General features: G+C 37.4%; 1 non-coding gene and 3 pseudogenes across 1 annotated transcript; 1 reads left to right on the top strand and 3 right to left on the bottom strand.

Annotated features, from left to right (window-relative positions):
- Positions 1 to 287: 287 nt before the first annotated feature.
- On the bottom strand, positions 288 to 1,247 carry LOC144252966 (heterogeneous nuclear ribonucleoprotein A1-like; annotated as a pseudogene).
- A 48,224-nt stretch (positions 1,248 to 49,471) lies between these two features.
- Positions 49,472 to 139,070, bottom strand: LOC144252964 (transport and Golgi organization protein 1 homolog; annotated as a pseudogene).
- On the top strand, positions 75,250 to 75,356 carry LOC144252967 (U6 spliceosomal RNA). Its single transcript, XR_013343090.1, has one exon. It is a non-coding gene; the product is annotated as a U6 spliceosomal RNA (small nuclear RNA).
- On the bottom strand, positions 79,715 to 129,911 carry LOC144252960 (transport and Golgi organization protein 1 homolog; annotated as a pseudogene).
- Positions 139,071 to 144,179: the final 5,109 nt, after the last annotated feature.

Here is a 144,179-nt window from a genome sequence, read left to right as displayed (position 1 = left end):
CAATCAACAGCCCAGGTGCCAAAAACAAAGTAGATTAATACCCTTTGTGGAATGCTTTGAACTTTTCACAGAACAGAAACTAAAAATAGCCTGTTATACAATTAGTCACAAGTGTAGCCCTTGAGTTTTTTGCCCATACATATGAGTATTGTCTAAACCATGTCTTCTTTGTAGCAGCTAGGCCCTGCCAATACTGCTTGGCTGAGTTCACAAATCTATTGTAACCTTTAGCTTCCCTGTCACTTCTCTGGCTCTCCTCTCCTGCTAAGCTTTGTTTCCTGGCAGTATTAAAACCTTCTGCCACTGCCATGGCTACTGCTGCTGCTGCTGGAACCACCATTACCATCATGGTTTCATAATTTGGCAAATATTGGCCTCTACCACCATAAGGTCCAGAGCTTCTGCCTCCAAAGTTTCCACCCTTCATGGGTCCAAAATTTGATGACTGATTGTTATAACTCCCAGAATCATTGTAGCTTCCACCATCTCCAAAATTGCTTCCATCATTACCAAATGCATTTTAGCCATCCCCACTGCCACCATATCCACCACCATCATGGCTGCCACCAAAGCCACCATGACCACTGAAGTTCCCTCCATGACCAAAATTGTCATTTCCACCAAGACCACCTCTATGACCACCACCAGTTTCCAGAACCACTTCGACCTCTGGCTAGATGAGGCACTAGTCACCTCTTGCTTTGACAGGGTTTTCCTCACTTCACAGTTGTGGCCATTCACAGTATGGTATTTTTGAATGACAATCTTATCCACAGAGTCATGGTCATCAAAGTTACAAAAGCAAAGCCCCCTTTTTTTCCACTGCCTTGGTCAGTCATGTTTTCAATAACTTAGATTTTCCCATATTGTTCAAAATAATCTCGTAGGTGATGTTCTTCGGTGACTTCTTTAATGCCACCAACAAAGATCTTTTTCACAGGTCAGTGGGCCCCCGGTCTTTGAGAATCTTCTCTTGAGACAGCTCTCTTTGGTTCCACAACTTTTTTATCTACCTTGTGTGGTCTTGCATTCATGGCTGCATCCACTTCCTCCACAGTGGCACAAGTGACAAACCCAAAGCCTCTGGAGCGCTTGGTGTTTGGGTGTCTCACAATCACACAGTCCGTGAGTGCTCCCCATTGCTCAAAATGGCTTCTCAGACTTTCATCAGTTGTTTCAAAGCTCAGCCCTCCAATGAATAGCTTCCACAGCTGTTCGGGCTCTTTAGGGGACACTGATTTAGACATGATGGCAGCAGGAAGAGAGACTTTGACGATGCTTTCTATGCTCATCCATGGGCAGAAAAGCCAACTTTGAGCTTTTTTATTGTGTTTTGTGATAGTTCAATTCTGCACTTTTCATTAACGTGATAAGCAATGTCCTTTGCTAACCTGTGGAAATATACACTTAGCCTCTGGCTATTGGAACAAGAAATAACAATAGTTTCCATCTTGGTTTGTGTAACCAAATATTTCTCCGCACCTTGAGTTGACCTTTGTTATCGTTTAGAACTGGGGTATCCCCCAAAGATCCATGTATTGACTATGGTGCTATTGAGAAGTGAGGAAAACTTTATGAGGACAGGAGCTGGGTCACTCCCTGAAGGGCTCTTTGTGTCCCAGGCCCCTTCCTCCCTCTATTTCCTCTCTTCTCTGTCTCGCCCCCCCCCCCCGCCTTCTCTACTTTCAAAAAGAATAAATTGTTTACCATTGCTACCATAAAGGGAGCAGTCTCTTTTGCCACAGATCCTACTGTCAGGATATTCTTCCCTACCTCAGACCCTAAAGCAATGCAGTCAGCCAAACTTGGACTAAAAATTCTGAAACAGTGAGGCAGAAATTAATCTTTCCTCCTTTAGTTTACTGTCTTCAGTAGTTTCCTCACAGTGATGGAAATCTAACAACCTTGATGGTGCAAGCAATATTGTTTGTAAAATACCATGGCAGACTTTATTTTTAACTTCAGGGACTCTCTTTATATGATTTGTTGTACTTAAATAAACATCTCTGTTTTTAAGCAATTTTTAATGAATTGATAATTTTTTTAATGCAGTGAATGTGATGGTTAATTTTATGTGTCAACACACTGCCTAAGGAATACCCTGATAGCTGGTAAAACATTATTTCTGGGTGGTGTTCTGAGAGTGATTCTGGCAAAGATTTGCTCTCAAAGAAGTAGACTGAGCAAAGTCTCCCTTCTTAGTAAAGCAAGCATCATCCAGTCCTTTTAGGGGCTCAACAAAACCAAAAGTCAAAGGAAGGGCAAATTCCTCTGCATGATCTGAGATGTCCATCTTTTCTGGTTCTGGGATATGACAAACCTTCACTATTTCTCAGTCTCCATGACTCAGATCAGGACTTAAACTATCAGCCCTCAGTCCCAGGTCTTTGGTTCAAACCGAATTATACCCCTTGCTTTCCTGATTCTCCTGCCTGCAGACAAACACTAAAATTTCTTGGCTCCATAACCCATCAGCCAATTTCTACAATAAGTCTCTTGTTTCTGATTCCCTGCAGAACTCTGACCAAAAAGTCTTGGTAGAGAATGAATGATATTTTATACTTTCTTCATATTATAGAGTAAAAACAAAACAAAACAAAAACCAGTGATTCTGCTTAGTTGGTTCATATAAGTAGAATGTAACGATCACTCTTAACAGGTAGTCTAGATTGCAATCTCAAACATTTTGCTGGCTCAAAACAAATGTTCTTGTGCTTAAGGTATGAAATTTTACCCCAGTGAACTTCACCCTTGATAGTGATTTTTTGTTGTTGTTGTTTTAACCACAATAACCTCAACCTGACCTCACTTTCAATTAGTAGTCCTGCTGCTTCCACCCGCACCCAGAGGTCCATTGCCAAGTTGCCTGCAGGTTTGATTGCACACAGCCATCTCCATCTTGAGACACTGTCCAGTGCCTGGGGGATGGGGGGAAGGATGCTTGCAGGTTTGCTGCCACCACCACCTCACCTCGTGGTGCAGCCAACTCTGTCTGGGGACACCAGCCAAGACCTGGAGGTCCTGTGCCAGGGTGCCTAGGGTTTGGCTGCCCTAAGGTCCTCCTGCTGGGAGTGCTGGTGGCCACCATCTTGCCAATTCTTTGCAGGGTCCCTCCTTTGAGCACATCCCTCATGGTCTTTCTGCAAGGTGAAATGGTGTTCAGATCCTAAGACTGCAACATGGCTGAGCCTGGGGTATCTTACATCCTTATCTGTCAGATAGTGAGTGGGTCTGCATGGGTCATTCATGTCCAGGCAATCCTGTGAAACTTCACAGACGAGGGGCATTTTGCCTGGGGGAAGCATTGGTTGGAAATGCTGGAGAGAGCCAAGTTTCCCAGCACCACTAGTCCTGAAGTGTCTGGGGACAGATGGAGCTGGTCAGAAGGTTGTAAGAGGGTGTGAGGGCATCTTGCTATCAACTTGCCCAGCCAACCAGTCTGGCACCCACCAGACTGGAGCTATCATCAAACTCTAGATAATCCCACCTATCACAACTCTAAATGATCTCAAGTCTAGCCTATTTTGCAGCCATTCTAACATGTAGTAAGGTGGGATGCAGACTCTTATTTCAGGTAAGGTGGGGATCCTGACAAAAAAAAAAAACACAATACAACATTACATCTGAAACATAAATTAAACAAAGACTAAGAGAAATTTTAACTTTCTTTTTGTGAAAAAAAAGCAGCAAAATGCTTCCTTGTTTTACAACTTCACCTTTAAACAGATCAGACTCTCATTATTAGCTTCCAAAAATGTATTTAAATTCCAATTCCAATGTGAAGATTAACACCAAATTATATATATAACTTATTCAACATGTTACTTGATACAGCTATAAAACCTCAAATGACATGAATAAATACCAACCAAATTTGTTATTTTTATACAAATAAGAGATTTTGCTACACATAATTTTAGTTTGGAGAACACCAACTTGGCAAAGCTTTGCATTCAACTAAGTTTAACTTTAAAGTGCAATTTAGAATCCAGAGTGTATGGTAACACTAATCACAGGTCTGTATGGATTAACAAAATCAATAGCCTTAAGTTTCTTATAAATTTAGGAAACAGGGTTAATGATAAGAAATTGACTTACTCAAAGCAAACATATATAAGACAGGTCTTCAATTGAGAGCATGGTCCTTCAATGTCAGATACAATGTATAAAAGAGAGCACTTAGTGGTTATCTTGCCAGTAAACTTGCATATACTTTCATTTTATTAACTTTTTAAAAAATATTAATTTTCAGTTGTAGTTAGACACAATACCTTTATTTTGTTTGTTTATTTATTTGTTTGTTTGTTTTTATATGGTGCTCAGGAAAGAACCCAGGGTCTCTGCTCTACTGCTAAGCTACAACCCCAGCCCCTCGTTTTATAAATTTTTACATAATACTTATACAAGGCTTAGATAGCCATAGTTCTCAGTATATGTGACTAGGCATAATGAATACATTATACCTAGTCACATATACTTAGGGTGACATCTATATTGGTAGGTTTAAGTAACAGTTGTTTGATTAACCAGTTACAAAGTAATTGTTTCAGACTTTCAAACAGATACAAACCCTAATGACTTTAAGACTTAGTTTCCACAAGCCGAACAAATAGAATAAAATTATCTTGATAGATAAATTATAGCCAAATTAAACAAACACACTAAATTTTTGAGATTCATCTTCTTCAAACTTTCTGCAACTTACTTAGACATTCACAACTTTAAATCCTTAGTTTTGTCATCTTTAATCTGGGACGTTAGCACAAGAATATTACTTTACCAGACAAAATATTTTCTCATTCAGAAACATTTCTCTTACTTTCTAATTTTCCATACTAAAATATATTTCTATACCTGTAATTTTCTTTTATCTTTACTAGTTTGGGAACTTTTTTGAAATTCATATTTTGAAACAATCCTTATGGATGTTATCTGTGCATTTAATTTACACAACAAATTTCATTCCAGGAGAGGGTTGGACAATGCAACATATACAATAATTATGATTTAATCTTTTTTCTCCTATGTTGCTTTCAATGACATTTTTGAGCCTGACCTGTCTCCATGAACACTATCACAATGCCATCAACTTTAAGTGAGTTCCCCACTGTCACTTGTACCCAGAGGCTCCTTTTGGGCCTTTTCTTATACTAGCAGACTGATATGCAATGCAAAAAGCCCTTTCCATTTTTCTCTTTAGGGGTTCTTGAAGATCCCTTTGCAGAGGCTGCCTATGAAACACAGGTTGTCCTTAGTTTCTGTCTTTTTCTTTTCTGGGTGCAGTTATTTGTCCTGCCAGACTCCCCAGGCTTTTAGTTTATGGGATAGTGTTGTAGCAACAACACCGCTTTGTCCCAGTGATGAACTTGCCCTGGCCAAATGGAGTGTCCTGTCAGATCTTAACAGTGGAGACTATTCCTGTCCCCAGGTCATAAACTGACAGTTCTGGGACCGACTATCACATCCTTTGTAGCCAGCGGCCTCCACCCCCCACACACACCAGAACAAAAGGGGCAGAAAGGCAGGACAGAGGCCAGGCTCTCTTTGGCTATTGTTCTAGAGCCCAGGCAGTTTTCTGTGATTTTCCCCCAGGTTTAGGGCTGGTGTCCATGACCCACAGTGAGATGACCTGCAGCTGACAGGGGCCAGGATGAGGAACAGTGCTAGGAGTGCCAGCTCTGGGTTTAAAGACTGAAATCTTTTGACCCTTTCCTCTGGTGTCTTGCTATTCTTGCACACCAGCAGCAATGCCTTTGGCACCTTCCACTTAGTTCCTGATGGTTGAGAACCCTGATCTTCCTAAGTGCCCGCCCATACAGGATCCTTCATATACTTTACCCCTGACAGGCCTACTTCAACTTCTGAATTGTATAATAATCCAGAAAAACCATTCAAAGGTAAGACGGTGTTACAGTAAACTGTCTTTCTCTTAGGTTTATACCTATTCATGGTGAAAGGAAAGTAATCACTACACTCGGAGCAATCAAGGGATCTTTATTGCAGCGGTGTCTGATTGACTCGGAGAAAAAGAGGAGAGAGAGAGGGCCCAGCAGGAGAAGGTTTTTAATAGCCCTTTACTGTGCTAGCTGCCTTGTTGGTGTACAGTGATTGGGTCACACTGTAATTGATAAGGGTGTCATCTTCTGCCTTCAAGCAGATTGGGCATGGGCTAGGTGTGGGTTTCAAACTAAAAAACAACAAGAGGAAGTAAAGGGAAAAGGTGCCAAATAATCATCCCAAAAGAAAGGGCTAATGAAGGGTGGGAAGCAGACAGGTGAGGGTCGGGTGTTCAGCCTGCCCCACAGCTAACATTTGTTCAGCCTGATCCGCAACTAACAGTACTTCCTTATATGTGGAAGGCACTGGGTTTGACACTTAGCACCACATAATACTAAATAAGATAAAGGTATTGTGTCCATCTAGAACTATAAAAACTTATTTTAAAAAATGTAAAACCACGGACTGGGGCTGTAATTTGGTGGCAGAGCACTTGCCTAGCATGTGCAAGGCACCGGTTTTCATACTTAGCATCACATAAAAATAAAATAATTTTAAAAAGTAAAACTATGAAAATGGTATTACCTAATATTTTCCATAAGGTTAGTCCTCTATTCAAGTTCATCTGAAACATGAATACTGTTCAGTCTTACTATGTGCACATTCATCATAGCCCAGGAATGGAACTTACTTGAACGGGAAATTAGAACTCACTGAGAACACTGAGGACTGTCTTTATCCTGGCTCTCTGCCCCGACCCAGCACTCCCATTTTCCTGTTACCAGGTCTATTCTCTTCCTCTAAGTCCAAGATTCACTCCACTTGGCTGAACACTAGAATTCTTGTCTCTATTAAAGTTAGGCAGAAAATCATTCAGTGCTTGAAGCTGCCAAACATGAATGGCAATACAAGAGTGGCACCCAGTCTGAAGCAAGGGATGGTGATCAGAAAAACATGGAAAGGACCAGACATTGAAGGGAGGTTTATAACCAATTATTGTAATTTCTGACTGTAAAATTGATTCATACGGATCACACACCATTTGAAATGTAAGAATACATAAATAACAAAATTAACTTACATGTACATTAACAACCCAAAGATAATTAGTGTGAGTGACATTAGGAAGATAGCCATGTAGGAGTGCTTCAGCTTCATCCTGCCCCTCCCATACAAATTCACCCCACAAATATCCACAGACAAGAGTGACCAGAGACAAACATTTAAATCCAGAAAAGCAGGGTTCAAGTGGTAAGAGAGACCATTTTTTCCCATGTTCTCCCTTCCCCAGCTGGAATGAAACCACACACAGCCCATCCCCCTACACACCAGGGTTTCTACAGTGGAAAATGTGAGGTGAAGATGGACATTCAGCTTCACCACCATTCTGGAGCCCTTCACAAGAGGCAGGCCCCTGTCTCTCCCCACTAAAAACATTGAGAAACCTTTCAAAATTGGATCAACTGTAGCAACTATAAACAAAGACAGAAGAGAGCTCACAGCAACAGATGTGTAGATCTTGGTGGTTGCCCTATGCTCTGGGCCAGGGCACACTGCAAAATTCTGACCTGGCTGGGCAGTTGTGGCAATCCTGGTCATATAGTGATAACTAGTGGTCCAACAGGTTCTGCAGAGAGACCAATCCAGATAGTCTGATGGGACTTTCTGAATAGGATGCCTCTTGGAAAACCTCACAGGACAAAGTTAACTAGGAAGAATGGAGTAAGTATACATACTTCAAGCTTTATAGTGTACATGACAAATATACACAATATTATCTGTCCATTTTTTAAAATAATAAAAATTGAAGTTTCAGCCAATTAAAAATAAAAGAGAGCTAGGTATGGTGGCTCATGCCTGTAGCAGCTCAGGAGGCTGAGGCAGGAAGATTGCAATTTCAAAGCCAGCTTCACCAATTTAGTGAGGCCCTAAGTAAGCAACTTAGTGAGACTGTGTCTCTAAATAAAATATAAAAGGGCTGGGGATGTGGCTCACTCGTTTAAGTGCCCCTGGGTTCAATCCCTGTTACCCCCCCAATATATATATATATATATATATGTTTTCACATTTCACAATCAATTAAAATATAGCCTATAGGATCTGGAGTTGTAGCTCAGTGGTAGAGCACTTTCCTTGCAAGTGTGAGGCACTGGGTTCAATCCTAGGACCACATAAAAACAAATAAAGGCATTGAATCCATACACAACTAAAAATGTTTTTAAATAATTATTTTTTTAGCTCTAGGCGGACACAATATCTTTATTGTATTTTTATGTGATGCTGAGGCTCGAACCCAGTGCCTCAAGCATGCCAGATGAGAGCCTACCACTTGAGCCACATCCTCAGCCCCCCAAAATTTTTTAAATAGAGTAAAATATACCTATAGACTACATAAATTTCTCTCCCATGCAAGCTTGCACCCTGACATTAGCCACACACTCAAGATAAAAAATTTTATGGGATTATTTGTTATCCTCCCAGGGAGTCTTAACTCAACTCATGGGAATCTATTCTCCACTGGAAATTTTGTTACTGTTAGGCTCACTATGAATACTGTCACATTCTTGTTGAGAAAAATTGGACCGCTTTGCATTCCTACCATAGTAACAATTTCACTTCCCTTGTCAACGCTGGGTCTTAACAATTACAAGTTTTTACAAAAAAGTTGCCCTCGATGAAATGATGCACTTTTAAATTGAATCAATTTGCACAGCATTTTATTCTAGGAAATTGTATACAGGTTTAAACATGTATGATTATTGCAATGTTCTCTTTTTGCTAAAGTAACTAATGGGAGACCATCCTCATCTTCATCAAAGAGCTGGCTGCATATAAATCTGATGGACAGTCCATAGATTGCCATGCAGAAGGAAAAAGAAAAGTCCTTATAAAATGAGCTAGTCTGGGAGGATCTTTAAGATGTAATATTTTAAGATATATACTGAGAACAGCTGAACGTATATGGGCTCCATATTTGCTTTGAAAATAAACATTAATACTAGACACAGCTCTCCTTTCCCTAACGAGAAGTGTTCCCAAACTCATTCCAGGTTTTCCTGTCTGATGTCGAAAAATAAATGTATTTGAAAAGCCACTAGCATTAGTTATCAACTCCCCTGATTTTGCAGGGTCCGACAATCAACCTAGTTTATTGTCAAATTAGAACAAGAACATGGACCCAGCTCAGAAGCTTAAAGGTGTTGCTTGCTTTGGTAGCAAAGAAAAGCAGAGTGTGCTGGACATGACTAAGCTGGGCCCACTTCTCTGCCCTAGCTTCCCTGGGCCAGGTTCCAGGATCTGAGTGGGCGCCTGCTCCTCACCCACCTCCCCACCAAGTACAGCAACAGCTGCCTGACAGGACATTACCACTAGACAAAAAAGTGCTGTGCTTTTTTAAACACACGTGTAAGAAAAACAGAAAGAAAGAAAGAAAGAAGGAAAGAAAGAAAGAAAGAAAGAAAGAAAGAAAGAAAGAAAGAAAGAAAGAAAGAAAGAAAGAAAGAAAGAAAAAACAGCACAACTCGTTTGGGAAGAAAAGACTTGCAAAACATGTTTTTGAAAAAACCATTTAAAAATTTTTTTTAGTTTATTTATTTTTATTTTGTTATATGTGACAGCAGAATACATTACAATGCATACTACACATATAGAGCACTTTTTTCTTATCTCTGGTTGTATGCAAAGTAGAATCACACCATTCGTGTCTTCATACATGTACTTAGAATGATGATGAAGTACATGAAGATGTATGAAGGCACGAATGGTGTGATTCTACTTTGATAAAACCATTTTTATGGAAAAGAAAAGGGCGGAGACTAGAAACGATGATGCAGAAATCAAGGGAAAGCGGCCTCACTCCCTTCAGTGAAAAGTCTCGGGCAAGAGGAAAAGAGAAATCAGTAAAGTACTAAAGCGGAGGCCTAGAAAGTCTCCAGGATGCATCCCCACCACCGTGCCTAGCCCGGCCCACACCCCCGCGCCTCCCCCGCACCCAGAAATTCCCAGCACCCCCTGCTCGCCCTTACCAGCATGCACAAATTCCCTGCTCCCTGCTCCCCACTCCGCCCGAAACCCGCTCCCCCCTGCTCCGGGTGGATCCCAGAGCCCCACTCCCAGGCCCCAGCCCCGCCCCCAGGCCCCAGCTCCGCCCCCTGGCCCCAGCTCCTCGGGACCGCCCGGCACCCCTCATCAAGCTGCGCCCACAGAAGGTCTGTGCTACGGGCCACCCGCCCAGCATCCAGCTTCTCGCCTCATCCTGCCTCCTGAGTCAAAACCGGTCTTAGCCCTATGTATAGAAGTCTCCACGCCCAGCTCCGCTCTCTGCCCCGCGCCCGCGGATCTTTTAAAAAGCGGCCGGCACACACGGGCACCCCCTCGCGCTCCAGTGTAATCCACACATGGCTCTGGATACCCTCACCTGGCTGCTCTTTTCGGTCACCCTAGCTCTGCTTCTACTGCCCGACTGTTTCTGGTCGGCGGGGACCGGTGAGTTCAACTATAGAGGACTTGGACCAGGTGGGACTGAGCCTGTGGGGGCGGTGGAGGGGCCTGAGGAGGGGACCCAGGCTCAGTCCTGCCATCAGGTGTACATATGTGACGCCTGTCACATGACTTTCTGCCACCCCTTAAGTTGTATCTTGTCTGGTTCTCATCCTCAGGCCATTGAGAGGAGCTGGAAAGAAAAAAGTAAGGGCAGGAGGTGGGAGGGGCAAGAGGAAAGGAGAATGCAAGCTGGCAATCCCTGCTGATGTCTCCCAGCCTCACCGCTGTCTCCCCAAAGCATGCCTGAGCCACAGCCACCAGGGCCAGGTGCACAGAGGCGTGACCCCACAAGGTTAGGACAACAGATATCCCTAGGCCCATCTCTGCTCTACAGACTCTCATCCCAAGGCTGTTGACCCTTGAACTTCCCACCACACTTTGGGAATCTCAGCACCTGCGCCCACAGAGCCTCAACTGCCACCAGCCACAATCACTTTTTTGTGATTCAGTGAGCCACCACCCAGCTCACCTCCCTTCACAGCTTTTCTCATCTAGCCACGCCCCATCCAGGGCCTCCCTACCTTCCCATCCACCTAGGGGACCCTAACCTCCACCAGGACCACCTGGCACCATATACCCATGCCTGAGGACATACCCTGCAAACATCCCCGCCTCACCCACAGATCCTAACACAAGAGGAGGGGGCCCCATTTTTCCAAGTATGACCTTGGTAATGGTATAGAGCTGGGGTCATCTAAGAAACAGATAGTGCAAAGACCTCCTCTTCAAACCCCAGTTCTTTTGATCAAGTCCTAAAGATTTCAGACATTTTACCAGAATAACAAAAATGAGTTTATTGAAGAGAGAGGAAAAGGGAAAGGCAGCACTCTCAAGGGAGAGAGTGGGTTCTCTCAGAGAGGAAAGAGACAACCTGCCTCTCCTGTGCTCCAGTTGTATTGGGGATCCCAGGAAAGTTTCCAGAGAATCCTGCCCAGGCCCATCTCTTGGCTTTTATATATATATATATTTTAGGTGTAGTGGGACACAATACCTTTATTTTATTTATTTTTATGTGGTGCTGAGAATCGAACCCAGGGCCCTGCATATGCTAGGCGAGCGCTCTACCTCTGAGTCACAACCCCAGCCCACCTCTTGACTTTTGACTGACATCAGGGTGACATCAGATTTCAAGTTAGCATTGCCATGACAACTCTCTCTCCTTGGCCCATGCTGACTGGTTCTAAAAGGAATTTTAATCATTTTTATAGGTTTTATGGTTAGGAGGAATTATCTTTATATTCCAAAATCTGTTCTGTGAAACACCCTTCACATAGCTCTCCCTTCAAAGTAACTTGGGTTCCTCTTATCAACATTATTTTCTGCCTAAATTTCTTCCAGATAACAGGTACTTTGCTGAGGAATGTGACATATCCTGTCTAGTAGAGTTAGATAAATTGCTTTTTAGCAAAGAAAGCATATGGGGGTCAGCACATTGGGACATTTTATAATTATTATTCAATTATTCTCTTGACATCATGTTCCCACCATTGTCAACTGTCTGTCTAACAGCAAAGGTGCCATCTATATGTTTCTGTTGTGGGAGCATCTATAGACTCCTGACCTTGGATCCTAAGCCTATGTAGTCTATCTCTTGGGGAGCCAACATCTTATAGTGGTATAAAGTAGGCACAAGTTGCAGACAGTAAAGGCAGACAGTAAGCACTTTCAACTCTGCAGGACACACTATACCTGTCTCTATATCAAGTACTCAATTCTGCTTTACTGTGAGAGGAACTAAAGACAACATGAAAATGAATGGGGCACTAGATTTGCCCACTGTCCTAGTCATCTGACCCTAGATTAGAGTGTCTCCAATGTTGGTGCCCATTCCCAGGTTGTCTTCCCCAAATAGTTCTTCAGATGCATATTTCATAGGGAGACGCAGGTCCTATGTTCCTGTGGCTTCAGGTTGGACTGGTTTTTAGGAGGGGTTCCTGTAGATTGGGGCTGACTATCACCCAAAACACACCATTTGCTACCCAGTGGATTCCTTGGTTCACTGGGCAGTAGGCTCCTTTCTGAAGTCACAGGTGTGAGCTGAGGGTGAGGTGTTGCACTAAGTAGAGGACAAATGTGTGTCCTCCAGGATGACATACTATTTTAAACAAACTGTCTGCGCAAGGCATTGTCAGAAGATTGTACTTGGCCTTCACTAAGAGTTGTCCTGATCTCACAAGTGACTTACTAAGTCCGTGGATGATTCATTTTGGTTATAAATTGAAGGAATTTGAAATGACCATTGAGGTTGGTCTGTGGTCGCAGACCTCTGTGAGCAGGACCTGAGTCAGGTCCATTCATTCCTGGCCCCACATGCACCTACCTTGTCAGTACCAGGGGGCCATGTGATACTTCAGATGCCTGGGCATGAGGGCAGCTCACACTGCCTCCAGGATGAATGTCGGCATGTTTTCTCTGTCTCTATGCACACAGACCCAACTGAGTGGGTGGATGGCCCTGTGGGACAGGCTGAAAGGGGACACTGACTGGCTCTGTGGTTGAAGGGTCCCTCCTGATAGGACCCTGGCCTCTCCTCCTAGGAATGAGTTCAGGCTCTGAGACATGGCTGAGGTCTGGAAACTGAGCCAACAGCCAGACTTTGGCGGGCATCAGCCATCCTTGGGTTTTGCTTCACTTCTTGGAACTCAGACAGAATCTGGGTTGCCTGCCCAGGTGCTTTGCCATGAGGTACCCTGTGATCTCTCAGCCCAGGCTGCCTTTCTGCTTCTAAGAATGTGCAGACTCTTTCCTTCCACCTGTTCATCACGTCCATTTGGGTTCTGTGTTACCAGAATTTTTCTTCTCCATTACTTGCTGAGAGTCCAGTTCTGGAATTCTGTCACCCAGCAAGCACTTTGGCCCTTAGCAGTCATCATCAGTGACCTCCTAGACAATGTTGGTGCCCTTCTTGCCAGGTTTTTTATTTTGTTTTATTTTTAATTGCTACATATAAACATAAAATTATATATATATTAAAGGAGGTGCCATGTGAAGTTTTAATACTGTGTGAGATTTAAATCATGTTAAATGTGTCTGTCGCTACAAGCATTTATAATTTCTTTATGGTGAAAACTTTCAAAATCCTTTCTTTTAGCTACTTGAGATACACAGGACTTTGTTGTTGTCTATAGTCACCCCCACTGTGCCATAGCACACCAGAACTTCTTACTCCTACATAACTGTAACTGTAACTTAGGACCCATCAGTCAACCTTTCCCCAGCCCTCCTTTTTCAATTACCACATACAGCCTCTGGAACCATTCTCAATTCTCAACTTTTGGGATCAACTTTTTCGGATTCTATCTCCAAGTGAGATCATATGGTACTAGTCTTCCTGTTCCTGACTTACTTCCTTAACATAATGATCTCCATTTCCATCAATTGTGTTGAAGATGACAGGATTTTGTCCATTTTATGGATGAATAGTATTCCAGTGTGTGTTTTGTATCACATGGTCATTATCTGTTCATCAGTAGATTGTTTCTGTCCTTTAGCCTTTGTGAATAGTGCTACAATAAACATGGGAGTGCAGGTGTCTTTGGCCTTTGTGAATAGTGCTACAATAAACATGGGAGTGCAGGTGTCTTTGATAGACTATATTTATTTCCTTTGGCTAATACCCAGTAGAGGAATTCCTGGATCATATCCTGGTGTTATTTCTTAATTTTTTGAGGACACTCCATACTGCTATTCCTAGTGGCTCTATAAATTGACATTCCCACCAATAGTATATAAGGGTTCCAAGCCAGCACTTATTATCTTTTGTGTATTTAATAATGACCATTCTTAGTGGAGGGAAATGATATCTCATTGTAGTTATGATCTGCATTTCAAAGACAATTTTTGGTACTGAGTACTTTTGCATATGCCTGTTGGCTATTTGTGTGTCTCTTCTGAGAAATGTCTGTTCAGATTTTTCTCCATTTTTTAATCAGGTTGTTGGGTTGTTATTTTTTTTTTAGTTCCTTATGTAGTCTGGATATTAACCTCTCATCAGATGTGCCATTTACACACATCTTCTTCCATTCAGTACAGTGTCTCTTCACACTGAAAATTGTTTCCTTTGCTGTGCAGAAGCTTTTTATCCTGGTCTAAGTCCAGGCCTTCTGGAATGGTATAGTGAGGATGCCTAAAAATCTGTTCCTCATAGAACTATTGAGAACAGGTACAAATGTTTTCAACAATCAGCTTTGTCAGGCCTCTGAAGATCAATCAAAACTTACACCAACGTGAGGAGCATTTATTCAAGAAAAATGCCAAATTTCAATAAGAACTGTGAGATTTATGGCATGTTAACATGACCCATTCCCATTCCCCACACCCATCTTGGAAGTGGCCTGGAAATGGAGCGAGTGCACAATCTTCTAGGAAAACTAGCATCCCAGCCCAGAAGGTGCACTCTGGCCTTGGTGCACTCTGGAGTTGCCCCATTCATAGGTCTCATCATTATTTGACTACACAGAACTCATTCTTGGCAAAAGTGGGCAAGGGGAATCCTGACAGCAACTTTGTCTTTATATATATATATATATATATATATATATATATTTTTTTTTTTTTTACTTGTAGATGGATATAATAACTTTAATTTAATTATTTATTTTTATGTGGTGCTGAGGATCAAACCCAGTGCTTCACATGTGCAAGGCAAGCATTTTACCACTGAGCCACAACCCCAACCCCTACCTTCTCGTTTAAAAGCAAACTAATTTTATTCTTAAGGGACTCCATCTTCATGGCCTAATGCTGCTACCTGAACTGCAGTTAATTCAGGAAACCAGACGAGGGGCAATAGGGGATTAGAAAAGATAAATAGATGGCAGAGTGCTTGCATTGCATGCACAGGTCCTGGATTTCATACTTAGCACCATAATAAAAAAGACAGACACAGAGGAAGAGAAAAAGCTGGGACCTGGTAGATATTACACTCTGGTGGAGTGCAGTGACCATGAGTCAGCTCAGCACATTTATTATATGTTTTATCACTAAAAGGGTTTTGTGAGAAAGTTTCTTTAAAGCAAGCAGAATCAAGATCATAGCTATAAGCAGCCCAATTATGATAATTAGCTTGCACCCATAACTTTCTACCCCTGAACAGCTGGCATCTGAACCTCAAGGTCAAGAACTGGATAACTCTGTGGCTAACAACCTCCTATTGAGCAGGGTGTCACCACAGCAACTGGGCTATCTTAATAGCACCTTCTCCCTGAGAGTTCCCAAGAGAGGCATCGCCTCTGTCACAGGACAGTTCAAGACCCATACTTCAGTCACCACTCCCAACAACCTAACTACCAACCAATGACTTTGTCACAGGAGAAGAAGTTTCTGGAGAAGGGGTCTGAGGATTCCCAGAAGCAGGCTGACTCGGCTCAGGACTAGCTGGGTCCTTGGCATATGCATCAGAGAAGAATTTCAGCATGAGCCAGACAAAGACATAGACTGGGCTTTATTTAGGAAGGTAGATACACATCCAAGGGAGAATGCAGCTGACTTGAGTGAGGAGCAGCCCTGACTTGGGCTGGGGGCCCAATATTTAGAGATGAGCTGTACTAGAAGCTGGAGTGGAGATGGATCCAAGGTGGGGCTGCAAAATTTCTCCCAAGTTTTTCTGCACTTGTGTATTTCCCTCATTTTACAAGGGCATGGGCCAAGGTTTGCAACTGTGTCTTCTGCATCTCGGTGGCATGATTCTGCACTTCAGTGGCTTGAGGGTGTTTCCCTTAAGATTCCATATTTCTCTCTCTTTATCCTAAATCCCTAATACACATTGTTGATTAGGTTTCAACATATAAATTTGAGGACAACTCAAATATTCAGGCTATAATAATCCTTCTGCTGAATTGTCTCACCATATAGATGAAGAAACTTGAATAAGGCACATAGCCCTTGTATTTGTCACTTGAATATGATCAGAGTAAAAACCAAAGGCCTAGGTATCTCTATAGTCAGGCCAACCATTCCCTACTCTGTCCCCTGCTCACTTAGTCCCTAACCCAGTGTTTACTCGCTGGTCTTCAGCATATTGCAGAATTCTCCAGCCTCAGAGCCTTTGCACTGCCATCCCTTCAGACTGGACTGTTCTTCCCTGAGGAATCTACTTGTGTCATTCTCACATCTAGTTCTCAGGTGACACACCCTTCCATGCCTCCCCCTTTTGAATCCTTTATTCATTTATTCTTTATTTAATTTTTAAAATTGTCATATAATAGAGATATATATTTCTTTAACCATTTTGTTTGTAAAGGTATCTATTTAAAATTATAATACCTCCACCTGCTGGAACAGTCCTGAACCTTCTCAACCTGAGTTTCCCCCCCCCCTCATTCTGTGACCTATTTAAACACACTGTGCCAGATTTTGATTGCTACTGTAATAAATTACATATATATATTCTTTCATTGTTCTGAAGATGTAAACACCAAACTCACAGGGTTATAATCAATAATCATTTCTTTGTAAGGCTGTATTCCTTCAGAAAACTCTAAGAAAGAATATATTTCCTGGCCTTTTCCTGATTCTATTCTTTAAGTCTATTGATGTGATGAATTCCAAAAATCTAAATGGAACACTGGACATCATTTTTTGTTTTAAGTTTAGTTTTAATTTACACTTCTCTAATTGCTAGAGATGTTGGACATTTTTTCATATAGCTTTTGACCATTTGGATTTCTTCTTCTGTGAAGTGCCTGTTCATTTCCTTTGCCCATTTATAAATTTTGTTTGTTTAGTTTTTTGAGTTCTTTGTATATCCTGGAATATGATGCTCTGAGGTACAAGTTGCAAATATTTTCTCCCATTCTATAAGCTCTCTCTTCATGTTCTTAATTGTTGCCTTTGCTGAGAAAAGGCTTTATAGTTTAATGCCATCCCATTTATTGATTCTTGATTTTATTTCTTGTGCTTTAGGAGTCTTCTTGAAGAATTTTGTTCCTAAGCTGACATGATGAGAGTTGGGCCTACATTTTTTCTACTAGGCACATTGTCTCTGCTCTACTATCAAGGTCCTTGATCCACTTTGAGTTGCGTTTTGTGCAAAGTGTGAGATAGGCGGTCAATTTCATTCTGCTATGTATGGATTTCTAGTTTTCCCAGCACCCTTTGTTGAAGAGGCTGTCTTTTCTCTAATTTATGTTCATGGTGCCTCTATCTTGTATGAGATAACTGTATATATGTGGGTTTGTCTCTTCTATTTGTTTGTCTCTTCTATTCTGTTCTATATATTCCCTTCATACTGGACTGTTCTTCATAAATGTTTTTATGCTAATACCATGCTGTTTTCATTACTACAGCTTTGTAGTACAATACAAGGTCTGGTACTGTGATGCCTCCTGCTTCACTTTTCTCACTAAGGATTGCTTTGGCTATTCTGGGCCTCTTATTTTTCCAACTGAACTTTATGACTGCTTCTTCTATATCTATGAAGAATGTCATTGGAATTTTAATAGGACTTGCATTAAATCTGTATAGGACTTTTGCTAGCATGGCTGTTTTGACAATATTAATTCTGCCTATCCAAGAACATGTAAGATTTTTTTCCATTTTCTAAGGTCGTCTTCAGTTTCTTTCTTTAGTATTCTATGGTTTTCATTGTGGAGGACTTTTATCTCTTTGTTAGATTGATTCCCAAGTTTTTGTTTGTTCTTTTTTTAGGTTATTGTGAATGGAATAGTTTTCCTAAATTCTCTTTCAGCTGATTCATCATTGGTGTGTAGGAATGCAATTGATTTATGGGTGTTAATGTTAAACCCTCTTACTTTGCTGAATTCATTTATGACTTTTAGATGCTTTTTGGTGGAGTTTTTGGGTCTTCTAAATGTAGAATCATGTCTTGGCAAATAGGAATAGTTTGAGCTCTTCTTTTCCTATTTATGTTCCTTTAATTTCTTTCTTTTGTCTAATTGCTTTGGCTAGGGTTTCAAGAACTATGTTGAATAGGAGTAGGAAAAAGAGGGCATCCCTGTATTGTTTCAGTTTTTAGAGTGAATGCTTTAATTTTTTCCCCATTTAGAATGATGTTGGCTTGGGTTTAGCATGGATAGTTTTTACAATGGTAAGGTATGTTCCTATTATCCCTATTTTTATCCTGTTTTGAGCACAAATGGATGCTGATTTTTGTCAAATGCTTTTTCTGCATGTACTCACAGAATCATACGATTCTAGTCTTTAGGTCTATTGAATTACATTTATTAATTTTCATCTGTTGAAACAACCTTGCAGCACTAGAATTAACCCCATTTGATCATGATGCAGTATCTTTTTAATGTGTTTTGATATGCTACTTGCAATTATTTTATTAAGAATTTTTGTATCTATGTTCATCAGGTATATTGATCTGAAATTTTCTTCCCTTGAAGTGTCTTTGTCTGGTTTTGGTATCAAGATGATATTAGATTCATAGAATGAGTTTGGAAGGTCCCTCTTCTTTCTTACTTCATGAAATAATTTGGTGTAAGTTCTTCTTTGAAGTTCTGGTATATCTTGGCTGAGAGGCTATCTGGTCCTAGGCTTTTCTTTGTTGATAGCATTTTGACGGTGTCTTCAATATCATTGTTTGAAATTGGTACATTCAAATTTTCTATGCCCTCCTGATTCAATTTAGTAGATCATATGTTTCTAGAGATTTAAGACAGAAACTTTTGACAAACTGGTAAACTGTTTTCTTAAAGAAACTTTCTCCAATACCAGAGATCTTGAATAGCCTCCAGATCAATAATCCAGAAACATCTCTCCACATAATTGAAGAACTTGGCTTCCATTTTGGGAAGAGAAGGACCCTTTTGTACTTTCTTTCATTTCTGTTTTTTTTTTGTTGTTGTTGTTGTTGTTTTTGTTTTTTTGGGTTTTTTTTTTTTTTTTGCTTTGGCAGAAGTGGGTCTTTGGTTTTTCAGGAGTTTTTCTCTGTGTTCTGGAGGATTCTTGACCTCTTGATCTAGGTGTCAGTGGTTTTTCATCTTCCCTGTTCTTATGTCATTGTTGTGCAATTTTAGCTGGAGAGTCACAAAGAGGTTTCCTCACTAGTGCTTTTATTTAGTTTCTTCATCAACAAAATCATCACCTTTAGCAGAAACAAGTTTTACTGCTTTCTGTTGAACCTTGCTACTGCTTCTAGGGTCCAACAGCTTTTCAGATTCACTAAAGAGCTTGACATCCCTGGGATATTCCTCCACAGTGTGCACAGACCAGGAACCACACTTCATATCAAGACCATACATGGTGTAATTTTCAAGTCCCCAAGGGAAATTATTTACTGCACAGATATTTTTCAAAACTGCCACCATTGCCTTACTGGGACTGCCTTCATAATCTATTGCCTCTGTTTCAGCAAGGTGCAGTTCATTCTTTGCACCACCCATCAAAAGACCATTCTTAAAAATTACTTGTGTTCATTTTCATCATTATCCACCTGAAAGTGATCATCTTTGTCAGCCTCTATTTCTCAACCAAAAAGGTAATTCTGGGGCTCTAGGGCTCGTGTCTGTATTGACTGAATCTCTCATTGTGGGGTATTGAATGCAAATGGATCTCAGTCTTTAAGAGGAAGGGTTTGAAAGGTTAGAGGTAATGGGACAGAGGAGAGTGAGGTTGGGAGAAAATACAGACATGGGAAGAAAGCAGATAGCAAAAGAGGCAGGGAAAAGAGGAGAAGCAGTATGTAGAAGGAAGGAACTCATATAACCTCCAGCAAGCTCTGCTTCCCCTACAGAGACTGGGTATTCACAGTGAATTTTGTTTTTTAACATCTGCATTTCTAATTTTTAGAATTCTATTAATAAGTAATTCTGTTTTGCATTACCTGCTAAACATGCCTTAAACAACCTTTTTCTTCATTGAATTTCAATAGACTGGTCCTTAGTCCTCCAATGGTAGGTTTGGGGCATGCCCACACCCTAGAGGCTAATTTTGCGTGTTTCTCTGAGACTTATTCTCAATAGAATGTCTCCGGTATATTCCAATAGCTATCTTCTTTTGCTACTTATGCTGCTAGTAGAAGCTTGGAAGACTGTGAGTCATGAGCGTTAGCAAGAACTGGTTAGGGGTTGGGTTTGTAGCTCAATGGTAGAGCACCTGCCTTGCATGTGTGAGGTACTGGGTTTGATCCTCAGCACCACATAAATAAATAAAATAAAGGTTTTGTGTCCACCTAAACTAAAAATAAAATAAAAATAAAAAAAAGAACTGGTTGGAAACAGGGAGAAGAGATTGGGGCTCCATGCTGGGCACAGATAAGTGGATACCTCTTCTAAAGAATGGGGAAAGGGTGTGGTTTGGCTAGAGAGGTTCCCTGGAATCTGATGATCAGCTCCTAGGGCCCCAGCCTAGGACACCAGACTAGGTTCTGTGCTCCTGTGTGGCAGCTCCCCTCTGCTGCCATGTTCCTGTATCTACTCCATGATGACCTCCCTGAACACCAAGACCATGATGAATTGACCTGTGATCCCTGATGCCTCCTTTTTCTCTCTATTGGAAATACTGACTGTTCAGCTAGGTTTTAAGTTTAAGGAGAACAGATATCATCTTGTATTTTTTGTACCCAGAAGTTGGTAGAGGTCACTGAAAGTGCTTTCAGATTTTCTCCTGGTAACACTGTGCCTGTGAGGGGTCCCTGATAGCATGAGAGCATCCTACAATATCAGTTAAATGTGACACCAAAATAAGGATCTAGAAGATTGAGGGGGTCTAGGATGAAGAGTCCTCTATCTGCCAGCCTGGCCCTTCAGAGGGAGTCTGAGAGTCACAAAATGATGGGAACTAATGGCTGTCTTCTCCCTGTCCTGAATCTCACATCCACGTTTCTCTCACAGGTACCCACTCTCTTTGCCTCGACTTCACAGTCAAATCTCAGTCCAGACCTGGGGAGTCCTGGTGTGAAGTGCAGGGCTCAGTGGATAAGACCACTTTCCTTCAGTATGACTGTGAGAGCAACAAGATCAAACCTTTGGGTCACCTGGGAAGGGAGGTGAATGCCACCAAAACATGGACACAATTGACCGAAATGCTGAGAGAACTGGGGCAAGATCTCAGGATGATCCTGCTTGACATGGACTTGGAAAAAAAATAAGACCATGGGTAAGTATGGAATGGGGTGAAGAGATAGAGCAGGAGAGAGGAAGGGGTGGAGTGCACATGTGGAGGAGGCTCTGGATGTATTTGTGTAAAAGAGATTAACATTGGCCCAGCCTTAGAGGGATGTGGGGCTTAATGGGCAAGAAAGGGCAAATCTGGGAGAAAAGAATACAGGCCTCTAAATGTGCAGAGAAATTCTCAACTTATTGGGAGGTGATGAATCTATCAAGAGTGGAAGATGATAGTTTTGTTGTGTATTGCAGGTCATCTCACCCTGCAGGCCAAGATGTCTTGTCAGTTTGAAGGAAAAAATCACATTGGTTCATTCTGGAATTTCAGCATTGATGGACAGCCATCTCTCTACTTAAACGTGATGCACATGGAGTGGACAGTGATTAATCCTAGAGCCAGAGGGATCAAGGAGAAGTGGGAGAATGAGAAAGAACTGACAGAATTTTTAAGGAAGGTCTCCATGGGAGATTGCAATCACTGGCTCGGGGAATTCTCAGAGCACTTGGAGGAAATGCCAGGTAGAGAGCTGAGTTACTATGAAACTCAGCAGGATGTGAAAGATGTAGGAATTCTCTTTAAAGGTCTGATGACTTCCCTGTGGGATGTGAGCATGTGCATATAATGGAAAATTTGATGGGCTGAATGACTGACTTCTTTATCAGCTTCTTGACTGGACAATCAGTGATAGCCATGTGGATTTGTCACTAGCCTCCTTTCTCATCTCACCTCCCAAGGTCTCTTCTTTACAGGAGCCCCCATTGTCCATTAATCAATGATGCAGTCATTAATGGTCGGCCAACTAGTTCCCAGGTCTATATACATTTCTGTAAACTTCCAGGCCTTCTCTTGTTACAACAAATTGGATGAACTTTTGCTGTCCCCTTCAGTTGTAATGTGAGCTCTATAAGGACATAGCACAACCTCTGTTCATCTCTGTACTCCCAGGACCTGGTAGAATAATTGTCCCATAATGAGTCAGTATATATGAGTTGAATGCACTGTATGGGGAAAACGGGTGCTGAACAATGGATATTTTTAATTTTGACAGGGATTTTGCTCTTTTGTTTGTTTTAGCACCAACATCAACAGTCCCAGTTACCAGCAGATCTCCACGTACCTCATCTGTTTCAGTGACCAGCTTAGGGATCATCATTGTCTTAATTTTAGTCATCAGTCATCATCATCATCTCCATGGCCAACAAGTTCTACAGGAAATAAACAGACACCATGAAAGGTGAGGAATAGTCTGTCCTCTGGCCTTTGGGTGGCGCTGTCTCAGTCTGGTAGGGCCTTAGGACAGGTGTCCCACCAGTTTCACCCAAGCCCCTGGCCACTGATATCTCTCCACAGAAGTAATGCCCTTCCTTAGCCTTGAGCACTACCCACTCCACAGTAGTGCTGGAATGACTGCTGCTGAGTAGAGGAGGCCACTGTAGGTAGCACAGCAGTGCAGTGAGAGGAGGGACACACAGGAGTCTCCTCCTGAGTGGGGCAGTGCCTCAGATCTGGAGAATCTGGTGGGTGTTGGCTCCAGATCTTTGGTTGAGGAGTTATTTGCTCTCTGGGATAATATAACACAGGTTAATAATTTTCCTTAATGTTGTAGAAGCTGTTCCATCATCTACTATGTCTTCTGTGGACCACAGGAAGGCAACATCATCAGACCACCCTTGGTGGCAAGAAGTGTCCTTAGATGACTGTCTCTACTCTGCCACTCTTTCCAACAAACTTTCCTCCATTTGAGTGGAATTGGAAAGCCTGCAGACATTTCCCTTATTTATAGAGGAAGATGATTTAAAAGGATATTTATCTTGGTTTAATGAGGTTTATCTATGTATTCACACTTATTTTTGTATATAATTAAGTTACTGATGGACAGAAACCACAAGTCAACTCTGCTAACTCACTAGATATTATGACACAAATGATTAAGGCCATAGAGTGAAGTGACATGTGGATATATTAACATCTTGTTAACAGTATTAGACTTTATTAGCAAAAACTCCTCCTCTGGCTAGTAATGTTTCTGATATGGGGCTCTGGCTCCAACATCTAAATGGAGAATCTCCATTGTGACCTGAGCTGCAGAAGAACAGTTCTTCCAGCTAATAAAGACTGAGCTGACTCAGAGCAGAACATTCAGTTGGGTTTCTTGGAGGCTTGTTTATAAAGACCATTCTCTGATGGAACAATTCCATCTTCAGGAAGCCAGAGAGCAGCAGGGCTTGCAGACTGGCAGGCTGTTGGTGAGGACAATTATGCCCATCTTCAGAGGAGTTACTAACACCCCCCCAGGACTTTACCCTCCGTGTGCCTTGAAATCTGGGGCTTGGGAGGGGTCCCCAGTGGCATCTGCCTCCTCCTCCTCCTCTAGCCTGCCTCAGAGAGACTGGTGTCTCTTGTTCTCCTTGATCTTCAGAGAGGATCTTACAAAACCCTCTAATACTTTTTTTGGCATTTCTAAAAGGAAATCATTATAATGCCAACTTCTTCTTAGCATTCCTGTGGTTTTAAAGCCTGGGCATTTAGGCCACCTATTAGAGACTGGACCAACAAACCTTCAAAGAAAACAAATTTCCTCTTGGTCCATTTGGCAGAATTATACTGGTCTGGGCTAACAATTGCAAAGCAATGAACCCCCAAAGAAAATCATCAGAGTTCTCATGTAATAGAGATATTTTCCCCTTTGAACTACCTTTTTAGAAGGTCATCAGAACACTAGACAATCAGCTTTCTTCAACTACTTGCTCAATGTTTTTAGCGAGACTCCTTTGGTATGAGTTTCTCTCTCCCAAATAATCCTCTAGTCCTTTTAACTTTTAGTTCAGCACTAGCTACTCTAATATTGCTATCTGTGGATGTTACATTTTGCCTATTGAATTTCTGAAGGCCAAGTTCCTGATTTGTTTTTCCTTCTATTACACTCCAGTACCTAAAATAAACTTTCCTCCATTTGAGTGGAATTGGAAAGCCTGTAGACATTTCCCTTATTTATAGAGGAAGATGATTTAAAAGGATATTTATCTTGGTTTAATGAGGTTTATCTATGTATTCATATTTATTTTTGTATATAATTAAGTTTCAGAGGTCTCAGTCCATCGACAGACGACTCCATTGCTCTGAACTGGAAGTAAAGCAGAACATCATGGCAGAAGGGTGTAGAGGAGGAGAAACAGCTCAGGAGGTGACCATCAGGAAGCAGAGAGTGCTCTCACTGAGCAGGGACAGAGGCATACTCCAGTGACCTAGTCACATCCTACCTGTGGATTTAGTTACCACCTAGCTAATTCCTATTGTTAATATATCCACATGTCACTTCACTCTATGGCCTTAATCATTTGTGTCATAATATCTAGTGAGTTAGCAGAGTTGACTTGTGGTTTCTGTCCATCAGTAACTTAATTGTCCTCTGCCTCAGAGCATGTCACATTTTCCATCTTGTAGTAAAGCTGTGTATGTATATTTTGTCTCCCCAGTATAGGGACAAAAGATATTTATGGAAGTGTAGGATAGGTATTTCTGTAGTTCAAATTCAGAAGTTAAAAAGGGTAAACAGAAACTCTTAAGCATGACACCATAGTACCCAATTCCTTTTCCCCCAGACTACCAATGGGACCAGTTTCTTCGAAATTGTTGATGTAAAATAATAACTCAACTTTAAAGGAAATAAGAAAATAGTTTACTTTGAGCCAAATATCAGTGTGACCATGGCCTTGAAACACAGATTCAAGTTAGTTTGGATGACGTTCCACTGTGAAAGAGGTTACATGAACTTTCATAGTCACAGAATAAAAAGTCATGAGTCAGTGTACTTACTAAATACATGGGTGAGGTCCTCCAGCACGTGAACCCCAGTGAGATGGCGCAGTCTCCTCCACAGGGTTCAGGTGTCTCAGCTTTGAGGTTGGTGGAGGCTAGAGGTGTTTCAAGCTTAGCAATACATTCTGAGAGTTTTTTCTGTAAGTCACAAGGGTGTCAGATACAGAGGTTGATAAGAAGTGACTGTTAAAAGGGACAAAAGTAGCCCAAGATAACTTTGACTTCCAATCTACACCACACCTCTGATGTTCCACTTAGCCAGGGTCACATGTCTGTAGGGTCTTTGGTACACAGATGCAGCTTCTTCAACCTCAGTCCATAGCAGAACCGTACTCATCATGCCATGTATTATTTATTCCCTCTATCAAAAAGCAGAAATGCTAATGTGGAGGAGGAAAATGTTTTCTACTCATCTTGGGTTCATGATTAAGATCTTATAACCAAAAATCAAAACAGAAAACAGAAAAGCATACAAATTATAACTTCCGCATGACTTGAGAGCCTTTATAACAAAATGGGAACTCAGTTAAATTAAAGTGATTTTTATAGTGGACTTGATGAGGAACGGTCAGTCATGGAGAAATATGATTGAAGGCAAAAGGATATGAGGTACCAGTGATCAACAAGGGACTTAGGAAGGCCTGTTCGGATTCTTCTTGGCTCATAGTCCTGGAGGGAGGATGCTCTTTCCTCCAGGTAGCCAGGAGGGCACTTCCTATAGGAAGGTCTCATGACCTGTGTTTTAGTCAGATTTCTCACTGCTGTGACTAAAAGACCAGACAAGAACAATTTTAAAGGAAATATTTATTTGGGAGCTCATAGTCTTGGAGGTCTTAGTCCATAGACAGCTATTTTTTCTTTCTTATAGAAAAGGTAGCATATCATGCATGTTTTTCTTCACTTTGCTTCCCTCAACACTGTCCCCTGGCAATCACTGTAGTGAGAAACCCTCCTTGGTGTTTCTACAGTGTATTTTGCTGTGTGGTGGAAGCTCTGCCTATTTAACTATTGACCCATCGGTTCCAGCTGCTGCTAGTCTTTATCACCAATAGTGTTGCAATGGTACCTGCACATCTTGTCTTGTGCTATTCTTGCTAGTATGTTTTTGGGATAGTGTTGTAGAATTTCGATTCCCAAAAGACTAACTTCCAGGGTGACTGCTTTGTCAAATGGTATCTTTCTGCTAGGTTTGGCCAAGTTCCTCTTCATCTGAATTGTGCCATTCTCCCCTCCCTCCAGCAGTGCCAAAGGGCCCTCCTGCATCACGGTTGCCTCACCAGTAGAGCACGTGCCACATTTTAGTTGTTTGCCAACCTAACCGGCAAGCAATGGTATCTTACTGTAGTTTCAATTTACATTCATCTTGTGATAAGAGAAAGTGATATTGGGCACCTTTTCAAAGGGCTAACAGTCACTTTCACTTATTTTCTGTGCATTGCCTGTTCATATCCTTGATGAAGCTTTTCTTTTTATTTTGAATTATTACCTTTCTGTAAACAGTATCAAATCCTAGCAAAAATACTCTGTCCAAGAGACCTCAGCTCCTGTGAAATACAGTGGAAGGTGGCATGGGACTCTAGAGTGTAATAAGGAATATTGGATTTCTTGGGTATTTTAATTCACATAATTAACTAATCAATTCAACTAATAATGTTTGCATACACACTGTGTCTGAGCACTGTTCTCTCTCAAAGAGTGGTGGAGAAGAGTTTCCTCCACAATTTGTTCTTGTCAGGATTTTTGTCACATATAGCAACAAACCACAGGGTCTTGAGAGGGGAAATCAAAGGATCCCATCAGGACTTGACAGGGGCCTATTACACTCAGTGAAGAAGATCCTCTGAGGATCTTTGGAGATAGGGCAGGAAGAAGGGTCGCTCATGTTCTCCTGGTTGAAATCCTATATAAAGAGGTTTAACTGAATTTGTGACACAGGAATGAAAGAAAGGCAAATGTGAATCAAAGGCCCCATCCCATTATTCCCACCCTAACCTCAGATCCCCTCCCAGCGCCTCTAAATCCAGGGAAGCCATTTCACACTACTCTCTAAGACTGTCTTTAAGCCCACCCACCATACACATGCACAGCAATTCTCTCACACTCTCCAGATGAGCCACTTCTGGAGGGTAAGCCTGGCTCAGGGGATAGGGCTGTGGTGTACAATGGGAAGCCCTTTCCTCCCCTTCCCACTAGGTGTTTATGATTATGCACAGCTTCCCTCTGGAAAGGAAAGGCATGAAGTCATGTCTCCATTTAGGGTCTGTGTGGCTTTGAGCTCCTTCTCAGCCCTTCTCATACTATCTGTTACCCCAGACAAACACAGGACTGAGACTGCACCTGTCCTCACAAGTCTACCTGACATGTGGACAAGGACATTCTCACGCCCATGGGTTTCCTGGTCACTAGAAACTACTAGTGTTTTTTCAGCTACTTGTGGTGATAGGGACAATTGTCCTGGGCTGGGCTGGAGAATCATTATGCAGGAGTGAGAACTTATGTTTTTATGTATGTCTATTTCTCTATTTTTTTAAGGTACTGAGACTGAATTCAGAACCTCACCATACCAGCAGGTGCTCTACCACTCAATGTACTAGTGAAGCCAGACTTTGAGAGCAAACTCCATTCTCCTCTTCTCCTGGCAGGTGGAATCAGCTCAAAGTGTGGCACCTGGAAGAGCCAGCTTCTTCCTCTGGTATTGAGAGTGTGTTACGGCTCTCAGGGTGGGAGCTCAAGATGGTGGGCCATGCCCACCACTGTTGCCATGGACACCATTGCTCATCACCAACTTTTCCCTGGGTTCTTGTCTTACAAACACGACAACAGAATCCAAGGGTGGAAAGAGCAGGATTTATTCAAGTGTGAAAAAGAACAGAAAGTATATCTAAAATGAACAAATAAAATTAGAAAATAGAAACAGAACTCTCACAGGGACAACAGGTGAGCCTAATAGAGGTTGCCGCCTGAATGTGCTAGTCTAGGGGGCTTTTCTACACTTGGGTTAACACCATTGGTCCAAATTCATGCTCATCAGGGCTTGGGAAAGTGCCATGCTATTGGCTAGCCCTACAATCCCATTCAGCTCTGCCTCACTTGTTTTATACCCATTTGTTGGGAAGCGAGAGGTTCGTGAAATTGGGGATGTTGCAGGGTGTGGGTGTATGTAGAGCAGGTGTCCACACCAGGCCAGCCTGCCCCTGTGAGGTGACAGGTCTGCACCCTCTGGCTCCCAGCTCCTGAGACCCACACTGTGATGGTGGTTCTGTGGCCCTCCAGGGCCACAGCTCCAGGACAAGGACTTGGCTTCATTGTTTAAATATACTTCAGTGGCACTAGAAGGAGCTTCTCACCTCTGTGTTCAAGTCGTGTTCAGAGCACTGTGGCCTCTGACATTTTGTTTTGGTTGGGGGTAGGTTAAAAACAGGTCCCAGAAAATGAGAAAAGTTGAAAAAGGCTGTTGACAGCATTTGGTAGAGTCAGGGTCTGAGGTCATTAGTTAGAGGCCTCTTAAGTGCTTGCCAGCCTCCTCTGTGACCTGTCCAACGTTCAGGTAGCTGTGCTGAACACCAGGGTGTGCCAGCAGGACCTTGCTACTCCCATGGCACCCCTGGCCTTTGCATGTTGTCGTGTACAAATGTTTGTCATGTACATGTTTGTCATGTACAAATTTCCTGAAATATTTGTGCACTCAATTATCCTCCCTTAACTATCTGACTTTTATTCATCTTTCATATCTACTCTGAAAAATCCAGCCTGGGTTAAGTGTTCCTGCTTCCTGTTCCCATGGCGTCTTATACTCTCAGTGTCATATCATTGACCTCACTGCATTATAATTGCCCATTTATTTGTCTGTATCCTTCACTAAGCTGTAAATTCCATGACAGGGACTCCTTTCTATCTTATATGTGGCTGTATTTTTATAGCCAATCATGTCAGTAAATTATAGGCTTTTGGTTAAATAAATAAATATTTTGGAGACAAGATTTCTCTCTACAATATGTGATAATTCATAAGCATCAATTAAATATTTATTCTTATCAAATACATTTAATATTTTTAGTCACTAAAATGTATAGCTTCAAATTGTCACACACTTGAATTTCATTTGGAGACATTTGAGATGTTATAAATTATATCAAGAGTGACACTCTACTCCAGGCACAAATGCACACAGCCAAACACAAGAAGTGTTATTAGACACAGTACTGCACAGGAAATTGGGACATTTAAATTCAGATCCCCATTTCACCACAAACATTGTGTCTTTGGCAAATCTCATCCTTTTCAGGATTCATCCTCATTTGTAACATAAAGGGATTATATTAAAATGTTCCACTTGGTTCTCAAAGATCTAGCCTTAAAATTCTGAGTACTAACAATATTAGCTTTGAAATCTGGTATGTCTTAGTTCAAAATCTGGTCCTTAAACTTACTGGCAGGATTTCCTAGTCTGTATAATGGGGGTAATTGCTACTCAATAATGTTGTCATTGATGAATTAAATAAGATCAAGTTAGTTCTTGACCTGGATCAGGTACTTAGTAAGTGTTCATTTCTTTTCCCTTTAGGAAATGTGAAATATCATAAATAGGATTTAACTGGGATAAAAGAAGATAGTTTATGTAATAAGTTCTGTTTTTCACCTTGCTAACTGCTAACACTGCAGGTGTGACTAGGGAGCAAATACCACTTGACTTTTGGTTTCATTTTCTTAGAACCCTATTCTATTGCCAGACACCCTGGTGTTGGTCATCTTGCTTAGGAGGTAATTAAACCTGGAAATTTGAACATGACAGGATAGCAAGTACCAAGCCGTTGATGTATGTATATAATGGGGGAAAGGAGAATCTAAATTGATGACCTTATACCACCTCCAAAGATAAGTAAAATCATACTTGATCATTCAAAAGAAGGACACAGATTAAAGTGATTCATAAAAAAAAGACCCAGATACTGGTGAAATCTGTTTACCAAGCCTTAAAATTTGGATACCATTATTAAGTCATTTCCAAGCAATAAGGAAATATAGGAAAAAATGGTCTTCTGATTAGAGCCAGTTCCAGAAGATAGACACCAAAAGGGTTCCCATTGTCAGATTAGCAGTTGAAAGATATCAGCAAAGTTGCTGAATTTTTTTTTCTATTTTCAAGCTATTCTTAGTTTTATATAGTGATTTTAGCCTTTATTTATTTGGTAATATTGAGAGCAATTTCATGTAGAATGTATTTTTGCCTTGCTGAAGTTCCTTGTTATCAATAGTTTCCAGAGAGTCCCACCAGGCCCACCTCTTGGCTTTTGACTGACAGCAGGGTGACATCAGAATTTCAAGTCTGCTCTGCCATGACAACTCTGTCACCTTGGCCCATGCTGACTGGTTCTATCTGGATTCTTAATCATTTTTACAGGTTTTATGGTTAGGAGGAATTATCTTTATCTTCCAGAATCTGGTCTGTGAAGGGACACATAACTTGGGTTCTTCTTGTCAATGTTACTTCCTGCCTGAATTTCCTTGTAGATAATAATTTGCTGAAGAATAAGACATATCCTTTCCACTTTGGTTAGGCAGAGCTGCAGGTAAATTGTTTTTTGGCAAAGAAAGCATGTGGGGGTGAAGAAAGCATGTGGGAGTAAGCACAGTGGGACATTTCATAGAATTATTCTCTTAATGTGTGTTCCCACCCTCCTCATCTGTCTGTCCCCTAACAGCAATGGTACATCTATACATTTCTGTAGTAGCATCTATAGACTTCTGATCTTGGATCCTAGGCTCATCTAACTCTTGAGGATCCAGCATCATATAAGGGTATAAAGTAGGCACAAGTTGTTTACTTTCTCCGTAAAGGCAGATAGTAAGGGGTGGCAGGCCTCTGCAGGCCACACTATAACTGTCTCTATATCAAGTACTCATGAGAGCAACTGAAGACCACATGCCAATGAATGGGGCACTGGCATAGTTTTCTATGCCCTAGTTTTCTGACCCTAGATTAGGGTATCTCCTGTGTCTCCAGTGTTGGTGCCCATCCTTATGCTGTCTTTCCCAAGTGATTCTGCAGATGCATATTTTAGAGTGAGCAGCAGGTCTTATGCTCCTGTGGCTTCAGATGGTCTGGTTTTTAGGAGGGGTTCCTGTAGATTGAGGCCTACTGTACCCCCACCCACACTCACACCCTTTGCTGCCCAGTGGATTCTTCGGTTCATGTTGATTATAGGGTACACTTTCTAAAGCCACAGGTGTGAGCTCAAGGTGAAGTGATACACTTAGTAGAGGACAAATGTGTGTTCTCCAGGATGAGATACTATTTTAAGCATTGGTCTGGGGAAAGTAGTGTCAGAAGATTGTACTTGACCTTCTCTACCAGGGTATCCCTGACCCCACAGGTGACTCACTAAGTCCATGGATGATTCATTTCAGTTACAAATTCAGAGAATTTGAAATAACCATTGAATGGATCTGTGGCCCCAGACCTCTAGGAGAAGAACCTGGGACAGGTCCATTTATTCCTTGTTCCTGGCCCCATGTGAACCTTGTCAGAACCAGGGGGCCATCATGATGCATCTTGAGACAGGGTCTCCCTATGTTGCTTAGGCAGATGAACTTCTAGTCCTCCTGACTCAGGGTTTTGGTACCTGGGATTACAGACACATGCCACCATAACAGGATCAACTTTTAAAAATTATTGTTATATACATTTTTAATAGTTGATTTTTTTGCCCATTTCATTAAACTCTTATTACAATATGGTCATTTCTGTGTTTTTGTTTCTGATATGAGTGAGACATGATCTTTTTGTTACCTGCTCCCCATTCTTGGTATCTATTCCATTGTTGTGTAAGTGATAAATATTTATTAATATTACTTATTAATATTGAGTTGATTTAATAGTTTAGTAACAATGATCATGCAGAAGTATAGAAAAGATGTTCTTGTATTAAAAAATAAATAGTACTTCTTAGTGAGATAAGAAATATTAGGATTCTAGTCAACTAGATCAAGAAGGTCATGGAGAGAGTGAATGTCCATTTTAGATTTTCCCTTGCCATTTTGTATAAATTTATTTAGGCTGTAATTCTCTCAATAGCCTGTAAAGGAAGTAGCATTTTCATTTTAGAACTGGGGAGATTAGAGTATTTATGTAAATGTTCAAGTTATTGTTGTAATTGTAGGGCTAGGTTTTGATTTAAACCTTCTACTTTGATCTTCTGCTGCTTCCCCTTTGCTTGTCAGACTTAAGTTCCCACAGTCCTTTCTGTGCCTCGAATAAGGCAAACTGTTTCCTACTTGGAAACTTTGTTGTTGCTCCAGCCTGTTCTCTAATACCTGGGAAGCCCTTATGCTAGAGCCACTTGTGGATGATTCCTCTCATCTCAGGTCTTGGCTCAAATGTCTTCTTACAGTTTAGTTTTGAAAGGCACCCTGTCTACCTTAGCTACTCTACCAAGTTCTCTCTGCTTTTACACAGCATCCTGTTTGTATCCTTCATACCACTAATCACATCTTACATTATCTTGTTTATTTGTTGGCATATTTATTGTCTACTTTTCCTTAGTAAGGTCTAAGGTCCAAATATGAGTTCTTGATTACTGTGTATCTTTAGCACCTAAAACAGTGATTGGAACATTGTGAGTACTCGGTATGCATTTATTGAGAAGAAGAAAGAGATAAAGGATGAGGAAGAGCTAAAGGGAGAGAGAATAAGAGTGAGTAATGAGAATCTAGGTACAAGTTTCCAACTTCTTTCTCACTGGATGATTGACTCCTATTGGAATAAGTTATGTAATTACAACCTGTTCTTTTTGAATTTCCTTATTTAGGAATCCAATATGCCATACTCCTTTTAACTCAAATCTGCAAGACTCCAAAATTAAAGTCTGAGTAATTAGAGTAAAAACCATGGGTTGCACAATTAATAATGCTAAATATTCACCTTGAAATAATTGCAGGTAGTCACTAGAACCCATAAATTGGGGAATGAAACAATAAATTTCATAAAATACTTTTCCAGATACAGATAGAATTGTAGATCAACCAGGACACAAGAGGTGATAGCATTATGTTGTTTGATGACTTCCCTGAGGAGAAAGTCTGCTGTGTGTGTGTGTGTGTGTATGTGTGTGTACACAAGTGTAAATATATATATATATATATATATATATATATATATATGCACACACATATATGCATGTATATATGTGTGTACACATATACAATAAATTTCATCATAAAAGGAATATTAGAATTATAACCTTGCTGCTACAAACCTTACCAGTGTGATAAGTATTGAGGGAAATCTACTTAGGATAAAGAATAAGATGTGATTATCTATTTCTCTTTAATTAGTCATCTTCAGTATCAATCTTTTAATTAAAATACTTCAGGAGAAGAGGTATTCTCTTTCACTGGTACCCCATATCACCTAGGAACTTGTACATTGGAGAACTATTTTATGGTTCATTTTCTATGAGGGCTCTGAGACTTTCCTTGGAGATCTTACAGTACCTGCAGTCCACAATGGACATTTTTATTTTGCTATGACACTCAGTAGTCAATTGCAGAGTCTTGAAATGATAGTGAAGCTCGGAATTTAAAATACATATATTAATGTGTGGTTAATACACTATAAAATATGATTAAAAGTATCAGTTTAAGATATAACATATAAGACTAACTAATATATAAGTCTTACATAACATGTAAGATTAAGATATAAGACTAATGTTGGTCTATGTCTTTATTCTAGTCCTAAAGAATATTCTCACATATAATAAAGAATTTCCATTTGATGTTCGGCCTGTCCCATTAAGGTAAATAAATAAGCATCCATATTTTGTCTTCTGATTTTATTATCTATTTTATGCCTGTTTTTCAAATATTTCTGGATTTTTTCCCTATCAAATTTGGTATTGGTGATATGGCTGATACCATTGGTAGCAATGAGATGATTGACATTGACATTGATATCAACATTAACCTAATAATCAGCATCTTATCTGGGAAGTTAGTGGCTCTGAGGGTTAGCTGGTATATTAAGTGGAGTAGCTCACTATTTTTTCTATCCTTTTTTATATAGGAGAATTTCAGCCCCTGGTGAGGAAGAGCATTTGGAATTTGAAGAAGATGAAGAAGAAGGTGGCGCTGGAGCAGGGTCTCCTGATTCTTTTCCTGCTAGAGTGCCTGGTGGGTACAAAAAATGTACATTATATAATTAAAGGTCAGGTGTTTGGAACTTACTTTTGTACTTGTTAGTGGCAGGTAAAACATCTCCAGTTTTGCCAATCTTAAGCAAATTATCATGGCCATTCTGTTAGCGGTAGCTATCGGTTTATTGTGAAAGTATCTTACTATTTGTGTCAGGGATCCTCAAAACATCCCGTGTTTAGTGATTGGCTAGGAAGAACCACAGGACTCAGCATATAGCTGTACTCACAGTTGTATTCTGAGTCATTACAACAAGAAAACACAAGAACAAAATCAGCAAAGGGTAAAGGCACACAGGCAAATTCCAGAGGAAACCAAACTTCTAAGAGTCCTCTCCCAGCAGAGTCAAATATGTACTTGATTCTCTCAACATTCTTTCACACCTGTGAAATGAAAAATATTGTCTATTGGGGAAACACTGTAGAGATTCAGTGCACAAGACACTTATTGGGGTTAGCATGAACCAAAACTACAGACTCCAGGAAGAAAGCAAGTGTTCAGCAGAAACCATATTGTTTGCATGGATGGTTTAGGCACAGTGATCTTCTTAACAGGGCATGATAGGAATCCTGCTGAAATCCAGGTTCCCAGATGCTAGCCATGGGCCAACATTGTAAGTAGGCTTTCTAGAGTAACTGTTTGCTATGTTAATTTTTTTCTTTATATATCTAGCTGTTCTTTAAATAATCATATATGATTGTGAAACCTGGACCTGGAGGAAAGGATACTAAACAGTTGCCCTTAACGGGGAAATAAAGAATACATAGCAAGTCCTTTTTATTTGTGGAAGATCTTGACAAGGTTGTAAAATACCCTGGTCAAGCACCCTGAGTAAATTTTTTGCCTCTTCCACTTCTATACTTTCTTCTGTTCTTATACAGTGCACAGTTTTTACTTCTGATGAACTAGTTCATTTTTTGGAAGTGTGGATATAACACTGTACTATTGTGATGCATTTTTTATGCTTTATGGTATAATTAGATATAATATACATATCATCCAGAAAACTTCATAATTAAAGTCATATTCCAGTAATTTAAATACTCTTTGGTAGAAGACGTTTGAAATATAAACAGTATAGGCTTAGACAAACAAGATACCTGCACTTTTGAGTCTATCATCTGCCAATCAGTAGTTAAGTGACTGTACTTAATTCTTTATAAAAGGAGATGTTGACAATGCCTAATTCATAGGGTTACAATGAAAATTAAGGCACCACATACAAAGCATTTGGCATGATACTTTTCATTTGCTGGAGTAGTGGTGGCTACTGTATTTTCATTATCACTTCTAAATGGTGCTAACAGTCCTACACCATAGGATTACTGGAAAAATTACAATCACTATAATATGTTATTGTTAGTGTTTCTTTGATACAAGGTAATTATTTTCAATCTGCTTGTCCTTATGAAGAAAGAGCTATATTTTACTTGTCATATTTGTAGGAAATTTCAAGATTGCTGAGATGATGAGGTAAATAAATTTGCTAAAATTTTTCTGTATTTTTTATTTCCTTTTCAAACCACATGCTGTACTTGAAATAGATTCCAGTTCTATAAATTTCTGGTTTGATTATTTGTTCACTAGCTATACTTCTGTAGCAAACAAGATCCTTGAAGCAGATGATGTAAGTCATGAAATGGACAGATTAAGGTCTTTATGGGTTTCAGGTTGCTGAGTTGAAAAGAAACTCTGTAAATTAAGTCTATTTGCTATGAAAGATTAATCCCAAAGTAATTAGATTTTTGTATTCTGATATAGCATTTTGGTATTTTATTTCAGAGATACAGAAAGCTCACTAAACCCTTCTATTCCCTGAATTATTTTCCTCAAAGTAAGAAAGAGTACATATAGTTCAATTGGCAATATTTGATTTGTAATCATATTTTCCAGGGCCTATGTCATTATAAAATTGAAAATGTCATTGAAGGACAATTTAACCTTTAACTTAATTGTAGAATGGGAAAAAATTGTTATACTGTGGACATCCAAGATTTCAGTCGTGATAAGGCTGTTGTGTCTATATTATCATGGAAGGGTGCTTCTAAGAATTATAACATTTTTATTACCTTTATTTTATGTAATTTATATAATTGTAAGTTTGTTGTACTTTTTTTTTTGGTACTGAGGATTTAACACAGGGGTACTTTACCAGTGAGCCACATCCTCAGCCCTTTTTACTTTTTATTTTGAGACAGGATTTCACTTAGTTGCTTAGGGCCTCACTGAGTTGCTGAGATTAGTCTTAAACTTGGGATCCTCCTGCCTCATCCTCCCAAGTCACCTGGATTCCAGGCTTGTGCCATAGCATCTAGCTTATTATGATCTTTTGAAAAAAAATATTTATTAAGGTGTCCCTTGCATATATAAAAGGCATCTTTTTTAGTGTGCAGCTTTATGAGTTTTGACAAACACACATGCTAAACACTACTACTGTTAAGCTAATGAGATGAAGTATAATATATGACTATGGTATGACCAAGAGTAGTTTATTCCCATTTAAAATTAAAAATGGATTTTTATCCAACCTTTCTTGAAAAGAATAAAAAATTGTTAAACCTTTCTTTGACATTAATATCATTTTCAAAGCCTTCAATTCTCATAAGACAAACAGTAACTTTTGTGTACTGCTTTAAACACTAACTGGCTTAAGTACATATAGTAGTTTAATTTTCTTAAGGTAATCTCAGTAGATTTCATTTAAATAGAGGATATAAATTTATAACCTATTATTTATTACCTGAAAACTTATTTATCATGTTGAATATTAAAGCTTCTAAATGATAAACCAAAGTAATACAAATTAAAAAAAAATAGCTGGCCAGGATTATATGCTTATAATCCTAGCTACTTAAGAAATTGAGGCAGGAGGATTGCAAGTTTGAGGCCAGTGGGGGCAATTTAGAGAGACATTGTCTCAAAATAGAAAGAACTAGGGATGTAGCTCAGTGGTAGGGTGCTTGCCTCACCTGTGTGAAGCCCTACATTCGTTTCCTAGTACCACATGCAGAAATAGCCATGACATAATTTTAGACAAAATTAAAAAAAAAACATTTCTGAGTGACCTAAACATAAGCCTAGCAATCTCAACATTATTCTAGATTTGTATTGGTTATTCATCTTTTATATAGTCTTAGATATGTACCAAAAATGTTTTTTTGAAACTCAAAATGAAGAGTGAATCTTACTTCTTTAATATCAAACCTGTACTTGTTTCTTTCCTGCATAAATATTCAATTCTGAGTTGAACTTGAGAGTTAAGCAAATATGGATTTCATTTTCAGCTAAAGTGCAGTTTTTTTCTTACCCATGCATATAGGAAGTTGAAAACTGCAACAAAATATTCATTGCTGTTCCATGAATATTAGGGCATCCTTATTTCACAGAATTTTAGAATATATTTAGGGTTAAGCAGTAAATACCCTCAAAGTGTGCAGTTAGACTCTGGCTCTCCGTGCACTTCCTTTCTCTCAAAGTCTCAAATTCTCAGACTGAGCCGAACAGTCAGAGCCAGAGTCCCTCATCCAGTCATGTACTTATTTTTTTTTTTAAAGGAACAGTTTCTTTTTTTTTTAATATTTATTTTTTAGTTTTTGGCGGACACAACATCTTTGTTTGTATGTGGTGCTGAGGATCGAACCCGGGCCACACGCATGCCAGGCGAGCGCGCTACCACTTGAGCCACATCCCCAGCCCCAGTCATGTACTTATATTGAAAGGAAAGGAAAATACCATTCAATGTTATCTGGTAGTTCTCCTAGCTGTTTTTCAATAGTTTTAAGGCTTGCTAATATTCTATTACTCTCAAGCAGTTTTGGAAACATTTTAAGATTTCTTTTTTATAATTTGTTTCTTGTTTGTTTGTAGTACTGGGGATTGAATTCGGGGGTGCTCTACCACCTAGCTACATCCCCAGCTCTTTGACTTATTTTTTTTTTTATTTTGAAACAGAGTTTTGCTAAGTTGCCCAGGCTGGCCTCTTCTGCCTTAACTTGCCAAGTTCCTGGGATTACAGGCATGCACCACTATGTCTGGCTCAGTTTTTTTTTTTTTTTTAATCCATGAATCTTGTCACTTGAAGTCAAAAGGTTTTCTCCAGAGCTTTGCAGATATTGGTTCATAGGAAATGTCTATTGAGTAGGCTCTTCATCAAGGCTCTAAGCAACATCTGGCCTGCTTTTTCTTGAAAGTCCTCTGGCCACTCAAATTTTTAACCCAACACCTGTAGTAACTCTTCCTTGCATGCTAAATGGCAACTGCGTATGAAGCATATACCCACTGATTCATCTTAGGTTTTGTGAGAGTATTTATTATTTTTTTCCAGATATGATGGTGACACTTAAGAATTCAGCCATTATCCAAAACACATATTTCTGAACACAGAAAAATACATATTTCTAGTACCAGTCAATAAAGAAAATAAAAACAAGAATATATTCATATAACTTATATACAAGCAACTTTAATCAGGTATAATTTTTAACAGACCTAGAAATATTATTATTTGAATGCTAATGAACCCTAAGATTTTTATCAAACTTTTAATATAATTTCAAATTGAACAAACTTCTTATGATTTTACTCTTTATCTTGAAAGGTTGGACCAGTTTCTCAACTACTAATCAGTTACCAACCAAAAGAAATTGTGCATGTGTTTTCATATTTTCACACAATTTGTATGTGTGTACAAATTGCAGATGTGCAGTGCAAATTGCAAAATTTTTCTCTTGCTAGATTTTTAAGACCCATTTCATGTTTTGTGCCATCTACAAAATGTTATGACCAAATAATGATTTGACAATACCATTATTTTAAATTATGTTAAAATTATCCCAAAATAATAGAAAATATTATTTTATATATATCCTTTTTATTGGATTTTAAAATTACAAAGAAATGTGCACTTAAAAAATGTGTGTGACAGACTTTGAATTGGTAGTATCAACCATCTGAATTTAATTGCAAGTATGATAAATCTAAAACAAAGAAGACATAAATATATAATCACACACATATGATAATGCTGAGTTTACATTTTAGATATTAGGTTCATCTCTGTCCTAAAAGTATGGACAACAAATTTTGTACTCCTTATTCATGACATTTAATTCACCAAGCACCAAGGCAAAATGAAGACTGACTCACCTCTTATTGAAGTAAATGCCTGTGACAAACATTTGTACGATATCATGTAAAAAGCAAATAAATTCAAATCAGTGTTTTGAAAAAATATAATCTTTGGTAATTTTCCTCTTTTAATGTTCTGACCTAGACAATAATGTACTATTTTGGAACAAAGACTGTCATGCCATTTCCAATTTTGGACTAGAAATTGTCCTTATGGTATGATATGAGATATAAACAATAGCAATTTTAAAAAGCAAAAATAAAAAGTTGAAAGAAAAGAATGACTTCCTCTTCTGCATGTGAGGACAGGGTCTTAAGGATCCCACTGACCTTCATATCCATGTCACTCCAGACTCATTCTCAGGCTGGTGGTCCTTTCATTGTCTGATTCTCCATGATCTCTATGGCTACACAGAGACTATTGAATGTGAGGCCATCCTACTTGATACTCAGACCTTCATTTTTTCTCAGCATCCTCTTGTAACAAAGAAGTTGTGGGCGATGGGCGGGGGGTGGGGGGCTTCAGATGCTCTCCCATTGTTTTTCTGTACCTGTTGCAGGTAGAGTGGTGCTTCATTTCTTGGTCTGTGTCAGTGCTGTGGGGTGCCCAGCAGAGGCAGAGGCCTTACTTGCACAATTCCCTTTCCTCTCCACAGTGGCAGTGGCTGTAACATTCTTGGCTAGGTCAGACGCTTTTACACAGTTTTTAAAACATTCTTGAGCGAACTTGTCTATGTTTAACAAACAGCCATTTGGGGGATCCATAGCTACCTTCATAAATTGTTTTCCACAGATGAAGCACAATGAAATAGAGCAACTTGAGTTTTTACCCAAGTACCACCTGTTAATAAACAGTTTCCATCAACAAGATGGACTTTTTGGTGTCCCCTATTACAGTAGTGTGGTGAAATGGTTCCAAACCTTCTAATTCATTGTCATTACTTTATCAGAGTTGTCTTTAGGTTTAGGCTTAGAATCTTACTCTCGCAGAAAAATCACACTGAATTGAGTAATTCCTTCCAACTCTTTTTGACACCAGTGAGAGCATGCCTGCTCTGGTTGGTGCATAAGAGGTGGTTGGGGCAGATAAGTCAGAAAAAGACGTGCTTTCTGTGTTCAGTACAACTTGGGGCTCACCAGCTACCAATGGCTTCCTTTGTCTTGCAGTAAAAACTGAAAGTGGAATTAACCAAATGAACACAGTCCTGCTGCTCACTGCTATATGAGTGTTAAAGACCTATCATATTGCTATCTGGGCTACTCAGTCTCTGTCCATTCCTGTGAATGTGCATTGCCCAGTGTACAAAGTTCAAATGTTACTCTTTTTTAATCACTCCCTTACTTGGAGTTCTTAGTGACAGCTCAATAACATCCCTGGGATGTTATTGAAAACTTGGTTTGGACAGCAGTAGCCATTTAGAGTTTTCCATATTTAAAAGTATGAGGCATAAATAGTGGCCTCACAAAAATGTCTATATTCTAATCCTGGGAACCTGTGACTGTTATGTTACATGGCAAAAAGAACTTTGCAGAAGCTTGAGATGGGGAGGTTCTGCTGCAGTTCCTTTTAAGGCTTTAGGGACAATTAAAATAAAGATGTTAAAATGGAACATGATGGTTAAAAGCATGGACTCTGTAGCCAAACTGCTGTGTGATTATGGATAATTTGTTTTTCTATGTCTCAATTTTCACCTCTGAAAAATAGAACTAAACTATTGTTGTGAGGATTAGATGAGAGGATTAGGATAGTATGTGGCACATCACAAATACTCACAAGTGTTAGCTATTTCTTATTTACATAGCAATTCCATGTGGAAGAACATTTCTTCTGATCTTTGCTCTAGATCTGAGAGCAGATGATCTAGCTGGAATAGCACAGGTTACACTGGATTGTGTGTAGGGATTTCTTTCTTATCCTTGTTAGTCTTTGAATTTTATGAATGTAGTTGACTTGTTCTCATATTACACTATGTAATTGGATATGTTAATTCTTCACTTAGAAATCTTCCTTTTAATGCATTGGCTCAATTTACAACTATCATGGTTTTATCTTTGATGCAGAAACATGCACCCTTTTTCATCTAACCTGGGAGCTATTGATGGTATGGTATTATTTTAGTATTTGATCTTCTTTTATGTTTATTATTTCTTCACTCATTGATATAGATTTTCTAGCCATTTTTTTTTTACTAGACAATGATAACCTCTAGAAGTGGAAATTCAGTCATTCATTCAATAAAATATTTCTTCAACAAAGATCTGTTTAATCCTTGTGCATACTACAAAAGGAACAGTTCCCACACCTTTCAGGATGCTTATTGTGTAGTCAGCAAGACAGAGCCAAAAGCACATGATTATGATTAGAGATGTGTACCAATGTCATAGGTTGGCAAAAAGAAGGACTGAGGGAGTTCAGTAAATCTAGACAGATTTAGGACTCACTGAGTATATAGGAGTTGACCATGCAGAGAGAGAGCACATCATAGACCATTCTGAAACACCTAGGCACCTTTCTATGTAATCTATGATCTTAATTACAGTCAGCTTCCTTCATCATGAAGCACAAGGTTTGACATTCTACCTTGAATTAAAAAAGAAATTCAGACTTGAAATCACTGCCTCCATATTAAATTATTTGAAGCATAATGATTACATTAAACCTTACTGTGTAGTCTCAGGCAAAAAGATTGTTGGTAAGGAATGTAGCATCAGCCCTACCATTTCAACTGAAAGATCTAGATGATGATAGGTTATAAAATTGACTTACCCCAAAGTAACAAGTTTAATATCAACTTAGAAAAAATAATCTTAACATCAAAAAGACTTTGAAAGTTGTAAAGCAATCATCTTTTGACTGTCAAAAAAAGTAGTAAAGAGGTAAGACATAAAAGAGGTAACATTCTTGGGGGTTTCTTAGGGTGGGGTGGGGTGGGTTCTTTTTTTGTCTTTTTGGGAACTGGAGGCCGAATCCAGGATTTTGCAAATGCAAGGCAGACACTTTGCCACTGAGCTACATCCCAACCCAACATTCTTTTTTTTTTTTTTTTTTTTTTTTTTTTTTTTTTTTTTTTTTTTTTTAAAGAGAGAGTGAGAGAGAGAGACAGAGAGAGAGAATTTTAGCATTTATTTATTTATTTTTCTTAGTTTTCGGCGGACACAACATCTTCGTTTTGTATGTGGTGCTGAGGATCGAACCTGGGCCGCACGCACGCTAGGCGAGCGTGCTACCGCTTGAGCCACATCCCCAGCCCCCCAACATTCTTAATATATAAAGAAAAAATTTAATTGTAATAACCAAAGCAGAATACATGAGAGGAACAGACAACATGAGCGAGTGCGCACTCGTGCACACACACACACACACACACACACACACACATACACACACACACATTTAAAAATACCCGTTAAACATATAAAAAGATACTAAACTTTATTTTTAATAAAAAACATAAATTAAAGCTACTGTTGGTGAGTCTTAGGAGAAATAGGTACTTATTAATCACTGGTGGGAATAGAAAAATGGTGCAGTTTCTTTGGAGGGGAATTGAGCATTCTCTAACATATAAGTACATATTTTTATTTTTCCTTAGCAATCCCATTCCTGAGAATTTACTCTGAAGATGCACCCATAAAATACAGGAAAAAGAGGGGGAAACACTTGCATATACACCAGATTCTCTGTTGAGGTGTTTTTTATAATGATAAAAAGTTAGAAATAATGTAATTGCCATATGAAGATTGACTGAATAAACTATGATAAATAGGATACTGTAGAAAATAATTCAGAAAATCTCCATGAACTAATGAGTGATTTTTCAAAATATATTATTAGCAGAATTTATCAAGATAGTTCACATTAGCAGATTAAGGGGAAAGATTTCATAATGTTGTCAACAATGCAGAAAAAGTTTTCAGTTAAGTTTGAAATACAGCCTTGATTTTAAACAATTCTTGGCAAAGGACAGAAAAACATTCTTAACTTGATAAAACATGGCTACATGACATTTACAGCCCAAAATCATTTAATGATGAATTTGAACAAAACAAGAGTGTCTATTACTTCTTTTCATCAGCATTGTTTTGGAAGCCCTAGCTACTGCACTAGGACAAGAAAAATGAAATATAAAAGGGGGGATGTTCTTTATTTGCATATTTATGAATATATAGAGAATATGCAAAAAAACCTATTCATAACTCATTAATAAGATAATGCAGTTCCTGGATATAAAATTTGTACAGACAAATCAATTCTATCTCAAACAAGTAATAGTTGCTTAGAAAATGAACTATTATAATATTTATAGTAGTATTAAATAATATCAAGGACCTTATTATAAATTCAACAAAAGAAATATAAGAATTTTATGTAGAAAATAAACCTTTGTTGAAAGAAATAAAAGAATATCAAAAGGAAAAGGAAACTGGAACAATCTTGAAATTAGGGAAAAAGATGGAAGAGTGACTTAATAATTGTTATGGTTGGTGAGATGTTAAATTGTACATTCTCTTTTACTTTTTTCATTTCTCTCAATTGAATTGTTTATGAGAATGCATTTTATAAAAACAGTGAAGTCATTATTCTTTTTTTTCATTTGTTCATAATAGGTATTCTTGACATTAGATTTATTTGGACTAATTATAAATGCATGGAATATAATTTGCTCCAATTCAGTCCCTTCACCCTCCCCATCCTCCCTCCCACTGTTCCCTTTCATCCACTTTACTGATCTATTTACATTTTTTAAAATTAGTATCTTATAGATATTCAAAATGATGAGTTTCATTATAGTATATTCACATATGTGCATTGGAAAGTTAGTTTGGGTTTATTCCACAGTTTTTCCCTACCCACTCCCCATTCCCTTCTTTTTCTTTTACTGATTTTATTTTTTTTAAATACACGACAATGGAGTCTATTACAATTTTTATTACACATATAGAGCACAATTTTTTATATCTTTGTATAAAGTATGTTCATGCCAATTCACGTTATACATGTACTTGTTTTTTTGCATTACAATTCTTATTACACATATATACCACAATTTTTCATATCTCTGTTTGTATATAAAGTAGGTTGACACCCAATTTGTGTCTTCAGACATGTACTTTGGATAATGATGTCCATCAATCACATTCATTCCACATTCATTAGGAGGCTAATCCCCTGCCTCCTCCCTTTCCCTCACTCCCCTCTTCCCTATCTAGAATCCAACTATTCATCCCATGTTCCTCCTCCTTACCCTATTATGAGTCAGCCTCCTTATATCAGAGAAAACATTTGGCATTTGTTTTTTGGGGATTGGCTAACTTCACTTAGCATTATCTTCTCCAACTCCATCCATTTACCTGTAAATGCCATGATTTTATTCTCTTTTAAAAAAGTTCATTGAGTGTAATATATCACATTTTTTAAAATCCATTCATCCACTGAAGGGCATGTAGGTTGGCTCCAGTTTAGCTATTGTGAATTGTGCTGCTATAAACATTGATGTGGCTGTGTCCCTGTAGTATGTTGTTTTTAAGTCCTTTGGGTATAGTCCAAGGAGAGGAATAGCTCAGTCAAATGGTGGTTCCATTCCCAGATTACCAAAGAATCTCCATACTGCTTTCCAGATTGGCTGCACCAATTTGCAGTCCCACCAGCAATGTATGAGTGTGCCTTTTTCCCCACATCCTTGCCAACACTTATTGTTGTTTGTCTTCATAATAGCTGCCATTCTGACTATAGTTGTATCTTAGTTTTGATTTACATTTCTCTGATTGCTAGAGATGTTGAAAATTTTTTCATATATTTGTTGATTGATTGTATATCCTCTTCTGAGAAGTGTTTGTTCAAGTCCTTGACCCATTTTTTGATTGGGTTACTTGTTTTTTGTCAGGGCTTAGCTTTTTGAGTTCTTTATAAACCCTAGAGAGTAGTGCTCTATCTGATGTGTGAGGGGTAAAGATTTTCTCCCAGGATGTAGGCTCCCTGTTCACCTCACGGATTGTTTCTTTTGCTGAGAAAAAACTTTTTAGTTTGAATCCATCCCATTAATTGCTTCCTGGTTTAAATTCTTGTGCCATAGGAGTCTTATTAAGTTGGGGCCTAACACACATGATGAAGATTAGGGCCTACTTTTTTCTTCTGTTAGATGCAGAGTCTCTGGCTTAATTCCTAGGTCCTTGATCCATTTTGAGTTAAGTTTTGTGCATGGTGAGAGTTATGAGTTTAATTTCATTTTGTTGCATATAGATTTCCAGTTTTCCCAGCACCATTTGTTGAAAATGCTATCTTTACTCCAGTGCATGTTTTTGGCACCTTTGTCTAAAATAAGATAATTGTAATTTTGTGGGTTAGTCTCTGTGTCCTCTATTTTGTACCACTGGTCTACCAGTCTGTTTTAGTGACAATACCATGCTGTTTTTGTTACTGTTGCTCTGTAGTATAGTTTAAGGTCTCATATAGCGATACCACCTACTTCACTCTTCCTGCTAAGGATTTCTTTAGCTATTCTTGGTCTCTTATTTTTCCAGATGAATTTCATGATTGCTTTTTCTATTTCTATGAGGAATGCCATTGAGATTCTGATTGGAATTGCATTAAATCTATATAGTGCTTTTGGTAGTATGGTCATTTTGATAATATTTTGATTTGAATTAACTTCAAACTTTTGAATTGAAGTGGGTAGGATAGTACCAGATTGCTTTGAAGGGAGATTGGATCAGTTATGATCTGTCTTATAGGCTGTTCCTTAGAGCTGGCCTAAATTCACCCTCATCTGATAGTTCTACTTAGAAATAGTGTGCCTTAATCAGATCAATATCTTATATGGGAGTGTTCCCCAGATTGTAGCTGTGATTTTTTTCCAGATGACCAGATTGTTTTTCTGAAAGTGAGCACATTTTTAGTCATGTTGATTAGTTGTTCTACATCACATTGCTATTGTTTCTAGGGTTAACATTAATGATTCTAGGGTTAACATTAAAACCATCTCTCTCAGAATAATTACAAATTTTTGGGTGGTTTACGTCTTCTAAATCATGTCATCTAAAAATAATTGAGTGAGATGCTAATGAGATACTGCAGGAACAACTGCTGTTTTTCTGACAACTGATTGTGAAACCTTAAAACCTGCATACCTTGTCTTTATAAAGTGATGAGTATGCAAAATCTGGAAAGATATTCTATTTTTTAAATATAGGTAGATATGACTGCCATTTATTTCCTATTTAGATATATTGACATTCATATGAAAATATGCAGGTCATTAGCCTATTATAATTTCACTATTTACATTACTTTTAACTTGATGAGACATAAATAAAACTTTCATAGTACACAAGGTGGATATTTGATACACAGAACATAAAGATTTGTGAGGAGCTTTTTTGTGGGTTACATGTAGAACCCACGTATTTTAATATTCACTATTTTAAATGAACAATGCATGAAGGGAATGCAATACTTGGCCTATTTTTAAACTAGTGTAAAACCTAATGATACCATCCGTTTGCTTTTTAAAACGAATAACAGTTATTTTAGCCCTTGCACTTCAAGAGATCTAGTCTTTAATTTTTCAGTTGTCTGTTAGGTCAGTTTTGTTTACTAGATGAATGTTAACAAAACTATATGAGCCTGAAAGAATTATCAACCAAATTTAGTCTTTTCTTTCATCTGGATTGGGTTAATTTCACAAGTACAAAAGTAGTTCAGTCTACAGTAGTTCTAGGAAATGAAGAATTTGCCTTAATAAAATGTTCACTCAACTGAAACTCTGAGTAGTCAAAATTTCCAGACTCTAAACTTCTCAAGAGAAGGGCCTCATGTTCTCCATGTCATGTAAACTTTCCAAGGTGCTTGGCAGCACTCTGTACCCTGTGGAATACTCAGTACCTTTTTGTTTGATGTTACTGATGTTTGATGTTGCTCCCTTAAAATCTACTATTAAAATGTAGCAAAACTGATACATTGTTCTTTCTGTTTTCTCATACTATAAAACATGTATATCAAAGTGATAATTTAAAAAAAACCTTTTTTTTTGGTTGTAAATGGACACAGTACCTTTATATTTATATGTGGTGCTGAGGATCAAACCCAGTGCCTCACATGCAACCCCAGCCCCTCAAAGTGATAATTTATATGAAGAAACATTTAGCATCCTTCACATAAGAATGCTTTTTTAACCTCTATTTATTTATGTGGCGCTGAGGATTAAACCCAGGGCCTTGCCTGTGCTAGGCAAGTACTCTACCACTGAGCCACAACCCCAGCTGCCACCAAAGAATGGGGTTATATGGAAAAAAAGGATGCTTTGTATGAATGTCTGTTTCATCAGCATTAAACAAACTTAAATTGAACATTGTCATCAGCTTAGCTTTAATTAAGATATGAATGACCAAACCTCCCCCCCCAAAAAAGGTGATTTTATCTTGAAGCAATTAACACAAAGCAATCTGTATCTCACAAATTAGTTGTTTAAATTTACTTTCTAGTGTGGGAGGGGATGAGTCACTGGACAATAATTACAACTATAGCAGTAATACTTTCAGGTTGAAACACTACTGCTTCACAAATGAAATGATTTTAGTAACTAAATTCAAACACAATTTGCTGGAGAGGACTTCTAAAACTTTTGATACAAAAGTATAATTGAATCAAGGGACAGTATTCTCTACACAACCTGTACGTGGGCAGCTACCTTGGGCTTTGCTACAGAAGTGGTACAATCAGATGGATGTAAGGAGAGGCAACTATGGGTGGGTTCAGAACTGCTCAGATAAACTACATAGAACACATTATAACTTACTAATAGAATAAATACAAAAAAGGCTTTAGAGGGAAAACTACTGTTGCTTTGAATAAAATAATAAATCTGCCTTTCCTTGAAAATCTATCTTCCTAGCTGACATCACCTTTATTTAAATGCTATTTTAAAATTAGGAGTTATAGTAACTTCAGCATTGCCTTGTGTCCTGTAGAGGTTGAAAGATACATTCAAAATGTGTTTGTGACTTAAATTTTATTTTACATGGTTAAAAATGGCATAAGCTATTATATGGTTTTCCTCTTACACACAGCTGCTGCTTCTACTATTAAATGGAGGTTATGTAGATTGAATTCTTCCTAAAGGACTCAAATTCTTTTTGATTCTGAGTTATCTTCAGTAGTTTAGAGATTTTGTTTCACAGAGATTTTGTTTCACACTGAAGCTTTTGCCCCTATTTTGAGAATACTTAGGGGACATAAAAAGAACAATGATATGTTATGTTCTAGGTTTCAACAATCCTATTACTTTCTAGAATTTAAAAGAATGGAAGAATCTGGTCTAGCAGTAAGCAAAAGTACCAGGCTTTTATAATTTTATTTAAATCTTAAACCTCTTTAAAATGTACTGTTAAAATTGCCGTAATTAAAATTACAGTTCTGGAGAGCTAGTTCTTAGAAACATTGTTTTAAAGACAGTAGTTACAGATTCAGGACTTGCTTTAATTGATTTTTAAATAAAATATATTTGAGTATCTATCAAAAAAAAGAATTTAATTCAGCCCATAGTTGCTGATTAAAGACATTATAAGCCTTAGAGTTTCATTCATTCTTAGAGGATTATACTTTTCTAATTTTTTTTATCATATTCCTTGAAAATCAGTGGCAAGGTATGGGAAAGAGAAGAGTGTGTTGTGTACATTTTAAAAAAGAAATTTCCTAATTTTTTATAGACACAACATACCACCTTATATTTTACTGTTATAATGCAATAATGGCAAAAGCAGTAGAACTTCAGGTCAAACAACTCTTGCTACCAATGTAAACTCATTCTCAGAAAACCATTCTCACATGGACAGTGGTTAGAAAAAAGTACATGAATGTGCTACAAAAATAGAGCCACAAGACTTCTCACAAGTAAAAGAAATCCTTTGTAGAAGTCCACAGTTGACCAAGGTCCAGCCTCCTTAACAGTGAGCAACAGGGAATATGCTGACAAGTCACCATCTTCAGTTCTGAGAGTGAGTTGGCATGCTTCCCCAATGGCACAAAGTCTCATGACGATCCAATGAATCAACAGACACTTGGGAAATATTAATAAACATTTTTTATGAACTATTACAACAAAGAACTTCAGCAAGAAGGAAAATGAAGTTTATGATCTTTGAGTAAAAATTTTTAGTGTAGCAGTCTCTGCGACCAGATATTGAAAGAGAAAAAAAAATCAAGCTTATAAAACACCATTTCTCTGTTATCAACTGGAATACACTAAAAATAGGATAATGGAAATACATGTTCTTAAAGCATTTCCACAGGAAATGTCCATAATTATGACACTCTAAATCATTTAGCAATTGTATATGCTACATTAACTAAAACAAATGTATTCCTTATTGCACATTTTAAAATTGGAAGGATACTCTAGCTTAAGTGGGGGATATTTAGGGGGAAAATATTTTGGCTCAAAATGTATACTGCACCAAGGCAGCTTCATTCTAAAAACATAAACCATTTAAAATAAACTTTTATATTTTGAAGCCAATAATCCTTTAACTTGATGAATAGTTTATAGTCCATTTTCTGACTAAGTGTCAAAGGTTAATTTTATGGGCCCTGTTTTAAGGCCTGTGAACAGCCCTCACTAATCTGAGAATTAGGTGTAGGTGGAGGTTCATCTTTAAAGCCTGAAGGCATTAAGTCTTTTGCAGCAGGTGGTGGCCCATAGTCTTGGGGACCATGAGTTGGAGGTGGTAATGGGGCACCAGGAATGAAGTACTCTCTTGGGCCAAATGAGCCTAAAGGTCTAAATGGTGCTGGTGCGGGTCCTGGAAAAAAATCACGAGGGTCAAAAGGCAAATCCCATTTTCCAGGTGGAACACCTGGTGCATATTCTCTGAAGCCTATTGGTGGACACATACCAGGACCTGGAAAATAAAAAGGAAGTTATGTAAATACCCAGAAATTTCTGAACTAGGGTGATTTCAAGTATGTTAATATAGTCTTTAATTTCTCCCAAGCCTAGAACATCAACTGGTGAACATCCTGACTTGCCAGATGAGGCAAACTGAGATGGAACAAGTTTAGTTATAGCCTTTGACCAACCAGCCATGAAGCAACATATTAAGGATTTAAACATGGCTCTACCTAGCTCCAGGCTTGTCTTTTTTCTTTCCCTACTATATAATTGCAGAATTATTTCTATCTCACAAGAGCTCCATTTATATTTGGAAGTACTATATTACCATGACAAGATGATAGATCATGAAATAAGAACTTCACTACATCAAAGAAATATTGATAAAAGGAAATTCCACTATAATTACTGTATCCATTAAAAATTCATGAAGTATTTCAGCATGGACTTTACTCATGCCATCAGAATCAAGGTGCATGCCCTCCTGAAAAAGGCCTTCCAAAGCCACCTAATTAAATCAGCAATATTTATTAGGTCACTGTTAAATCCTCCTCTTTAACACTTCCCTCTGACTTTTCTCAAGGTAAGGAGGGTTTGACTTTTCTATATTCTATAACCTACTGCTTATGCTTCCATTATGGGTGATTACAAACTTTATGTTATAGGATTTTCATATCTGTGACAAAATTTTAAGTTATGGCATGTGTCTCATCCACCTTTCCATCTATTGCAGTGCATATCAACAGATTTTCAACAAACATCTGCAGAAGTAATATTTCTGGCTTTTCTGTATATAGCCCCTTATCCTTGTCTATGAGAGATAGCTATTGCCTATCTCAGTATAAGATTATGTAGTGTCCCATATGTCCCAGAAAACTGGAGGAAAAGTTAAAATGTACTCAGCTTTATCCTTCCATTGTTAAGACCTGAGATAGCAACCAACTGTTTTAGCAAGCAATAGAAATGAAAGATGAATGTGATTTATAAGTCAATCACTACTGTTCAGATCATCATACCAAACGGTGGAGGAATTGGCCGAGGCCCAAAAGGCCCACCAAGCTGACGTGGCGGTCCATACCAAATGGGAGGTGGTGGAGGCCGTCCCATCGGGGGTCCCATGAAGGGTACCCCTGAGAAAGGAGGGGGCCCTTTCATAGCCATATGAACCTGCAATTTAAGATTTGAAAGCAGTTAAAAGTTTTAAAATTCCTATGTATTAAGACAAAGTACCAACACCGATAAAAGCTAAAACCCAAAACAGGCACCTGTCCAGAGAACACCATCAGTGCAACAAAACTACCCACCCCTCCTGTGTATTCCCACCGACAGCTTACAGAAGTTGGAAGGATGCCACAAGAGGGAGCAGTTTGTTACTGATTATATCTGCACAGGAAAGGGAAAGGCAAGAGGACTGGCAGAGGTTATTAACAGAGGTGATTTCTGACCAGTATGTCATGCTGTATTCACTACAATCTATTTCAAAGGGAGTCCCCCCCCTCCCCATCACTTCCCTTTCATCACAATAGCTCATTACTTCCATATTAAGAATGAACAGAATAAAATGAAAAATCCATTCTCTACCCATGTAATAATAGCTACTATTCAGAGTATCTTCAGTAAGTCTTTCATATATTATTCAACCTCTGAGATCTTTAAGTAGACTGTCTTATTTTAAATAAGAGGGAACAAAAGCAAATGGAATATCATAATTTGTTGAAGGCCACACTGCATATTAAAGGAACTCAATCCCAGGTTTGCCTCCAAGCCATGCTTTTCCCACCTCTACTCCTCTCTAACAATGGGTCTTTTCTCTCTTTTAAATCTTCTACTACAAAGGGATTTGGGGTCTTATCTAAGGTGCCCTTAGATTTCTCTAGAGATGTATATTCCTGGAATATATATACACTGGAACTTGAGAAGTATTTTCCATCACAGTGCTATATACACAAATTAGGAAGACAAAGCTTTAATATTTACATTCATTTACTGTACACCATTTGAGATATTGATTTATCATTTCCTATGAGTAGTGGGTTTGAAACTAAACAATTAAAATTTATTTTGTTATAGAGCTGCAGAAGACCTACCAGATATAATAGCAACACAGTTACAAGAGAATACACTTATGTGAACAAATGAGACCATTTCTTGGGACTGGCTCAAGAGGTCATTTTAGATGATCATTGTTTCATTGAAACAGTATTTCAATTTCAGAAAATCTGATACCAATCTAATTCAAATCACTCAAAATAGGGTTTGCACAAATGGAGGAATTCTTAAATAACATTCTTCCAAAAAAATAAAAAAATATATGAATTATATAATTTATAATGAATTTACTTTGCCTTAGAACATTCAACACAAAACACCATATAAAGTTAGAGTGATAACTTTTCACATTCTGTAGTTCATTACAGTTGTACACACTTAAGCAACATTCCCAAGTTAAGGAGAAAAGTAAGCTCAATATTGCATGCAGTTTACAGCAAACAAGATCAGTGTCATGCTCTGAATATCCTTCCCAGAAATGCACAGAATAAAACCCAATTCAGTTCTCAACCTCTAAGCATCCAACTGGATGCTCAGTCAAAGAAGTAATGGTGGAGACTGAGGGGGTCTCAGGTTCTTGGGGAACAGTTTGCTTTTTAAAAAACAAATGGGATTGTACAAATAGAACACAAAGAAGGATAAAGCAAAGAGCAAGTACTGTAGGAAAGCTACATGTTCCTGCATGACCACATGATTCACAGTAACTACAGAACTTACCTTGCCCTCATTCGTAACCTTAGCTGGAGAAGAACTTCTGGAGCTGCTGTTCATGTGAGGTGGAACACATCCTGGGTCTGTTAGAGATCAAAGAATGGATTCAGACTTATTCTAACATGAAAAGAATAAAAATCATCCATCCACAATTACAGATTCTTTGAAATTACTTGGTCCCTTTACCAGAGGCAACAGGTTTCCCAGATGCCTCAGAAGACCAGTACGAGGTAAAGGTCCATCCATTGACCCTTGGGAAAGAAAGATCAGAGCCCTTGTATGTATTTTTCAGAAGAAATAAACCACTGGTGGACAGGTCAGGATTCAACAATACCTAGAAAGCAAAATGAAAAATGGGTTGCCCAGAGGTTGGGGTCATACCTCAGTTGTAGAGTGTTTGCCTAGCATGTGTGAGGCACTGGGTTTGATTCTCAGCACACATTTAAAAAATAAATAAAGATATCATGTCCATCTACAATTAAAAATATTTTTTTTAAAAAAATGGGCTGCCCAATACGTAAATCACAATTTATGAAGAGACTTAAGTAAAATAAAGAACTGCCTTGGGTTGATAGAACAGCAGATTAATAAGTATTGGTCCTAAACTTTAAGCTATAGACTTGAAGTATGTGTAGGCTGGCTTTTCTTTAGTCTGTATAACCTGACTTCCAATCTTACCAAGACTACAGTCCTATTTAGAATTGGAAATAAGACTCAGTATTTTCATGTAGGAAATAAAGTATGCTACATAAAGTTTAAGGCTACTTTTATAATATTTGGGAAAGGAACACCATAGAGATTTAATTTAAAGATAAAGGTTTACACTTCACAGAGTAAAATTTAAAAGAAAAAAACAATACAGAGACCTCCAGGAAAAAAAAAAATGTTTTCTATTCTAGAACAGATTTTACAGAAAACATTCACTAAGATAAAGTAAGAAATTATCTTCTATATATTGTACAGGCCCAAATTATATGTTTTCATTAAAATATTCAAAAGGGAAAAAAAAAACCAAAACCTTGAAGCAACATGTGAATGCTAACCAAATCCGTTTCTAGGCATATCTTTTCGATTAAGAGTAGCAGAAGGAGGTCTCCCAGCTGGCTCTGCTGTCAGTGGAGGGGAACATTCTCCACCACTCAAGGGGGATGGACCAAAAGAGCCATTATGGCTCAGTGGACCTAAAGACAACAATGCCGTGCTACTACTTTAAGGCAGCCTTCTCCCTGACACCAACCCTCACCTCCCGCTTTAGCAAATCATTCAGATTATTTCATAACCATTACACACAGAAATAAAAAGTAATTTACATACATTATGCACCAAGAAATAAAATAGCTCCTTTTACAAAGTGCCCCCTACCTCTCCGAGGAGGATTTTGTAAATTTGGTCTTCCCGGCATAGGTTTTACAATCACGGGTTCATCTTGCCGCACTGCCATCTTTTGGGTCATTTCCAATAGTCTTGAATATTGAGAAAGAATGGGCTGAATTATGAAACAGCAATCTATTCCTTCATAGATAATATCTAGGATAACCTTAAAACACTATAAAACATATAGTAAGATACCAAAATCACATACTTCTGTCTCAAATCAGCAGCTTCCCTTTTCTCTTCAGCTATAGCTCTTTCTGCAGAACGAGCTTTGAGCTATTAAAGAGAAAATATTCAAATTCAGTTGCGGTAGGCTATGCACAAAATAAAGAAAAGGGGGAAAAAATCTTACCCAATTATCATGAGCTTTCTTCTCATGCATAGCAATCTGAAAAAGACAACACATTAAAAAAATATGTTTTTAGGGACTCATTATAATAGCCTATAATTGTCTGTATTAGATATCAAAGAATTCTGCAACTACAGGACAGTATTAATTACTACCTGGTTTTTAAATGAGCGCTCAGTTTTCTGTAGTTCTTTTTCCATCTCTTCAATTCTCCGCCTAAGAATTACAACAATTGAATAACATTTGAAACATTCTGACCATTTTCCCTTTATTCCATCAGCTATACTTTTAAAGACGTTATCATACATAAGAAAAACATTTCTATGGTTATATGAATCCAGTGTGATCAAAACTAATACTACAGGCCAGGTGCAATGCCACATGCCAGTAATCCCAATGATTGGGAAGCTGAGGCAGGAGGATCACAAGTTCGAGGTCAGTCTCAGCAATTACGTGGGAACCTATGCAACTGAGACCCTGGCTCAAAGTAAAAAAAAGGTCTAAGGATGTAGCTTAGTAGTAAAGCACCAAAAATAAATAAATAAATAAATAAATAAATTAATTAATTAAATAAAAACCTAATACTAATAACTTCTTTATCATTTAATTGCTAGAGATTCTGAATGATAAATTATAGTTTCCTTAACTGTTCATGAGTGTGTTCTCAAGTAATTCTGCTAGAAATATCTTCCTCCTTAAAACTTTTTTTGTTTTTTTCAAATTATATCCATAGAAGATTTCCAAGGTCTATCAAATGCCACACTTTTGTGGGTCTTGATACATCACACAGCAAACTGATTTCTTAAAGAATTACTACAACATACAAAACCCCCAGAACTGTTTGCATTGACCAAGTTCCCTATGGTCTTGCCCATTAGGTATAAGTAAATCTTTGTTAACATTTTTCATTTGTTAAGTTGAAATTTATTTTTTCTCCTGTGTGAATTGAATGTATTCATATCCTCTCGTTATTTATACTTCCAAGCTATTTTCTTCTATCTACACAATGTAAAAAAAGATTAAAAAGAAAGCTAACACTAGTTCATTAGACACTGACACCCTCCTTTAGAAACTGAACTCACTTGTAATTTTTAACTTCCTGTACAGCGGAAACCACCTTTTCATCTGCAGCTGACAGCTGCTGCTCTTTTTCTAGTCTCTCGTATTCTTCTTGGCTCAGTTTCCTAAAATAAAGCCAGTTATCAAATCAAAAGTTTTTCTTTGTGAATATCACTTCCCACAATTCTATAAAATGCTTAGGCACATAAAATAGAAATTCAAACCTGCAATTTCGTAAATCAAACTCTGGCAAATCACTTACATTTTCTAACTTCTCCTCTTAATTCTCTACTTACCAGTAAATAAAATAAATGTGAAAACAACATGTGCCCCAAGGGCAAGTCTCCTGTGTGTAAGATAATAAAAACTCACTTTACTTCAATGTGGAAGATCAGGACTGATCAACCTAACATAATTAAACATATTAGGATAAAGCAGGGGATAATTCTTTTCTCGTTTCTGCCATGGGTAGGACATTAAGTATATCTTTGTCATGGGGGAACTCTTCTCAATCCAAGACTGGTACCATAATAAAGATATAGTCAGTCAAAGAAAAAATCTTCTAGAATATGTCTTTTAGCTATGCAATTTACCACAGAACATTTTTCACACTTTAGATATCTATTTCAAAAGAATTGTAATTAAGCAAAAAGACCAATCTGAGTTTTGATAATGCCTGTCAACCAGAAAAAGAAGCCAAACTGACCTACAATCAGAGTATTATCTACTGACAAGTTTTAACTCTGATCATGAAACTCAAGATGTTCATCTACTGAGACAAAGGTAGACACATTTAATGATTTAAAAAATACTATTTTCTGCTATCCTTGTACTATCCTCTTTAGCCATAGTTCCAATTCAAAAGATAATTAACTTGAAACTTAATTTTCCATAAATCAGAAGAACTATAGTAAAAAAGGATTATTGATACCAAATAGAAAAAGGGGATTATATATTCTTATATAGCTTCTCATTTAATTCTTCAGCAAGTATTTTATGAGTGGCTATAATATACTAGTTACCTTGTAAGATGCTAAAGAATAAAAGAGTTCACTGTTTCAGGTATAAATGATGCCTAAAGGAATATAATAATTTTCCCCACTGGCTTAAGAAGGAATATGGAGAAAACTAAATCTTGAAGGACAGAGAGAATTTTGTTTCCAATTATCAAAGAGTTAGTCTGAGGAGCACTAAGAAAAATCAAAATATCTTTATAAGAATATAAAATTGTGTTTGAAGGGATCCAAGCTAAAAAGGCAGTGGAGATATATGGATGTGGCCAAGATCCATTAGAAAAAGGAATCTCAGAATTACAAGTAAGGTTGGCACTTTAAGGTACTTTTCTCCTAGGTTTACCCACATATTGAACATAACACAAAGATATAATGAGTCTGAACTAAGCCTTCATCCAATTCTTGGGCTTAGAAGAAAAAAAGAAGTGTTTGGGGCTACAAATAAAGGGACCCTTAATAAAAGCCCTAGCCTTTGAGTTTAGATTAGAAAATACTGCACACTTAAGTGATGAACAGGCAAAAAATCCAAAAGGAATAATACTGAAACATTGAAAAGACAAGTCATTTTTGAATTATCTTAATTGCTGACTAAGTTTAAAGTGACAATCTTACTCAAGTAACCTCAACACTTTTCTATAAGAAGATAACTTCATCTTAGTCCTCAAATTTCATCTATAATTATCACAACAATGTTAGCCAATCAAAACTGACCAGGCACTCCATAAGACAAAATTCTGTGAGAAAAAATCCCACAGAAAAGAAAACCACCTAATGGGGTTATCTGCACATGTTTTAAAATCACTGTGCTTTATACAGTCAAAAAAGTAAAGTCAAGATTATGAATTTCAGGGCTGGGAATATAGCTTAGTTGGTAGAATGCTGCCTTGCATGCACAAGACTCTGAGTTCAAACCCACCACCACAAAAGAGGAAAAAAAAAGATTATGAATTTTGTCAAAGGATTAGAAACTATAAAACCAAGAAAAGGTTGGGTGTGGTGACCTACCTACAGTAGAAGATACTCAAGAGGCAGAGGCAGAATGATGAGATTAAAGATAGCTTGGAAAGCAGTAAGACACTAGTCCCTTATGAGAAAGAGCAAGGAGTCTGGGGAGGTAGCTCAATAGTAGAGCACATGGCTCAATGTCCTGGGTTTGAGCTGTAGTACTGAAATAGGACTGGGGTTGTGGCTCAGTGGTGAAGCACGTGCCCCACATGTGTGGGGCATTGGGATCAGTCCTCAACACCACATAAAATAAATAAAATATTGTGTTGGGCTGGGGATGTGGCTCAAGCGGTAGTGCGCTCGCCTGGCATGCGTGCAGCCCGGGTTCAATCCTCAGTACCACATACAAACAAAGATGTTGTGTCCACCAAAAACTAAAAAATAAATATTAAAATTCTCTCTTTCTCTCTTAAAAAATCCTATAAAAAATAAAATAAAATATTATGTCCCTCTACAACTAAAATAATATTTTAAACCCTGAACTTTTTAAAATCCTAAACTCAATGAATGATTTTAGCAGCAGATTTGGGAAGTAAAATAAATCCTAGCACTTTTAAGATAGGTCAGAAGAAAATATCCAGAAGAAGTAAATCCAGAATGTAGGAGGCATGGGAAATCAAATTCTAATATGCATTATTATAATCAGAAGAGAGAATGAGGTAAAATCAACATTTAGAAAAAGACTCGAAAATTCAAGAAATGTTTAATGGTCCCAAGCAACATAACTGCAAGAGAAAAAGTGGGTGGGGTGGGGAAAACTACACCTAGGCACTTCCCAATACAACTGTTAAAAAAACAGAGAAATGACTACAGGAACTAGGGGAGGGATAAGACCAAACAACAATGATAATGGATTCCTTAATGAAAAAATTTAAAACAGATGGTAATTAATTGGATATTTTTAAATTGCTAAAACTAAGTAACAGTCAAAATTCAGTAGCCAAAAGAAAGAACCTTTAAAAAATGGAAACTGGTTTTAACTCTAATCATGAAGTTCATGTCAACCTAACACAGATTATAAAGGTAGCAATATTTAGTGGATAAAATACTATTCTCTATTTATCCTTGTACTACTTTGATACACTAATCAAATCTATCATTAAAGGACAATGTTCAAATAGAATGAAAATAATTTCAAATAAGAAACCAACAGTGTAGAATGCAGAACTACAGAAACTTTAAATATGTGTATAAATTGAATGAATGTTTTGTGGAGTTCACAGTATATGAAGTACTAACATACAATGCCACAACAGTTATCTGATTCAGGAGCTACTTAAAGCCCATAAAAAGATAATAAACCTATTAATCTATGTCAGGTTGTTATTAAATCCAGAATATATACCATGGCCTTTAAATTATGAGAAGATGAATAAAATTATAATTATAATTATATAATTATAATTCCATTATAATTTAGGATTACATCAAGCTTATACAGGGGATGAGGAAAATAATTAAAAATATTTAAACTATTAAAAAGATACAAGGGGGGCTGGAGATGTGGCTCAGCGGTAGCGCGCTCGCCTGGCATGCGTGCGGCCCGGGTTCGATCCTCAGCACCACATACCAACAAAGATGTTGTGTCCGCCGAGAACTAAAAAATAAATATTAAAAATTCTCTCTCTCTCTCTCCTCTCTCACTCTCTCTTTAAAAAAAAAAAAAAAGATACAAGGAAGAAAAAAAAGAACAGGTCATCAAATAGAAAGCAAATTCTTCATAAACCACAGGCACATATTGACATGGACAGACTTATATTTTAGAAAGTCCACTCAAGCGGCTATAGAGAAAATTAATAAGAATATATTATATAAAAGAATATATATATTATATAAAGTAATATATATTATATATATTATATATTATATAAAGTAATATATATTATATATATTATATATTAATTATATATATATTATATAAAAGAATATATATATATAAATGCTGAAGAGTAAAATCAGGTGCAAATAAATAAAATCTGACACACAAACTATTTTTAGAGAATTCAAGTATTTTTGTGGATTAAAAACTTCAAATGAACTTTCAAAAAATAACTAGCTCCACACTGAGAAGATTAATATATAAATATATACTACAAACAAGTACTTCTGTAATCATAACTCCTAAGGTCCTTGCCACAGTTCAATTTTTAGTGTGAACATCTGAGATATTCAAGTCCAAAACTTGTACCATCAATAAGTAAATATTATTCCTTTTTGAAGTTTTTATTCTACTAAAACATGTCATTCCAAATCACTCAGTATTTTTAAAGGTCCAGAGTTAGAGATACAAGTTCAAAACATTAGAATTACATAACTGATCACAATGAAAGGTAATTAAAATAAGTAGTGGGATCATAGAAAGGGTCTAGATCTTTGAGAGGTATTTCCACATAAGTGACTGTTAATACCAGTTTACCACTTCCTGCCTTCATATGAATTTGACAATTGATTACGATGTCCTCACAGCCTTAGTTTATGGTTCCAACTACCTCAGGACTCTTAAGACTGACGATGGAAAGAAAAATGCAACTTATAGGAAACAAAACACAAAGGAAAAAAGACAAATCTCTACTTATTACAACTAGAAGAAATTGTAAATAATCTTAAGAAAAGATAAAATTATCTGTTAGTTCACACAGTGATAACAATAACAAACAATGAAAATCTTACTTTTGTAATGCCACCTCATTTTGCTGGTAGAGTTCATTTAAAATCTCCACTTTCTGCCTAAGAGTTTTGCATTCCTCTTCCAGTCCAACTTTAGAAGACCGTAGTGAATTGCAGTCACTTTCTAATTTCTTTATTTGGTCTGTAAAGGATAAAACAGCTTATCTCTATATGTGTACAAGGACTTAAGAACTTGTTTGAGGGAGTAGTGCCAAGAAAAGTAAGAAGCATGAAAGCAAGAAGCTTTATCTTTCCAATAAAATTTTAAGTCTTTCCAACATGGCAATTTCTTCTCAAGAAGAACCCACCTTCTAGATTACATTTTGTGGACTTCGAGGCTCTTAGCTCAAGTTGTGAAAGTTTTAGATCCTCTTCAACTACTGATATTGTAGTTTGTGTCTAAAAATTGCAGAAAAGAGAGGTATTCTTAAAAGTGAGGCACAGGAAGAATTCACAGGCACTATGGGACTCTTACAAAGAACTATACCCGAGAGACATCCATCATCTGCTTAATTTGATCTTTGATCTTCTCGTTCCGATCACCTAAAAAACAAAAGACTTTAGCTTTTTCTTTCCTTACTTTTAACTCTATATTCTCCTAACTTCCCCAAACTAAAGAATGATCGTGTTCAAACACCGGAAGAAAAAAAAATCAATTAAATAATTAAACTGATTAGACTAATGACTTTTAAGAGAATTGCAAGCTTAGATTTAAAAAAAGAGAGAGAGAGGTGAATTTCAGGTTGGGGTTGTGGCTCAGTGGTAGAGTGCTCACCTAGCATGTGTGAGGCACTGAGTTTGATCTTCAGCATAAAAATAAATAGAAGTAGAAACCAAAAAAAGGTGAATTTCTAGTTTGCACAACTAAAATGTTATCTCTGCTATTCTTGTAAGATAAAAGCTTTTCTTCTCTCTCAGATCTATCTTCACCTGGGCAAGTAAGTGTCTTATTTAGAAAGATTCAATCCTATATTTTCTCCCTGAATCTACTACCAGGTGTGGTTTGAAATACTTGCTATGTAAGCAATATCCAACTTAGGAGAAAACATCTGGAAATATTTTCCTCATCAGTAAACACTGTTACACTCCCTCTCTAGCTTTCTGATAGTCTCTAGCCTCTGTTCTCACAGCCTTAGTTTATGGTTCCAACTGCCTCTGGACTCTTAAGACTGACTGTGGACCTTAAAACCACAGAGCCATAGAGATGATGAGTATCAAAATCAAGTATCATCTGCATAAGTTAAGAAATAAATTTCTCTTACTGTACAATGTTCAATACTTAGAGGTATAGGATGTGACTATTGTAGCTGCAGTGTACTTACTAGTTTTCAATGGGATAGAAAAAGTCAGTGTTCTTCACATGCCTATTGCTACATTATACCGCAGCAACCCACCTCTGCCAATGCAACAGACATATCTATAGATCCAGTGATATGTGTCTACAACCCTGAAGCTTAAGAAGAAATTCATCCAGCTGAAAAGTGGCATCTGTATACTTAAAGACAGGAAAGCAAAAAAGGATTCAACCTCCCTGAGACTGATCTTACCTGCTCTCTCTCCATTGGTTAATTCATCTGACTCATCTTCTCCATTTTGATCCTCAGATTTAGATTCACATTGTAACCGATTCAACAGTGTGATATAATTAGTCAAAGCCTAGAAAAGAAGCAAAAGGTTGGAAGACTTTCGATTTTAATTCAGAAGATTTCAGGAGAATTCATGAGATGAAACATGTATTTGGAGTATAAACTTACTTTATTAGTATTATCTTCGTAACTAAGAGCTACTTGTAAATCTTTCTGGGACTTCTCAAATGATTTGATTTGTTCACTGAGCTCAGCATGTGATGTACTCCAGTCTTTGACTTCCTGCTGCAACTGAAAAGTCAAAACACATGAATTCCTATGGGTTAGGTAGGGGTTTCTGCACTGGATACATTAGGACTACAAGACTTAGACAAAGAAATAGAGAGCCATACTCCTCGGTGGCCTGCCTCAAACGAGGGGGTTGAGACCTTGGTTAAGGAAGAGGGCAGAGTGGCCCCAACTCTCACAGCTGCAGTAAGAACATCAGAGCTATCAGGAAGTTGACCCTGTTTTATTGCATTCCCCAGAAAATTGCTGTCAATTCAAATAATTTACCTCCAGCAGGAATGGCTGGGCACATATGACTGTCTCCTAAATTTAGATTCCTTATCATGTAATCTTCCCTTGGCCGGTGAATCAGTAACTACTCAAAACAGGATCATAAAATACTTAATTTTCTGTTTTAAAAAGTTTCTTTGAGGCTATGCAAGTTAATAACTGATTGATATTTGATAAGAAAAGCAATAATCCAAAAATCCAAAACAGATGGAGAACATATATATGCACTCAATTTGGGGAGCATTGTTTAAACTTTGCATATCTAGAAAAGGTCCTACATGAATATTCCTTACCTCAGAAACAGATCCAAGAAAGATTCACTTCTCTAGTTTACATTATGTATGACATCAAATTTTCTTTACCTGCTCTTTCTCCTTCTTAAGCATGGTATTTTCTTTCTGAAGCTGACAGCATTCCAACTTCACCTTCTCTTCACGAAGCTTAGTTTCATTGAGGATAATTTGAAGCTAATGCAAAACACTACAGTTAGTGAATTAGTTCCAAAGAAAAAACAAAGTTATACTTTCCCAAACCAGACATCATATAGTTCTTATTTTTTGCACATTTTAGCACACCTCAAATTTTTGGTTCGCAACAAAACTAAGATGTAGTATTAATATCCGTTAGCAAGAGTTGGCAGCTTTACCTCTGAAAGCTCAGAAGTATTCACTGAAATGACATCTTTAAGCTTCTCTATAGATTTCTTATTTTCCATTATCTGCCAGGTAAAAACAGAACACAAAATATGCATTAGGATTTCAGTAGAAATACTGATACATATGTGTGTGTGTGTGTGTGTGTGTGTGTGTACACACACACATATATATATATATACTAAAAAAGATAAACACAACAAAATATTTGTCAAGCCATCCCATTAAATTTCAGGTAAATGCAGGGGATCCAGCTTGGACTAAGCAAAAAATCAAGAAATGAAAGAGATGAGGGAAAATGAAGTCATAAATATTTCATGGCATCCACAACATTACTGTTTATGAGATAACCAGAAAAAAAGGACAAAGTATAGAAAACCATAATGCAATAAGTAAATAAAATGTTTTAAAGCATAGAAAATTAACTAATTAATTACTGTTTCAAATAAACCAGTTCAAATTAGTAATTTTTTTCGAGTGATAGAGAAAAAAATTTCCCAAGATCATTTTTAAAATTTTCTTATCTGAAGTAAAAAATGATAAAATTTAAGGAAGAATAGACTAATCTCACATACAGAAGAATTCCAAAAAAATTATAAAGATACTCGCTCCTTAAGGAAGTGGACATAACTCTGCAATCTTTGTTTGCAATGCCTGGGATTGAATCCTGGGCCTCATGCATGCTAGGCAAGTGCTCTACCATGAGCTGCATCCTGAGCTTGTAACTCTTCATACTTTAACTGTGGGCTGTGCATGGTAACTTCCAAAGAATGCAATATGACAAGGATTGGAAAGAATTTTTACAGTGGAGAAATCTGATAAATACTACCTCAGCTAGGTGATCAAGCTTACTTGGGGGTAGGATATTTCAGAACACACTCTACTATCTTTTGCAACTTTTATGTAATTACAGAAACTTATAGAAATTGAAAATGAAATATGTAAGTAAAATTTTTTTAAGTGCAGAAAATTCATTAATTCATTACACTTTCAAGTAAAAAGTAAACAAATACTATTCAACTGGACAATAGTTTTTTAGTTGTTCTGCATGTTTCCAAGGGCAGAGCAAAGCAATATGAAAATTATCCAAGGTTGAGAATAAAAATATTTCCTAGGCCCATAAAAATAATTTGTTGTATCAGTACTTAAAAGTTCCACAAAATGGGCAGAAGTGTGTTCAACTTCCTTGACTCCTAATCTTACTTTAGTTAACAGCTGGACTAAGTTCAACTTAACCAATTTTACAAAATATTTCAAAAGCCAAATTGCAGTAACACTTAGCAGCAAAACTCATACCAAGTCCTGATTCTTAGCATTCTGTTCTCTCTCAGATTCTAACATAACAAGAAGACTTTTAGCTCTCTCATCCAGAAGTTCATTAGCTTTTTCAAGAAGCTTCATTTCATCCTGGAAAAAAAAGGTGTCAAGATCACTCACTCATTACATTTACTTTTGAGTTTAGAATGTAATTCCCCCCAAAGAAGGGATTTTTACCTTATATTTAGTTACTTCATCAGAAAGAATCATATTTTGTTTCATGGTCTCTTGGACCTGCTGTTTCTTTGATTCCTTCATCTATGTAAATAAAGCATTCAGAATTAAGATACACAAATTATAGTGCTACTATACAAGTTACTTCCAGACAAGTGACCCTTTCCAGAAGAAAGCAGTACTTAATACATATGACTGCTTAGAATTTGGATGATTTGTAGGAAATAATGAAACAAAAATTTTAAAATACGATTTTAAATTAAAACAGGTAGAAATGATTCAAGCTAGAACCAAGGGAGAAAGAAAAAGAATAATTATACCTTCTGTTCATAATTTGACAATTTCTGCATTAGTTCCTCATTTTCTTTCATGAAATTGTTCACCTTTTTGGAAATTTGCTGTTCATTGACTAAAAGGGGGAAATACACAAGATTATTACAATCACTAAATGAAATTCAATTACTCAATCTACTAAAAGCAAAGACATGTTATATGGTACTATGAGGAAATACTTCTTAGCATAACTATTATGCTTTTAAAAAGCAATCTATGCTTATTAGCAATAAGAGTATAAAAATTATTAAAATTTAAGAAAAATATAAGAACAATGATATTTTGCTGGGTGCAGTGGTGCACACCTGTAATCCCAGTGGCTCAGGAGGCTGAGCTAGAAGGATCCCAAGTTCAAAGCCAGCCTCAGCAAGAGCGAGACACTAAGCAACTAAGTGAGACTTGGTCTCTAAATATAGGGGGTTGGGGATGTGGCTCAGTAGAGTGCCCCAGAGTTCAATCACAGGTACCCCTCCCATCCAAAATGATATTTCAATTTAAGCTTATTTCACAGATGGGAAATACAGTAAAGTGTTGTAGCTTGATATTCCTCCCTTCTCAAAACACTTTCTTTTCAGAAAATGGAATCATTTCATTCTTTGCAAAGAAAAACAGAAATGAAAACATACTGATTCACATTACCATTCTTTAAATTATCTACTCAATTACTTAATGCATGATTAAATAATTAGCATAGAAATACTCTTCAAATGTAATACATCTGCATTACATCAATATTCAAAGTTAATCTGCCCCAAATTAAAACTTATCATCATCTCCCTATCCACAATTTGTTCCTCCTCTTTATCTCCTATCTCAGAGTTGGAACCATCATCATCTACTCTATTATCCATGCTAGCAACCTAGGAATAGTAAAATTTTCAGGAGGTAAAAAAGATAATAGACATTAAAAGTCACTGTATCTATTTCTAACATACATAAAACACACATCAAACACCAATACAAAGGGTTATTACAAGTTTAAGAAACCTAAAAATTTACCTTGATATACTCTATCTTTTACCTAGGAGAGAGAAAAAAGATTAAATTTGATGTCAAACATATGCTCAATAGAAACAGTAAAACAACAGTCAGAATCATAACCAAGTGAGAATTTAATAACATTCTGGTTCAGGATAATAATTTATAGGATTAAAAATAAGTAAAGGTTAACAAGCCTTTTAAATTTAATTGGTAGTGAGATTTCATAAATAGCCTCTGACATAAAAACACTAAGATATGTACCTTATTTCACAGTAAAGATGTGTGTGTGTATATGTGTGTGTGTGTGTGTGTGTGTGTCTTCAAAATCATTTACTTGACAATTCTAAATAACCAGGATAAAGTCTAGAAACAATGACTATTCAAAAGGAATCTGAGGAAACAATATTAAAGGCATAATCTTTGTACTAAGATATGCCACTTTCACTCACCAGAAAACATCTTAGAACTCCAATTTAAATTTGGCTATTGGCTGAATTTAGAAACTAAGAGGCTACATCATCTTATTTCTGCAAACCACTAAATATATAGCAAGAAATCTGAAAGGGAAGACTGCTAGAAGAAAATGCACAAGCAACAAGAGAAATGACAATTAACATATTCTGGAAAGGACAAAAACAATCATTTCCAAAAGACAGCAATAAACTGCCTGATAATAAAACCTAAGCAGAATTTTTTTTAAAACATCACTAAATTTCTTTGTAACTTAGCATATTACTTGTCCTTTCAAACTTATGTTATTAATGGTGATGGGATACTCAGATGTGTCCATGGATCATCCATGGGATCTTCGTAATAGGAAATTGCATTCAGAAAACTCCAACACAGAAATAAATGAACATTTCTTTAATGTCATAGCCTTGCTAACCTTTTACTCAAAATGGCAACAGAGGAAAATGGGAAGTAGCATAAAAGCAGTCATCTAAGGTAGGGACTAAAGTTCCAAAGTCAAATGCTGAAACTGAGGAGCAACAAGTTAGGAACCAGATCCCACATAACCTAGTGAAAAGAGAAACAGGTACCGCAGTTCTTGAAATGAAAGAAACAAGAGGGAGAAATATAAAATGGTTTCATGTTTTTCCCTTCTCTTTATCCTTCTATTTCCTTTTTCCTTTTAGCTGAGACAAAGTTCAATGAGATTAGAAAATTCCTCACAGGAATCCAGGCAAACGATTCTTCTATTTAAGAAGGGAATACTTTTTAAGAGATTTTACTCTCAATTGTACAAGGAGAGGAAACTTATCTTAACAATGATATGTCTGAAATAATTAAGAAATCAGAAAAAGAACACTCAGATTTGAAAAGATTTGTATCCAATGCTTTTGGCCTCTTTAAATGTTAGGATTTTCATATGCAAAGTCCATTTACCTAAAATAATTTTCTTCCAATTATGTTAAATAACTATGAAACAGAATAACCTACAGTACAAACATAAGTATGTATAAGCCTACACACACACACACACACACACACACACACACTTATACATATATGTACACACATACACAGACATAGACTAATTCTGCTCAGGAAAAAAAAAAAAACTTAATGAACAAAACATTTATTGGATTTTTGGACAACACATAATCTATACTTCCAAATAAAAAGGTATTTTCTGAACATATGATCAAATCATAAAATCTGGGAAAATTTATATAAAAGACTGGAAAAATTATCTCATCTCCTTTTTCTCATTTTACTGTATTTCTTTGCAGCATTTCCCCCTGTTTATATGTGTTTATATTAACATACAACATTTAAATCTTAGTTTCTGCTTTTTTCCCCACTTCACATTTAATTGTGAGCATTTTCTGTACCTCAAAGCTTTGAAATAAATAAATCTGCCTACTATTCCATTAATCAAACATACAATAACCCCTAAATAATGTTGTGCTAAGTCTTCAATCTAATACACTGTTCCATTGAAAAACATTACCAAAATCTTCAAAGCATAGTTATTTCTTTAAGATAGACTACTAGACATATATGCTACATAAAAGGATATTTATCTAACCTATCCCATCTTTTATCCCACTTTTAAGACTTCTGATACATATGAAACTACTGGTTAGGATGGCTGTAAGAATTACCAGTTATACCAACTGCACCCACACTAAATTATTTTATAAGGTTAGTTTGACTTAAACCACTAATTTGTGTTTTAGCAACTGAAAAAGAAAAAAAAGGGGGGGCAGTGACTATATAAAATAATCCTTGTGCTTATGTGCTAAGGTATAAGTAAGTCAATTTACTCACAACAACAACAGTTCTCCAAAAGAAAATGAGAAAGGATACAATCCCAAAGAAAACAGTGAAAACTACAGGCTTCCATGGTAGTCCATAAAAATCAGGCCCAGGTTGAGTATCATCAGGCAATGTAGTAAACAGCTGAAACAGACAAATTAGAAAAAATGGGAAACCTTAAATTTATAACAAAACAGTCACAAAGAATCATGGCAATTCTAAACCAACCTCCTCATCAGAAATCCACCTCCTCAATATTTTCCAATAGCGTCTTCAAGAGAGAGGATACTGGCAGTCTCATATTTTTTGTTCTCTTGCAGTGTTTTCAAGTATAATGAATCTAAATACTTTTTTAAAAATATTTATGTATCTTTAGTTTTAGGGTGGACACATTGTTTTGTTTTTTATATGGTGCTGAGGATTGAACCCAGTGCCTCATGTATGCTAGGCAAGCGCTCTACCACTGAACCACAACCCCAGCCCGAATCTAAATACTTTAAATTGAGCATACATTTCCAGTTTGTAACAGGCCCTATATCATCACATTGTCTAACACCTGGCTAGAATCCCTCTGGATCATTCTTTTCTCTGATAACCTGGTTTTTAGAATTTAAAAAATTCATTTAAGACAAAAACTTAAATATATGAAAGAACTAATTAATTTTATGGCAACAAATAAAAACAATGATGATGTATGTATAAGATTTTATATCTTACTTCCATTCCACTCTTATATAAACAGATAAGTGACATGTAATTTCAGACAACTCTTGAAAACTGGCTTAGATAAACTTCTCTGAATTTAACATCCTTCTATAAAATTCAAAGCCTAATTTTAAATGGTTGCTCAAAGGCAGTGTAGTAAACACCTGCCTACTCTTCCCTGTTTTCACCGCCCTCTACAGGTAATACCAGATAACTGTCATCTGGACCCAATTCCCCAGCAGTCTCCGTAGGGAAAAGACCTGTAGTAACGTTAGCTGTTTGGATTGTTGGCTGCATTTCGGAACATACCATGAGGTTGTCACCTCTATTCCGTCAAAAAAAAAAAAAAAAGTGCAAGTGGGGAAAGCTCAAGTCCACTCTCACCGGCCTCGCTTAACAATACAGTCACATCCTGCCTGCCTTGGGCCTGACACACTCCATTTCTCCGTCGCCATGACAGTCAGTGCACCCACTCCGCCAGAACTCAGCCACCCGCCTGCCAGAGCTGGGGTCCCTCCCTGGGAATGGGACCGTCACCTCCAGTAGCTTGGCTATGAGGGCTGCGTAGAGCATGGACAGGGGTCCCAGGAGCTCCGGGTCCCCCGGGGAAGCACAGTGGCAGGTACTGTGAGTCCATGGTGTAGGGACAGGTGAGCAGAAGTGATGCTTCCCTGCAGAACAGCACAGGACCCTGTCTTTCACTGTTTCCTACTTTGGGAGGACCCAGCGCAGGGGGCGGGTACTGGGAGTGAACTTTGCCTTCCTCCACAGGCGCTTTTTGCCCAAAGCATGTAAAATGCGTCATCAGAGAAAGCCACTGGGTGGACTGCAGTGAGCAGATGGAGGATGCCGAGGGGCGGGGCTGGGAGCGGAAAGAACCAACTGCAGAGCCCAGCGGGGGACAGCTCAAGGAGAGCCAAGCGGAAGAGTCCAAATGAAAGGACTCCAGAAGGAAAGACACTTACCTGTCCCTGGATTACTGCTGTACATAGGTGTAATCTTAATATAATCTTCTATTTGTTCCTTCTGTTCTTTGTTCTTTTTCTTTTCTTTCTTTCTGTCTTCTTTTGCAGAAATACCACTATCGGTATTTTTAGTGATTCCTCTATTGGCTTATTATTCCTCTATTGGCTATAACTCTGTTTTCTAATCTTAGTGCTTCAGAGTTTAGAATATACATCTTTAATTTGTCACAATCTACCTTCAGATGATACTATATTACTTCACATATTCAATAAGAACGTTACAATAGTTACTACCCTTCTGAGATTTATACTGTTGTCATGTATTTTACTTTACATGTTTTCTAAGTCCCATACTACACTGATATTTGTCTTTAAACAGTCAATGACTTTTTAAAATGTTCAAATAAGAAAAATTATTTTAAACATTTATGCACACAGTAACCATTTTCTTTACTCCTTTATTCCATTATTTCCATCTGCTGTCTTGGTGCAAGTGTAGGGTGAATTCTTTCAGCTTGTATGTAAGTACAAGTCTTCATTTTAGAAAGATATTTCACTGGGCACGATATTATAGGCCAACATTATTGCTCTTCAAATATATTAAAGGTATCACTCCACTATATTCTGTGTTTCATTCGGGGTACTTCTCTTGCTATGTCTTCAAGTTCACTAACAATTTCATTGCAATGCTTATTCTGGCATTAATCCCATCCACTGTATTTATCATATATTTTCAACTCTAGAAGTCTGATTTTCTTAAAATATATCTTCTATATCTCTTTTTACCTTTTTAACACACGAAATATAATAGTGATAACTTTAAAAAAAATGCCATTACCTCATTCTAACATCTCCGCCAGTTCTCAGTTGGCTTTGATTGGATGATTCTTCTCCTCATCATTGTGGATTGTATTTTTCTTGCTTCTTTGCATGCCTGGTAAGCTTTGATTCGATGCCATACATTACGAATTACTGTTCTTAATATTTTGTATACAGTTAAATTACTGGAAACAATTTGAGTCTCTTGGGTCTGAATATTTGTTAGGTATGACATAAATTGTAATAGTCAGTCCGAGGTAACACCCTTCTGATTATTCTACCCAACTTCCTTAGATAGTTTTTTCCAGGTGCTATTCTGGTCCCTGTGTTAGGACCTATTCCTTCTAATCACTTAAGATTGTTTCTCTGACTTGCTAAGCAGTTTCATCACACTTATGTGCTGATCAATACTCTGCTGAACACTCAGGGAGCCTTTCACAAATTTCCAGAATTGTCTCTCAATGTAGAAACCTTCTTTTGTTACTCCACCCTGTGAATTCTAGTCACTTTGGTTTTCCTGGAATCTCAGCACCATCTCTCAATTCATGGTATCCTCTGGTTCTGCCCGACTTCCCCTTCTTTGTCATGGCTTGGGAATCTCTTAACATAGTAAAAGCTGGGACAACTATAGAGCTCATAGCATTTGTTCCTTATGTTTCCAGAACCATTCTTTGTTGCTTGATCTTCAATGTTGCTTGATCTTCAAATTTTATGTTTGTGGGGTTTTTTCATATTTATTTTAGTTGTTTCAGTTGGGAAGGTGAAGCCAGTACCTATATAAACCTATCATAGCTAGATGTAAAAATCATTTGCTTTTCTTTTTCTTTTTATGGTGCTGGGGATTGAACACATGGCCTCTTATATGGTAGGCAAGTGCTCTACCACTGAGTTACATATCCCTTTTCTCATTTGCTTATTTTTTTAATAGCAGAATACATAATGAAATAAATTTTTAAAGTTAACTATAAAAGAGAGTAACATCAGGATAGACAGAACTGGGACAAAAGCTAGAGTTCTTTCAAAATCAGGCAGGAGAATCACAAGTTCAAAGCTAGCCTCAGCAACTTAGCAAGTCCCTATGCAACTTAGTGAGAACTATCTCTAAATAAATATAAAAAGGCAAGGTATGTGGCTCAGTGGATAGGAGCCCTGGGTTCAATCACCAGTACAAAAAAACAGAAACAACTTATTTTTACAAATTAACTTTGGCTCTTCTAAATATTTAAATAATTGTAAAATAAATTAAAAAATCTTAAAAAGTAATACCTAAATATTGAAAGCAAAAATGAAACAACCTGTGATATCAACTTGGTGACAAACCACAGAAATGAGTTATTTCAAACACACCTTAGTGGGATATAGCTTAAAGACAAGAGAATTTCATTTCATTTCAGGAATACATTTCTGAAAGTATTTTAAATAATATAAATATAGTCGTATGTTGCTTAATGATGGGAATAAATTCTGAAAAACACATCGTAGGCAATTTCAGTGTGCAAACATCATTGAGTATACTTATACAAACCTAGAAAATATAGCCATTTCCACACTTAGGTATTCATATATGGTATATTATTGCTTTGAGGATAAAAACCTATAAGATATTATTATACTGAATACTGTAGACAATTGTAACATTGTAAATGTTTATATATCTAAACATATCAAACACAGAAAAGATATTAAAAATACTAGGTGACAAGAATTTTTTAGCTCCATTATTATGCACTAATGACCAAAATGTCATTAAGTGGCACAATACTGTAAACAATTATATTGATGTCATTGAAAACTGGAACTCCAACATCAGAGAAAGAAAACACAAATCTAAGATAGATGAAGTGAAGTAAAATCTCTAGCATCCTGAATTTTCATGGGAATTATCTAAATGACATGATGAAAAACCCCCACATATTTCTGAGCTTTGTTCACTAAAAAGGCCTACAAATGACAGTCAATTTGAGCAATAAGCAATCCTAGTACTTGGAATGTAGCCTCTAAATATGACTTCTTATTGAAAGGAACCAAAGTTATTTTAGAGAAGTAGTTCCTTCAAGGTCTGGACAGGAAATGTTTTAAGATGAACGTGGAACATCTCATACTTCAAAAGCAAGGGAAATAGGTAACAATGACCACTAGGTGGTGGCAAAGGGTCCCAGGAGCCAAGATAAAGAGGCTTCTACAAGGCAAAAGGGGGGGGGGAATGGAGCATCAGGTAAGAACAATTACTATTCCTAATTGGATTAAACACACCAAATATTTTTAAATGCATGATAATCATATTGACAAATAAAAGTTAAAAAGATTTCAAGCCCCTTTGTGTATCATTTGATAATGCTAGAAGAATACCTTACTATTCTGAATTGAACCTAAACCTGACTACCAATTTGCAAGAAATATAAAGCAACAGACAGAGGCTGAGGTTGTTAGCTCAGCACTTGCCTAGAATGCATGGAGCCCGAGGTTCAATCCCCAGCACCACCAAAAAAAAAAAAAAGCAATAGAGAAAACAGGTTAAATTGTTGTACCAGGGGATGTCATTTATTCACCAAAACTATAATATATCCTAGAAGTCCCACAAACATATTTTTTCAATTATTGCAAAAAGTTACATATATATATATTTGGTACCAGGGATTGAACTCAGGAGCACTTGATCACTGAGCCACATCCCTAGTCTCAACCCCATTGTGTATTTTATTTAGAGACAGGGTCTCACTGAGTTACTTAGCACCTCACTTTTGGCTTTGAACTCGTGATCCTCCTGTCTCAGCCTCCCGAGCCGCTAGGATTAAGGCATGTGCCACCATGCCCAGTCAAAAGTCAAAATATATTTTTAAAGAGCTATTTTTCAGATAGAAAGCCACAAGGGACATGCAACTGTCACCCCTAAGAGCAGGAGAACAAATAGGTGAGCATTCTACCTGGAGGCACCCTCTAGACCTCAGTTTGGGAAGGAGAACCCAAATGGGGCATAACAGTCTCACTGTGCAGAGAGAGACCAGAGTTCCAGGAGATTAAGCAGCCAAAAATATGTAGAGAAAACTACCAGAAAGATGGGAGCCACAAGAAAAAGAGTTCCAGAAATCTGCATGGAGGTGGTCTTCAGTTTGGGGCTACATTCTAAGCAGTACCTGTGAGGGCCAAGAACAACTATAAGCTAACCAATCCCACAGTTGGCACTGAGCTGAGAGAAGTCTGGATTCCAGCTAGCCAGAGAGAGTTGACATACAAAAACAGTATGGTCAACAAGCTCATGAAGAAGTATTTGATCCAGGCATCATGGCACATGTCTGTAATCCCAGCAACTCAGAAGGTTGAGGCAGGGGCTGGGGATGTGGCTCAAGCGGTAGCGCGCTCGCCTGGCATGCGTGCGGCCCGGGTTCGATCCTCAGCACCACATACCAAAGATGTTGTGTCCGCCGAGAACTAAAAAATAAATATTAAAAATTCTCTCTCTCTCTCTCTCTCCTCTCTCACTCTCTCTTTAAAACAAAAACAAACAAAAAAAAGAAGGTTGAGGCAGGAGGATCCCAAGTTTGAGGCTGGCAACTTATCAAGGACCTAAGCAAGTTAGTGAGACCCTATCTCAAAAGAAAAAAAAGTTCACTCAGTATCATTAATTATCAGGAAATAAACTCACAAAGACATACCCACTAGAATGGCCCAAGTGCTAGTGAAGATGAAGTCAAGTGGAAGTCTCCTAAATTGCTGGTGGAAGTATAAAATGATTGTAGTCATTTTTAGCATGGCTTGACAGTATCACACAAGATAAAAACATACATTAAACGTAGGAGGCAATTGCACTCCTAGATATGAGTCCACTTATAGTGGCATATATATAAAATAGTACTGTAGGAAAAATGAATCTATAGTTAAAAAAAAAAAACTTATCAGTGGTTGCCTGAAACAGGTGGTGAAGGAACTCACTGGGAAGGATCCCAAGGAAACCCCTTTTCTAGTGAAAAAACTGTTCTATATCTTGATTATGGTAGTTTTTATATGGGTATCTACATTTGTTAAAACTCAGAGTGTGCTTGCTTTGGCAGCACATATTCTAAAATTGGAACAATACAGAAAAAATTAGCATGGTCCCTGAGCAAGGATGACACCCACATTTGTGAAGCATTCCATAGTTTTGTGGAACCAACCCTTCAACAGATGAATGGATAAAGAAACTGTGGTACATATATGAAATGGAATATTACTTATAGCATTAAAAGAGAAAAAATTATGGCATCTGTGGGTGAATGGGAATATCAGGTTAAGGGAAGTAAGCCAATCCCAAAAACCAAAAGCTGTATGTTCTCTCTGAAAGTGGATGCTGACCCATAATGGGGGTGAGGTGTGTGGTAAGGGGCATGGAAAGAATGGAGGAACTTTGACTGGGCAGAGGGGAGGTAGGACAGGTGAGGGGGCATAGGGATAGGAAAGATGGTAGAATGAGATGAACCTGATTACCCGAGGTACATGTAGGACTACACATGTGTTGTGTACAACTAGGAAAAGTTTTGTTCCATTTATATTCAATGAATTGAAATGCATTCTGCTGTCATGTATAACCAATTAGAACAAATTAAAAAAAAACCTCACTGATATTGGCTATCAAGGAATTACTGTTAAGTTGGGTGATGGCCCGTGGGTTCATTATACTATTCTCTATGCTTTTCTTTAAAGCTTTTCTAATTAAATTTATTCTTTAACTAGTACATAGAAACAAACACTACAATTATTGAAGTAGGTAACATGACATTTTGATGCATGTATACACTATGTAACGTTTAAATCAGGTTAAATATATATCTACCTCCTCAAACATCATTTCTCTATGGTAAAACTTTCACAATCTTTTCTTCTAGTATTCTGAAATGGACAGTATGTTATGGTTACCTATAGTCCCCTACTATTCTCTCTGCTCTTATTTGAAAGTTTCCATGATAAAAATACTAAAAATAATTTTTAAATTAAGATATAACTTCAAATATTTAAAGGATTTCTATGTAGAAAAGAATTCAATTTTATAGAGAAAATCATGTGAAGGAAAATTTGGAGTCAATACAAGGATGAACTAGACAACAGAAGAACATATAGCCTTGTAAGAGAGTGACTCATGCTAGGAAATACTGGTGTACAGGCCTCATAACTACTCGTCAGGGCCACAGTAAAGAAAATTACAGCAATGAATGAGAAACTAGACTAGCTGACTTCCAAGGTTTCTTCTAACACTAAGATTCTACTAAGATTCCATTGATCAATGAATCTGATTGGTGCACATCTCCCAAACACATCAGAGCCTATTACTCTCCAGTCCTATCAGATATCATACTACTTGTTTAAGATTTTACATTGACTTGTTCATAATTTTTGCATATATTTGTTAAGTCCTTTTCTTAAGGCTTTCAAAAATCACAATCGTGCCTTATACCTGTTAGACTCTTTTAGTCCTCGCACAATGTCCTGTACATACTGGGCCATCAAAATGCCTTTTTGAAATCTCCTTTCAAATCAGTCTCCTAACATTGTGCCTCTCCTTTACCACTCACATCTATGTCTTACCTATCACCGTACAATCACTGACCATACCTGCACCACATTTGTGTCCCCCGACCTAGAACTAGAGGAGGGCTCTGTGCATACCTAAAAATATGAATAAAGTAATCCTTCCCATATCGTGAGGCTGTTAACTTTCCAAGTGATGCTGATTCATTCTGATAATCAAATTATGACTGTGGAAGACTGCTTTAATCACTGGAAATATCACTATTCTAACTGCCTGGCTTCTATATACCTCTTACTCAGGTGGCTGCCACCATCATGAACAAACATGGAGCCAACTGAAAAATGATTTGTTTCTCCCCACCACATCTTTTCCACCCTGGTGGTCTTTCCTCCCCAGGTATATTCATTGTCTTTATACCACCTTCTGACTGCCTACATGAGAATTAGGGGGTACGTGGGGGTAAAACCCTTCAAAATGCCAGACACCTCACCAGACACTTTACCTTGTCAAATCATTAAATTCTTATGATTGGAGTAAGCATTATCTACATTTTTCAGATGAGGAAAACTTTTTTCAAAAGTTTAGTTATTTGCCCAAACTTCTAAATGATAACCTTGGGATTTGAAACCAGATCTACCTGGCTACAAAATTTATACATTTTACAAGGAAAACAACATCATCATCTTTCTTACTCAAGCCTTGAAATAACACAATCTACAGGAAACAACTTCAGTTTAGGAGGATTACTGTCACAATGGCCCTAGGACCATCTTATCCTCCAACCTCTAAAAGCTTTCTCATTCCTATAATTAAATTCTAAAAGTCCAATATCAACAAATACCAATGGGGGGGAGGTAAGCCCTAAAATGCTTAGATAAGCTTCTAGACAGATTAAATGTCTTGTTTGGATCATGATTTTCTTTAGAAAGATCAGCCTTAAGTGACTCTAAGAAACAGATCTAACCTAATTCCTTTAATTCTTAAAACTTTCTAAGGATCCCCACTATTAATGGTCTAATGCTACTTTGGCTCATGACTTCCTTTAAGATTTGCTGGCCTCTCCAACAGACCATCCCCTTCCAACTTCACACTTTACAACACCAATTATTCACATTCTCCTGCCCTCCCCAAATATCCTTTTCTTGATGTTTCCATTTCTCTGAACACATTTCTTCTGACTACCAGCTTCCCCCTCCGTCTTCCACCCCAGCCTGTCTAATCAACAACAAACTACATGTCAGACTCCTGTTTGCCCTTTGCCAGTGCTTCAAACACATCTCAACTACTTTATGACCTTATTGATCACCCTTCCAACCATAATAAATGCATTTATGGACAATAATGTTCTACCATCAAATAAATACCTCTCTTTCTGCCATTATCTTACTGTGTTTCAAGTGAATGCTGTTATCTCCCTGCCAGAAAGAAAGGTTCTGAGGGGAAGAACCAAGTTTTTACAGGTATGCAAATGACCAGCCTTGGTAGACAGCAAATCTTCCTCATGTGCTAAACCAAGTAGCCATTTAAGCCACACCCCTATGGCTTTTGTTTCTGGAGCTATCTACTCAAAGGGTCAGGAGTCATTTTCATAAAGACATTTTAAGTTCTTCACTTCATGACCAGAAGCCACTTACAAACTAATAAATAATCAACATTCTAAATGAAGAAACTATGTCAAACTTACCATCTTAGACAAATAAAGCAAGAATGAATGTAACAAGAAAAGTATGCTGTCCAAAAGGGTGGCATCTGCTGGCTCTTCTACCTTTATCGCTAGTTGGTTTTCTGTATCAGCAGCATCAACAGGAGTACCTTCTGTTATAAGTAGCTCTAAAATTGAAAGGGGAAATGGCTATTTTATTTTATGTTATAGAATAAGAATTGTCTCTCTTCAGTTTCAATATTCATCGAGTGTTTCACTAAATATATGAGTCACAGTGCCTGGAATATGTAGCTCTCCTAAAGACAATTAACACAGAGAAGAAAACTTCAAAATCCTAATTAGAGCTGTCAGACCCTTCAATTATAAAATGAACAATCTCCAGTCTACTCTCCACTACTTCCATGGCCATACAACTGCTACCAGAACAATATTAACTCAAGGAAAAATTTTAAAACCAGAGATATGTAGACAGGGTCACATTCAACAAACATGGATTTAGTGCTGGTGAAACTTTGTGTTTAAAATTTTAGGAAAGCTGAAAGAGAGGGAGTCTTGGTTTGCAGATTTGCAGGTGGAATGAGCCAAGGCTTAACACAGCATCTGGCACCTGGCAGAGATACTCAACAATTATGTATTGAATGGACAGATGACAGCTATTTAAAAAGAACACAGTAATACCAAGAGAGACTAAAGGGAATTGGGTACAGACCTGCATTGAGGCTCTGTGAATGAGGTAGAATTCCAGTTAGAACTGAGAGCTTGTAGGGGTGGAATTTCAGTATGAGTTACATGAGCCTGGGGTACGTTTGATTAAACAGCAGGAGTCCAACATGCAGTTATTAAGAAGTTGGACCAGTTGCTTCTAAGGTCTTTCTCAACCCTGAGATTCCATTCACTACTATTCTTTTAAGCTTTTGCCTAATTTTTTTTTTAGTTTTTTTTTTTTTTGAGAGAGGAGAGAGAGAGAGAGAGAGAGAGAGAGAGAGAGAGAGAGAGAGAGAGAGAGAGAATTTTTTTCATATTTATTTTTTAGTTTTCGGCGGACACAACATCTTTGTTTGTATGTGGTGTTGAGGATCGAACCCGGGCCGCACGCTTGCCAGGCGAGCGCACTACAGCTTTAGCCACATCCCCAGCCATTTTTTTTAGTTTTTGATGGACCTTTATTTTATTTATTTGTATGCAGTGCTGAGAATCAAACCCAGTGCCTCACATGTTAGACAAGTGCTCTACCACTGAGCTATAACCCCAGGCCCTCCATTCACTATTGGTCTATGAATTTGACTGTTGGTGAAGTCTGCCCCATTGCCTCAGCATCTCAGCACCTGAGACACATTAAATGACATTTGGGAAGATTTTACCTATAGAGGTCATTGACATCACTTTGTGGTGGAACCTAAACATCTCCTGAACATCTGTCTCTTTTCCTTTAATATGAAGTTCGATGTCCACTTTTGGCTCTTCATCATTATCTGTCTTAGAGGTTTCCACAAAAAGACCATATTCTGCACTTTCAGGATAAATATAATCTGTTGCTGCTTGTGGTTTCTTCTTTTTTCTATCTGGGACTAAATCTTCCTCATCTTCTTCTTCTTCTTCTGAATAAGAATTCTCCAAATCCATCATATCTGTTTTCTCATCACCACCTGTGCCAATAAATAAAGTATCCTCCAAGGTTGTCAGTATATTTTTATCATCATCCTTGATGCCCGGGGGCAGAGTTACCTCAGCCTTATCTTCTCCATTTGAATTCTGCTCTTCACCTATTGAATATTTCTCCACTCCAAACTCCACTGTGAATTTCATGTCTTCTTCATTTATAAAGGTTAGTAACGGGGGCTCCCCAAAGCTTTCCTCATTCTCCTCTTCTTCCTTATCAAATGCATAATAATCAGCATTCAATTCCTCATCATCAAAATCATCTTCTAATGAAGTCACCAGTCTGGTCGTCTCACCATCAGACACAAGTGCATCAGCAGTAGAGCCAAATTTGGTTTTCAAGTCGAATGTCATTTCTTTTTTCAAAAGTTTATAAGCATCAGTCTTCTCCTGTTCGTTTGAGACCTGAGAAATGTTGCTGGTTTTGTTGCTTTCACTTTCTGGCACTTTCAATTTATCTGGTAGTATTTCTTCAAAAAGTTCAAATGAAGTTTGTTCACCCTGAGCATTATCTGTTTGACTATCTGCATGAGGATGGTTCTTCTGAGCCAAAAATTGTTCCTACCATCCATAGTGTTTTCTGAGAATGCACTTTCAATGCGCTCTGAGTTTTTCCCAACCCCCGCCTCAGTCAGTAGAGAAAAATAAAACGCTGGCAACAAGTAGGAGGGCGCCGGCAGAGACGGAGGGGACACACACAGGGTCCCGAGGCTCTGTCACTCCTGCACCCCACCCGTTGTCCTTCGAACCCCTAGCCCAGACCACAGGGCTGGGGACCAGGGGATCGGAGCCCCATGCAGCCCCAAAGAGCCACCGCAGAGACCCCGGGCCGCCCACCCGCCTGCTCACTCACTGGTGCATTCGTAGTCTGCACAGAGTTTGTGCTTCGAGCAGCGCCTGCCGGTGCTTGGGTCCGGGTGGCCCGGCACTCGCCAGGTGGGACAGAGCACGAACAGCCAGAAGAGCAGCCCAGGCACCGCAGCCATGTTGTGGTCACCTCGGTGAGCCCGTGATGCGGTGGAGTAGGCTGAGGCAGGCAGTGGCAGGCGGCGCTGGAGGGGGCTCAGGGGGCGGGTGGGTAGCGAGGCAGGGAGGGGTGGTGGGTAGCAAGGCGGGGAGGGGTGGCGCCCGGGAAGGCTTAAGCCTTTCCCGGGTGACACGTCAGCAGGGATATCTGGGGGTAGATGCACAGACTCTACTGGAGAACTCACAGAGCCAGAGCTCTGTCCTTCTCTAGTCAAGACCTTCTCCTCAACTGAAGACCTTCTCCTCTAGTCGCTGCCTTGGCAACTAGAACTCTCCTTCTCGTCCAATCACCTGCCTTTGCTTCTATGCCCTCACAAGTCATCACCCACCCATCCCCCCCCCACTCCGCCAACCGGTCCTTTCTGGCTTTCCTCAATGTCTCCTTTCTGGTCCATCCTGAACTAGCCCACTCCACTCCACCATGACTCCCATCCCCCATTCCTGGTCTGGTACCTCCTTTTCTGAACTACCAAATCCCACCCATGACTTGTCACAGCTAGTCTAGGGTTCCAGGCTCCCTCCCCTTCAAACTCCTTGAGGATCCTTGAAGCCCCACCCCAAGATCCCTCTGATTAGGAAAGGGGAAGGTGAATGGAACTGTGAGTGAGGGTGTAAACTGGAGACAGTGGCCTGCTTTTTTTTAAGGCGGGGACAGGTGGGGGCAGAGAGATGGACATTAGTCTTCCAGCTAAGATCTTGAGATTCTTATCTTTATCCATAAGGGAAGAAATTATTTAATTCAAAAGCATATTTTTAACTCTCATTTTGTGCTACCATTCATGCCAGACGCTGGACAAGGCCCTAGAATGGTGTTGGAGTGGATGAAAATCAAAAGACAAGATATCTGGTCCTGGTCGGAAAAAGTCCACAACTTAGTGGGAACCAACTGACAAAACCGATTGTCAGAGAAGAAAGCTACTAGCTAACGTTTCTTGAACGCTTTATGTCCAGTTGTTATTCTGAAGGTTTTATATATATCAATTCATTTAATCTTCATAACAATAGTACCTTACAGTAGTAGTAGGTCCTATTCAAATCCTTATTTTAGAGTAAATTGAGGCAGTCACACATCCAGTGAGTAATGAAGCTAAGTTTCAAGCCAAAGGAGTAGACTCCTTTTCATCACAACCTATCAACTAACAAGCAATTGTTGTACTTTCTGACAAGAGGAGCAAAATCTGATTTAAATCATAATATAGCTGAATTATTGATATGTACAGTTAACAGGGGGAAGGCACAAGCTAGCCAGCCCAAGGAAGAGTGTCTGCAATGCTCCCGTCCTGGGTGGAGCCATTCTCGTTTGTCTGTGACCAAGGGCTTGTCACTATAGTCTCTGCTAAGGTTATTCATCAACCTCCAACAATGAACCCATCAGTTGTTTCCCCAAATTAACTGAATCTTTAAAACTTAGAGAAAAGAATGTAGTCCACCATGCTCATAATGTTAAATAAAGAAAACGATGGAAAAAAGGTGTGCACAAACATTTGTCTACAGGGGCCATGAGAGGTCCCGGTTGGTCCAGTGTACTTCTGCGCTTTCTGGAGAACCAGTGGATCATAGAGAGAAACTGTCTGAGTCATTCTTCATTTCTTTTCTACCATGTATTTATTATAAAATGTATCTAGTAGGCATCTCTAACAACATGTTGAAAAAACTGAACTCATTTTTCTCTCAAAATCTGCTCCTTTCAGTCTTCCCTATCTCAGAAATAAGAATGACAATTTAATTCCCATTTTCCAGGTGCTCAAAGCCCAAAACTTACAAACCATCTTTGATCTCTTTTCTCTCACATTCCAACTCCAGTCCATTAGACAATATTATGTCTTTATTTTTATAATTTTATTGAGATATGGTTGACCTACAATAAATTGCACGTTTAAGGTGTACGATTTGATAAGTTTTGACATGAGTATACCCATGAGACTATCACCAAAATCAAAAGAGTCTTTCATCGTTCTTTGTAATCCCTCCCCTCTCCTTTTCTGGGCTGTCTCCAAACATCTCCTGTCATTATAGATTGTTTTGCATTTTCTAGAATTTGATATAAATTATACAACATTTTATTTATTTATTTTTCTGACTTCCTTCTTTCCAAATAAGCATTTGAAACATGCCCCCAATCTGACCACTCCTCTGCATCTGCTAAGCCAATATACAGGCCAAACCCACATCATAAGTCACCTGAATGATTCCCTTAGCCTTCTTCTGTCCTTGCTTCTGCCCTCATTTCCCCCAATATCTATTGTACTGATGGCAACTAGAGTGATATTCTTAAATATAAATTTGATTGTGTCTCTCTGCTCAAAATCTTCCTATAGCTTCCCATTTCCAAATAAAAGGCAATGACTTTAGCCAGGCCTGGTTGTATTCATCTGTAATCCCAGCAGCTCAGGAGGCTGTCAGGAGGATCCTGAGTTCAAAGCCAGCCTCAGAAATGCAGTGAGTCCCTAAGTAACTCAGTGAGAGTTATCTCTAAATAAAGTATTTTAAAAAGGACTGTGGGTGTTGCTCAGTGTTTAAGTGCCCCTGGGGGTTCAATCTCTGGTATCAGGAAAAAAAGCCATGACTTTATTATGGACTGCCCTGGCTTATTATGGACTGCTCTTATTCAATGTGACTCCCCTCATCCTTTTCTCCCCATTTCCTAACATTCTTCTCTTGTCTGTTAGTTCCATTTAAATACACCAAGCCCACCCCTGCTTCAGAGCATTTACACTTGTAACTTTGCCTCAACCTTAACTCCCCAAATCATCTGACTAGCTAACTACCCCTTCACTTTATCATGTCTCTGTAACAGTGGCATTTCATGTGATAAAGGCCTTCCCTGGCCATCCTACACAAAATAGAGCCTCTTGCCATGACTATCAAGCCCATTACCCTGCCTTTCTTTCTCTTCAGACTTGCCTTTCCACTTTCGACTTCTCTTACCACTTTCCTTACATTTGTTTATCTACTTCACTGCTCTGAGCCAACCTCAAACACAATTTCCAACAGGAGCAGGAAATTAGTTGTTTTGTTCACTACTGTTACATCAGTGACTAGGGAAATGCCTAGAATGTATGAGAGAGTTAACAAATGATTTGTTGGGTAAACTCATGGTTCCAATGATATTATAAATATACTACACTATTAACCTAAACACCTATATTAACTATTAAGCCCCCATATATAAATAGTACTGAGAGGAAATAAGCTATGAGAACAAGGCATTTAAGGTCTACCTCTCAGCAGCATGCATCCTCAGCTCCAGGAATGTACCCCTGAATGTGTTTGTTGTTGAATGAAAACATACTTGTGTGGAGAGTAGTTGTTTGGTTACATGATACTGGAATATTTAAGTAGATCTTTTAAAACTAGCTTTAATTTTTTCTTATTTTTCTTATTATAGAATATGGTATGTTGTAGAATTTTTCTTATTGTAGAATAGAAATTAATGATAATTCATTGGTGGAAAAATCAGAATAGCAAAATGATCTAATTGCATATTATCTTCTTGATATTTACCTTGACTCATAATCAGATATACTTTTATATGCATAGTCAGTGCTTCCAGTTACTGAAGAACTAGCTTCTTATTTTGTAGAGTTTTCAATACTTTGATTTATCAGTATTATTTTTTAAACTTATTGCCTTAAAGACATATTAACTAGTCTGGTGGATAATGAGAAGAAAATTTCTCAACTGGCCACAATAAGGTAGTGGTAGTTCTTTCTATCAGGATACATACAATTAGTGGATGAATCAGCATTCACTTTTACTCATGGCATTTAAATTTGTGGCATTGATGTTTAACATGATGTTTAATATAAGGTTATATTAAAAACCTTCAGAGAAGGAACAGGATAGAATGTGGTGGTGATTGTTGGCATGGAGATAAATAATCTCAAGTGCATTATTCTTTAATACCTCAAAGGGAAATCTTACGGGGTAAGGGATGAGTAATGGTTAAAGGTAAATGTGACCAGTTTGGGTGGAGGGGACATAAAATTCTAAGATATGAAGGGTTCCTAATGTCAGAGTACAATCTAAATGAGACAAGAAAAACATATCTGAAACAAATAATTGGCAGAATAATAACATATACCATTGGAAACTTGTGAAGGCACTTGCCTAGGAGCATTCAGTAGGCCTAACGCTGCTGTTACCAGGAAGAACCTCATCTATTGTAAATGATGAGTCAGAAAATAGTGTTAAACATTTATGGAAGACTAAATCTCTCCAAGAGGGGCAACAGATTTACCCTCACATATAAAACATTGGAAAAAAGTGGACAAAATACAAACAACAGTTCTCAGATATTAGATAATAAGCAGCGTAAGAGTGACCTCTAAGATAAAGTTAAGCATGAGAGATGAGTGCTAGGATTATCCCAATTTACTCCCTGGAAAGAATTTTTTCAGGCCACATCCAGAGAAGGGAAACTCAAATAGAAAATCTCCTGAGTTGAAGAGATGGATTTTAAAGTCTGAAGAGACAGATGCAGCTAGAAGTCCCAGAGCAGAATAAAGGGGAGAGTAGGGAATTGCAGAGGGAGGGAGAGTGTGTACATGCACTAGCTCTCTAGACATCTATGGACGGTTCCCCTGAAGTCTGTGGCTATGTAACAATGGGCACACATGTAAGGCCAGAGAAAGAACCTTCAGAAAAGAACAGAATGGAAGGTGGTGGTGATTGTTGGCATGGAGATCAATTTTTGTAATCACCAGCTAGAATGGAAAATCTATAATAAAAGGGCATCAAGTAACATAGTCAGTAAAAGGGAAAAATTAGCCCAAGATTGAAGGTAACTCCAGTCTAGCAGAATCTTAAAAAGATAAAAATGCTTCCAAGATAGTTTAGAAAAAAAAGCTATACACAGCTCAAGAATATTTAAACGAATACAAAATATCCAGTACTCAACAAGGTAAATTCACAATGTTTGGAATCCAATAAAAATGTATGAGGCATGCAAAGAGGTAGGAAAATATAACCCATGTTGAAAAGAAAATTAATAGAAATGATCATTAATTACACTGTGATAGAGTTATTATACAAGGACATTAATACAGTTGTATACCATATGTTCAAGATGCTATGGAAAAGAATAAGCATGTAAAGGAGAAAAAGAAGATATAAAAATGTCTGAATTAGATAAAACAGATAAAATTAGATAAAATCAGATAAAACAATGGCTAAGGTGAAAATTACACTGAATGAGATTAACAGCAAATTCGACATTGAAGAAGTCAATATCAGCAAACTGAATATGCAGTGATAAAGACTCCAAAATCAAACATGGAGAAAGAGACTGAACTGAACAGAGCATCAGTATGCACAGCTTCAACCAGTCCAACATATATATATGTATGTTATGGTAGTTCCTAAAAGAGGTGAGAAAAACACATTTGAATAAATAATAAATAAAAATGTTCTATATCTGATGAACACTCAGATTCAAAAAGCTCAATGAATAAGAAAAATGATAAAGATGACACAAATATACACTAAATGCTTAAAACCAGTGCTAAAAATTGAAAAGCATCTACAGAAAACAGACACCATTATGTACAAAGGAGTGAAAGTAAAATGTCAAAATTCATTCAAGAACCATGCAGAAAACAGTACATCAACATTTTCAAGTTCTGAAAGAAAAAAACACTGACATCCTAGAATTGCATTCCAAATGAAAATATATTTCAAAATGATGTAGTCTTTAATGCAAAAGAATTAAGTTAAACCCTACCCCACATAAAAATTACCTGAAAATGGACCACAGACATAAATGTAAGAACTCAAAATGGACCACACACACACACACACACACACACACACACACACATATATATATATATATATACCAAAACTAAATGTAAGAAAGCATAGGTAAATCTTGGAGTAGACAATGACTTTGTAGTTAAGACACCAAAGGCCCAAGCACGAAAAGAAAAAAATAATAAAGTAATGAACTTCATCAAATTTAAAACTTTTAAAGGCTACCATCGAAGAAAGTGAAAACACAATCATAGAAGAAAATATTTACAATTCATGTAGTTAGAATATAACTACCTAGAATATACAAGCAATTCTTATTGTTCAATATGAAAAAAAATGGCAAGAAATTAGAATAGACATTTTTCCAAAGAAAATATGCAAAAGCAAATAAGCAAATGAAAGGATACCCAGCACCATTAGGGAAATGTACAACCTCAGTGAGATACTACTTCACATCTATTAAGATGGTTATAATCAAGAAGATAATAATAAGTTGGCAAGGATGTGGATCAATAGGAGCCCTCACACACTACTGGTAGGAATAGACTACAGACCTAAATGTAACAGCTAAACCTATACAACTTCTGGAAGAAAATATAAAAAGCAGCTTGGCAGAGACTTTTAAAATTAACTAGCTCTCTCTGCCTCATGCTCTCTTTTTTCTCTCTCCTCTCAGAAATAAATCAGACTTAAAAACTTTGTCTCATGCTGGGCGTGGTGGTACATACCTGTAATACCAGTTGCTCAAGAGGCTGAGACAGGGGGATTGCAAGTTCAAAGCCAGCCTCAGCAAAAGTGAGGCACTAAGCAACTCAGTGAGACCCTGTCTCTAAATAAAATACTAAATAGGACTGGGGATGTGGCTCAGTGGTGGTATGCCCCTGAGTTCAATCCCCAGTACCAAAAACAACAACAACAAACTTTGTCTATTCTATATTCATTGTTATGGAAATGGAAAGGTAAGCTGACAGACTAGGACACAGTATTGGCAAAACATATCTCTCTCAAGGGAATGATATCTAGGATATACAAATGATTCTTACAACTTATTAATAAGAAAAATCACCCAATTTGAAAAGATGGGCAGAAGATTTTTTTTTCTTCACCAAAGTAGATACAAATATGGTGAATGTGCACATGAAAGGATATCCAACGTAAGTTGAAATGTAAATCAAAACTGCAATGTTATTACACATACAGTAGGATGGACAAAATTTAAGACTGATCATAACAAATGTTGACAAAGATGAAGACTATGGTATCTCTCTTAGAACTGCAGACTATAACATGTAGTACAAACAATGGCACAAACTGTTAGAAAACTGTTTGGCAGTTGCTTTAAAAGTTAAATCACATCTGTCGAGATATTTACTCCAGAGAAATAAAAGCATACATCCACACTGAGACTTGTGCACAACTATTCATGGTGGTTTTATTTGTAATAGTCAAAAAATCCCCAATGTTGGACTGTGGGAACATGTCTGTCTTACATGCCTCAGAACCCTTATACTCATATTAACCATATAGTAGGCATTTGATTACTAACTTTTACATGAATGTAGAGACTGATTTTTTTTACTGTTAATAGAGCTTCTCTTTTATTAAATATAACAGACAAAAGAAAATCACGTATAGCACAATGAATTATCACAAAGTAAACATATCCACTGAACCCTAACCCAGGTCAAGAAACTGGACATCAAATGCACCTTCATGAGCCCTTTCTTATTGCTCCCCTAATTATTCCCTCTGCTCCCCCAGAGTTAGGCACTATTTTAACTTCTAATAACAAGGGTTAGTTTTGCCTGTTTTGTTACTTTATACACTGTAATCATACACATGTGATCTTTGGTATGTGGCTTTTTTTAGCTCCATATGTATTTTTATAAGATTTATCCAAGTTGTTGAATGTGAATGTACTTCTTATTTTCATTGCTTAATAATTTTCCACTGTATAAATATAACCTGGTTTACTTAAAAAAAATCCCCAATGTATATCAATAGTAAAATAGATAATAAATTTTGGAAACATACTTAGCAAGAATAAAGAACTATTGATAATAGCAAAAACAGGGAGATTCTGAATGAAATAAACTAGACAAAAAGTAATATGCATTGAAAATTCTTTTTTTTTTTTGTACTCCCTAGTACAAATATCCAGGGGTGCTCTACTGCTGAGCTACTCCCTAGCCCATTTTATTTATTCATTTATTATTAATTTTTTTTTTTTTTTGCTATCAGAGATGGAACTCTTGGGAACTCAACCACTGAGCCACATCCCCAGCCCTCTTTTGTATTTTATTTAGAGATAGGTCCCACTGAGTTACTCAGGGCCTCGTTAAGTTGCTAAGGTTGGCTTTGAAATCCCAATTCTCCTGTTTCACCATTCTGAGCTGATGGGATTACAGGTGTGTGCCACCAGTTTAGTTTTTATTTTGAAACAGAGTCTGGCTCAGTTCCCCACATTTACCTCAAACTTGTGATCCTCCAGCCTCAGCCTCCTGAATATCTGGGATTACAGACTCTGCCACCACCTTCCAGCAGATTCAGTTATATTTAAAGGTAGAAAGTTATAAACCAGGTGAATCCTAGTAAAGGTCTTAGTAAAAAAAAAATAATAAAAATAAAAGCACTATGCTTGGTCACAATATGGTAAGTCAGAAAATGACAACAAATACCCATTTTCTGTCAGGTTGACCAGAACAGTATCATTTCTCAATGGATTTCAAAGGGTCTCCCTCCCTCCCTCCCTTCCTTCCTTCGAGTTTTGGCGCGTGTGTGTATGTGTGTGTGTGTGTACATCATCTTCTGTGCCAGTGTAAGAGGTTTAGGCAATGGATCAACCTTTACACCTGTGCCGAAGGACCCCAATCTGGGATCTATCTCCAAGGGTGGAGGTGACTCTAGATCCTCATTATAATCCCGAGAGTGGGAACTCCTAAAAAAATAAACAGGTCTTTCTTGGTAACACCAGTTTCCTCCTTGGTAAAAGTTAGTGTAGTGGGGGGGTGGAAAGGGCACTACCCTGCCACAAAATAAATGCTAAAATGTATTTTGGTACAAATTGTAAACACTAAAGAGTTAAAAGTAAGAGATGAGTCTTGGGATTTGAGCTAGACCTGGATAAGTACATAGGATTCAGATTCTAAAAAGAGAATAAAAGGCAAGTGAATTAAACAGCATAAGAAAGACTCAGCAGAAAGAAGTATGTTTAAAGGACAGTAAGGACACCTCATTTTGCTAAGAGGAAAGGATTCTATAAAGGATGACATATTTGTGTGCTTAGGTCAGATTATGAAATTCCTTGAAAATCAAGCATAAGGATTTAGACTTAATAGAATAAAAATGCAGAAAATATTAGACTTTAAGTAAAGGGATCATATAACTTAAGTGGAATTTAAACAAGTATCTTGCCCTTAAATCCAGGGAAGATGGAGGTTTAGGCTGGGCATGACCAGTAGGGCTGAGGCACTCCCCACAATTAAAAAGTCATGTTGAAGTGTACTGTACTAATGGAAGTGAGTCATATACAAGGCAAGGTCTTCTGCCAGCATCTACTGTTTGTCTAGCCCTGAAATATTATTCCACTTTCAACTGTACAAAGAAAGAAACTCAAACATCTGAAATTGCCACTAATATATGGCATATATGAGTTCCTGTTTCTGGTTCTGCCTAATTTACCTTGGCATTCTTTTCACGGAGGTCAAATATTTGGTGTGTTGAAATAAATGCAGAACAGATGTTGGGGACTTGTGGCCTGCACATCTCAATTTCCACAGTGCACTGTTGGGCTTTATACATTTAGTTTTCAGAAATATAAATTACTTCCTTACTAGAACAGCAGCAGAAGTAAGGAATATAGCCAAAAAGATTGTAGTAAGAGTCAGAAGTCTAATTGTGTGACTATAGGGAAATCATTAACTTTTCTGAGTCTCAGATATTTCATCTATACAAATATGGGGTCAAAGTTAAAATTTTATAATTCACTTTTTAAGAAGAAAATGAGATAATATATGAAAGATTGCCCATTTATGTGGTTTAAATAATTAAACAGCAAAATCCTGGCGGTTACAGCCAATATAGACAATTGACAAAGCAACAAAAGTCTTGGCAATAAATGCTTTCATCACTAAGAAGACATTTTTAGATAGTGCATACTCTGGAAACTGTTCTCTTCTCACTGAAACAAAGTAAGGCTGATAACATCCTCCAAAAGTGTGCTTGGAAGATCACAAGCACCTCTTGGAGGAGACAGGGAGAGTGGAGGAGAAAATATGTTCTTCGGGATAACATATAGTCTACCAGAGCATACACTGAAGCAAAGCAAACCCTCCTGAATCTTCAGCATTTTAACTGATGCATGCAGTATAAAATTAGAAACAGGACCATAAACACTATTATGAAGACTATACTCAGTGGGGGACACTGAACAAATATATATGGGAAAGTAAGTTCTCTGTGATTAGCATGAAAGCTCAGTCTTACCCAAATCCAAATGAAATTTGAAATGGTTTGGAATACATAAGGAGGATCAGTGAATGACATCAAACGCAAATGATGAAATAGAGAATCTGAACATGATCTTTCTCTTATTTCTCACTGATCCCTTAGAACCACCAATAGAAATATAATATTAACTCTACATGTAAATTAAATTTTCTAGAAGTCATATTTTAAAAAGTAAGACAGATGAGCTTCATTTAATAATACATTTTACATAATTCAATATATTCAAAATGACATCCTTTTAACTTGTAATCATAATAAAAATATAACTGTTATTTTACATTCTTCATAATAAGTCTTTGATATCTGACTTATGGCACATCTCAGTTCAAACTGGGCACATTTAAAGACAGTCAAAGCATAAGAAAGTAGGGATTGTAAATTAACACTAGGCCATATCATATACTTGCACTTATTTTAAAGAAAAGCCAAGTTTAATAGCATGTTTTAGGTTTTAAAATATTTTTGGCCAACCTCTCTTGGTACTTACTCAGAAGTGAGAAAAGATGATTGAAGGTATCTCAACATCCCTCTTTTTTTTCACTCAGAGGTTAGGATTTCTGTTGCAGTAGCTAGGGATTGCATTGTCATTTCAGATGAATGTCAAGTCTGTAATCAAAAAGTGTAAGTCATCATTAGGTTCCTACACTTGTCATTCTTTTATTATTTTTCATTGTTATCTTAAATATATTTACTTCTTGACAAACATAAAGAAATAAAGAATTATATTTAAATGGATAATAAAACAATTTGACTGCATAAAATCCCTTTTCGTTTTAGGTAGACCTACTGGTACAAACAAATCACTTGGGTGGTCTATTTTTCTTTGGTAACAGGGATTGAACTCAAGGGCTCTAGACCACTGAATCACATCTCCAGCCCTATTTTGTATTTTATTTAGAGATAAGGTCTCACTGAATTGTTTAGGGCCTTACTTTTGCTGAGGCTGGCTTTGAACTCACGATCCTCCTGCCTCAGCCTCCAGAGCCACTGGGATTACAGGCATGCAGCACTGCACCCGGCACCTGCTCTGTTCTCTTACTTAACTGCAACTGTGTTTTCCTTGGTAGATTACTTCTTTGCACCAGGGTTTCTTGATAGAACTCTATTGGTACTTTGGTTTGGACTATTCCTACTAGCTGAAGGTTATATACTATCTATGGGCCTGGCCAAAAAATGTTAGTAGTTTCCTCAGTCATGGTGAAACAACAACAAAATGCCCCCAGGCATTTCTAAACTTCTCTTGAAAAGACTAGTATCACTCTCCCAGTTTGAGAGTCACTGCTTGAAATGTTAGTTAAACTCTGATCATTTAACAAAGCACCTTTAGTTGTAAGTATCCTATATTTTGTAGTTTGCAAGTATTCTGTATTTTGTAATTTCTCTTATCAGCTAAAAAGAAAGGATTATAAAATCAACATTTAAGGCTGGGCTTCATGATGCACACTGTAATCCCAGTGGCTCTGGAGGCTGAGGCAGGAGGATCTTGAGTTCAAACTCACCATCAGCAATTTAGCAAGGCCTTAAGTAATTTATGGATTTCCTATCTCAAAATAAAAAAAATGTAAAAAAGGGCTGGTGATGTGGATCAGTGGTTAAGCACCTAGATTCAATCCCCTGTGCCCATCCTCCACAAATCAACATTTTAAAAACCAGAATCACTAAAACATCAAAGAAACTCAAAGGCCCTTGTAAACACAACTGAATTTGCTTCAAAGGTTTTTTTGCTTTTTGTTTTCCACTTCAAGTTAACACTACCTTTAAAAAAATCACATTTTTGAATTTATTTTTTCTGACCTCTAAGAGGGATCTTACATTTTTCTACTTTCCTTCCCAAGACTATTCCCTCTTTTGCACTGTGTAATCTTGAATTTAAATCTGAACTAGTTGCATTGTGTTAATAGTCAAATTATGATACAATTTGAATTATTGAAATGCATATGGAGGGGTTTCTTTTCTTATTTTTAGTGAAAACTCACGTTTTTAAAATTAGCACCTAGGGAACTATAGGTGGAGACTTTACATATTAGAGTCATCAGCATGATAATTGTAATTAAATAAACACAAATCAGTTCATGATAGCTGATTTCATTTACTATTATAATCAGCTTTCTCCTCTATAAAACAGCCCAATTAGTCCTAAATTGACATTCACTAATTGTATATTAGAGTTTCAAGGAAAACAATGAAGAGTTAGTGACTATCATAATGATTGAGATGTGTTTTCACATCAGTAATTATTATTATTTTTAAGATGGGGGTCTTGCTATGTCGCCTAACCTGATCTCCAACTCCTGGACTCAAGCAATCCTCCTGGCTTGGCCTTCTGAGTAGTTAGGACTACAAGTCACCAAACCAGCCCAGTAATTACTGTTTAGTAGATCTCTTTTTGGACACTAAAATCACTACTAATATGATTGTATATGTTTGAAATTGGTTTTATGAGCAACATACAGATTTGATGCAATTCCCATCAAAATACCCACAAATTGGTGTGAATATACTTTGTATACAACGAGAGATATGAAAAATTGTGCTCTATATATGTAATATGAATTGTAATGCATTCTGTTGCCATATAAATTTAAAATAATAATAATAATAATAATAATAATAATAATAATAAATATCATTTTTCCAGAAGTAGAAAAAACAGTCCTGAAATCCATTTGGAAGAATGAAATATTCAGAATAGCCAAAACAATTCTAAGTCAATAAAGCAAGCTGGAGGCATCATCACAATACCTGACTTCAAATTATACTACAAAGCTATTGAAATAACCACTGCATGGCTCTGTCATAAAACCAGATACATAGACCAATGGGAAAGAAGAGAAGACACGGAAAAAGATCCAACACAGTTAACAGTCATCTGATTCTTGACAAAGATGCCAAAAACACATTGGGAGAAAAGACAGGCTTTAAACAAATGGTGCCAGAAAAATTGATTACCCATATGTAGACAAATAAGACTAGACCCTGTACAAACTTGAAAGAGATCAAAAGCCCAGGAATTAGACCAGAAACTATGCAAATCCTTGGAAGAAAATATAGGTTTGAGACTCCAGCATATAGGTACAGGCAATGACTTTCTTATTAGAACTCCTAAAGCTCAGAAAATAATGACAAAAGTTAATAAACAGAATGGCATCAAATTAAAAAGCTTCTGCACACAAAGGAAACAATTGGTAACATGAAGAAAGAACCTATGGAATGGGAGAAAATATATTTGCTAACTACTCTTTTTTTCTTTTTTTAAAGAAAGCGAGAGAGAATTTTTTAATATTTATTTTTTAGTTTTCGGTGGACACAACATCTTTGTTTGTAATGTGGTACTGAGGATCGAACCTGGACTGCATGCATGCAAGGCGAGCGTGCTACCGCTTGAGCCACATCCCCAGCCCTGCTAACTACTCTTTTGACACAGGATTAATATCCAGACTATATAAGAAACTTTAAAAAACTTAACACCAAAACCTCAAATATCCTAGCTTAATTGGGCAAATGAATTAAACAGATACTTCTCAAAAGAAGAAATAAAAATGGACAACAAATCTATGAAAATGTTCAACATCAATAGCAATTAGGGAAATGCAAATCAAAACTACAGTGAGCTTTCATCTCACTCTAGTCAGAATAGCAGCCATCAAAAATATGAATGATATGGGGCTGGGGTTGTGGCTCAACAGCAGATTGCTTGTCTAGCACGTGCAAGGCCCTGGGTTCGATCCTCAGCACCACATTAAAAATAAATAAATAAAAATAAAGGTATTGTGTCCAACTACTTAAAAAAAGAATATGAACAATAATAAATGCTAGAGAGAATGTGGAGAAGGGACACTTTTTTCTCTGTTGATAGGATTGTAAATGAATATAACCACTATTGAAATCAGTATGGAGGTTCCTCAAATGACTAGGCAGGAAACCACCATATAACCCAGGTATACAACTACTCAATGTTTATCCTAAAGAATTAAAGTCATAATACTAGAGTAGTATATGCATACCCATGTTTATAGCAGCACAATTCACAGTTGCCAAACTTTGGAACCAAACTAGGTGCTTATCAAGGATGAATAAATAAAGAAAATGTGGCATATACACACAATGGAGCTTTATTCAGCCATAAATGTGAATTATGTCATTTGCTGGAAAACGGATGAAACTTTAGAACATTCTGTTACACAAAATAAGCTAAACTCATAAAATCAAGGGAGCATATGTTTTCTCTCGGATGTGGAAGCAAGAGAGGAAAAAGGGAAAGAAAAGTGAAAATCAAAAGGAGATCAGTAGAGTGTAGGAAAGGGACCAGGAGAGGGAGGAGTGAATGGAAAATACTGGGGAATGATATTGGCCAAACTATAGTGTTATATTGTGCATGTGGAAATATGTTACGACAAATACTGCCATGATTTACGACTATAATGTATCAACAAAAAAATGGAAAAAATAAAAGAAAGCAAACAAAAGAACAAAATTGCTTTCATGTATATATGTATGTATGTATGTATACAGCCTAGCCAAACATCTATTGTGAGCATAAACATTAATACTCTGGAACAGTGATGAGCAAATCATACCTGTCAGCCTGACACTGTTTTTTTTTAAATTGTTCTCTTTATTCCTTTTTTCTCTTTCTTTCTTTCTTTCATTCTTTCCCCACACCTTCTCTCTCCCTCCCTTCCTCCCTCCCTCCTTTCTTTCTTTCTTTCACGGTGTCCAACAATAACACTTGCGTTTGTAAACAAAGTTTTATTAGAATACAGAAGCTTATATTATTTACCCACAGTCTAGGCTGTTTTTGTGCTACATTGGCACTTGAGTGGTAATGAAGACTTGCCTACAAAGTCTAATATATTTATTATCAGTCTCTTTTCAGGAAAAGTTTGTTGATCCCTGATTAGATTATAGATTAAAGTCAGCAGAATAAATACATAAACATTTCTTTTCTTACGACTAAAATTGGCTGTATGAAATGAGATAAATGATCTATTAATTGCCAAGATAAATGTCCCTTCCCTATAGAAAGTGTGTATTCAGGACTAGAAATCTTGGCACTGTGTCATGTCAAATGTAGGAAAAAAACCTGGCAGTTCATTTTGATGAGACTTAAGAAATTTCTTTTCCAGGGCATTTTGAGGTGTATCTAAACTTTGTAGATAATACAGGGAAGAATATTGTAATCTGCAAATAGATTATGTTCATTATTAGTTTGTAATCATTTCACAACTATCATATAATATTAAAGCATCATAAGAGACTGCCTATCATAATAGAAACTTTTATGACTCTAGCCATTAACTTGTATTTTTCTAGTTATTGTAGACCCATACTTTTAAGCTAGTGCTATTGGTAAAATATATGATTATTTAAGTCTGATTGCCTTACTAATTTTGACCAGTTTATTTTTCAGATATCCATTTTGGGGTTTACTCTTTCAATTAATTTTGGGTTCCATGGGCAATGAAATTGTTGTTGAGTATGTAAGATGTTGCAGTTTCTATGTAAGTTCACCTAAGTGCCTCTACCACTATTGATGGGCAAGGATATAAGTAATTTAGTACTTTTACTTGAAACTGTTATAGATCTACTGTACTGGATTTGTTTTCCTGACACAAAAGTGTATAAAACTAGGAAAACTAAACATTTTCAGGTATTAATTTCAGACATGACTGTAGGCCTGGTGCACAAAACACAATTAGGGAGATGAAGCTCAAGTAAGATGGAGGTCATACTGAGTTAAGGAGAAAATTATCAAAGTGCAAGATTATCATAGTGGTTGGAATTTTGTGGACAAGAATGTCTGAGCTATTTATGGTGGGTGCAATGTGATTGTGTGTGTGTGTTAGAGAGAGAATACTAAAAGCCTGGAGGAAATTCATTTTTCATATGAATGTACCAGATGAGACTCTTTAAGGCTTAGCAGAGTTTGACTGCTATAAAGGAGACTGAAGATGATGCTAAATGGCAATGTTGGAAGAAATTAGGTTTCCAGCAGAGTCAGGTTGCAGCAGCTTCACTAATATATCAGGTACTTAATTAAGAGTTCAGAAATAAGCCTTAGCAAAAAGAACCACACACAAAAGAGTAAAGGGAAAAAGGTAGACCTAAATTTGAAACCAAAATTGATTCATGCTGAAAATGTATGTGGCAGCCAGAAAGGAAAAAGAAAAAGAAAGGTGTGTGTGTGTGAAAGGAATCTGACGACAATCAAAGGGAGATCAGTAGAGGAAAGGGATCAGGGGAGAGAGGAAAGCAGGTAAAAGAGAAATACTCGAGAACGATATTGGCCAAGTTTTATCACTGTATTGTACATATGCATGCAAACATAACAACAAATCCCACCATTATGTACAAGTATAATGCACCATGAAATATGGAAATAAAGAAAAATACCAAACCTAGTGAGGCGCGGTGGAATATGCCTATAATCCCAGTGACTCAGGTGCATGAAGCAAGAGGATCACGAGCTCAAAGCCAGCCTTAGTAAATCGAGGTGCTAAAGCAGCTCAGCAAGACCCTGTCTCTCAATAAAATACAAAATAGGTCTGGGGATGTGGCTCAGTAATTGAGTACCCTGAGTTCAATCTCTGGAACCAAATAATAATAATAATAGTAATACCAAATCTAATATGATCAAAACAATTCACCAGTAATTAGCCTGCATGACAAATAAAACAGAATATCCTTTATAGGAAGACAACATAATCCAGACTTCCTATGATGTATCATCTATAAATGACCAGAATATAATTAAAAAAATTTTTTTTGGTACCAGGGATTGAACCCAGGGGTGCTTAACCATTGAGCCACAACCTCAGCACTTTTTTGCATTTTATTTAGATACAGGGTCTCACTGAGTTGCTAAGTGCATCCCTTAGTTGCAGAGGCTAGCTTTGATCCTCCCGCCTTAGCCTCCTGAGTCGCTGGGATTATAGGCATGTAGAATATCATTAAATTTTGCCAGAATGCAAAGAAGATAGAAAAATGAGAACCACAAGAGAAAATATCACATATAAAAAAAGTTCCATGAGCTGACCCAGATGTTAGGATTAGCCGAAAAAAAATTTAAATAGTTTTAATAACTAATTTCAAGGAGTTAAAGAAAAGCTTAATCATAATGAATAAGTAGATATGGGTGTCAACATATAAATGAAAAAATTCTTTTAAAAGAAATAAAAAGTATAGTATTTGAAATGAAAAATTCATGAAACAAATCTATCATCAGATTGTATAGTGCAAAAACAGCAAAAAGTTAACTTGGAGATAGACCAATAAAAATTATCTGTTCTAAAAATCAGAAAGAAAAAAATAGAGACTTGGTTACTATCAGTACAAAGTGACCTAACATACATATAATTAGATTTCTAGAAGAATAGACGCATAAATTGTACAGAAAAAAATATTTAAGACAACGATGGCTAAAATTATCCCAAATTAACAAAAAAGATGTTAACAGATTTAGGAAACTCAGTGAATACTAAGGTTAGTTACAAAGCAAATCACACCTAGATGCATCAGAGTCAACTGTAAATAATCAATTAGGAGGAAAAAGGTCTTGAAGGCAATTAGAAAAAAGTGGTGTGTTTTACATTGGTAAAAATGACTAAAATGATAGCTGACTTCTTATCAGAAATGAGAGGTTAAAGTTAATGGAAAGGTTTAAGGTGCTAGAAGACAAAAACTGCTAATCCAGGATAAATACTCTTCAAAACTGAAAGCAGAATAGACTTTTTCAAATAAATAAAAAGAAAATTCAATACCAATAGATCTCTACTATTAATGCTAAAAGAACCTCTTCAGGATAAAAGGAGATGATCCATCAGGTAGAAACAGATGCACTGTGTGCTTTAGTTCACTGTGTAATAAACTTAATGGTTTAATATAAAAATTCTTTGTTATTTCTCCTTATTCTATGATTTGGCTTTACATAACCTGATGGGTCCTTTGCTCTAGGTATTTATTACTGCTTACGTGGTTTCCTTTAGCAGGAATTGTTTAACCAAAGGTAGAACTGACAAAATAGCTTCGTTTACATGTCTGCTAGCTCAACTGGTTGGGTCAGGCTTATCTCTTCAAATGCTTTTAGTCATTCAGTCATTCTAAAATTTTTTATTTGTTGATTAGATTTCTAGAGGATAATAGTAGAATGTATACACCTTCCCAGGGTGTTATGTCTAGGATTGGCATGGAATCACTTTCACCAAAAATATATTTTGTTCATTAAAACAAGACAAAAGACCAGCCCAGACTCAGTGGGTGGGAAAATAGATATTACTTCATAATGAGAGAAGCAACATGATACAGGAATGTGGAGAATTTGGGGTAGATATTTTTAAAGACAATGCACCATAAACAGAAATGAAAAGTACTAGAAATAGTAAAATGTAGGTAAATATAAAAGGCAATATGTATACATATTTATTCTTTTAATTTCTTGGAAACATGACTAAGGTAAAAAACATAGGGTATACAGCTGTAATATGTATGACGACAAAGCACAAAAGACTTGGGGAAATGTGAGAAAGTATCACAATTTAAACTATGAAAACTGTGATAAATTAAAGAATGCATTTCATAATTCCTGGAAACATTGCTAAAACAATAATGTAAAGCAATACAGCTAAAAGCTAGTGGATAAATTAAATAAAATTTAATTTTTATTTAATGTAATTTTATTTAATTACATTAAATAAAAATACATCATTAATAGTAAGCCAAGAAGAATGCAGAGGCTATACTAACATCAGATGAATTTAAATTCAAGATAAAGAGTTTTATAAGAGATAAGAAAGACATTTCATAATACTATAATGTGTTTTTTAAGAACACAGAAACATGACACCATACAACCAAACATTTATATGCCCCAAATATATGAAAGCTGACAAAACTGAAGAGATAAATCCATACTTTGAATTTTTAACAGCCTTTTAACAACTGATAGTAACAGTATAAAAAATCACTAATGATACACAAGAGTCTGAACAAAACTATCAACCACCTTAACCTTATTGACATTGACTGACAATGCCCAACAACTCCAGAATATATATTCTTTTCTAGTCCTCATGAAAATTTGCAAGATAGGTTATATTCTTGGCAAACTAATCAGTTTCAAAAAATTTTAAATATTGAATATCAGTTTGTTTGCTGATCACAGTAGAAATAAATGGGGTATTCTTTAATAAAACTGGTCATTAAATAAAAGCCCTGCAAATCATCAATAAACAGTGTTTTAGTTATCTATTGCTATATTTTTTAAAATTCCAAAATTTAGTGGCTTTAAAAAATAACCATTTGCCAGGAGTGGTGGTGCACACCTGTAATTCCAGTGGCTCAGGAGGCTGAGGTAGGAGGATCGAGAGTTCAAAGCCAGCCTCAGTAATGGCGAGGCACTAAGCAACTCAGTGACACCCTGTCTCTAAATAAAACACAAAATAGGGCTCGGGATGTGGCTCAGTGGCCGAGAGCCTCTGAATTCAATCCCCACTACCAAACAAACAACCATTTTATTTCTCATAATTTTGTAAGTCAAGACTTTAACCAAGGTTCTGCTCCAGTGTCACCTAGGCTCACCCATACAGCAAACGCCTGATTTAGACTACAAGGTCTGAGATGGCTTTGTATGTCTGGAACTAAGGTGCTGACTGTTGGCTTTATGTAGTCTCCCTTTCCATGTGGTCTTTCAAATGTCAGGGGCTTTCTTCAAATGGACTCTCCCTCTAGCAAGATAGCCTGGGCTTCTTTACAGTGTGGCACAGGGTACCAAAGAGAAGAAAAAACGAGTTTGTGCCTTTAAAGGATACAGTCAGTCCTTCCTCAAGTCTCAATCTTGGGTAGGATCTTGGTCCATGCATTTTGAGGGAATTTATAGTTGGATGACATTTTAATCTACATTACTATGTGAAATGTCTTTGTTTTTATGATTTCATTTTTGCTACATTGTTTCTTTTCCATACAATTAACTACAATATAGGATAATCTATTAACGATAATGTCTCTTCAATTGGTTGTGTGAAGCTTGCTCTATAATAATTTATATAGAAAGGACTCATGGGAATAATATTCTCTAAATGACAATTTCCTGATTTAAAAACATATAATTTGTAGCCAGTACAATAGTGCATGCCTATAATCCTAGCTACTCAGGAGGTTGACAAGTAGGAGAATGGTAAGTTTCAGGAGAGCCTGGGCAACTTGGTGAGACTCTGTCTCAAGGAAAACAAAAACAAAACAAACATTAAATGACTGCAGATGTAGCTCAGTGGTAGAGCACTCCTCAGTTCAATCCTCAGTGCTGGGGGGGAAAAAGGTCATTCATCACCATACTAAGATACTCCTTAGAGAAAAGTAATTGCAAGAACATTGTTCTCCTCCCTTGGGATATGTTTGTTTTTTTTTCTAGATTGGAATCTAGAAAGCCTTTTGTGTGCTTTGTGCTCTCATTATGGTTATGTGGCTTTTTAAATCTTGTTCATGCCATTGGATATAATATCAGATTTTTTTTTCTGGTGGTGCTGGGGATTGAACCCAGAGCCTTGTGCGTGTGAGGCAAGTACTCTTCCAACTAAGCTATATCCCCAGCCCCAGTGGATTTGTTTTTTTGGAGGGGAATCTCTTCTCAACACATTTTGTGCCAGATTGTACTTGAGAAAGGGAAGTGATATGTACAGCATGGAACGATATTACTTTCTGATTTTCCCACTTTTTTTATCTTTTTAAAAAATTTATTTATTTTTAATCCTAACTTGTTATATATGACAGGATAATGCATTATAATTCATATTACACATATGGTACACAATTTTTCACATCTCTGGTTGTACACATAGTCACATCAGTTGTGTCTTTTTTTTAAGAGAGAGAGAGAGAGAGAGAGAGAGAGAGAGAGAGAGAGAGAGGGAGAGGAGAGGAGAGAGGAGAGAGATTTTTAAATATTTATTTTTTAGTACTGGGAATTGAACTCAGAGGCATGAACCACTGAGCCACCTCAGCCCTATTTTGTATTTAATAGAGACAGGTTCTCACTGAGTGCCTCGCTTTTGCTGAGGCTGGCTTTGAACTCATGATCCTCAGCTTCTGGAGTCACCAGGATTACAGGTGTGCACCACTGTGCCAGGCTAGAAAGAACTCTTGAATTAAGAAGCTCAGTAAGGGTGAAAGATCTATATAGTGAAAATTACAGAACCTTAAAGAAAGAAATCAAAAAAAGACCTTAGAAGATAGAAAGATTTACCTTGCTCTTGGATAGGCAGAATTAATATTATCAAAATGACCACACTTCTAAAAGCGCTATACAGATTTAATGCAATTCCAATCAAAATCCCAATGACATTCCTCATATAAATAGAAAAACAATCATGAAATTCATCTGGAAAAATAAGAGACCCAGAATAGCTAAAGCAATCCTTATCAGGAAGAGTGAAGCAGGTGGCATCACTATACCAGACCTTAAACTATACTACAGAGCAACAGTAACAAAAACAGCATGGTATTGGCACCAAAACAGACTGGTAGACCAATGGTACAGAACAGAGAGAGGATACAGAGACTAACCCACAAAACTACAATAATCTTATGTTAGACAAAGGTACCAAAAACATGCACTAGAGAAAAGATAGCATCTTCAACAAATGGTGCTGGGAGAACTGGAAATCCATATGCAACAAAATGAAATTAAATCCCTATCTCTCACCATGCACAAAACTCAACTCAAAATGGATCAAGGACCTGGGAATAAAACCAGAGACTCTGCGTTTAATAGAAGAAAAAGTAGACCCTAATCTCCATCATGTGGGATTAGGCTCCAACTTCCTTAATAAGACTCTTTTGGTGCCAGAATTAAAATCAAGAATCAATAAATGGGATGGACTCAAACTAAAAAGTTTCTTTCTTCTCTGCAAAAGAAGCAAATCTGTGAGGTGAATAGCAAGCCTACATCTTGGGAGCAAATCTTTACCCCTCACACATCAGATATAGCACTAATCTCTAGGTATATAAAGAACCTCAAAAGCTAAACACCAAAAAAAAAAAAAAAAACAAATAACCCAATCAATAAATAGGCCAAGGACCTGAACAGACACTTCTCAGAAAATAATATACAATCAGTCAACAAATACATGAAAAAATGTTCATCATTACTAGCAATTAGAGAAATGCAAATCAAAACCACTCTAAGATTTCATCTCACTCATCAGAATGGCAGCTATTATGGATACAAACCACAATAAGTGTTGGCGAGGATGTGGGAGAAAAAGGCACACTCATACACTGCTGATAGGACTGCAAATTGGTGCAGCCAATATGGAAAGCAGTATGGAGATTACTTGGAAAATTGGGAGTGGAACCACCATCTGACCCAGCTGTCCCTCTCCTCAATCTATACCCAAAGGACTTAAAAACAGCATACTACAGGACACAGCTGCATCAATGTTTACAGCAGCACAATTCACAATAGCTAAACTGTGGGACCAACCTAGATGCCCTTCAATAGATGAATGGATTAAAAACTGTGGTGTGTGTGTGTGTGTACACACACACATACAATGGAATATTATTCAGCAATAAAAGAAAATAAAATCATAGCATTTGTAGGTAAATGGATGGAATTAGAAAAGATAATGCTAAGTTAGCCAATCCCAAAAAACCAAATGCTGAATGTTTTCTTTGATATAAGGAGGCTGATTCATAGTGGGATAGAGAGTGGGAGATGGGAGGAACAACAAGCTCTAGATAGGGCAGAGGGGTTGGAGGGGAAGGGAGGAGGCATGAGGTTATTAAAGATGGTGGAATGTGATAATTATTATCCAAAGTACAGGTATGAATACAGGAACTGGGTGTGAATATACTGTGTATACAATCAGAGATATGAAAAATTGTGCTCTATATGTATAATAAGAATTACAATGCATTCTGCTGTCATATATGAATAAAAAATTCTAAAAAAGGTCAGTAAAACCCTCTCACACCAGCCCAGATTGACTCCCTATTGCTGATACAGGAAAACAGTCATTTTAAAAATAATCATGAGGAAAAAAACAAAACAAAACAAAACTCCTTTCAAGTCTGAAATTCAAATATTTCAGAACAGAAAACGGACAAAAAGATAAATAGTGGGGCTAGGGCTGTAGTTCAGTGGCAGAGTGCTTGCTCAGCATGTGTGAGGCACTGGGCTCGATCCTTAGCCACCACATTAAAAAAATAAAATAAGGGCATGCTGTCTATCTACAACTAAAAAAAAAAATATATATATATAAATATATATATATATATATATATATATAAAGAGAGAGAGAGAGAGAGAGAGAGAGAGAGAGAGAGAGAGAGAGACAGACAGACACCAAATCTGGGAAAAAAGAAAAAGGAAGACAAAATGATCTCCTACACCTCATGGGTCTTTTTTTTTAATATGTATTTTTTTAGTTGAAGTTGGACACAATGCCTTCATTTTTACTTCTGTTTTTATGTGGTGCTGAGGATTGAACCCAGGCCCTTGCACGTGTGAGGTGAGTGCTCTACCGCTGACCCACCACCCCAGCCCCCCACCTCATGGGTCTTAAAAGACCTAAAGCACATGACATAGTCAGCACTGTTGATGAACACAATAAATGTCCATAAATATCATTTGCAATTTAAAAAACATTCTACTATTGAGAAGAGGTATCACTGTGCAAAGCACCATCATAAAGATAGCAGGTTTACCAAATAAACTCCAGAGAAGAAGTCTGTGTCAAGAGAGAAAAGGTTCAAATTTAATCCTTGAGACTGACAGGACCATAAACATTAATATCATCACTTGGATTCAAAGTCCAGCTTCAAGGGAACAAGGATTACTCTGGCAGTTCTTGGACCAGGAAGCCTTAAGAATGTCAACAGATGACTATAGGGCTGGGTAGGAAAGAGAGGTGCCAGAGCAGGACACAGGACTACCCGTGGGGACGCATCTCACTCACACCCTAGCTTGAGGTGATGGAGTCACTGGCTCACCTAACCCCAACTCACTTCCTTCCTCCCGCTCTCTGATCCCTCCTCCAGCTGCAGGCAGGGCATCAGAGGCCCACTGGCTGTTCTCTGTCTCTCCCAGGATGGACTCCAGGTCTACGTCCTCCAGGATGCTCCCCTCAGAAGACAGCAGTTTATCCAAGCCAAATTTCAGTATGTCACTCAACTTGAATGAAGAAAATGAGAGATCCAGTTAGTTCTCATGAAAACACAGATGAGGATGTGTGACTTGCTAAGTGTCTAAATGACACCAGGTAATTCTTTCCCTGATGGACTTTCTTCTCTTCCATCACAAATGACACCTGCCAGGCTGTTTTGGAGTTGGATGAGGAATAAGCAGAGAGGTGATAAATGATGATCAGAGATGTTGACTTTGACAATTATTTACAATACCAAAAAAATTTTTTGGCCTCCAATTTTTTTGAGGAGTGGGGGCAGATAAAATGATTCCCAGCATCTTCTATAGCACTTCTCACCAGCAATTTTTACAGGCACTTCCAGCAGTCCCCAGAGAAGTCAGAGACCCTGTTGGCTACCTTCTTACCTCTCCCACTGCCAAACTCTTATAAAGAAAAGGTGCCACTGAATACCTCATCTCACCATGAGCTGCCACCTGTCCTTGCCAAGCCGCTTTGCTACTACAGTGCTTTATGGGACCCACTTTGGCAAAACCATAACCACCCTGATCACCAGACCCAAAAGCCCTTTCTCAATTTCAATCTCCCTGGATAGTCCTGTGGCACTCCCCATCCTGCCCTCTTGCTCCACCTAGGGGATATACTCAGCCTATTTCCTACGGCTATTGGAACCAGAATCTTAGATAGTGTTACCTGGCTTTCATTTGCTACTTGCAACTCTCCACCTCCCTAAGTACTATCTCTTAGGAATTCTGAACCAATTGGGATCCACATCATGGGACTTCATTTTCATTTTGCCCTTTTAGATTTGGTTAGTTATCTCTATATTGCCTATTCTGTAACTTGGAAACTTTAGCTTGAAAATATCCAAGATAAAAACTATGACAAAAACTAAACAAAACCATAACTGTTATATTTATATTTAACCTTGGTGTACATATATATATATGTATGTGTATATATATATAAAACCAAGCCAAATGGCTTTGGCATTTAGTACCCAAAACAGAAGAAAGCCAAGTATTTATGATGAGGCTCAGTCCATACTGGGACCCTTCACTCGTCCACTCCTTGGACTATGTCTCCTGGCTTCCCTCGCTACTGCTCACTCACAACGTCTTTAAGGAACTACCCATTTTTTAAATGAAAACCACTTTATTATAGTAACTAAGAGCATGTAGTTGGAAGTTAAAGAGTGCTCGGATTACAGTCATGAATCTGATGTTTGGAAAATTTCTTAAGATGGAGGTAAAGACAACGTCTATCTCATTTTTTTGTTATTCTTCTTCTGAAACAACTGGAAAAAGTGCACGTCACACAATGCTTAGCACACAGTAAGCATTCAATAAGTGTTCACCGCATCTTTATCTGTTCTCTGTTTCTGTTGTGTTCTCCTTCTAAGACAAGGAACCTGCTCTCCTTTTTCAGGACTTCACTGCTCTATACTGCTTAGATTTATCAAACCAGAACCACGTCTTTTACTATTAGATTCTTTTAATAACTTAAAAAAAATGTCCTGCTGTATTTTGAGACCAGGCAGTGAGTTATCACCCTTGTTCCTGGCAACGATAAATAACTCACAGTCTGGTGGGGAGGAAAGAATCAAGACAGAACCAGAGTGTGATTTCTTGCCATGGCTTGTGCAGGAAGTCCCACCGAGGTCCTCTCCACCAGCCCATAGTTTGTACTGGCCCCAAGATCTGGTCCCATGGCAGAGTTTGTGCCTGTGCATTTCACAATGATGTGCTAGCAGCCAATGTCATAGAGAAACCCCTGACTGAATGCCTGGAGCTCCCTCCACTGGGGAAGCATCGAGCATCTGAGAATTTGTCTCCTCTAACTCCTGACACCTGTGCCTTCACAACAGCCCATGATGAGCTCCTCTCCCAAGATCCTGTGAAGAAGTGTATTTAGACACCTACAGTGTACATGCACCTCTCTCTCAAGCTTTCACCTTCCATTTGAAATTGCCTCTTCAATAGTGTGAAAATAAAATGCACAGCCTGCCCAGCCACCATGACAGATGAGCATGCAGAAGACTCAAAACACAAAAGGCCAAAGACTCCAGTTACTCTCTAAGATATACAAACGTCAAGCAAACAAACAAAACCTAGAGTTCTTCTTTCAGGTTCTAGTACCCCCAAATCTGTGAACCTTTCCTGCAGGTCAGTGACTCCCTAACAAAAACAGCACCTTCCCTGTCTGCAATGCTGATGTGTAAAGATACAGATGTGAGAAAACTGCCATTTTTAAACTCATGCTTGGGCTAGTTGTAAATTTGATGATTCTGCTTGTAATACTGTGTAATTTTTTCCCTTTCACATACCTCTTGAATTTTTTGTTTGATAAGCTGATCCTTTTAAAGCCTGGTTTTTCTTGCAAACTTTTCTAATTCCTTTCTTTTCTGAGTCTCCTTCTAACAATAATGTATATTGATTTTTACTACAAACTCTGTTGACTAAAGCCTACATTATCTTCATCCTTCTAATTTCTATCCCTATCTCCTACTTTCTACTCTCATCTTTCAGGCTTAAAGCCATCTTTGAACTTGCTCTCTCTCACTGCCTGCCTCAAAACAAGAGCCAACTCCTGTCATTTCTCTGCAGTTTCCTACAGCAGATCTTCCCACAGCTACTACCTTTTCTCAGACATTTATTACTCTCTTCATGCCTGAATCATACTAGATACTAGGGGTTGATCTCTCTGCATCTAATCCCTCAAAACGACCTGGGGTATATTATAATATAGGTTCAATTTTATCTCAAAGGCTGCTGCTAAGGAATAACTCCAAACCTCTTACCAAAAGAGAGCTCTCTAGGATATTCTAAGACAGCATTTGACTCCCATCTAATTTTTCCTTCTTCAACAAATTAACTCTAGTGCTTTCATCCCTATATCCTATGGCATAATTTTGAATTCCTAATCTTGTTCACTCATCTCTGAGTATGGAATGAGTACTGTGAGTCACTACTCAAAGGGTCTGGGATTAAGGAGGAGGTATGAAACTAATCATCACTGATTTAAAGAAAAAAAAAGAACTTAAACAAATTCTGAGGTAACTTGTGGCACACTCATCTTTAGAAGCCATGAAGAGATTAGATCCATGATGTTCAGTTACATGCTCAAAGTCATCCATCCAATAAGGGATAAGATGTGAATTTCAATCCAAGTTAGATGGTTCAAAGCTCATTTTCTTTATTCTATTTTCTCTGCCTTTAAATGCCACCCTCATTTTTAGCTTGTATGGCACCTTGCATGTAGTTAGGTACTGAGAGGGTAAGAATTAGGCCAATGAAAAAATGGGTAATTTGCAACAATGGGTGGTTAATGCTGGTCCTTTTTATTTGCATTCTCATCCACAGAGAGTACTAGTTATAAATCATGAGACTCTAAAAAGAATACATTTTACCTGGAGGTCAGGATCAGCCAAAGGTTTCTGGGCTCCCAGAGTAAAATGGTCTCTTTCTATGATTGTGTTGGTGAGCTGCAGTTTGGAGGCTGCTTTCCTATAAACTATTTCTTCCACAGTGTCTCGGCCAATCAGCCGGATCACTTTCCCAGCCCTGTACTGGAGTCAAATGAGAGCAGTGTTAGGAGTCTGCAAAGCTGGGGAAAAAAGCATGCCAGGAAAATACACCCAAAAGGAAGCAGAACCAAATGCCACATTGAGGGAAAAAGGAAAAAGACACTGCTCATTGGGACCTGAGCATTTGTTAGAGAAATCTGGCCTCAACTTCTTCCTGAACTTTTCCCCAAAAGAGGAAGAGGAAGGAAGACGAAGTGACCACTATTGGGCCTTCATCTGTAGCCAGGATAACCCCTGGCAGGCATGTTACCTCAAGTCAAAGGGTAGCTGAACACAACTTTGTTTCCTCTTTGTGGTACTGGGAACCCAACCCAGGGGAGCTTTACCATGAAGTTATAATCCTAGCCTTAAAAAAAAAAAAAGTTTTGAGACAGGGTTTAGGTAAGTTGCAAGGTTGGCTTTAAACTTGATCTTCCTGCTTGTCTCCCATGCTGATAATGATTACAGGCATGTGCACCCACTGGCTTTAACTTCATTTTTAAACTGAATTAGGATCTAATGTGAGAAACATGAACTAAATAAATTCTAAGTTTCTTCTAATCATTTTGGAATTTAACTGTTCTTTTCAACAAAGTGAGTCTGAACTGATCATGTGACCACTGATCCCCCAACATGACTCTACAAGCCAGTAGCACAACGGGGTTCAAACCCAGTGGTCTCTAACTCCAACGTGGCACTGTTGTCAGGACTACACGGTCCACCTTCCTCCCCAATCCACAGCTGCAAGCCAACAGAGCAGAAAGGTGCCAATGTCTAACTCACTCACTTGTTCTGGCCAATTTGGTGAGCTCTGGCAGCTGCCCGCAAGTCATTTTGAGGATTAAAATCACTGTCAAAAAAAATAACAGTATCTGCTGCTTTTAAGTTCATGCCAACTCCACCTGAAAACCATAAAAAAAAGGAACATGATGAGCAACACACAAATAGGGAACTAGAAAATACACAAGGCAGGACTAGGTCCTAGTGAAAATTAGAAATCAGTCCAACTGACTGGTTTCATCCTTCAAACTGACATTTCTGCCCCAGACTTCAGGTTTGACCACCCTACAGTGGTCAAAAGTGCTACCTCACCTTCCATTGCATGAACTGGGAAAATTTAATTATCAAATATAACAGAATGAGAGGTAAGCAGAAGAAAAGGATGCTTAAGTTAATTGCGTGAAGACATTTAATATTTGTTTGAAAACCTTGATTGGATTTTGCTTCAAACAGTCTGTGAATAAGGACACAAGTTCTTTCAGAAAACAGCTCCAAAAATAAGAGGTCTGGGGGCTGCAGTTGTAGCTCAGTGATAGAACACAAGTGATAGAACACGTGAGGCACTGGGTTCCTTCCTCATCACCACATAAAAATAAATAAAATAAAGGTATCATCTGTTGTGGTTTAGATGTGGTGTCCTCCAAAAGCTCACATGTGAGACAATGCAAGAAGGTTTGGAGGAGAAATGACTGGGATATGGCTTTAACCTAATCAGTGAATGAATCCCTAATGGGATTAACTGAGTGGTAACTGGGGCAGGTGGGTGTGGCTGGAGGAACGGGTTCATCAGGCACATGGCTAAGGGGTATATATTTTGTATCTGGACAGTGGAGTCTCTCTCTCTCTGCTTTCTGATCATGATGTGAGCTGCTACCCTCAGTCACACACTCCTGCCATGATGCTGCCTCCCCTGGAGCTCCAAGGAATGGAGTCGGCCTTCTATGGACTAAGACCTCTGAAACCATGAGCCCTCCAATAAACATTCCTCCTCCACAGTTGGTTCTGGTCACAGAGGTGAAAAAGCTGACTAAAACAGTGCCCATCTACAACTAAAAATGTATCTTAAAACAATGAGAGGTCTGCAGTGGGCAGTAAGAAACACACATGACCACACTTGCAGCTTCAACAAGGTAGGAAGACCTGACGCTAGCTATGATTAGAGCAGATGATACCTGCCTCTGAGTGGAGAAAACCTGAGAGTGTCTTCCTGTACTGGTTTCCACACTGATCAAAGAAGATGTCATAAAATCAGTTCAAGACAAGAACACTCAATGCAACAACTCTCTGCTCTTTCTCCAATGGTGCAGGAAAAGGCCAAAAGAGCACTTTGGGTTCAGGAATTTAGAGTACTAAGAAGCAAACTACAGGCTTCTCTTTGATAAATGTGGAAACTGTACAGAACACACTCTAGCCACGGTCGTTGGAGCTCATTGCTAAAACAGGCCTAAAAGGGCTTGTTCCAAGAACTGAATGAAGGGTTCCTTTCCACAAGGACTACTAACTCCCGGCTGGATGTAAGACAAGCCAGGCAGGAACATTCTCATTGAAGTCTTCCTATAAAATCAAAGTTGGAATAAAGAAATACTAATGACTGAATACGGAGAAAGGCTAAGTTATACCCAATAATAAGAGCTACACTTCTACTTTACTACTGCCAAGCACTGCTCATGGCACTTTACATGCATTGACTCTTTTAACTATCACAACAACCCTATGTCCTTGCTAGCACTATTCTCATTTTGCAGATGCTGAAATGGAAACAGCTAGATTAAGGGATTTATTTGAAGTTGCACCACTAGAAGATAAAACAGTCAGGATTCCATCCCATATTCCAGAATCTGAGGTCATTACTCCTGGGACAGAGACAGGGTCTCACAGTGTTGCCCAGGCCGGCCTTGAACTCCTGGGCTCAAGCCATCCTCCTGCTTCAGCCTCCTGAGTAGCTGGGACTGTAGGCATGCACTACTGTGCCAGGCTCCACAACCTTTTTATCCACTGTGTGCTAACTATCGAGGCAGTCATCTCATTTGAAAATGTGTTTGTGTTCCATAAGAATTATCTTTCTTGGGCTGGGGATGTGGCTCAAGCACAATTCACAATAACTGAACTATGAAGCCAATCTAGATGCTCTTCAGTGGATGAATGGGTAAAAGAAATGTGTCACGTATACACAATGGAATTTTACTCATCAATAAAAGAGAATAAAATCATGGCATTTGCAGGTAAATGTATGGCGTTGGAGAACATAATGCTAAGTGAAGTTAGCAAATCCCAAAACAACAAATGCTGAATATTCTCTCTGATATAAGGAGGCTAACTGATAGAGGGGTAGGGATGGGAAACATGGGAGGAATAGATGAAATCTAGATAGGGCAGAGGGGTGGGAGGAAAAAGAAGGGTAAGGGGACTAGCAAGGATGTTGGAATGTGATAGACATTATCCAAAGTAAATATATGAAGACACGAACTGGTGTCAACATAATTTATATACAACCAGAGATATGAAAATATGTGCTGTATATGTGTCATAAAAATTGTAATGCATTCTGCTGTCATTAATTTTTTTAAAAATCAATTTAAAAAACACTGGCAAAAAAGAAACAGAAAATGCAAAAAATAAAAATGAAAGAAAGAAAAAAAGAAATGAGAGAGTATATGCTAAAAACCAAAACCAAAACTAACAATAAAACCCCAGAATGCTTCCAGTAATCATACTGTAGAAGTATTGCAATTTTATTCTTTGACTGATATGTATTATGGGACAAAAGAAATGAGCATTTATGAGACATGAAAATTAAATTATTCCCTCTATGCTTCCAAACCAGAGTTATCAATATGGAAGAAACAGTATGCAAAAAAATAAAGATGATAAATAGAAGCTCTACTCTCAATTAAGTATCAATATACACATGGAAGTATAAAGTTCATAAGCATGTATGTATATACACACATAAAATATATACACACATATAAAGACACGATAAATATGTAAAATATATACATATATACATATAAAGATATAATAAGTAAATACTTATATATACACATATTAAAGTATATCCTCAAATCCTCCCATCCCCCTCCAGTCTCTCCCAGGTCCAGTGGAACTGAGGGGTCCCTGAGTGCTGAAAGAAGGATGTAGTAATCACTGTGACCCAGCATGCCTGGTGCAGTCAGCCAATGACAGCACCTCCTAGCACCCTGGTGAGTGGTGCTGGTAGGTGGGTGAGAGGCCATAGGTCAGAATGGCCACTCCCCCCTGTAGACCTATGCTCCACTTCCAGTGGCTGAGAAAGTGAGTGTTGCATTTGTTAAAAATAATGTGTCTCTGGGCATTGGTCCCTAGATCCTCCCTCATACCATGGCAGGTGAACTGGTGCTTGTCTTGTATCTTCCTCTGATGTGGCTGGGACAGGAAGCTCCTTGCTTGCCTGCACAGGGTGAGTCAGAGTGCTGTCCGTCCACCCGTCTGTGACATGGGCAGATTACTGGAGAGTGACCAGGATGCAATATTTCTCTTTGTGTATTTATATAATCTAATATAGAAGAGTATTTTAAAGCCACAATTAAATATCAAACTTTTTTCACTAAAATATATTTCTTCTTATACACATCAAATTTTGTCTCTTGTTATTATTATCCCATAGATTTCTTGTGTGCTATATAAGCATTATGAACCTTCGTAGATTATTTTCACTTATATATCTTTTGCTAGTATATGCAAACAATTCATGCTAAGGTTTTATTAACATTGAAGTGAATTATATCTGATCAATATATTAGTTTTCTTTGGGGATGCACTTAAGTAATTTTAAATGATACAGAAAATTAAACTCACACTGCCCTTAACATAACACTTTCTCTTCTGTTATTTAGTAAAAATGGATCACAAAACTGTTAAATTTGTGCTGTTCTGCTGACAGTAAAACTTAATGAATGCCTGTATGCTATCAAGTGCAAGTTAAAAGAGTAGAGCTAAAGAAATTTTTTTTATTGTATGTGAAATGTGAGTATTTTAGAAAGCGAATTGGCTAAAAGCAATTTAATGAGGTACCTTCTAAATTGAGGTGATAAGAAGGCTTTGTAGTGCTGCAGTCCGGCTGGGTAAAATAACCGGGAGGTGATAAACAACTTGAAGGTTGAAGCAGGAACTGCTTTATTGAGGAGAAACTCAGAGGGAACTGAGCACGAACTCAAGGTAGTGGGTACCCAAGGTAGCAGGCACCACTTTATTGCGGAACAGCAGAGGAATATATACCTAACTGATTACACACAGCTTGACTCAATTAGCATTATCTAGATACAGCAGTCAGCCAATAAGGAATCCTTATCATCTTAATGGCTCAGTGGCCTTGCCTCACAAACCACTCCTCCTGGCAAACTGCCAGATGCCATCTTGACTTGATTTGTGGTCCCCAACATTGTAGAAGTTGTGAGAAAGCAATTTAGATGTTCCTGATGATGTCTAAGAGGCCTGGGTGCCTAGAATCAATCTAAATCTGAAACTACTTCAAGGATATTGAATAGGAACACTGTGTCCTGTAACATTTTTGTATTTATCTTTGCTTGTTGATCTGCAATCACTCTTAAGACATTAACTATTTATTGTACTGTTCCATTTAAAGAGTCAGAGAATGAAGACATAAATCTCCAAAGACCAAAGTGATGTTCCTGAACAGGAAGTTTCTCTATGTGTCCTATATCCATGACTACTTTTTAATTTTTCATTATATTTCAACTATAATTGGAAAAACTCTCATATTACTTTCAGGTCTATATTCATTAAGTTTTGACTTATCTTTTGAATGTCCCAACTTCAAGAGATAAGTCAAAACTAATAAAAATAATTTATTATTTACCAAAGACATATTTAGCCTAAACTTCTACGATAAATATGTATTTGGTAAATAATAAATTAAAACACCTCATTATGTATAAAGCCATAAATAACTTTCTGCATCATTTATTATTTACTACCAGCAAGACATCTGTTAAGAGTTTACACACATTATCTAATTTAACCCCTATGGTTCCTAATAGGCTCCATTTAAAGATGCTCAAAGATCCCTGACTTTTCCAAGTTTTGAAATATTAATGGAGAAAATGGGCATTTTAACCCAGTTCTTCTCAGGCTGAAAACCAAATATATTATTGTTTAAAATATTAAATACAAAATCATAACTGTGTGAAAAATTTAATGAGACAATTTTTAATTTTACATTGAATTGGCTTTATGTAGAAAAGGCTAACGTAAGAAAAGGTAATGAGAGATTTGACTGCAAAATTATTTTAAATGACTTCACAAAAAAAGAATCCATAAATTGCAGATAAAATTAGTATTATATCTATCAAATAGTAAAAATTTACATGAAAAAGTGATATTATCAATTGAAAAAAAAATAATGCTTCTACAATTAGGAAGAGACAGGGCACATACCTTACTAAATAAGAAATACAGAGGCAGCATTAACATATAAGAAATGCTGAAATACATACTAAATAATATGTAAAATTTTTAAGGTGAAAAATCATTTTAGAATTTGGAGATGGGCAAGATTTTTCTAAAAAATCTAAAAATATTTGTAAAAGAAAAAAATTGCTTTGAAAGAAAGAAAAGGGAATTCCAGGTTTTAAATATGTTGAAAGGAAGAGAGAAAAAAAGGAAAAGGAAGAGTAATCAATATGAAAATCACTCAAATCAGTCAATGCAATGAAAAACCAAAAAAAAAAACCAAAAAAAAAAAAAAACCCAAATAAAAAACACCAATGTGCAACAGAATGATCAAATTTACTGGATTTAAAGTCCACTACTTATGGTGAAAAAAGATAAATTTATTACCACCATATATTACAAAGGTAATATATTACCTTAGATTAGAAAAATGAAGAACAGTGTTACTTTATTAGATAATATACAACTTATGCAAATGCCTGGAATTTTATTGAGTTTGAAGCTGAGAATTAAACCAAGTGTCACAAAGAGATTAATAGATTATCTCTTAGTGATAACATTTTTTTAAAATTTTTTGCCTACTAAGAGTTGTTTCAGAGTAATGTCTTTATTGTTTCCACAATTAAATAGCTGAAAACAACTGTGTTGTAAAAGATGGAGGACAATGGGAAAAGTTTAAGCTGCATTTGGACTAATCAAAGAGCAAATTAATGTATTTTCTGATTTTAAAAAATACTAAAAAATATGAACACCTTTTAGCTCATGAATATTCTTCCAAAATATAACAAGTATCATATATATATATATATATATATATATATATATATATATATCTACTTATATATGAAGATTACTGTGACATTTTTTATAGCATCTGAAAATTGGGTGTAGATTCTACAAGTCTATATAAAGGAATGGATTTAATTTTAGCATATCCATTATGTGAAAAAAAATTATTAACTTAAAATTATGATGCCAATTTATTTACTCTAATAATAGGTATAAAAAGGTAATAAAGTTGAAAAACACATGTTTGATCCTGGTTTTGAAAAATGCTAATCCAGTAGTAATGATTCATAAGATTATACAGAAAATATTAGCCATAATCAAGATAATTCTTTTTTATTTTACACTGAACTTTATGAACATAAAAAATTGACATCCTATTCCTAAAGTATTGTTAGATGTTTGACAATAGGTAGAAATAACACAAAATCAGAGAATGAGTACTAATGCTAAAATTTAACCTACAACTTTATTTCCACCTATGTGAATAATGAAACACATTATTTTTAAGTGTTCCTCATTCTTTGGTCATTTGAAAATGTAAGGCTGTATATGAATATACTTTGAACATGAAATAATATTTATAAAATTACTTTTTTTCAGAATAAAGTTTTAGAACCCCTAAATTTTCTTATGCTTCATAAAAGCACTATTGTGGTTCTTACCAGGCCAATAATAATAACACTAATAATAAAAAATTTTTCAAGGCTGAGATTTCCCTTTCATGCTCAGAAGATAAACAGACAATTGGCACCAAATTATAGATTTGGGACAAACAAAACCTTGATCCGTCAGTACAAGTAGAGAAAGTGAAGCTCAAGTGCTACAAAAGGATTTGATAGTACAACAGTTTGTTTCTTTGTTTGTTTTGGTACCAGTGATTGAACTCAGAGGCCCTGGACTACTGAGCCACATCCCAGCTCTATTTTGCATTTTTTAGATATTTTTTAGTTGTTGATGGACCTTTATTTATTATTTATTTATATGTGGTGCTGAGAATAAAACACAGGGCCTCACACATGCTAGGCAAACACTATATTATGAGCCACAACCCCAGCCCTCATATTTTGTATTCTTATTTAGAGATGGTCTCACTGAGTTGCCTAGCGCCTTGCTGTTGCTAAGGCTGCCTTTGAACTCATGCGCCTCTAAGCCACTGGGATTACAGTTGTGCACCACCGTGCCTGGCTGATAGCACAACAATTTATTAAAGCAGAAGCATCTTCTGTGAATTTATTGGACAGCTTCTGCTAACACCCTTTCAAGTGCAATCATGGGTTTCTTTCATTCTAACTGATGACTGATTCCTTTCTCTTCTTCTGTCCAGATAACTTTAAGCTCCTCATCTTTATTGAATCTAACTTAGAAAACAAATGTGTTGTATTCTAACATCAAATATGAAACACATTTTTGTAATAGAATATTGTTGTCTTTGATTTTCCATATTATATCCCTAAAATCACAGACACTTCGAAAAGACATTACATTGTGTTTTATGAACATTCCAAATAATAAGTAGCTAAGATAAATATTTTCTGAACTCTGAATGTTAAAATCTGGTACTTCTTTATATTCTCATATTCTAAAATAGCTACTATTACTTCTTTGTATTTTCATATTCTAAAATAGCTAATATGATGGGCATAGGTGTTCAAACTGGAGAGATTGAGTAGGGGTTGAAAATTGTTCGCCTTGGTTTCTTCTACTTTAATTATCATTTTTAGTTGAGTTCCCCTTAATTTTATGTTGGAATACTATAATAATATTCTGACTCTCCTGTGTGTGTGTGTGTGTGTGTGTGTATTTTTCAATTTACTCTTTAAGCTCATATGTCTGATATCAGCACCTCCCTATATAAGCACCGTAACTGTTCCCAGTAAAAAGCAAAAGCAGACACACTTTAAATTTTGCATCTACAAATGTTACTTTCAATACATCATCATTTTGTTGTTAACAAGTTAAATATTCTCCAATTCTCCTTCTTCTATCCTCTTTGTTATTACCACAAATCAGTGTTCTGGGGTGGGAGACTCCCCTGAGAACATCTGAAAATGCCTAAAGATATTGAGATATTGTTATACTGGAGGTGAGGGAAATATTACTGACATCTAGTGAGTAGAAGCCTTGGTTACTGATAAACTACTACATTTTTACAGTAAAACCCCCAACAGCACAGAATTCTGCAATGCAGAACCATCATAATGCTGAGGTCCAGAAACTGCCTGAGATCAAGACATCATTAACTGGTAAGTAGATACCTGAAACAACAGGATGAATGAATGATCTCTCACTGTTGCTCTGGCTCCCATCCAAGACAAATTTCCACACTATAGCAGAGCCAGTCTGTCCAAAATGTAAAAAGAGCCTGTATTTTATACTTAAAACTTCAATTACTTAGTACAAGGGATGGAAAGCATTATAAAATTCTTCATAAATTATTTCCTCATTAACTCTTTAGTTTCTTCCCACCTCCCTTTTTCTTTCTTTACCAAACTTCAGCGCTACTGAAGAGTTTTCTATTATTTAAACGTTCATCTTCTCTCTCTGTTGTCTGATTTCTGACATTTTGATATGCTGAAGCTTCTGCATGATTGCTATGACACTCAATTGATAGGACTTGTTCCCTTTGGACATAGGTCCCCCTCTGAGGAAAAAATAGAATATAATCAGGAAAATGCAAATAACCACTGCATCACTGTAATTTCTGAGAGAGATTATTAGACTATTTTGGAAAATTAATTTAGTACATTTTATAATTGAGTTGGATTCTAAAAAACAAACACCCACCTCAGTTTGTTATTTTTGCCATTTTAACACACAATAAAATACTTCTGAGACAAAGTTTTTCTCCTGATTTGTTTTGGCACTGGAACCTGGAGTCATCCCCCAGGACAGAGTGGCTAAGGAAGATGGACTTCCCTTCATTTTCAGATGCCCCAGTTGTGTGAGCATTAAATATTATTCCATCTACTTAATAGCCAGGAAGTCACAAAATAATTGAGAAAAAATAGCAGGTTTTGAGACAGTGAGGAATTTTTCCTGCTTATACTTTAAGAAAGGCAAATCAATATGAACAAAATTTATAGTGATGTTAATTGGCTTAGGTAAGGTAGGGGATAGCCATTTGAACAAGTCACTGACATATGAAATGTTACCTTTTGGAATTTTAAGCAATTTTATGACAAAGGAAACTGATTTTGCCAATCTGAGAGACAGTGGAGACTTTTTCTCTTTGAATAAAATCATCCTATTGACTTAGATAGATCTCAAATTTTTGTATCATGCTGCTTGATTTTGCAAATGCCACTGTCCAATTTCCCTTAGATTTTTTAAAGTTCTCCTGTGTAATATGTTGGAGTAGTTTCTTGGCCTGATGCGCCCAATTTCCCCTTTGTGACACAGTGAAAAAAAGGATACTGGTAATAGACATCAATAAGTTCCATTCCAATTTTAAAGAATTAGCATTTACATATTTAGCTTTCAAAAAATAAAAATCAAACAAATGTTATTCCTCATAAAAGACTTGTGACACAAAATATTTAATTTTTATATTTTTGCTGTTTCCTTCACTTATCCACAATAACATACTCTTTTTTAGATTGGAAGAGATAAAAGCTTTTGTGTTGATGACATATTAAAGAGAGAAAGTGAAATGAGCTTAAGTTTGATTTAAAAAATGTATTTTTCAGAATATGTGTAAGTTCAATTTTTATAAGCATTAAAACCAAGCATTTCTAAGTGATCAAACTTAACTCTTAAATTTATTCCATAGGTAATAGCAGGCAATTAAAAACTACTCCCCACATCCACAGAAGCATTATTTTACACTTGATAAACACAAGTACCTTTGTTTCATTATCTATTAGAGGATAGAGAAATAGTAGGCCTGACAAAAATATATGTATATATAATATATATGTATAATAGATGGGCATATTTAAGTATGTAAATTGTATCTCTGCCTGTCTTAAAAATTGCTAATTAATAAAGTGAATGCCATTCTAATTTTATTCTGTTTAAGAGGTAATTTATTCAAGAATATTCAGAAATCATCTATCTAATGGAAGGTTAGATTTTATTAGCATAATCCAAAAGTAGCATTTATTACTGGGGAAAGTAAGTGGTGTGGGGCTTTCATTTGGGCTTTAAAGTTTATGTCCACCTGCACTGTAGAATTATTACAAGAAGTTCCTTGTCACAAAATATAGAATTAATATTATAGCTCTGAATATTGGATATAATACACAGTAACTAGAAACTTTAGATATATTTTATATTTAGATTATTCTTTCATTCTTCCTTTTATATACTAGATGTTGATGATATAAAAAATGATACAATATAATATCAATCCTGAAAGAATTTGCATCATAATGGAGAAGATATTTATTTGTAAAAACAGACAAAGCACACTTAATGTTATGATTAAAGCTTTTGAAAAAGTATATGGAAATTAGATTAATAAGCTCTCACTTCTATTAGGATGGGAAAGTAATGATGGTGCAGCAGAAATTCTTTGGGGCATGAAAAAAAGAGAATTCAATGTGGAACTTAAGGAGCTAGAGGCAATGGAGGCTATGTTGGCAAATGTTAAGCATAAATAGAGACAGAGAAGCAATAAAAATCAGAAGAGGTAGGAATTGTGTGAAGCGAAGGAATGATGTGAACAAGTATTAGTGGGGCTGAGTTTGTTCCTACAGGGAATTTGGAAGACTATTTGTGATCATGCTTGGAAGAGCTGGGGGACATATGAATAAATATTGAGTTTATTGCATAAATAATAGAATACTTTCTTACTTTTGTGGGTATGGCATGGTTAAATGTTTATTTTAGAAACTAATGCTTGTGAGAGGGGAGAATGGCACACTTGAGAGAGGCTCATGACAGGAAGAGTAACCAGGGGCAGGTCACTGTTCTCTAGGCCAGAGATAAGAGAAAGGAGGGTTGTAAGCACTGGCAATAATGACAAAATGAGAACTTATTTAGAAAGCAGAATAAACAAAACATAATAGTAAGGATTTGATTTTTATTTGGTTTGTTGTAGCTAAAATCACAAAATTTAGAGATTTAAAATTGCCTATAGTTATGTCTCAATTATGGTAAAAACTGAATTAAAATAATTGAATACTTGGTGTGTCACAGCAACTCATGTGGTGGGAACAGCAGCAGTGGCCAGGCAGCACAGTTTCAGAAGGTTCCTGAGAGCCACTGCCTGCAGCACCTGCATGAGCCTTGTGCTCTCAGCCAGGAAGCTCCAGAGGAAGGTCAGCTCTGAAGAAAGTGAGGCTAAGAAGAAGCCTAAGAGGAGGTCTTCCAGGCTGTCTTCTCCGACTGCTGCTGCCAAGGCAGATGCCAAAACCAGAAAGGTTTTCTTTCATAGTCAGCAAATGGAAATAGTGATGTGAATGAATAACTGTGATATGAGGTAATAAATGCAGTTTTGCAAATATTTCCAAAATAGAACTGACGGGAAGCAGCAAGTCATCAAGGAGACTGTATAAAGTGTATGTTCACAAAAGGGAGATTTTATAAGGATCCCAAAGAGGAGTTGGATATTTCCAGATGGAGCAGAGTGAGACTGAGAGGTCTGTGAAAAGAAAATAGGATTTCAGGAGGTGCATCATCATCTGCCTAACTAGAAATATATTAGACAGTTAAGGGAACTGAAAGACTTTAATTTGATTGAAATGCACAATATAATTCTACAACAAAGGGAAAATAGGCAAAAGAGAAATTAGAGAGTACATTGCTTGGTCCTTTAAAAAGCAAAGACAAGAATAACATGGGGACATTTATATTTTAGAATAATCTCATTGGCTTTATTGCTGACGATGGGATAACAGATGTAAGACCTATGAATGAGGGGCTCAGAGTAGAGTTTACTATATTTTAGCAGAGAGATGATACAAATTTTAATGTCATTATCAGTTACCAGACAATGTTATTTAGAGTCAACAAAATATGATTACATAGAGAAGTAAATTGAGAAGTAAAGTTGATATATGTTTGATTTGATATATTTTGACCTGGAATTTATATATTTTAAAAAACCTTTTATAATTTACACTAAGTGTTTACTGTGCCTCTATAGATGAAATATTTGAAGGATTTACTGAGTCTGACAATTTTAGTGTTTTAGCCTCCTGATTCATTAATATAAAATGTTACATTTTAAGTAAGGGAAGTATTTTTTGTTTGAATTACTGCTGTCTAAAAAAGATATTTAAATGATTATATCAAACAAGAATTTATTATGTCTGTTTTTATTATTTAATTTTCCTTTTAATGTGTTATGGAAAACAAAAGTTTAATAATGGAAAATTACATTTATTTTACATAATTTTGGAATAATTTTTAGCTAAGTTATCTAAGGCAAAAAATAAAAAGTAAAGTTTTACAAAGCCAGATATGTGGTAGGAGGTGGGAGAACTAGAGGTGTGCAAAATTTGTGGTTAGAGACTGATCCTTCCCATCTCTTCCAGATGCTTCCCTTATTCTTAACATTTCTCAAAATTTGATATTGATACTCTCTTCTCACATTTTTCCGAAGAGGCAATTACATTACTTTCTATGATTGCAGAAAGTTATGATTACATTATATTAGATTTTGACACTAAATTACACACTGGTGAGAAAGCCATGCTCTTCATTTGGTTTTTATTTTCATCACTAAGACAATACAAAGGTGACTCCCATTCTGTAGTCACAAGTTACTTCAATATTCCTAGTAAAACATAACAGAAACATATATATGTTTTATTTCATTAAGATCTCCTGAAGGGAGACAATTCTTTGTTGTATGCTAGAGCCTTTTTCCCCAAGTTTTGAAAAGCAAAATGTCTCCAGGTATTGTCAACTATCTCCTAGACTATGAATATGGGGAAGAGGCAAAAACTTCCGTGATCCAGATGCAAAAGAAACATTAAATGTTTAAAGATATTTCATCTTTTAAATTCTAATGAAATGCCCAAACAGAATTCTTTTTTTAAAATTTAATTTTTAGTTGTAGTTGGACACAATTAGAATTACTGTAATTATCAACTACTTTCTATAAGCAAATAGAAATGATAGCTAAATAATCTTTAAGTGAATAATATTAAATATCACAATAATGAAAAAAGTAAAGAATATGAGTTATTTAATATTTTCTTTCAAATTCCAACTCACTGTTTTGCCTGGAATTACACTACATTATGTTGAAGTAATTGGTAAACTATACTATTATGAGTGTAAATTTTACAAATATTGAAATTACTGCATTCTGAATAAAATCACAAACTCTTAAAATGGGATATTTAAAGAGGGGAAAATAGTAACTAATACAACTATCTAAAAAATTTATTATACTTTACTGGGCAGTCATAGTCATGGCATTCTTATAAATATTTTTTAAAACATTTTTTTGTAGTTGTAGATGGACAGAATGCATATATTTTATGTTTTTTTTATATGGTGCTCAGGATCAAACCCAGTGCCTCACACATGTTAGGCAAGCATTCTGCCAGTAGCTTCAGCCCCAATCCCAGGCATTCTTTTAAAGTATCATTAAGTTTACACATATTTTTTGGAAGGGATTGAGTATTTGTTCATCTATGATCAACACTTTTAGGCTAATTTTCTGTTTTAACTCAAGTTTTAAAAAAAAACCTGCTTTTATTCACATTAAAAACAAACTGCTTGATATGTACTCAATAATTAGATGATGAATTAAGATGTAATTTTTCCAATAAGTAGGATGTGGATGCACTGGAGCAAACACCAGCAAGAGTGAGGGCATGCTGCTAAACTGTCTCACCTACTTTTATCATGCTGTATCCACTTTAGGGATCCAATTTATGTGGTAAACAAAACTTTCAACAAATTCATTTCATCCTCACAATAATTATACAATGGGGAGATCAACTTAATCTTCATTTTACAACTTGGAAAACTGAAGAACAAAAATATCCCGTAACTTATATAAAGTGGCATGCCAATAGTGGCACAGCATGGATCTGAACAGTCTGGCTTCAGTAGCAGGATTTTTCCAACCTCAATAGACACACAATTCAGTTAGCAATCTTATTAAATTCAGATTCGGACTCAGTACTTCTGGTTAGGGGAAAACAATATTCTGATTTTTAACAATCACACCTGTGATACAGATGTTGCTAGTCTGAAGATCACCCTTTAATTAGCAAAGTTCTAATCTACACTGGACAATAGTGAGAGATATGGCAACCATCAGAAACACAGTTTATACTCAGAAAATTACTCTTACGTGCAAATTGCCAACTTCTGATTTAGAACTTATGCTACTTCTTTTTCTTTCTTTTAAAAAGGGAAGTTAAGGGCTGGGGATGTGGCTCAAGTGGTAGTGCGCTCGCCTGGCATGCGTGCGCCCCGGTTCGATCCTCAGCACCACATACAAATAAAGATGTTGTGTCCGCCGATAACTAAAAAATAAATATTAAAAAATTCTCTCTCTCTTTCTCTCTCTCTCTCTTTAAAAAAGGGAAGTTAACAAAATTTGCAAGTATTATAGTATTTACAAGTATTATAGTAGCTAATTTCAGGTTTTGATAGTCAACATATGATTAATATAAACTTGAAACTGTAATATCTACCCCCCATAAGGCCTTCCATTCATCCAAAAAGGATTTACAATTACTCTTAAATATCTTCTTTAACATAGATTCAGTCCAAACCCATTAATATTTAGGAGTACATGTTTGTACCCTCTATACAGGAAAAGAAATTCAAGGTTAACTTAGAAATCCAGCACCTTTCCAAACTTTTGCTGTTTACACAAGTGCTAACTCTAAGTGGAAAAGGAAGCACATCGTTTGATAAACAGAACGTAAATGTCAACACATTACTAAACAACTCTCGTCCATAACTTTCTGTAAAACAAAGGGATGTTCATAATAATTTCCCTTCATGCTCACTGGTGAATTGATTTTTATACCGTAATCTAAAATATAGAATGTAAAAAGTATAAAAGTAAACCAAAAAACATATATTATTTCCCTGTGTTTAAAATGCATTGGCCCACAGGCCTTCAATACTTAAAACCTAAAATACCATCAAATCATTAGAAATTAAATCTTTATCAACCTTGTTTACTAAAAGAAAAAGAAGTATTCCTATTGACATATAATCAAACACTTTTAAAGTCATGCATTTAATTTGACAATGATATCTTTCAAAGGCCATCCTGGATGTGTATATTAGACCTAATTATGTAACTAAATAATAACTTATTAATTAAAACAAAAGATGGGATTTAAGACAAATCTCCCTAGTACAAGTAATTCTGGTTTTCCTATATCTCATTCAACATTTTCCTGAATGTACCCAGATACACTTAATATTTCTTCCCTGAGGGATAATTAACTGCCACATACTTTGACAAGTTTACACACACACACACACACACACACACACACACACACACACCTTACCAAAAGCCATAATTAAATAATTGCACCTGGAAGTAGCAAGCATAAGGTTTCAAAGGTCTCATGCAATATTAACACACAAATTCTAAATATACTTATGACTGTGGAATCCCATTTTTAATTACAACATAAATTAACAAATCTAAATAATACAATTACCATAAAGCTAAAATTCTCATTTATGCAGCTATGAGTTAAAAGAAATATAATACCACAATCTATTGCATTTTCTGGCATGAAAGCAAAAACACAATACAAATGTAGGCTTTTCTATCAAAATTACAAGAACTAACCTTCTACCCAGAAGAATCCAAAGACACACAAAAGTATCTGCATTATTTTACATATGAGGTGTATGGAAAAAAGTCTCTCCCCAAAGTAGTAAGAAACAACTTCTAATTTCCTAAGAAACTTGTATTTTACATTTATTTTTTTTTTCCTGAATCACTTACACAGCCACAAAGAAACTCAGATATTAAAGAACTAGAGAAGTTAAAAGATGTCCTTTTCAATAGCCAACAGTCACCAAAGACTGTGACAAAAGAAAATAGATATAAGTATTCCATGTTACTGTGCACAAGCAAGCCCAAAGTTTTACTGCTTCAATAGTTAAATCACTAAATGTTAAGCATTATTTCATGAACCTAAATGAAATCTGGTATATAAAGAGAAAAAAATATGCGATAAGTGAAACTTACTTTCTATTTCACAGAAATATTATTATTATTTTAGATTATTTTACTTCATCTAAAATAATCCTGTGACCTTGTGGAAACAGTCCTGGGTTAAACACTTAAAGTACATTCCTTTACCAAATGTACTAGTAAATTACTGCTCTGAAAGTATTCAATATGTCTACTATGTTCTCTAGATGTAAATTCATACACTGGTTTAAGCCATTTGCAGAAAATCAACAGAAATTATCAGAATATATTCTGAAAGTTAAGTGATTCTTCCACAGAGCAAATTTAACTTGACCTCCTAAATGGTACAGATTTGACACACCATTTAGAAGGGTAAAAGAAATACTGATTTACTTCTTCTCTAAAGCAATACTGTTCAACAAAATTATAATACAAGTTACACATGTAATTTTGAATTTTCTAATAACTATGCGAAGATGATAAAAATACAATTTTTAAAACACTTACTAAACATGCCAAATATTATTTCAAGATGTAAAAATCCAGTATGCATTTCACACTTACAGCATATCACATTTTCAACTAACCACAACAACCTGGTCCATAATCAGAATGTGGCTAGTGGCTACACTATTGAGGAGTATACTTTTTAAGTAATATTTTGAGATCTGACATACCACTCTGTTTATAATTAGTTCACATTCATGTCTGCTTTTTAAACTGAAATGGCTGTGACTACAAATATAAGCAAAACTGTTAATTCACTGGATAAATCAGGATCAGATCCCCCTTATCTGGGAATCTGGTTAACACACACAATAAGTAGCAAATGGATTTTTCTTTATTATGTCTCAAGTAGACTTCAGAGATGGTGCTGATCAACATGAGCAAACACAATTTGTAGCAAAAACACAGGTTAAACACCAAAACATTTTTATATCAAATCATAACACTGCCTTAATTCTAGCATCCCTTCCCCTCTCATTCTTGAGCACATATTTCTATGCAATTTATTTATAATATTGCTCTCTAAATTTGATAAATTTTGTAAACCATACAGTCACCATTCAAAAATAAACAGAACACTATATAAGACACAAATGAAAAAAATCAACCAGCTACTTTTAATACAATTTGTCAACCAATCTTAAAGTCTGAGTTCCACTGAATTTGATTCTTCTCACAATTCCAATTAATTTACTTCTAAGAATTTTCCCAAGTCATTAGGATATTTGTTTAAAATGTAAATAATTCCAACAATGTGTTTTCTAGAAAATAACAACTACAACCATAGCTTAGCACATAAAATTTGTCCTTTAGGCAAGTTACTGAATAAATCAAACAAAAACAACTATACTCCTGTTTAATGCTTTCACATTTTGTAACACCATATTCAACAATTTCTAAATTTGGAAAATCAGTTCAGATTGCACTCAAACATTAACTTTAAAACTTAAAACCTTACAGGTTTCTACAAAATACTTGTGAATAAATGTATTCCACAGAAAAACAACAGAAAAATCAACACCACTCAAACAAATCTCAGCAAGAAGCACAAGATCAGTATATTCATAAGTACAGAATATATGATACATGCTAAACAGTGTTTTTCCCCTAATTTAATTTAATTCACCTAGGAAATTTTTGTTTAAAGCACTTGCAAAGTTTTAAGGAAGCAAACATAGCTAGCTAGCCTCTTCTGCTGCACATACATACAAGGATAATACATTCATCTCCTGATATCATTCCACAATTTAGAAATCAAAATAACAAAATTTGTTTCTTACCTGTAGTTAGGAGAGGGTTAAGGGTTATTTCAGCTAGCTCCTTCTGAATTCTATTAGTGAAATGGGAACAGACAAAAAGGATTTGAGACAGTCTACAGAATAACCAGAAAATCAGAATGCCCTCTACCATCATGCAGGTAACTGCAAGGCTGGTTTTGCCTTCAGTAATGCTAACATGGCTGCTTCCTCTTTGTTCTCAGAGGCATAACCCAAACTCCTTAACAGAAAATTGCAGCTTTTTTCTCACTTGGTACTGTAAATAGGTAAGTCATTTACACCTGATTTGAGAAAGTCCTCCACTACTACTCAACAAAACGATGTAAAATCTATTTTAAAACTCTTTTTACCAAAGAAATTCTCTTTTCAAGCTTATATGCAAATGAGACAAAACAGAAGGAGGAAAAGCACTAGAATATTTTTGACAATGACTTCAATCCACTTTTACTGTGGTAAAAATTAGAAAGCTATTGCAAGAGCACATTAATAGTTTTGTCAATATTTTATCTGTTTAAAAAAAGTTTAAAATTTACAAATACCTTTACCAATGAAAAACTTCCAAGGACTATTTTAGCAATCTTACTTAACCATTTCTTTTCTCTGATCTTAGGTACAGCACGCAAATTTAAATTTCATACTCTTGGAGGAAAGAGGGCCTTAAGGTAAGGGGAAAAAGAGCATTTCTCTGATTTTCTTGAAATTTAAAATGTTTTCAAAAGTTGTTTAATGTTCTCTCCACAAGATTACAACATACTGAGAAGAATTTTAAATTATTTCAAAGACTGCTGCTATTCAATACAATATTCTCAAGTTCATTAGTGTTTGATTAATGGTGCAATGACTGTGAAAATGTATAGAAAAATAAGAACATGAATCACTATAAAATGCAATAATTGATCAGTTTTTATATTTCCTTTTTCTTTTAGTTGTGATCAATGAAAAACCACAAAACATCAACATTAGGTAATGCTATAGGTACACTTTATGTTTGATACAAGAGTTCTACTCAACACAACCACTATCACTGATGGAGTCCCATTGATGGATTTTTTTTTGCCATAATAGAAAATAAAAGTCAGCAGGAAACAAATAATCTTTCACTTATAACCAACAAAATGTTTTTTTTTCCTGCTGTTGATTTTCACTACTATGTCAAGAACATCCAGGAGTTTTAAAGATGTGCAAAGTTTTAACAGCAAAGTGACACCTGAGATTGTTAATGGCTACTTTTCCATTTTATTTGTTCTCACAAGAACAAACAGGGATAACTATAACTACAAAAAAAATTATACCTATTATGCAGGATTTAAAGACTTGTTTGTAAAACTAAGCAAATTTAAAATCTGCTTTCAAAAAAAGCCAAGGCCTGACATTCAACATTTTTTAGCAAATATAAACTTTTTTGATCATTTCCTTTCATGAAAAGTGACATATTTCCTTTTATGAAGTTGCCACCACAGATGCCTGGACTGACACCCACATGGACACACGCTAATTTCACTCAAGAGTATAACTCACAAAAGGAAACATCCCCAATGTACCATCTAATTCAGTTTCACAAATTTTCCTTGCCAACTCCTTAAACTGTCAGGATGAGAATTCAGTCTCTAGGACTCTTGCTGAAATTACCAAAGTACAGAATAAGTTTGCTTAGAAGCATAATTTTAGTGAGGATATTTTCATGCTCCCTAAAGGATGACAATTCATTCAAGTACAAATAAAATCGGTCATGAAGTATTTCTGGAGTATTGTTCTTGATGTAAAAATAAAAGCATCCAATTGCTTGAAAGACAACCTGACAATGTTACCTTTTAGCACTAGTGGATAACTTAGCAGTGGTTTTGCGAGAGAGTTTGGTGCTCTTCTTCCCCTGGGTGGCAGAAGGTTCTTTCTTCATGATCTTCAGGCTCTGGAGCAGCAGGGTGTTGCTGGTAGAATCTGAACTGCCACTGCTGGTGCTGGGGCTGTCATCATCGGACATTTGCTTATCACTGGCCATTTGATGAAGTTATCACTTGAAAAACTTTTTTAAAGAGGAAAGAGAAGAGGGAAGAAATGTTAATCTAAGAAATCAATCAACAGCTTTTCCTTATCTTAATATCATTCCCAAATTGTATCTTTATAAAAAGGCTTCAAAAGTGTTCACATTTATTGTATGAAAATGTTACTGGGGATAGGATGAATCTTACAATGCCAGCTCTCAGGGATTGTCCGAAATCACCCACTCACATTTTTTTCGATTCCTTGGATAATCTATGAATTGTCTACTTTCTCAGAAGGCATGAAAAAGATTTGCCGGGGAACTTAAGGCAAGGAGTATTAACAACATAACTGTAAATAACAGGTTTTTATGAAAAATGTTAAAAAGTCACTACACGTCTAAATATTCACAGACTGACATGGGTCAGAGCTACCAAATTCCCTTTCCCAGAGGAAAACATTCCCTGTCAACCGCTCATATGCTTATTTAAGGTGAACATTCCTCTTCTATGCACGTAAAACCTTTAAACACAACACTGGGAAATTTAAAACTCAACTAACAAGCTTCCCTAGCCTTTTCCACAGCCAGCAGTGAAGATTCATCCAGCCGCCACCATGGGAAAAGCAGAATCCAAACTGCACTTTCGGCAAAGCTCCCCACGTCACCAAGGTTCCTTGCTCAATATTTACATCACGGGGGACATTTTATCCAAAATTAACCAAAAGAAGGGTAAAAGCCCAAGGAAAACAACAAAGCCCCAAGAACTGCAACAAATGTCTGCGCCCTCATAGGCGAGCCACTGCCGCTGTCGCTGCTGCTGCCGGCGTCCACGCAGCTCCGCGGCCCTTTGTGGGGAAGGTCACCCACCGACAGCTCGCAGCCCCAGCGGGCAAGTAATAGGAGCAGCCAAAAGGCCCCGCAGCTCGGGGACACCGGTGGCGTGGACGCCTGGCGTGAACCTAGCTGCTGCCGCCGCCCTAACTGCCCACCCCCCAGGACCCCCGCCCCGCCGCCCTACCTTGCCGCCTGAAGGAAGTTGCCGCCGCCCCTACTGCCCCGATGCGGACCCCAGGACCCTGCCTTACCTCGCGGCGGGAATGAAGCTGCCGCCGCCACCTCCCCAGCCTAAGCCCATGGGGACACCATCCCCGCTGCCCTACTTCCTGGCGTGAATGTAACTATGGCCGCCGCTGCCCTAACTGCCCACCCCCCAGGACCCCAGCCCCGCCGCCCTACCTTGCTGCCTGAAGGAAGCTGCCGCCACCCCTACTGCCCCCCACGTGGACCCCAGCCCCGCCGCCTTACCTGCAGCGGGAATAGCTGCCGCCGCCACCGCCCCAGCCAAAGCCCACGGGGACACCATCCCCGCTGCTCTACTTCCTGGCGTCAAGGTAACTGCCGCCACCGCCGCCCTAACTGCCCACCCCCCAGGACCCCAGCCCCATCGCCCTACCTTGCCGCTGGAAGGAAGCTGCCGCCGCCCCTACTGCCCCGCACGTGGACCCCAGCCCCGCCGCCTTACCTGCAGCGGGAAAGAAGCTGCCGCTGCCACCGCCCTGGCTAAAGTTAACAAGGTTCCCATCCCCGCTGCCCTACTTCCTGGCGGGAAGGAAGCTGCCGCCGCCGCTACCACAGCCCTAGCTGCCCCCAAAGCCGACCTCAATCGTGGCGGCAGGAAGGAGAACGAGGCGGCGGCGGCAGGAAGGAGGCGGAGGTGGCTGGAAGGCGAGGCCACTGAAGTCGTCCCCTCCCCGCCCCCCTGGCTGCCACCCCCAAGCTGACCCCCCAGGCTGACCCCCACCCTCCCTCTTCCTTACCTCCGAGGAAAGAAGGAAGCAGCCTCCGCCGCAGCGAGGCGGCGGCAGGAGGAGGCGAGGCGGCAGGACCGAGACCCCGAGGCGGTGGTGGTCCTGGCAGGACTGAGACCCAGGCGGCAGAGGCGGCGGCGGCAGGCCGCTGAAGTCGCCCCCGCCCCCCTGGCTGCCACCCCCAGGAAGACCCACACCCTCCCTCTTCCTTACCTCGCAGCAAGAAGGAAGCAGCAGCCACAGCGAGAAGATGCAGAGACAAATCCACATACTTACAGCCATCTGACATTTGAAAAATCTGTCAAAACTATATTTTAGACAGACAAAAGACAGCCTTTTTAACAAATGGTGCTAGGAAACTGGATAGCTATGTATACAAAAATAAAACAGACCCCTCTATTTCACCCTATACAAATCCCAATCAACATGGATCAAAGACTCGGGAATTAGACCAAAAACTTTACAACTACTAGAAGAAAACATAGGCTCCATAGTCCATCATATAGATACTGACAAGACCCCCAAAGTGCAAGAAATAAAATGAAGAATAAATGAATGCCATAAAACTAAAAAGCTTGTCTACAGCAAAGGAAACAATTAAGAACATGAAGAGAGAGATGACAGAAAGGGAAAGAATCTTGGCCACCTATTCTTCTGATAGGGGATTAATATCCAGAAGATTAAAAAAAGCTTAGCACCAAATATAATGTAATAATAATAATAATGATGCAATCAATAAATGGGCAAAAGATCTAAACAGAAACTTCTCAAAAGATGTAACACAAATGGCCAACAAATATACGAAAGAAATGTTCAACAGCAATCAGGAAAATATAAATCAAAATTACAATACAATGTAATCTCAACCCAGTCAGAATGGCACTGCTCAAGAATATGAATAATAATTGCTGGCGATGTTGGGGGGGGAAAGGTACACTTGAACATGGTTGGTGTGACTACTAAACCACTCTGAAGAGCAGTATGGAGATTCCTCAAAAACCTAGAGATGGAACCACCCTATGACCTAGCTATCCCACTCCTTGGTATTTTTCCAGAGAGACATAAGATTGACACACTGCAGGGATATAGCCACCTCAAAGTGTATAGCAGCAAAATTTCAATAGGTAACTTATGGAATCAACCCAGATGCCAATAAATAGATGACTGGAATAGAATGAAATATATATATATATATATATATATATATATACACACACACACACACACACACACACATATACATATACATATATATATTCTTAATATGTATCACAATTATGATACATACACACAATGGAGTTTTACTCAGCCATAAAAAAGAATGAAATGATGGTACTTGCTGGTAAATGGATGAAAATGGAAAATATCATGTTAAGTGAAATTAGCCAAACTCAGAAACTCAAAGTTTATATGCAGAAGCTAGAGTAAAATAAGGAAAGGAGGAGGTAAGGAAAGGATAATACAAATGAATCAAATATTAAATAATAGACAAGTGAAAGGAAGTCTAGCAGAGTGGAGGAAAGGGATGGAGAGGGGAAGGAGGATGGAAGGGAAAAAGAGGAGGGAAAAATGGATATCATGAACTAAAATAGATTTCCATGCATGTATGAGTTTTTCAGGATGAATGCAACTACTATGTATAACTATAAAGCTCTAATTTAAAAAAGAAAAATTAATAATTATGCAGTCAACAGTTAGGACTTTTGAGACAAGCATTAAGCTAGGAGCCTGGGTACACTGACCTCCTCCTTTATCACTCTTATTAACGATGAGGAAAAGGCAAAAACTCACATAGCAATAACTGAACAAATGATGACCATAAATTAAAACTGGTACTGAAGCCAAAAGTCAGGATGATATGATGAAAGAAATGTATGTATTAGGGGAATGAAGTTAGAAGGAATGACATGACAGTTTCTAAGATACAGATGGTTATGGTGCTCTGAATAAAAACTAGCCCAGAAAGCTGACAGTGCTAAGGGGTTGAACAGTCAAGACAGGAAAGGGGAGGTCATGAAGTATCCTTTCTTGGGTGACCATACAATTACCATTCATGTAGGGGTTCTTTAGAGATTGAAATATTAATAATAATTATACAAGGACATGGCATGATCCAGTGCTATCCTGGGCTAGAAGAAATATGGTTATCCTACATATATAGTATACTAACTAATGCTAAATTTATTATCATTGGGAATCACTAAATTTTTTAAATGAGTAACATGAATCAATATTTTTAAAAGATTACTCTCGCTACCAATAGAGAATGAATCTGAGGAGATCAGAGAACTTCAGAGACTTGCTTGGAGACTAGCAGTTCAGGTAAGAAAAGATAAGAACTACGCTTAGATGGAGATGAGCTGAGGTGGAAAGAAATGTCTACACTCAAAAATATTATGGAGACACAGATTCAAAAACACTTAATGATCAATTAGATGTGAAAGAAAAAAAAGGGGGTAATTCAACAAAATATATCACAGAATTCTCCCTTGAGCACTTGCATTTCTGAGGTTACTACTTCCCGAGATAAAAGCAAATACTCAAGCACAGTTTCATAGAGAAAATTAATTACAGTTCAGCTTGATATACATTATAACACACTCCTAAAATATATTTAAGTGGATGCATCAATAGGCAGTTAGACATTCAAGTCTGGACTACAGAGGAAAGGTTGCAGATATGATTTGAAAGACATTAGCCTACAGCTGATATGTAAAGCTAGCCTAATGTTCCTATGAAGAGCTACAGAACTGATGAAATTTCCCATAGTAGGTGAAAAGAAAGAAGAAATATGAACTAAAACTGAATTATGGAATACTCTAAGACATATTGATTCAGAAAAGGGAGGAGGATCCAGCAATGGAGACTGAGCAGACAGAGTTCTTAAGAAGGAAAGCCTTGTGGTATCACAAAGCAAGAGTAGAGGAGGATGAGATTTGGGTATGACTAAGTCTCATGCTGGTGGGAAGTTGTATATGACAGTGATAAACATATCCACTAGATTTGGCAACCCAGTCGCCATGGGTGAGCATGAGAAGTAGACAAAGCTAGCTGACACTTCTCTCACAACGTCCTACCGAAAAGGAGAGAAAATAAATGAAAAAAAAGAAATCAGAAAGGGAAGAGATCAAGGGATTTCGTTGTAAACTGAACAATTCTCAACTATTTATGCCAACTGTAATAATTTCGTGGAGAAAGAAATGCCAGCTATGGAGGGAATAACTAAACCTTATGAAGGCTGAGGGGCAGCCATGTGAAAGGAAGGGCTTCTCCAGAAGGACACTCCTCCGCTGCAGCAGGAGGGAGGGGCAACACTGGCTTTTAAGTGGAATTTTGAATTTGGTGTTGGGAAAATAAGTAATCTCCCTCTAGTGACTTTCATTTCACTGAGGTCATTAGTTGAAAATGAGGCGATAAGAAGCATGTACAGAAGCACCAGAGACAAAAATTATCAATTAAGCATTAAGGAGATTATAAGATGTAGTGTGCTAGAAAAATGTGAAATTTCTGGGGTGATGCTGAGTGCCCAATTGGTAATGTTAATCATGAATTTTTAGTGATACCATCTATCTAGCTGTGTGATTTTCCTCCATAATGTTTTCCAACTCAATTAAATTCTTATTAAATGTTCATGTTTATGATTACATTTGCTTTGGCTCTTGAAGAACATATAATATTCATAACTGTTGTTTAAAAGTTAATTGGGACCAATAAATATTCATATTCTCCTTTACTACTTTACCACAAACTATGGTTTTCTTTTATACCAAATCTCTAGACCCTACCTCATAACTTTCAATTACAGTATTTTTTTAAAAGTTGGGGAGATCTTCATTTTCAAAGATTCAAACCTGAGTTAATTCGGAATCCTCTCTTTGACTTGCAACAATTAAATAATCTTGACTGTCTGAAGTAAAATATCTTACTTGGGAACTCTCAGAAATAATGATTGTTTGCACCTGCAAGGAAGACAGAAAAGTGGGAATAAAAATTTAAAGAGTTTAACTCAGAAAGGCACTAAATATTATACTAATGAGTTAGTATTTGATGTTTAAGACTCGATGTTTAAAACTATTCTGATCACTAGGTATGCATATATCATAAGCATACATCATTTCAAGCCAACAAAAATAGCCCCCGTTTAAGATACATGCTACAATTTGTATCAACTTGCAAAAAGTTCTGTTACTCATTAACATAGAATATACATTGTCATCCATTTAGATCAGTCTTACAAATCTGAATTTCTTTTAGGTAAAGCAATATAAAATGAAGATTTTGTTTTTACCAGGAATAACTGGAATCCAGATGTGAAGGTATACACACTGTTAACAGAAGACTTCTCTTCATTTCTTTCTTTATGAGTAATTACAAAGTAGGGGGAAAGACCAATATTAAAGGCCTCACAAGTTTTAGGATTTTGTATCATTAAATCCTAGAAAATGAGAATTACAAAAAACAGTTAACTCATAATGTATCTCACATTTACTTGTATATATTATTTTGTGCACTGTGGAAAAAAATAAGCAATGTTTACCTTTACTGGAATAAAAATCCCTTGCCATCGGTAAATAGTAAATGATGATTTTCTTAACATTATACCATATACTGAATCTTCCAAAGTAAAGAAACACCAGCCAGAAACTGGCTTGTCCAAAAAAACTTTGAAATATGGAAAAGACAACATCCATTCCCCCTAAAAAACATAAATCATTATTTACCAGTGCATAATTCCTTCTCAAACTTATCTGCTCTAATTTGTTATTTAAACATTGAGACTAATGACTTCAATACAAATGAATTCCCCATGGTGTGTGTGTGTGTGTGTGTGTGTGTGTGTGTGTGAGAGAGAGAGAGAGAGAGAGAGAGAGAGAGAGACAGGGACAGAGAGAGAGAGAGACAGGGACAGAGAGAGAGAGAGAGAAAGAGGCTAGAAAACTTAAAAATAGTAACTTAAAATAACAATTATGGATAACAAAAGGAGTACTAATACTTCACTCTATAGCCATATGAACTTTCCCAAGGTCTATTTAAATATAAATACTTGCTAACTGTAATTTTAAAGGGAAATATGCTAAAACATGTTTTATTTCTTTCTTTTCTTTTTTCCAGCACTGGGGTTTGGACTCAGGACCCTGGGCATGCTAGGCAAGCACTCTGACATTGAGCAATAGCCCCAGCCCGTCTCCCACCCTTTAACACACTCTTCTAGTATCTGCAATCTACTGTTTTCTCCTGTATTTCTCACCAGGTCTCCAAATCCCCTTCGTGAGATCACTCTGCTATCCCTAGCCATTCAATCTGATGCTTTTCAATTTTCAGGCTGGGTCTTCTTCCCTTCTCTGTCTAGAGCTCCTCTTCTCAGATTGTTAAATCAATGTCCATGACTTTAAAAACAGTAACACATGTCAGATCCCTAAGTCTATCTTGCAGCAGAGACCTTCCTTTGAGTATAAACGCCTTCTCAAAAGGAACTCAAACTTAAAATGTGCTAAAACAGATTTATTTTAATTCCCTCACCAAAACAACACCTAGCCTTCTTTCACACATCTCTTAGTCAGTGGCAAGACACTCTATCCTACCACACAAGCTAGGAGTCATCTGGGTCTCACCCTCACCCTTGCACCCAGTTCATCACCTGCTCTAAACTTCCATCATCTGTTGCCCTTTTGCTCATCTCCATGCATCCTCTCTTCTCTGCTATACCAACCAATTCTTTACACGGTCCTATGAATAACACTTAAAAATGCAAACATGATCATACCATACCATCTTCCCCATGCCTAAACCACTCAAAGGTTTTCCATTAACTCTGGGATAAAAGATTGACATCCATAAAATATTTCTCAAGTTCTTCAATGATCTCTGCATCTCCCCTATTTCTGTACTCCCTATTCACTGAGGTTCTTCAATTATGACATGTCCTTTTATGCCTGAGTTTCCTGCCTCTAAAGCTTCCCCCTCGTGTCTCCCAGGTTCCCCCAACCCAGTTCTTTGCATAATTGATTCCTCCACATTGATTTTTACTTATTATTTTGGTACACTTTAAATTCTAAGCTCCATGAGCTCAGTAACATTCCTAGGCACTCAAATATTCTTGGATATAGTAATAAAATTAAATATCTGTTTCCCATTTTTAATAAACCCATAAATTATAATTCATGGAAATAATGTAAATCTTATACATGCAACATTTCTGAGTTACAGCATTTTTTTCTCATAAAAAACTAAACATACTCATGCCAAGGGCTGTTTCAGATATCGTCTCCCACTGCACACTCACAGCTAAATCAATGCCATTAGTACACGACACATTTAAGTATACCATTCTGTTGGTTTCTTCAATATCTATAGAAGTGGCTCTGAAATTGTGGAAAACAGAAAAAGAATATAATTTCTACATATTTAAAATATATGTCACATTACCAGTATATGCTTAATATGCTTCTACATTTATACAACCCAAATGACATGCACAAATTTGATACATGAATATTTTCAAGACAAATGTGTGCTTGAAAATATTCATTTATGGAGTTTTTTTAAGTACAAATGCAACACTTATAATCAGAAAATACTGAAGATCAGTAATTTAACATTACACATTTTAAAACTGTCTTTTTTGAATTTTTTCACACATAAATCAAAAACATCTGACAGGAAAAAACAGGAAATTCTTAGTATAAGAATAAAACTAAATCTCTTAATATACTGTATATAAATATCCGCCCCCCCACTGCCGCCCGGCCCAGCCTCCCGGAGCCCCACTCCGAAGGCAGCGCCCTCCGCCGCCCCGCCCCCTGCCGCGCCGCCCCGCCCCCCGCCGCCACCGGTCCCTCCGCCGCCCCGCCCCCCGCCGCCACCGGTCCCTCCGCCGCCGGCCCGTCGCCGCCAGGCCCCAAGCCGCCGCCAGGCCCCAAGCCGCCGCCAGGCCCCAAGCCGCCGCCAGGCCCCAAGCCGCCGCCAGGCCCCAAGCCGCCGCCAGGCCCCAAGCCGCCGCCCGGCCCCAAGCCGCCGCCCGGCCCCGCCTCCCGGACTGACGCCCCGACGGCACCGCCCCCCCCCCCCCCCCCCGCCGCCCGGGCCACGCCGCTGCTGGGCCCCCCGCCGCCTGGCCCCAAGCTACCGACAGGCCCCAAGCTGCCGCCAGGCCCCACCGCCGCCCGGCCCCGCCTCATGGACCGCCGCCCTGATGGCAGCGCACCCCGCCGCCCGCGCCCCCCCCCCCCCGCCGCGCCGCCTCCGGGACCTCTGCCCCGAAGGCAGCCCCGGCCTGCTCACCTGCTACACTGTGTGGAGGACCCCAGCTGGGGAGCAGCATCCAAAGCAGCCCGCCCAACTGCTAGCCGCCGCCAACCGCCCACCTGTGACCTCGCGCCGCCTGGCCGGGCTCGCGCATGCGCAGACCGGTCAGGGCGCGCCGGCCCCCACACCCGCCCGGCCCCGCCCCCCCGCCGCCCGGCCCCGGCCCCCGCCGCCGCCTGGCCCACGGCCGTCTGGCCCCTAGCCGCCGCCAGGCCCCACCGGCGCCGGCCCCGCCTCATGGACCGCCGCCCGCCCCCCCCCCCCCCCGCGCCGCCTCCGGGACCTCTGCCCCGAAGGCAGCCCCGGCCTGCTCACCTGCTACACTGTGTGGAGGACCCCAGCTGGGGAGCAGCATCCAAAGCAGCCCGCCCAACTGCTAGCCGCCGCCAACCGCCGCCAACCGCCCACCTGTGACCTCGCGCCGCCTGGCCGGGCTCGCGCATGCGCAGACCGGTCAGGGCGCGCAGGCCCCCACACCCGACCGGCCCCGCCCCCCCGCCGCCGGGCCCCGCCCCCCCCCCCCCCGCCGCCGCCGCAGGGCCCGCCGCTGCCGCAGGGCCCGCCGCCGCCTGGCCCGCGGCCGTCTGGCCCCTAGACGCCGCCAGGCCCCACCGGCGCCTGGCCCCGCCTCCCGGACCGCCGCCCCGCCCCCCGCCGCCCCCACACCCGCCCGCTATAAGTGTCAAGGGGCACCACCCGCACAGCTGGAGTGCCCGCCCACCTCGCCCACCGCCAGGCTACCACGAAGTGCCCTGCACCGAGCTCCACCCACCCCCTACCAGTGGAGGGGAAGCCCCGCCCGGGAAAACCTCCTTTGAGACCTGGCTTGCGAAAAGCTGGTGTGCACCAGGTGGTGCGTCTGGGCGGCCCTTCTCCTGCAGCCCACTTACCTGTCAGGCTGCACTGCCATAAGTCCTGCTCCAGCACCCGTGTCCTCATCGACTCTGGTGGGTCGAACAATTAAGATAAAATAAGCCTTACGGCAAGCCTGAAAATCCTATGATTCATCTCTTTCTCAATGTAACTTGATCTAAAATCCTAACACTCCCATTCATCTATCTCTGTCACATGTATTTGTTAATGCTCTAGAGAATTAGAAGCCCCCAAGAGACTAACACCATGCTTTCAGTACTGGATTTTGTTGTCAATAACTTGTATATCTCCATCCCAATATGGTATAATGAGAGGAAAATCTAATAATCTCTGTGCTTTATTTTTCTGTAACAGCTTTGTTGATATAAATATAATAAAACTTACATAAGAGTACAGTTCAGTGGCTTTTAATATATCCAAAATGTTGTACAACCATCACCAATCTAAATTTAGATATTTTCATCGTCCAACAAGGAACTCAATACCATTAGCAGTTCCTCATCTTTTTCCCCTAATGCCCAGACCTAGACAATCTATTTTCTGTCTCTGTATACAGATTTGCCTATTCTGGATATTTCATATATACAGAATCATACAGCATGTGACCTTTGTGTCTGGCTTCTTTTATTTTGTACAGTGTTCGCAAGATTCATGCATGTTGTATCATATATCAGTACTTATTGTTTATCTATTCATCAGTGGATACTTGGGTTGTTCCCCCTTTGGGGCTATTATGAATTGTGCTGCTATAAACATTCATGTACAAGTTTTGGGGAGAACATGTTTTCCTTTTTTTGTACAAATCTAGTAGTGGAAATGCTGTGTCACATGGTAACCCTATGTTTAACTATTTGAGGAATTGCCAGTCTTGTTGTCCCAAAGCAGCTGCACCATTTTACATTACAACCAGCAAAGTATGAATGTTATAATATTTCCATCCCCTTGCCAACACTTAATATCTATGCATATCCTCAGAGTGTGAACCAGTATCTCACTGTGTTTTTATTTGCATTTCCTTAATGGTTAACAATATTGTACTAATGGGTTATCACTATTTTCTTTGCAGATATGTCTATTATATACTTGTAAATTCGATTATTTCTCTTTTTACTATTAAGTTGTAAAAGTTGGCCCCTGTACTTTTAAAAGCTTCATACAAAAGCAAGTTCTGGTATATGAGACAAAATTTATTAGTTTTTCTAGAATTGGTAAAGCATCCATATGGCTCCAGAAATGACACTAAATTCATAATTCAATTCATAAACTCAGGTACCATCTCAATAATGATATTAATATAATAAAACAGTAATACTGTACCTTCCTCTAAGTACAACCAGTACAGCATCCTGCTTAATAACACATGCACTAATGTCAGAATGCCTGAACTCAAGTTCCAGCTCTACCACTTCCTTGATGCTTAACCATGAGCTCATCACTTCACCTATCTAAACTGTAAAATGGAAATGATCATACTACACAATTCTCAAGGCTGCTGTAAGGAAAATGTAATGATGAATGGAAGGTGTGTCACTAGTACCTAGGAAAAGTGCATTAAAAGTCATTGTTTCTCTTTCAAGGGAGAATGCATGTCAGGGACTGTGAGGAGAGTACTACTGTCTGTCTTTCAACACCTGCATCACTTAATATAGCTAGCAGGGAACATTCTCAAAAACAAACTGTTACCTTTATTTTCTCTGGCTAAGACTCTTCAATAATCATATTACTGGTGGGCCAAGTTAACACTCCTGGAAGACGATAAGTCAAGGTTTTTGCTTTCTCAAAGTGATTGAGAGCTTCTAGGAATCTAAAATCAGAATTAGGAAAAAAAAAAAAAGAAAAAGATGTGATGTGATATTTTCATTTACTACAAGAGTTCACAAGACCTAGAGCTTCTTGGTAGGAGTACCTTCAATAAAACATCAGATGGAAGTATTCAATGAACACTAAATTTCCTTTAAATAAAACTAAGGTTTATTGCTGCTTGCTATTACAGTAATATAAACTAAATATAACTGTGTCCTGGCCTTTGGCTTTATCATGGTAAGGTGCGTTCTATTCCTTTTAAAATGCAACTTTGTTCCATTCAAAAAATAAGAGGTTGTGAGGGGAATGGAATAATAAACATGGAGGTAAATGAATTACAGTAGATGGGGTAGAGAGAGAAGATGGGAGGGGAGGGGGGATAGTAGAGGATAGGAAAGGTAGCAGAATACAACAGTCACTAATATGGCAGTATGTAAAAAAATGTGGATGTGTAACCAATGTGATTCTGCAATCTGTATTTGGGGTAAAAATAGGAGTTCATAACCCACTTGATTCTAATGTATGAAATATGATATGTGAAGAGCTTTGTAATGTTGTGAATAACCAATAAAAAAAAGAAAACATTTGCACACATATGAAGTATGTGTAGAGGCTGAAAAGGAAAGACAGAGAGAGATACCAGAGTCATCAATTCCTAGGAATCAACAATAAAAAAAAAGATACTGAAGTATTAGATTATGAAGTTAATGAGGGCTTTATTCTCTTTAGACTAAAAAAAGAGATTCCCTGCTTTCTCCAATCTTGAAACTATTTTCTAATTTAAAAACTTATTTTTGCCTATACATATGTAAAGATTCATATGTAGGGCTGGGGTTGTAGCTCAGTGGTAGTAGAGTGCTTGCCTTGCACACGTGAGGCACTAGGTTCGATCCTCAGCACCATATAAAAGTAAACAAATAAAAATAAAGTTTAAAAAATAGCCAATAACTCACTGACAAAAAATTGAAAAAAAAAAAAAGATTTATATGTAGAAAAGCTAGACTACCATCCACCATAAGACAATTATCAATAGCAGGATACAAATGGTACATTACAATGCCAAAAAGCAGCTATTAGACTTTTACCCACATCATATTACTTAGGAATTAAAATGTAAATGCCTTTCAACATGGCAAAGACTTTTCAGTTTACCACATTTCCATGATTTTACACATTTATGTTTCTTTCCTGGACCTTGTGAATACCAGCATATCACCGTTGCATTAAACAAGTATGTCCTAACAATTTACACTACACTTTGAAATTAATTTCATTTGCTATTACTATAAAGGTGATTGCTAAATCCTATTTCCCTTGTAACTACTTGATCCTTACAGACCAATTCAAAATTAACTTCATGAAGTAAAAGAATTTTCTTTAATCTTTAAAAATCTACAAAGAGGTTCCAGGCACACTCTAAGATTGGGTTCCCAAGAATCTCATAAAAAACTTTCCCTAAAAAGTTAGATGAAAATATGAGGAAAATTAAAAATTATAAGAGATATTTCAATCAGTGAACAATTATTTCTTTATACTGTAACCTATGTATATTGAATGCAAGTGGTTGGAAACACAGATTTCTTTTTTTAAAGCCCAAGACACAATCCTGTTCTGTAAGGGTCATACAGGCAATCTGGGGAGACAAGACTAAGAGCAATAAAACATTTAGAGAAAAGTTGTATTTTGAACTTGGAATAAGGATTTCTACTATAATAGAAATTCAGAAAGGTTTTTATGCTTAACTTATGATGTATTTAACATCATGTTAACATGTACCTTTTATTTAAAACACTTTCATACAATTGTTTTGGAAATAGGTGCTTAACATCAAAATGTATAAACCATATTTTAAAGTACTAATTTATATCAATTCAGTCACCATTTATACATGAAATGTACAAATGGATATTAAATTCTTCATGTTAATTACTCTATTACTGACTTTCTTATGAATTACAAAATTAAGAAGCATCAAGAATTGCACTGATTGATCTTGCTTTAATACTTAATATCGATACTAAGATGTCAGCTCCTCAAAGTAAATCACAATCATAATAGTGTGCCACACATAAGGTAACAAAATAATTCCAGAAAAAGGATCATCATCACATTAAGACTTCAAATTTATCAGCCTGGAAATTAATGTCATTTCTACTAACCTGGTTTTTTTTAAATATACTTTTTCCAATTTCACAATAGGCCAAGCAATCAAGTCCCTCATTGGGGTAGTGTTCAATAATCCTTTTAAACTGGTTTTTCAGCTTCAGATAATTCCTTTAATAAAGGTGAGAACAATAATCACTTATGCAAGAAGAAAAATGTTAAAACAGACTTCACCCCAAAGTTGATTTATTTCGTGTAATATTAAAAAAACTGTATATTAAAAAATTCTTATGGAAAAATTATATTCTCTGCATTTCATTTTCTTAGAAGTTATAGAAATTTCCTGTAGCTAATCAGATGAACATATGGAAACCCAGGAATTCAACAAATCCAA

Source organism: Urocitellus parryii, unplaced genomic scaffold, assembly GCF_045843805.1.
Source record: "Urocitellus parryii isolate mUroPar1 unplaced genomic scaffold, mUroPar1.hap1 Scaffold_71, whole genome shotgun sequence".
NCBI classification, from domain to species: Eukaryota; Metazoa; Chordata; class Mammalia; order Rodentia; family Sciuridae; genus Urocitellus; species Urocitellus parryii.
This window is presented reverse-complemented; position numbering and strand designations above follow the sequence as displayed.